Below are 122,219 nucleotides of genomic sequence, written 5' to 3'. Positions count from 1 at the left end.
ATTTATAATTTTTTTCAAAACATTTTAAATCATATTTAATTTTATTTCAGATGAAGGCTCAACTATTTACAAATAAAACATAGGTCTGTTCAAGCTCTTCCAGGAGTGCGTTCAACATGTTTAAGAAGTGCCCAAAGCTAAAAACGAAAAACGCTTACCATAATGTGCGCTATATCAATATAAGTTATTAACTTAAGTTGTTGGAAATTTAAAATTGTTCATAATTTTCTAGAAAAACTTTGTTTCCGGCAACTTTAATTAACTTTAAAATGTCTGCACTTGCCCAACAACAAGTTTAATAATTACGGCTACTTTAAGTTAAACTCAAAAAGAGAAAATATAACAAATCAGGCCCAATGATGGATCATTTTTGTTATTATTATAAAATCTAAATGTCAAAACTACAGAAATACTTCTTTATACATGTACTCAACTATTAAAAGTCTGGCGGAAATTGTGTTTTTCTGCAAAGGCGTACGCTTATTTTCCTGCATGAATATCCTTATTTCTTCATACGACTTTAGATTGACAGTACTTAAAAAATAAGAAGATATTTAATATGAACGCCGCTTCAATATAATTTTTCATAACGATTACAGATTTCGAGGAGTGTTTTCCTTAATAGCAGATTATATTTTGTTGTTAAATGAATGTTTATTAAAGAAAAATATCAGCTAGGTTTCATATTTTTTTCAATGACCGAAATGTTAAATTTCTCAGAAATAGTTTCAATGTTAACTATAACTATCCCCTTAAAAAAGATTATTTATTTTATAAAAATCTTGGCATCACTTACTCAGCAATTCAGCAATAAAAGAAAACACCTGTCAAAATTCAACCAGCGGTTTCAGACGAAAATTTTTGCCTTTGTCGCTTGTGTCACTTTCACTACGTCCTCCAGAAGTAAATATGAAAAGGCATCGATATTTTTTTTGTTAATTATCATTAATTAAGTGAGCCAATTTATTTTCGAACAAAAACCCCATACAAAACAAAACAACAAAACCTTAACGCAACATATCTCCTCCAAATCATCAACAACAAAAGAATACAATTACAACCAAATGGGTAACTACGATAGGAAGAAAAGCACACCCTGCACCGATTGCATGCGTTGCCTCAAGTGGATTCCAGTAATATTTATAGTTGCGGTCATCGTCTGGTCCTACTACGCCTATGTTGTCCAACTATGCCTACGTAAGTGATCTCTGAACCACTGCAAAGATCCTCATTAAAGCTCAAGTGTCCATTCATTAATTTTGTTGTGTTAATTCTTTGCTTGTTGTTTTCTTCTTCTTTCTTTTCAGTTTCAATCGATAGCACTGTACAGAAGATTATTTTCATTGCCTTGTATCATATTGTTTGTGTGCTGTTCTTCTGGTCCTACTGGAATACGATTTTTACTCCAGTTGGCACAGTTCCTCATAAAGTGAGTATTAAAAAACTAAAATAATTAATTATACTGATAATCTAAAAGTGATAGCCTTTGTTATCTTTCATCAGTTTGGCTTTGGGACAGTTCTTGAGCTTCTACAGTCATGAATCACACACATTGGTCAGAATCATGAGAACTCAGTGAATGTTCACACTAATTGCAATGTTTTCATTTTATACCACCGACATATAAAGATAAGATAAAGGGTCTCTTAGAATCGAAACTTTAATTTTGACTTCGAATGATGTCGATTCTTGTTTTGTGTTTTTGATAAGAGTCCCCTGCTTATTATTTTAGTTTATATTGAAGTGATTATGATGAGATATCGATACGATAACCGCACTATAGTTGAATGAGCGTGTAGGACAAGACAACTTTATGATATTGAATTTATTCTACTTCATGAATGCGGTGGAACTGAACAAGTGAATATGTAAAAGTAAATAATAATTAAAAAATATAAAAAGCTACTGGTGGTTATAAAAGTTGCTAGTTGTATGGGTGAAGTTGGTGATTCAAAGCCACAAAATACTTTGTGGTAGTGATAAACCAGCAAAGAAATAAAACACTAAAATTCTTGCAACATCCAGTCAGATAAAATATTAGTTCTTTAGAACTTTTTCACAATTTTACTTTGCCTAAAAAAGTATGTATTTATCTGTGGTATGCTGATTAAAGCGTCGGACTTTAATTTGAGAGGTCTTGCGTCTTTTGCGTTTGAATTCGGCATTAACACAGCAGGTCCCCTCCATCCTGACATGACTGGCACACAGGAATGGTTGAGAGGCCCGAGATCTCTTCCTTTTTTATTTTGTATTTATAAGAATTAGTTTTTGTATCCTTGAATGTTTTGGATTTTATAACACTACCAAATTATTCCTCTTTACAGAAAACTTTATTAAAGAATACAAACATATTTGTAGAGAAATTTTATTCATCATCATCGCAAATCCTGATTGTCGAGCCGATGATTAGCTCGACAATTAGGATTTGCGATTTTGCATTTCCTAAGAATAGGGTAAAAATAAAAACTTTGGAAAAAGTTATCAAAGTGTTGTGATCTATTATGATTATTCAAATGTGTTTGATAGACTTAATCACATAGTCTTACTTGAAAAACTTTGAAAAAGGCGTTCAGTCCAATATATTGAGATAGTTTAAATTTTAATTAAACTAGCGCTTAACTTAATATCTGATCGCATATCTGATACTTTTCGAGTCCCTCAAAGAAGCCATTTAGGTCAACTTTCTTACATTTCTCTTTAACGCTGTTGCTCATTTTTTTAATTCTTCTCGAGGTCGTATGTGCTGTGGTAGTAAATATTTTGAAGACTGCCTTCTCCTTCAGAGTCATCTTAATAACAGACTCTTCCAAATATTATTTTCTATCATTTCGTGAATATTGTTGTTTCCTTTTTTTCGACCATTCTATACTCTCAGCATTATTTTATTCCTATGTAAGGCTGGGCCTTGAACATTGTTGTGTAATATGGAACCCAAAAAAGTTATCCAATCAAATCAAATCGAAAGTATTTAAAACCGATTTTTCAGACTTGTAATTTACATATTTCATTAAAATACATTAGACCTTTTCTGATTGGTCTTCAGTATTTTAAATATAAACTTTTAAAAACCAATTTAATTGAGTGGCTTATTTTTTTACCAAAGCAATTTAATAAATAAGTGAAAATTCTGGTTAACCCAAAATGTCTCACGAACCAATAACGCCATCAACTTCAATTATTAACGGTTTTTTTTTTTATAAATCAAAAAAACTTGAAAAGAAATGAGTGTCGCCTCGAATATTTTACGAACAAAAGATAATTGTATGCAACAAAGAATAACGTTTTTCACATCTGGTAAAATTTTGAGAAAAATCGAATGAGCATTTTTTTTAACAAACAATGAAAAACCTAAAACAAGCATTACTAAAATTTGGTAAACATTTACTTTCGACTTAAATATTTTTTCAAAAACTAAAAAAGATTCGCTTCAAACTAATTTTACCTCAAAGAAAATATTGTTTTCAACATTCAGTAAATATAAAAAATAAAATCCACTAGAAATAGTACGCAAAAGCTACTAAAATTGGTAAAAATTGCGTTTTGATTAAAAGTTCTAAGTAACAAAAATAGATTTTGAGATCAAACAAATTCATCATACGCAAAATTGTTGGTAATTTTAATTTTTTTTTTAAATAATTTAACTGACAAATCGGCAGACGGGATGAGAAGTTATCAGTGTGGGTCGTATCCCACCTCTTTTTTACCTTTTCATAGCCAATAACTAGAATACCTTATATATATCAATTTTAATTATAATACATTTAAAGTCATAATAATTTATTAACGGTTTTAAATGTTTCTTGTTATTTATCATTAGTCTTTAAAATCATATATTTTCAATAAATATATGCTTGTTAAAATTTGGAAATACATAAATGGGAAGCTCCGGCTACTATTTTTTTATTTATTTTATTTATGATGTATATGCTAACACGGTAAGATTAATCTTATAAATTCGTGATAGTTTATATCTATTATGTACATTGTTCAAGTTTAATTATTTAAAAAAAGAGCAAAAATTAACTTTAATGATTTTTAAATATCTAAATATAAATTTTAATGTATTCAAAAAAAAAAAGAAGAATACAAACAAGAAAAATAGAACGGGAATTTATGAGTTAGGATGAAAAAAAGGGGAAAAAGAGGTTAATAGTGACAGAAAAGATAGAGGAGAAGAGAGGAGAAAAATTAGAAGTTAGTTGCTTTGAATAATAAAGAAATCTTTTAAACTATTTTGAAATCGACGCGCGTTGTTTATTTCTCGCAGATGGGAGTGAATTCCAAAGGCGGATTGCAGCTATAAAAAATTGTCTTCAGATGTAAGACATTGGAAACGGGGAAGTATTAAAAAATTTGATCTGTTTGATACCGAAAAACGAAGAAAATTATAAAGATATGTTGGTTGACCGGTTCGTAAGACAGAAAACTATATTTTAAAGGTTCGAAATTTGACAAAGCTTTGAAATGACATATTCAAGAGTTTCAGGCTCAGATGAGACACATGATCGTATTTTCTAAGTCCGTATATGTAACGAATAGTACTATTAAATGCTACCTTTAATTTAGTTTTGCTGGATTTTCTGCCCTCAATTATCGAGTTGTTGGCAGTGTCTATGATCGTTTAGCTTTAATTCTTTCGACAGAATAATCTTGGTCACAAAATTCAACTGCTAAATAATTCGAGTTCAGGAGAACCTACTATCTGTGATCTCTTCGAACAGATTGCCAAATCTTTTAGAGAAGTAAGATTATATTTGCTTAAGCTTAAGAAATAGCTCGAAGAACAAAAGCTTCTTAATGACCGGTAGTATGACTTTCATAGCTAGTGCACCGGTGATTTGATAGTTTAACTAACGGAATAGTCGCACAAACCTTAACATCGTTTTGGACGAAGTAAGATTATTGCACATGATATTTTAAAAGTATTTGAAAGAGTTTGGTACCAAGCTCTACTATCGAAAATATGTGCTTTTGGAATTGATGAATTTCTTCTTTGTTGGATTGGAAACTACCTTCCTAACCGATCAATATAAGTTGTATTGGATGGTTTCAAATCTGAAAAAAAAAATAAAAAAAATGCTGCTTTCCCTCAGGGTTCCGTTTTGTCTCCAACTCTCTTCCTTATATTTATAAACGATCTGTTGTCTGCTACTTCTAATCCATTAAACTCGTTGGCGACATTAACCTCAGATTTTCATACTCGTTTCTAGATTCCCATCCTTGCTCTTCGGATGTTGAAGTTCAACGGCATCGTATTATAAGCTCATGCAATTCTGATCTCGACAGGATATTTAAGACTTAATGTTGTCTCCTGTTATTAAAGCGAAACTCATCAAATTTCAGTACTCGGTATGTGTCAAAGATCACCTCTTATGGAGTGATCATGATCACATATTTGACATTACCAAAAATGCTGATATTTGCTTAGGACTTTTCCGACGATGCAAGAAATTGTTGACGCCTTCTAGTCTGGCTATAATTCACGAAGTCTGTACACTTTTGGTAGGTGTCCCCAAAGCAAGTTTAAGTCTTTTGGATAGAATCCAAAAAAGTGCATGTTAATTACAAAAAAAGTATAGTTTGTGCAAATATAAATGAATAATAAAACCAATGAAGAAAAAATGCTTATAACAAATCAATAGAAAAATAAAAACAATACTTAGAAAAACTAAAATTTGAACAGAAAAACAATAAAATAAAAATAGTTCAATTTGATAATGAAAACGTAGGTAGATTCAGTTAAGCAAAATAAAAGAAATAATAATTTAAAAGTACCTCCCTTGTCACTTTGTCTCCGTATTGTCGCGGTATTATCGATATGTGCACCTTCTACAGAACCTGTGCGATGTTGTCGAAATTACGGCCATAAGTTTGGATTTTCTGAGAAGATGCAAGTAATTGGTCTCTTAATTTGGCTATAATCTACAAATAATTTGTGTGTCCCAAGCTTAGTTATAACTCGTAAATCTATAGCTCTCCGAAAGAGCTTTTAAAATGAGTGTTGAAAATAACATTGTAATAACGTAAATCAAACATTTTGTTTTTATGTTTCTAGCTCCTTTGTATCTAGCCAACTTCCTCCCCTTAAACACCAATGTCAATAGAAAGCTTTATTCGTTAATGTTATAGAATCGGGACAACATTTGGTTGTCTATTAAGTAAAAAAAGTTTATGATTTTATGTTGTTCTCCCCGGTAACAAACTCCAAAATGAATTCATTTTCTTGGCACATTTTGCACAAATGTCCATTTGCTTGTAAAAAAAAAACATAACCGTCTTAGTCGTTGGCTATTTATTTTGTTCGCTATATTAGCGTCCTGGTACAACTCACATGGTTCCTCTTATATCTTCTACTTAACTGCCATTTTAAGAGGGAATTCCACTGTCACAAACAAAGAACAGAGATCAAAAATAACTTATCCTTAGCAATAACCAAACAACTTATTCGGCATGGTCCTATATGAAATTCTTTATTAAATCATTTCAGTGGCGTATTCCTGAAAGTGAAATTGATCGATTGTTTCGAGCAGAAAATCAAGAGCAGCAGAAAAGAGTATTAGAAAATTTCGCTAAGGATCTGCCAGTATCCAATCGGTAAGTGTGCGGCACATTTTCTCAGCTTTATTTTAATAATCAATTATTTCATGATTTTTGTAAAAGGACTCTTCATGGCGCTGTAAGATTCTGTGAAAAATGTCAAATTATAAAACCAGACCGAGCACATCACTGCAGCGTTTGCGGTACATGTGTTCTAAAAATGGACCACCACTGTCCCTGGGTTAACAATTGTGTGAACTTTAAGAACTACAAATTCTTTGTTTTGTTCCTGGGATATGCCTTGCTCTACTGTTTATATGTAGCGCTAACATCTCTAGAGTACTTTATAAAGTTCTGGCGGGTAAGCACTGTATGATTTTCGTATCCCATTTTAAGTCCTTCTTATGTTCACTGCATGTTTATTCTTTTTGTTTTCAGGGTGAGCTTAACGGTGGAATGGGACGATTCCATATACTATTCCTATTTTTTGTATCTCTAATGTTCGCAATAAGCTTAGTCAGTTTGTTTGGCTATCATATATATTTAGTTCTAGTCAATAGAACGACCTTAGGTAAAGAATTGATTTTATATCATAATAATTTACAAATTTTCATTTGATTTTCTTTGTTGAATTATGTAGAAGCATTTAGGGCACCGGTATTTCGTATCGGTGGGCCTGATAAAAATGGATTTAACTTAGGAAAGTATGCAAATTTCCAAGAGGTCTTCGGTGATAACTGGAAGCTCTGGCTGATTCCAGTTTACACTAGGTAAGAGATTTTTGTGGTTGTTTTTTGTTTTCGTATTTTTGCACCTATTTGTTTTCAATAACACATGTGTTTTGACGCCTTTGTTGTAATACCTGGCATACAAAATATCAACTAAAATGCCTTAACCTGATATTTCGACATATTTGGCAAATTAAAAACATTCAGATTTTAGTATGTGTATATAAGTTAAAATTTACTAACAATTTTTGTGTGTTTGAGACTAAATCAAACTTTTTCGGAGAGGTATATGCAGCATACGTTTAATTAATTGGAAGAAAAAATTTGTTGAACTCATTTACTTGATTAAATTTTTGTTTAAGTGTATTAATAGAGGAAAACTAAAATCATCATTGATATGTGTTTTTGGGGCGGGTTTGATTGTTTAATATTGTTTAAGAATGGTGTGAATTTTTCTTTATGATTGCATGTGGTGAATTATGGTAACACAATTAAAACGGCAGCATTAAATCAATAACGAGTATGTTTTGCTGTTATAACATGTATATTAATTAAGTATTTATGTATATTGGTTAAGATAGAAAATACATTACTTACAAATTTTTTGGTTTTCCCGAAGTGTTGATGGGTGAAGTGACATCTATAGGCAGATTGTTTCTTTTAAATACTTAGTCAAAATACAAAAGCAACAAAATAAAAAAAGAATTCATGTTTTATTCAAGTCACAAAAAAATGTATTTAATTGGCAGAACTTGCTTACTTGAGTACCAACTTCTCAAAATAGAAGAACAGAGACGAATAAATATTTAAACAAATAAAAACAAAATAAGAAAGGGTTAGCTGCTACTTTTTGCACTTAAACGCTGCTCCTTGCTGGCAAGTAAAGCTCGAAGGTTTAAAAATACAACAAAACCAGATATACATAGGCTGAAAGCCCCACCGAGACAGTGAACGGTCTTATTCTGCAAATTTTTCAAATTAGATGGAATTGACTTATTTTTACAATCGTTAAAATTGACTTTAGAAAAAAAAAAACTTACCAGGAATCAATATATATCCTGCAAATTTAATTTTTTTTGTGCAAAGTTTTAAAATACGAATAAGTTTTGATTGATCTTTGTGCACTATTTTGTTTATAAAGACAAAGTTTTCTTCTTAAGTAAAATAAATCTCGTTCAAATACCAAAATGAACTTAGCAGCATAGCAAAACAGCACGGAAGAACGCTTGCTGTTATTTTCAATGGTTAATTTTTGAATCATGTTATCAGCCATGTTATGTTATTTGAATTTTTCCTTTATGAACAATCCGTTCGTACAAAATTTAACTTTATTCAAAAAGGAAAATGATTTTTTACTTTTTAGGAAGGTATTCAAAATCATGGTTCTTTTTCGAAGTGCAATTTCGTTTCGTTGGAACTCAGCTCACAATAGCATTTAAAATAACTGGCGCAGATATGTGTTTCGAAACCAAACATAATTAGCTCTTTAATCGTGTCCATTTGGATAAATTAACGATATTACAAAAGTAAAAACTATATTTTATTTAAATAATTAGGAAATTTGAGCTTGGTAGCTCCTAAATTTATTATTGTTTTGTATTTTATGCTTCTTTGCCATGATTTGCATGTTATTTTTATATAAATGTACACAAGTCTATTGCACGGACATTTTTAAAGGATTAAGATGTCCTGAATTCGAATTTTTCTATCACATCAGATTTTTAAAATTTGTTACTTTATAAATGCTAAAGACAACTAAAATCGTTGTTTTAAAGCTAAGTTAAGACACAACATAATTCCCTTACAATAAATTGTATGATGATGTTATAAATCTTTGTGTTCTAAATACTGTTTAAATCGTTATCAAGTATCTTACTTTGTTTCTGGGAAATTGTCGTTAGTTGAGCAAACATTGCATTTAATACTTTCATAATTTCGAAAAATACGATTTGGAGTTAATTTCTAGTGTTGTTTTCAATTGATTTGATTTTGATTATAAGCTCAAGCTTTAAAAACACCTGTTTTCAACAATGTTTTTCAATTTATTTCAAAAACTTGATATAATACAAATGTTAAGACAACGGATTCGTTAGAAGAATACAAATTATTTATAATCCGTTTCTTTTTTTCTGTTGGAGCTGTTTTTAGCAGAAATGGTTCAGCTTTTCTTTAAAAATAGTTTAAGACACGTGAAATCTAACAATTTATGAACATTTTTCGAAAATATTATAAAATGCAATAAATATTTTAACTGAACATCGAAGAAAGGGATTATAGATTTGGAAAACCATTACGAATTTAACTGAAAAAACCTACTTTATGATTTTAAATAGACTCGTAAATTGTTTTTTTTTTCAAATTTTAAAAAGTAAAATCTCAAAAACCTTGCGTGATAGAAGCATTTTGAATTTGGATTTGAGCCAGGAACAAAATCTTGTCGACCAGTGTTATACCATTTAATAGAAATGAGGTATTTTAATTATGTTCAAAAGTTCTGTTTATGGTATATGTCACATTATGAACAGATGGTTATTTCAAGTGTTTACAGGTTTAAAATTGTAATATTGGCTTGAAATTCAAAAAGGTTATGTTAAATATAAAAATATTTTCTCATTTTCCATTCATTAGTTCATTGGGAAATAAAATTAACGTCTGGAATTTCAAAAAAAAAAATTGTTTAAGTTGAACGTTGCAAATCTGTAAATGTAAGAGCATTTTGTAAAACACTTAAGAATTGATAACCATTTCATTTTCCTGTTGGTTCCCTTAACTACGGCAGTTTGTATTGTGTAGAATGTCTATCGTTGCTACATGTTCTTCAATAAGTCAAGTGACTTGTAGAAGTTGCAATGATCCAGGAATGCCTGGGTTTAAATAACAAATCTTTTGAACGAGGCTTGTAAAAGACAGGCCATATTTTCTTAGATATGTATATTAAAGTTGGTACAATTGTCGCACCGGGTGAGAATGATCAAAAATATTTTGCTTCAAGAAGTATGCTGTTTCAGTTATAATTTTGTATTTTTGATTCTGCTATAGTTAAAGAGACTTAATTGAACCTGCATTTCAACACAATATTTAGTGTTTATAATAGAATATCAAGTTTTAGTAACTTAAAGCTCTTAGTCATTGATATTTGCCTTACATTGGGGTGAAGTGACATGAGAAATTTGTCAGTTTTTCTTATCAAAATCTAAAGATTTATCAAAGTGTGTGTTGTCGGCCAAAATAAAATGTACCTATGTAAGCAATTACTTGTTATAACAACTTACGCAATTATAATCCTGTAATAATCTTGTCCTTAAAATAAAAGTAAAAAGTAAGCTATAGATCTTAGACCCGTATCAATTTGTAATAACAAAAAAAAATACTCAGTCCTGAAATTTACATAAAGCAAAACCTATTGTGATCTTTGGCTTTTTCTATTTAAACTTGCCTACAAAAATAATTGACCCTTTATTTCTTTTTTAACACAAATATTCATGTACATAATTTTCTTTTCTTTGATTTAATTTTTGTAATGAGTTCAACTAATTTTTTTGTTTGTTTAACTAGAAGACTTTTATTATGCTAAAACTATTTAAGTTTTCTTTGTTGAAGACCCAATACGTACATAATATACGAAAATGAGCATATAAAAGAAAACACCCGTGTTTATACATATTTATTTATTATACGAAAAATTAAAAAAAAAAACTAACAAACATCAAAGTTTTATTTATATTACACTCATAATTATTATCAAACAACAAAAAAATACCAACATTTTGTTTCTAGTTTGGGTGACGGTTTAATATACCCAACTCAAGGCCACCATCAGAGTTCCTCATACGAGTCGATGGGAGACACCCAGACAAGGTTAGACCAACCAACTGATTCATTTTTAAATCAACCGATAGACAATTTGCCATCATTAAATAATGCGTATGGCAATGCAATGAATTCGAACGCCAATGCAAATGCGAATGCCAATGCTAGCTTATCATCAACAAATGCTGCCAATATCGCTAATGGTAATGTTATCATAGATATGAAGAGTAGTAATTATAGCGATCACACTTCTCCTGAATCCCATGTTTTTGTTGTGAATGGATTTGATGATGCTAGCGTATTGAATAGAAATAATCAATTGACAAGTAATGTAGACGAGATAAGTGAGCCAACGAAATTGGCTGCGCCGGTAACGGTAATGACAATGACACCAGCAGAAGTGGCAGACGAACAAAATTGTGCTAGCATTATTAATATTTGATTGAACCTGATTTATAAACCATCATTGATGTTTAATTGTTTATTAGCTCATGTTTTTTCGGATAAGTTTACTTATTATTATTATTACTATTTTTTTTTTACAATGATATAATTAATTTTTTTACAAATAAATATTGTATTGTATTATATTTATACATATATTTAAAAAAGAAAATATTTTTGATATGTTAAAATATATTTTTTGGGTATTTTTGTATGTTTATTTTTTTTCTTCTTGTTGTTTTTTTTCTATTATTAAATGTTAAATTGCTCTGTAAACAAAAATTGAAAATACAGTTCAAATGCATTTGATTGTTGTGTAGAAATAGAGTTATATATTTCGCATTCTATTTTTTATATGGTCACATTTATTTTGTAGCTTTAAGATCGTTCTTAACCCCATTGATATACATATAAGCCATAAATGCTAACTTACATAAGTGCCTTCATCTTATTATTTATAAAAAATAACAAAAAAATCGAATAAAGTATTACATAAAATATTATTCTTACACACATATTTTTATAATTATTAAAATTAATGCATCGATATTGCTTCCATGATTCTTTGGCATGGTCAATAATTTGTATTTATTTGTTATTTCGTCTTGTACAAAAATGTTTGTTTTTATTTTATCAATTATTATTTTGAAAGATATTTTAGAAGGTTAAAATCTTTTGATTCGCTCTTGGAAAACTTTTCCAAAAATGCTTGATGTTTTTGATTCGTTTTACTTTCTTTAAACACCTTTAAAAACATTTTAAATATCAGGATTTTCTATTATAACTTTTTTTAAAACATTTTTATGAAGCTATTAAATCGCATACGAAACGGAATCTTTCTCATAAATTATCACTGCCATTTCCGATTTGGTATAATACTACCATTTGGTTATAATCTGAATCAACTTGTTTATTTCTGTTGAAAATAATAAAAGCTTTTTTGGTATCTTACATCCGTAAAATGACAATAACATGAAATAGTAGAAGGGATTTTATATTTTACAAAAGTTCAAGGAAAGAAAAATAACGATATCAAAAGAAGTAAAGAATTCTGTTCAAGAACTAAGTTCAATATTTATATTTTCCCCAATTTAATCAATCAACTGGATACAAGAGTTATATTTCCAGCCTACCGACGACGATAACATAACAATAATTTTTTTTTTTGCGAATGGTTGTATTGTTTTTTTTCACACATTCTCAAGAACTATCGATACATTTTTCATGGGTTTCTTTCATTTTTGGAAAAATTTTTACCACTCCGTGTGATAGACTTCTTAAGTTTGATTTTAGTTTCTTTTGGCATCAAAGATATTTTATTTAACCAATGCCGGATATATGTAGGTTTTTTAAACATTAAAGTTACTGCATTTTATATCAAAGAAACATAAGACTTGTTCTGTTGGTGTGTCAATGAGTAAGGCTATTAAATTAGAGAATTCAATTTAGGTTGAAACAGATTTATTTTTTAGTTTTATTATAATAAATAGCAATAAACATTTAAACATACATATGTAAATACCTTTAATTCTGAAAATAAGAAAACAGATTATTTTCAAAGTAATGAATTTAGAGAACAACTACAACTTTGATTCTGTTTAACAATGAATGTCTAGACTCTAGAAAATATGACATATATCTAGTCGTGCCATAAATTCTATTACAAAACTTCAAGGCCTTGTTGCGATCCATTTCAATGCTGATAAGGGAAGATCAACAAATAAAGGCCTATTGGAAAAATACACATTATTTGATGTGTATTTTGACTCTAAAAAAGTTATTCTGGAAAGATTGAAAGGTGACTACTGTGACTCTCGAAAATTCAGCATAAAATGATTCGTTTTTGAATGAAAAGATTTGTACCCTTTAAGAAGTTATAATGAAGAAAAAGATGCAATTTATGTCACATCATTACATAAAACTAAAACTGTTGTTCTAAGGGTTAAACGTAACCATCACCACGCTGCTATAATAGTTTGATTAAAAGTCTCACTCCAAAGTGTTCCGAATTGCCATTTTTGAGAACGAATGTGAAAAGTTGTACCAAAGAGATGTGGTAGAGGGTTAAGAAGGGTTTAAAAAATACCCATTTCAATGGATTTGTAAGGATTCTATTCCAACAAGATTATGTTGAGGCAAACAAAGCCAAAACAACAAAACAGTGTCTTAGGGTCAACATCATAGGTCTGAGAGAAGCTTAAGATTGGCTTTTGAGGACTCCATATTTTAAACCTTGTTTGTGATCAGAATTGGAGCGCGTAGCTTAAGGACTTCTCACAGAAATTTTTAAATTCTTAAGATAAAGTGTCAAAAATATCAGTAGAAAAAGTTTGTGACACTATATGTAGGTCGATGACCACAACGTTTAAGGGCTGGCATTAAAGCTGAGATCTGTCATTTTTAGTGAAAATAGTTTTTTTTTAATAAACTAATATTATCGATGAATACAAAATATTATATAGTTATTGTCTATGTCGATTTATAATATATTTTATATAAGTCGCTAGGTAAAAATTATATAAAATAAATATCGAAATGATTTGTTTTTTTTTTTTCTTGTTGTGGGTCCTTACATAATTTGAAAAATAAATGTTTAAAGTTCAGAAACTGCTGCACTATAGAAGGTACATATGAAAAATATTAGATCTTACATTATTTATAAAGATTGAGTATTTTTTGAAACGTGTATACTCATCAATAATCATCGTTTCTTTGAACATTTATTTTTAAACAAGTTATTTTTTTAACTTGGTAAATCTAAGGAGAAACACAATTTTTCATTTTTAGATTATTTTTAATTCCTTTTTTATTTAAAATAATTTAAATAGTTATGATAAGACATGGGTCATGAAGTTAGCATATCAATATATTTTTTAGGCTTAGAGACCGTAAACTTTGTTCTAATCAAATAAATTTATAAAATTAAACATTTTTGAACAAATTAAACAATTATTTGAATCTCATTTCTATAAACCAACCTCATAGTGCATGGAAATCGAATCTAATATAATCCAAACAAAAAACTGATCAAGCAAGTTTGATACCTACAATTATAGTTCCTTTTTCGTTCCGAGACTTGCAAGCTTGTTAAGCAGACTTCCATATAAAGGGGGTGATAATAGGGATCCCAGGAGGTTTTTTGTTTTAAAAATCTTTATAATGTTTAATTTCAGCTTTAACAAACAAAAAGGTATCACAAACGGATTTCTTGTTGTTTGTTTTCAAAAGTGTTGAGTCGTTTGAAATTGTAATGAAATCATTTTAGAGGTATTGAATTGTTCCGACTTGATTTACTTTGTAGTTGTAAATTCTCAAAATTTGAAATTATAAGATAGTTGAAGAAGTCAATTTGTCTATACATAATGTAATTGGTACACAATAAGTTTTTTTTTTAAATTGAACACGTTTTAACTGAAAATGCTTACTCACTCTATATATCATTCATTATTGCAAGATAACAACATTATTTGTTTGACAGACCGCCCGTTGCTTTACATTTATAAATTTATTCACCCAACGTTTTTTAAGAGGGGTTCACATCATGCTTGCATATTTTATGGGACGCACATATTCTTTAGTTTTTAATTTTTTACGACTTGTAACTGTTTGTTTGATACATTATTTTGTACCTACTAGTTCAAAATCAAAAATGGTTAATTTTTTGTCTCCTTGTAATAACAAATGTACAATTTTTTCGAATGATTAATAATAAATTTTAAAAAATATATGCATATATAGATAAAAAGTAGTTTTTTTTTTCTTGAATGAATTTTGATTAGTTATTTATTATATTGTACTTACATTATATATGTAGCAGCAATTACAAAATAAGTATTAAACTATGTTATGCTCACTGGAATTTCTTATTATAGTTTCATAAGTTTGATGTTAAAAGTTATGATTGAAAATAGAAAATAATGAAGATAAATGTTTTTAATTTGCCAAATATCATTAAAAGCATAGATAAGAAAAACGTATTATGTGTTTGCATATTCATGTTTTTTGTTTGTAAATAAATAAGCTAGTATGGCACCAGTTTTGACGAAATGTATTTGTAACATATGACAGCTTTTTTAACAAATCTTCTTCAAGCTACTTGATTTTCTTCAAGTGTCTGTGATAAGTTCGATCGATCTAAAAACTCCCTCACATAGGACCAAGGTCTGAAAGGCATTATTATATAATGTACTGGTCGTTCTCGTGACTTCAATAGTCACCTTGTAATTTAAAAAAAAATTCTTTCGAGATTCATTCCCTAACACTCATAGTTGTATTATTTTTTGTTGTTGGATAGTGCATAAATATGTCATGCCAGAGGTCTTGGTTTAATCACTGTCAGTGGGACCTGGAAGTCTTTTCATTTATTAATCTTTAAATTGTATAATGCTGGGTGAATTCAGAGTGGATTTTAGCAACATTCGTGGTCTTAGAAATAATTTCTATGCCACATACATACCATAGTCCAAAAAGTCTCCGTACAGCAGCCTAATTTAAGTGTTTTTTTATTAAAGTACAAGGATTAAATGTAAAAGCCAAAGTGGTAACATTAAAAAGAAGGTAGCGTCCACCTTCACCTTATTACCAAATTAAAAAAAAAAAACGTGATTGTGATTTTCAAAATACTTGTTTTTTAATATATAGTTATAATAAATATTTTATCTCAGAATCAACTAAAAGAAAGTACGGAGATTTTTTAGACTAAGTGTATGATGAAGATTCCGATCACTTGGAATTTAATTTAAATGCTTATAGTGCCAACTTTAGCCACAATATGGTTTGAACTCTTCATGTGGTTAAAATTTACGGTAGATAAGCGCATCACCCACTCATGTTTTTTTACCGAAGACCAAATCTCAACAGCAATTCAACTTTTAACGAATTTGGATGCTCTGTCCGACTCCAGCCAAAGCATTGTTGCCAATTACCCAAACACTGAAATTGTCATTGCGGGTTATTTTAATGTACACATTTCTTCTTGAATTCGCTTTTCTAGCCACACAATACCCAAGAAAAGGTATGTTGAATTCTTTGCTTTTAAATCAATTAACTCAGCTTGTTGACGAGTCAACTCGAATCTGCCAACACCCTTGTTACTTACTTCTGACCATATTAAATACACAATCGTCTCTAGGCAAATCAGACCATTGTAGCGTATCTGCAAATTTCTCATGTCAAATAAGAAAACAAAAGTTAAAGACAATATTAGTATGATAACAATTTGGAAATATATGAAAGCCAACTGAGACGGTCTCAACGAATTCTTCAGGAACTTTACCTGGTCACTGTGCTTCCTCGATAGTGAAGTGGCTTTAGCGCAGATATGAGTACAAATTTAATCATTTGTTTAATGAGAAATTTTATCCCGAAAAGGGTAGTACAAATTTCTGATCATTTGTAAAAAACGTATAAAACACCACGTCATCTTCGGTTCCAACGCTTGTCCACAATGACACAATCCATATATAAGCTCGATTGATAAAGCCAATCTGCTTGCAGCTTAGTTTACTGTAAATTCGACGACTAGAGAGTGTCATGAGTCTTTCTGTTCTTTAGAGGGTAAACGATTTAAACTTGCAAGTGTACTGAATGACCTGATGATGACAATATGGATTTTGTAGTAATAGGTCCACCGTTGATTTGATGGCTTATCTAACAGAACAGTAGAACAAATCTTTACAAAGTTTTGAAGAAAATAAAATTGTTGTAGTACCCGTAGCGTGATGGTAAGTGCGTTGGACTGTCATGCAAGGGGTCTTGGGTTAAATCTCTGCCTGTGCATTTAATAGAGTTTGGCACCAAGCTCTTTTATGGATGCGTGCTTTTGGTATTGATGAATCTCTTATTCGTATTCTTCTTGTATTAGAAGCTATCTTTCCAACTGTAATTTTGAACATGAAAAGTGCTTTTTAAATTAGGCACACAGGAATGGTTAATAGTGGATTTGTCAATAAATAAAACTAAAAGACCTTATCAAACTGTTGGACTTAGAAACGAACGAAAGAGCTCTATGCTTATAATAACTGTAAGGATTAATTTCTATCAAAATGTTTTAAATTAAATAATTTAAATAGAATGATTATGCAAACACCAAAAAACCAAATGCAAATACATAATTCACATATGAAATACTGCACTCCCAACAGTAGTTAATAATTTAATATATTTACATATATACATTATATAGTTTATTTTCATTTTAAAAATATTCATCCAACCATACTTATATTTCGCAACTATATACATATATAAATTTAGCTTTGGCGATGGATTTAGTTATCCAATCCGACATTTGGATGAAGATGCCGAGTCACTATTGGGAAGTGAAACACGAATTGATATCGAAGGAGACCTCTACAATGATACCAATTTTCTAGACACGACTATTCAATAGAATTTAATTTATTTTCCAAAAATTGCAACCATTGAAAACGTAACTTAGTTAAGTATTAGTTTTAAAATTCAATAAACAAAGAATGTACGTTTGCAAAACAAACAAACAACAACAACAACAAGGAAGACAGACAAAAATTAAATTTTATAGAATGTAGGCCTAGGGTATTTATTAAAAGCAGAGTACAAACTAGAAATGCAGTTCTAGTTTTAGAAATGAAAAATAAAAAAAATACAAAAATATATATTTACCTATATAATAGAAAACAAAAATACACCAAGTTAATGCTTGAAAACAATTTAGCAGTTGCGTGTGACTGATTTTTTAATTAAAACAAAAGAAATATAATAATAAACTTTGTTTGCATTATGTTAAACATTTATGTAGATATTATAAGGATTATTTTACTTAACAAAGAAAAGAAAAAGATTAATATTTTATAGGTTAAATAATAAAGCGTAGTTGAATTAATTGTACATACGAACAAAACAAAAATTAAATTAAAATTAAATTTATATTTCAACTGAATGCGCAAGCTATTTAAATTTAAAATCAAAAAAAGAAAAACATTTTGCAGCAAAGGTAGACATCGTATTTTGTATAAATGAGACGTATATAAAGTAGAATAGCGTAGGTGTTATGAGTGTAAAAACTATAGTGTAAGTAATTCACAATTTTTGTTAAGATTATGTATAATATATAAAACAATTATACTAAATGTAAATGAAATAAAACGGATTTGCGTTGCGTATCTGAATGTATGAAACTACTAGAGTGCTTGGACTTGATTTTTTCTCTAATTGAAGCTGAAAACGACAAATTTGAAGTTAGCTTAGCTAGTTAGTTGGATGGGTTCAATTCTGAAAACCATAAGATAAATGCTGGTGTGCTCCTGGTCTCTGTATTGTGAAACACTGCATAATTTTAATGACCACCACGCGAATCGTTGCAAGCATCTATTCTTTTGATGCAATTTTCGGCCACTTTTTGACACATGTTGGGCGATATCTCAGTCCAGGAAAATGGTCTTGGAAGCTAGTTGATATCGCCACGATGAGAAACTACGCGGACAGGATATGTCTTCGTTTTAAGATCAAATCCATTTTCGTCAAATGTGGAACGACAATTGTGCATTACATTGTACAATGAAGGAAAGGAAACTTTGTAAACTTTAATGCTTGAAAACACACTTGGAAATACATTCACTTGTCATAATTTATGAATGGCATATGCATGACGATATTCTCGATATGTACATTACACAATTTAAAAAACCTGTTTACTTACAAAACTTGAGTATAACTGCCATCCCTGAGCTGGTGCTACAGAACGCTACTCAAGCATCTTATAAATGGTTACAATAACATCATAAACACTGGAACAAAGTCGTAAAGTCTAACATGAAATAGTCAGTTGCATTCCTTCCCATAAACAGTTCTACCCTAATATTCACGATTCCAGGATTCAGTTGACCTTCTTGCCCAATTTTCAGCTGAATTACCTTGCCTTAACACCCTCTATCCGACACCCCCCTTTCTAACCCCTGAAAATGAAATAAACCTGGTTTACCCAGTCAAACCTAACAAATAAAAATTGGGCTAATGCCTTTTTTAACTGAGTTTTGTATGATCACATTTAATTTTATTTCAGAAATGCAATCAATTGAAAAAAAGTAGTATGGTTATTGCTTATCTTTTGCAATTGTTTAAGGGTTTCGAAAACCTTGATACTTTTGGTATTTTAGTTTAGCTTTTCAAATTATATATTTTTTAATCTACCTTGAAACTACGAGTACTTCAAATACTGTTTTTGCTTCAAACTAGTACTTTAGGAAATCGTTTGTGCGAACCCTGGTAAGTTTCTTGTTATTTGAACACTTTCCAAAACACTTTAATTCGATTTTGTTTTAGCTGAGGATAGTATAGCAATATTGATAAGACTTTTCTTCAATTATATATATTTTCCAACACGGTCTTATAAGAGATTGGAATATCCCAGAAGGAACCACCTTAAGCCCAATTTTATTTGCCCTGTTCATTAATGGTGCTGCTGATATTCATCCTGGAAACTAAATAAGGAGAAGGAGCAGGAGCTCTATGCTGACGGACGACTTGGTTTTTCTAAAAAATATTCCTCGAAAATCATTGCCTTCAACAAGTAAACTGGATACAAATATCCTTCGAGTTATGATATCAATAAATAAACGTCATGAAAACGAAGTTCATGTTTTTCAAAGGTCAACAAAAAGGAAGATTACGTGAAGAATCGTGACGACTCTACAGTGAGTAGAAGTAGTACGTACCTTAAATTATCGAGGAGTATTGCTAGCTTCAAAACTAAACTTTAGAAAAAAGTACCGAAGCTAAGTTATGTAGTTATTTTATACATATCTCCTAATTTTATTTTCATAATCCCAACCAACCTGAAGGCAGTATTTATTTTTTATTTACATTTTGCGAAAAAATTCAACTTTGGATAAAGCGCACTTAAAACATTTCAGCAGTTTTCATAAAAAATTCATCATTATTTTATAAATATTTACATAAAGAGAAAATCAAATTTGTATATAAAGTTCTATGCAGTTATTACTCCCGTTGCAATATAAAATCCATTTGGTCCAGTTGTATGCATTTGTGACAAGTGAACTTCGCTTACAGTAAATGTTCCAAATTCATAATCAGAGAATTTTTCTAAAATTGGCCTTGCATCGAATGCATTGGGGCTATCTGGATCCTTTTTAAGGCGACCACCAACATTCATAACGGTCATATGAAGTTTGGCACTATTTCGATATTCTTCATTATTAAGACGGGCTTCTTTGAACTTTTGTAATATTTTATCAGCAAGTACTTGAAGTTGTGAAGACTCGATGCAACCATATACAACATTAACAGAACTGGGGTCATCGTTCATAATTTCCAAACCACGTACCTTTACTTTAATGTGAGGCATATTGGCAAGGAATTCCCTTTAAATTGAAAGAAAAGACTTAGTAGCTTTTTAATAATTAATATAACATAATAAAAACCTACTTGCATTCATTAAATATTTGTGCAGCTTTAACTCGTTCTTCATCGTCAAGAAGTTTACACGAAGCAAAAGTTATGTGTAATTTATCTCTGCTCAAAAAGAGATCTTCATCAATGCCATAAAAATTTTCGTAAAGAATGGACTCCTGCAATTAGAAATAGAATTTCTTGTTTAATACATATTAAAAACAAAAAATAAATAAAACTTAAACTACTCGATCGATTTTTATGATTTTGTATGGTTATGGGAATAGGTCATAAAGTATTTTTCATATCGCTCTGTCATTAGAGTGTCCCTATCCTTAATTTATGTATGTATGTAAGCGATTATATTTCCAATCCATAAAAAATGCGAAAACTACTGTAGAATATCCTTTTTGTAGAGCTTTTATAAAATATTTTTGACAATCCTAATTGAACGCTTAGCTGTTTGGATGAAATATAAAACAAAATACTAAAAGAATGTCAGGAGGGCATTCGTAGCGGTTTTTCAAGTATTGCGGAGCAGAAAAAGAAACTATGTCCTCTTTGTCGATTTAAAGACTGCATTCGATACAATCGATAGAAAAACCTTGTTTTACAAGCTCTACAGCAAATTGTCAAAAAAGTACGGAAGAGTGATAGTAAACTTATATGTTTGGAATAAAACGAAGGTGTGGAATAGTGATAATCTGACTGTTTAAACACAACAAAGGTTGTAATATAGAGATGCGCCTTGAGTCCTCTTTTGATTTCATTGTTTATTGATGATTTATTGGGATTAAAAGTCTTCCATTTGCAGACGATGTTTTTGACCAACCGTTTCGAAGTATTTTGCAATTGGTGGAATCTAATGGTCAATTTAAACAAATCGGAGGCGATGATATTTAAAAACGGATCTGGCAACTTCCAAAAAACACACCAAGCTACATGATAATTATTGAAACCGTGTTTTCACCACTTTTCATCAGCGCACTTGAGCTTAACATCGATTTTTCTTTTAGAACTTTTAATATGGGTGATGACAGATTACCTAAAGTGATTGCGTTGAATATTATTCGGAGAAAAATTCATTGGTTGGAGAAGTTGGAAGAATAAGGATATTACTGTGGAATTGATTTTATTCTTAACGTTGAAGCCTGCAATAGAAAAGTAGTCAAAGATTCCCTGTATAATCTTATCGCTAAAACCGATGAAAAATGTATCGCATAAGCAAATTCTTCAGTTAAAAGAGCAACGTATAGCACTCTTTAACATAATCTTTGTGAAAGAATTTATTTTCAAAAACAAAAAAAAATATCTGCGGTTTTGAAAATAATAGAAAATATGATAAGATTGAACTGCCGAATCGTGAGGATCTGCTGATAATTTGTTCAATGTGTAATATGGCGGAAAGAGAAGAGAAAAAGCATTTCATAGGAAAATTTCTAATATTTAAAGATTTAAGAAAGACCTTTCTTGGCGGGAGTTAGATCCACGACATAATGCAACATTTTAGAAAGATTAATTAATTTTTTTTTTCCAGAATGGCTGCTTTATTTCCGAAACCTCTGCCAACCCGTTGCCTCACTGACAAGGCGTATATGTAGTCCAACATTTTTGGAATAGACATATTACTGTCTATCTCCTAAGGAAAAATGATTATCAAAAATTGAAGTTAAAGCTATTAAAGTGGCCATAATCAACTTAGAATTTCGGTTCGTGTTCGTGTACTTATCAAACAAAATTTAAAGTTGTCAAGTTATGAATAAGGAAGCGAACGTTTGAGAAATCCAATACATCTTTTTCCATAAAATGTGAATTTTAAAGTGAACACCGAAGTTAAACTTCGTGAAATCAGTTATTCCAAATATGTTCGCTTTTAGTTAAACATTCTGTTCGCTATTTTTTATTACGGCCATAATGAAAATTTACATCCTAAGATAGATAGAGTATTCTCAAATTGTTTTTTGATTGATACAATTTTCAATAATCAAATTTCAGTAAAAGCTTTAACTGAAACTCAAGCTGATTTATAAGTAGCTAAATAAAAAGATGATGTGGCATTAAACACGAAGTACAATAATAAGAAACGAACGAAATTATTCTGTGAAAAAGCCAAAAAGAGCAGAAAATTACTTAATAAATACACTCATCTGTAAAATCATTATTGAGTTTTAGAACTAAGTGTCTTATTTTTTTCGTTTCTGTTAACAACTTAATGAGAAGATTGTACTTCTAGCGATACTTCAAGTCCCATCTCTCATTCAGAAAGATATGTTAGACGACTAGTGTTCGTAGTGGGTTACGTTTATAACAAAACTTTCAGATGTTCTAGTTGAATGGCTTTAATCAATCAATTAGATTAATTCATAATCATCGTCTCAAAATATGGATTTCTTTATAAAATATTTAGTTTACAAGTCCATTTGAGGATATACAAGCTGAGGTAATCATAGACTAATGATAGCACACTGCGAACAAACTGCCCTTAAATAGGCATCGATCTTGTTTTTAAATTACCGAGAAAAGTGAAATTGCAGTTATTCCTAAAGACATACCTTCAAGTTATCAAACGCTTTCTTTATATCACCCGTGCACACAGGCACACAAGTAAAATGCGTTGCCTGGATTTTCTTTCGCAAAGACTCAGCAACTAATTCAAGCCGTCGACGTGCAGCACAAACATCTTTTCTAGATTTACCTAAAGTAATAAACTACAAAATTAGTTGCTTATTTTTCATTGATTAAATATAATCCTAGTTTGACTAACCTTTAATGGAAACCAAAGACTCTTCTGTGTCCCTAAAACCTGGAATGAAAATTTCCGTTCTTGTGTCGGATTCAATTCTCTTTTTAGTAATTCCTTTTTGTCCAATCATTCCTCCATAAAATACTCTAGAAATGAATTCAAGTTTCACAATGGAATCGAGCTCGAATGATGAAGGGAAAAAAGTTTTATATTTTACCTGGGAACATGATATGCTAATCGAAATACCGAGTTTTGTAGCTCTTCAACTTCATAAGTGTCTTCATCATCATCGTCATATAGATCTGCAAGGAAGTTTGGATAGATTAATGTCAAAATGCAAAGCGAATTAAATAAGTTAACCGTCTTCCTGATATCCTAAACTAGATGGGTCTACAGTAGGTTTTCCATAGTCTTCATCAATTATATTAAGACGATAACGACGTGTCCCCATAACCAAGATGGGCGGTGATAAGATTTCGCGGCTCATTCTGTATATAATTGTGATCTTTTAGTTCCCAGAAATAATTATAAAGGCGGATTGTAAAGAACTTAGAGTATTCAATTTGAGTCTAAAATTCGATGTTAAAACAATTTACTTGTATTTTCTGGTCTGTTGACCCACATTGATTCAATGCATTATTTTCCTTTTTATTGTCAAAACAATTCACATGAAGTTTCTGTGACATTTCCTTAAGTCAGCCAAACAACTAACAACTTTTATGGTCGAAACACATACACGCTTCAGCTTCGGCTTCGCCTCCGTTACGTTAGGCTCGCTTCGAGGTTGCTTTGAATGACATTTCTATTATTTCATCCCTCCAAAGAGCAAATATTTTGTTTGTTGACATTTTTTTACTGCTGATGAGCTGTCAGACAAAGCAAATGTTCAGAAAATTGAACTAGAGCTTCCGTTTGGAGTCACATTACGTTACATTACATTCTTTTCCTTACGATTGTCAAACAAAACGTGAGGTCGAAGCTACATTGTGATAGCATGCATTGAATTCCTATGGCTGAAATCGTAAACGTCAGGCGAAGCCGAAGCTGAAGCGTGTATGTGATTCAGCCATTAGTTGCTCCCGATTTAAGCACAGAGTTATGGCTGAAACACAAACACGCTTCAGCTTCGTCTGTGTTACGATGGTCCTGCTTCGAGGTTGCTTTAAATGACATTTCTAGTATTCCATTTCTAAAATGACACTTCTGTTTTTAGCAGCTGTTATTTTTTCTCAAAAGTTTGTTTTGATTTTTCGTGCAGTAAAAGAAATTAATTTTTAAATGGAAAATATTGAATTTATAGCGGAAGTAGCTCACAAAGCCTATAGTGGGTACGTTCAGCTCATGGAGCAAAAAGAAGAACAGACTGGAGACCTTGATGAGTCCGGTTGCTCAACCTACGGAGTTCTACAAAAATAAAACGTTTTCAATATTGCAAAAACTTACCTTTCAAGTTTTTCTAATAAGCAATGGTTATAGCTCCAAATGCTAATGTATTTCGTTTGCTGATTTTTTTCATAGCTGTTGAGCTGTCAGACAAAGCAAATGTTCGGCAAATTTGAACTAGAGCTTCCGTTTGGAGTCACATTACGTAACAATAAGTTCTTTTAATTACGATTGTCACACGTAACGTGAGGTCAAAGCTTCATTGTGATAGCATGAGTTGAATTCCTATGATTGAAATTGTAAACGTCAAGCTAAGCCGAAGCTGAAGCGTGTTTGTGTTTCAACCATTATTCACAAAGTTTCATGTTGGTAGTGTTGGGATTTGGCACCTGTCAAACTCAGTTGCTGTTTAAATTATCGCTATCATTAACATATTATATATGGACTTTTTATCTAAAAAAATCCATCTTAAAAGTGATTATACAACTTTAGCTATGATCGCACACTTTTAGGTTTGGTGGGAAAAATTATAATTAATTTTCAAAACAACCATAGTGCAAAGTAAACAAAATTCAAACATCCGGTTGAAAAGCATTTTTAAGGAATAGATGAATATCTTATATGTCCACTAGGAAAAATAGTTGTTCCTGAAACTTAAAAACTGTACACTCGTCAACAAAAATATAAAAAGCGAAAACAAAAACCAATATTTGACTAGATAAAAATTATGAATTCTGTAAAACGTAATATAGCTCGATGAGAATCATTTAAGAGCCTTGCGCATGAGAGCGAACAACGAATGAACGAATGGACGAACAAACGTGATTTTACACATTTCAAAATTCAATTTCAAACAAAAACACAATTAAATTATAAGAAACCAATTGGCACTAATGTTAGAATAATAAAATTTGCATTTTGTTCGCTAAAACAAGACAGTTTTTTAAAAACAATTTGCTACCAACGAATTGTAGTGTGGTGCTACGAACTTTATTCGCGTTCCACATGCCATCAACACTGCAACGAATAAATTGTTCGCGCTCGACTTGACCTCAAAATTATACCAATCTTGTTTTGTTTGTTGAAAAGTTTAATTATAAATTGTCAATTCGTTGCTATCTTCGAATAGAAATAAAGCTCATGTGAAAGAAAAGTCAAAATATGCGAACATCCACAGTTCGCAGTTCGTAGCTCATGTGCAAGATACTTTAAGCCGTATGTCGGCACAACTACTTGTTTTACCATATAATATATATATTTTTCTGTAGCCTGGAACGTTGCTTCGCACATGGTGGTTCGCTCGTGACAGATTTCATTGTTGAACTGTCATAACAAAAATATACTTTTTCTTACACACTTCTATTCTTGAATTTGAATGGAAGTTTTATTTAAAATTTATTTGAATTTCCACAATGTCCTCAATAAAACCAGAACAAACTAAATCATGGAAAAAAATAAACGAAGAAAGGAAAGCGATAAAGAAACAAAGAAAACAAGAAAACATTCTCAAGCAGTTGGAAAAGGCAAACAAACTAGAAGAGTTGGCAAAGTCAGCCCAATTACAAAAGATTGCCGAAAATAAGAAACCTCTATCAACTGTGAGTATTGCTGTTCCTGGTTCTATACTCGAGAATGCCCAGTCTTCCGAACTGCGTACGTATGTTGCTGGTCAAATTGCCAGGGCTGCTTGTATATTCCGCGTTAATGAAGTGATAGTGTTCGACGATATTGGAATAGCCACTGCAAAAGAAACCAAAAAGACCACAGGCGACGATGGCCAAGATCAGACGGTTAGGGGTAGTTCGCTGCAGCTAGCACGTATCCTACAGTACCTAGAGTGCCCGCAATATCTGCGGAAGTTTCTCTTTCCTTTGCATAAAGATCTTAAGTATTCCGGGCTTCTGAATCCTTTGGACGCGCCTCATCACATGCGAATCCAAAATGTATTTCTCTATCGCGAAGGTGTTGTATGTGACAAAAAGGCCAAAGAAGGACATTGTTACGTTAATGTTGGACTTTTGAATGATGTTTTGGTGAATAAGGCAATCGCTCCTGGCGTTCGAGTCACAGTTCGGATGGATTCTCTAAATGGTAAGCGTTTTCTTTCAATCTTCATTATAAATTTAAATATAAAAAAGAATTTCTTTTTCTTTTGTAGAAATCAAAACGAAAAAAATCAAAGCAACTGTTGTCAGTCCAGACGAGCCTCGCCGAGAAACTGGTATCTATTGGGGCTACTCAGTTCGTGTAGCACATACGTTTTCTGAAATATTCACAAAGTCTCCTTATAAAGAAGGCTATGATCTTACCATCGGAACCTCGGATAGAGGAACCAATGTTGTTGAAGTTCAGCCTAAATCACTACATTACAATCATCTCTTAATTGTATTTGGTGGCCTTAAAGGATTGGAAGCAGCCGCTGCCAACGATGACAAATTAAATGTTGAACCGAAGCTTCTATTCGATCATTATCTGAACGTTTTACCATCGCAAGGGTCGAGAACTATTCGAACAGAAGAAGCGATTCTGATTGCAATGGCAGCCTTACATGAAAAATTCGACCCTGAAGTTCCTGATATCGATAAAGATTTCAAAGAATTTATTCCTCAGAGTGAGGATACGTCTATGCAGCAACAGGTAGTTGGTGTTTCGGCTGGAAATGTAGATTTAAGTAAATTTGACTAAAGCATATGATTTTGAATAAAATGTTGAAAACTTAAAACTTCTTGCAAATCATAAAAGACTACAAGTAGGATAAGCACAAGAAGAGGTATATTCCGCTGTCACCTGTCCAAAAAATTGGTGCTTAAAATTAAATCTGGTTTAAATTTGGGTTAAAAATGGGTTCAACGTTCTTACAGCTGTCTTCGAATATCTTTTAAATTTAATAGACCCTAAATTCAAAAGATTATTATGTTTTAAGCGAATTAAATAAACTTCCACCTCATATTTATACATGAGTACAAAATTGTTTAATTCCAAAACCTGAGGGGAAGAGTTGTTGCCTTGCACGCAAATAACAAAAACACCCTATAATAAATTGTTACTAAAAGTTAAAATTTATTCAATGATAAATCTCCACAATTTTTCGAAAAAACTTAGTTCTTTTTCTTGATAGAACAATGCCGATTGTAGGGACCCAAAGTAGTTCAAGACAATCCGACAAAATTCAGCAGGAATTTCGACTCCCAGGATGACTGATGTAAGCCAGAATATTAAAATTACCATAAGAATAAATGATAGACATTTTCTTTGATTTTCTGAAAGGAAAAAAAAAAAACAATTTACACTTCCTCCACACAGAGATTAGTTGTCGTAATATCATATGTCCCATCGAACGAAATAGAATTTTTGCAATTCGGTCTTTATATTTTAGTTACGGCTGAAGACATGTTAGATGTACGAATCTTCTCCGAAGGGTCCTATAATAAGACCTAGCTTCATAAAGATCACTAGCTCATGTATTTATTGTAGTAGTCAAAAGGAAACGTTTAACCAGAAGCAACTGTTCCCTTCAATAATATACTTTGGTTGCACATGAACAAGATAAGTATGAATTAATTTATTTAAACAAATGCTTACATTTCGAGAAGCAAAATATTTTTACAATGTGCGTAATGACTGTACCTTTAGAAAAATTAGAAATACGAGTTTAATTAGTTCAGAACTTAAACATATTTTAAAAAATTATGAGATGATTGATTTAGGGACTTTCAAATAAACATAAATTAAATTATTTAAACTTAAAGTCGATGAAAAATCAATGTATCCAAACTGATGAGCATTCCTCGAAATGCGACTATAACGGCTGAATTGTTTGAGAGGGGGATGCAACTGACTAATACGACAGAACACTGTTTGTGAAAATACCGGTAGAACAATGGATGGCATAAAATTGGATCTTATCCAAAAGACTTGAAAGTTGTTTTAGGGACATCTGACCAAATATGCGAGTTTTGGACGAATGAAGGCTTTGTAAATTACTGCCATAACAGAAGGGCTGACAAATTTCTTACAACTTCGAAGGAATCCAAATCTTCGAGCAGCATTTTTGGCAATATTGAATATGTGATCATTCTATAAGAGGTGTTCTGTGATCAACATACCAAAGATCGGAATTTAATGAGCTTATCATACGCTGCGGTTGAAGTACCGAATCTAAAGGACAAGGATATGAATCTAGAAACGAATATGAAAAAGTGATAATACTGTCGTTAGCGAAACAGTTGAATGGATTATCCCATTGCTGGGGATAAAACTTTAAATAAAAAGATAAACCATCAAATCACCGGTGGACCTATTGCTATGAAAGCCATACTGCCGATCATTAAGAAGGTTTCTTTTTTCGATATATTTCTTATTCAGAGTTTCCATGACCTTGGAAAGAAGGGACGTAACTGCTATTGGACGAAAGTTGGAGTTGAGGAGGATTCGCCTTTTTTAGGGAAAGGCTGGTCAAATCCTATATTCCATCCGCTCGGAAAGAGACATGTAGAGTAGAAAAGATGGAAAAGCTTACGAAGTGGTTTTGCCAGCGTGAAATAGTATCTTGAGAACAATAGGGGGATACTATCCGGGCTAGCGGATTTGTGTATGTCAAAGTCTTTAAAAACTCTTAACATCTGAAATAAAAGTTCCATCGTTGGTTATTGTTGGTTTTTGTGATTTTGAAGATAATACAACGACGATCATGTTAAAACACAAAATTAGAACCATTTATTTAAACTACACCGACATTTTTAATAAAAAGGCAAGATTCTTGCCAAAAATATGTTCTACAATTCCACTGATTGATTGATTTTGGAATAGGAGAAAACATATATATAAAAAGATGAGATAGGGAGTGCCAGTTGTAAGTTCCTAAACAAAGATGAGGAAACGCCTGATCATAAAAATAAAATGAAGTCATGCCCTAAAGGATAATTTGCCTTGAATAAAGAGGTGAAAATCAGAAAATATTATTTTTTCTGATGGTATTCCAAGTACTCAAGCTCATGAAAGATAAACTTTGAGGAACAAATATAAAGTAAGAACCATATACGTGCTAGTTCTTTAGGTCGTAGAGAATTTATCTTAATTAAATTAATTCATAATTAATTCTTACTGATTCCATAGTATGAAATAGTTAAACCTCTGAGAATGGCATTCACCTGATATATATTGTTTGCTTGATTGATTATATGAATCGAAAGTTTCAATTGCCGATGATGATGTCAAATCCATAAAACTAGGTCTTAATCCTTGACCATCCCCAATACTTTCAGGTAAATTAAATGATGCATCCGTTTGAACTGCGACACACTTCGGTTGCTTCCGAGCCGATGATAATCTCTGATTCAAAATGATCTTACTTGGTTTTCGATGTTTGAATTGAGCTTTGCGACGATTTTGTTGATGAATTTTTTCATATTTTGAGGGGAATTGTTGTATACAATTCTCATATCCAACTGCTTTGAGTTCCTTAGTTGATGAATCCAAAAATGGATTGGAAGTTTGAGTCAAACTATCAAGAGCACAAGTTGTACGCTCACCAGTAGGCGATACTATCAAAGCAGTCGGTGTGCTGTGTAAGTCGCTAGAATTTGATGTGTTCGAAATCATTTTACTCTTTGTAATTGCAGGATCTTTGGAAATAGGTTTCTCTTGAACCCACGATGCATATTGCTCGTAATCAGAACTCGATCTGTAAATAAATTAAAGAAAAACTTTCAATATTGGTGTGTGTTTTTGTAGATAAATATGTTTGAGAAACAATTTATAAAAGGCTTACCTGTAGTTCATTGTTATTTTTAGTATATATGTATATTTTTTAACGAAATTTATAAATCATAGCATTGAGAAAGTGAAAATTATTTGAAATATAAAACCAAGTTACTTCTTGATTATATGTAGTAGGTATGTACTGTACATTTTTATTACAAGAACCTACCTAGTGGAAGGAACAGACAGTTTTCATTGAAAATCCATGTAATTAGGTTTAACTGAAGGAATTGGAGGAAAGGTTTGAAAGGCCAAGTGAACTAATGTTTGTATCCTTTTAAGACAATATCAAATTATACAGCGTTATTCATTTTGCAATTAAAAAGTCAACGTAAATAAAACACATATAAAATATTTTTTTTTTTCCAAGACAGTTATTTCCTTTTTATTATAAAGTTTGTGGCGAGCATCGATTATTGGGAGGTAAAAAAGTCGTCTATCATATGACCATAATGCTCCGAATTAACGGTGACAGTCCTTCCATCGTCGTTTACGAAAAAGTAAGGTCCAATCACATCTCCGGACCAAATAACGCATGGAAAAGTGATTTTTTGTGTATGTATAATGGCCTCTCTTTATTTACTTGAGTAATTTCAGAACCTCAAATACGACAATTGTGTTTACCAGTATCAAAATACCCACTGAGTAAGAAATGTGCTTCGTCGCTGAAGAAATCGCCGTTCACCGCCTGTTGTTTAAGCAACCATTCGATGTATCTACGGCCGGCGTTGTCAATTATCACCTGGGGGATCATTCCGTAAAACGATAATCGCTAGGCGATAGCGTTTCGACGATAGTCTCACTTCACGTAAGACGAAAATCGTCAAAGTGATATCGTCAAAACGATAGCGTTTGCACGATAGCTAAGTCTGCTATTAATTTCCATTGATAACTAAGCAAATTGAAGTAAAAAAGTTTCGGTGAAGTTTAGTTTTGTTACAAAATGAAAATAAAAACTCAAAAAATACAATGAATTCGGTTACGAAGAAAATAAGAGATGAATAGGACCTTCTATCTATTCTAACCCATATGTAAGCATTTTTTTATATACAAAACATTAGTAATCTCTCTTATTTGTTGTTAAATAAATCAAACAATTGTAGTCTTGGAGTTGAAAAAGAGGACTTTACTGATATTATAAACAATAAATTTTTGTCGTTCTACATACAGTAGCGAGCAAAAAAAATGCAAACAGTCACACCAAAATCAATTATTATTGCTTTATCTTTCGTAACGGTAAAATTTTGTTTTTCCGTTTCGGATATGTGTACCCATTGTGTAGGCATTCTGTTTATAATAGCAATATGTAATTGGTCTCTCTCTAGTGTTTGCAAATTTACATTTAGTTAGAAAAACATAATTTTACTGAGAGCGAAAAAAATGCAAATGGCAAATATGACTAGGAAGGTAGGTACATAAAATGTATTCTTTGGTTTCAATTAATTAGAATATGCAATTAATAGAAGCAACTATCGATTGGATGCAAGAAAGCAATAATTAACGCTGCTAACAACGGAAGATTAATGCAGGATATCGCTTTGGAGTTTTGTGTAGCAACATCAACAATATCGCGTATTATATCCCGATATCGGGAACAAGGGGATATCAATCGCAAAGTGGGAAGTGGCCGTCCACGCAAAACAACTTCCAGATTAGATCGTGAGATCATAAGACAGGTTAAAGTTAATCCCTTTAAAACTGCAGTGGAAGTTACTCAGGACTTGAATGAACATTTTGATGTTAACGTAGGGGTACACACAGTTAGGCGACGATTAGTGGAGTCAAAACTGTATGCAAGACGACCAGCTAGAAAACCATACATCAGTTCCATCAATAGGAAGAAACGGCTAGATTTTGCAAAGAGCAATGGACAAAAGTTTTATGGAGTGATGAGAGCAAGTTCAACTTGTTCTCGTCAGATAGCATTAGGTATGTGCGAAGGCCCCCGGGACAAAGGTACAGCCCTAGATATCAAGTTCCAACAATTAAACATGGGGGAGGGTCAGTAATGGTGTGGGGTAAGCAATTTAAAATATTCATGAAATCAAATTTGTAGTTTGGCTTTTTCAAAGGCTCATTTTCTCGTCAAGGCGTGGGCCCGATTTGTCAAGTAAGCGGCCGGATGAATGCCCAAATGTATAAGGGCATTTTAGAAGACCATATGCTTCCACATTTGCGGACGAATATGCCTGAAAGCAGCTTATTTCAGCACGACAACGACCCAAAACACACCAGCTGTTTGGTAAGAAACTTCTTAGAAGAGAAGAGGGTTCATGTTTTGAACTGGCCAGCACAATCTCCCGACCTCAATCCCATAGAGAATTTATGGGATCATGTAGATCGGGAGATAAGAAAGCGAAATCATTCAAATTGTACCGAGTTGATGGAACAAATAAGGACTGAATGGGAACAAATACCTGCGAGCTATTTGGTGTCCTTGATTGACTCAATGCCTAAAAGGTTACGCGCCGTTATTGCCAATAAAGGTTTCGCAACAAAATATTAAAATATTTAAGTACAAAATTTCTTCAAAAAAGATGAATAAATCCGTTATTTTTAAAATTTTCCACGAATTTGCATTTTTTTTGCTTGACGTAAAATCCAAGTTTAGGAACATTTTTTACAATTACTATTTTCATGGAGTAAGATTGGGTAAAATTCAAATCTGTTTAAAGAAAAAAATTAATTTGAACATTTTATGCTAAATTTCAAAGTATTATAATCTAAAATGACTTAGTTCTTGCTAAAGATTGTACCAACTTTTTCGGTTGCATTTTTTTTGCTCGGTACTGTACATACATAATGTATATTATGTACATACATTCAATATTAAAATTTGCTGTAACTATTGAAACTTTGTGGCGAAGGAACATTGGTATATTCGAGAGGAAACGTTTTTAGTATCGTTCTTGCACAAAGCACTAATCCAAATTAGTTTTGGAAACAAAAAATATTTTTGAAGCCAAGTTATGTTCCCTGTGGATAAAATGAAGTCTTCACTTCCTTCCCTTGGACCAAATTGGGTTTATTACTGCAGCTGATTTACAAAAATATCAGACATCGGACAAACGTTTTGATATTATAGTTTCATCTTCGGCGTCAACAAATGAAAACACAAAAAGTAAAAATAATAATAACATCATAAAATAGGTGGCATGTTTATTAACAATACATTTTTTTGCAAATTTAAAAAATTTCTCATAGAGAAAAACCAAGTTTAATAACATTTTTAAGCTATTGAACAAGCATTCTCTTTAGTTGAGTCCATTTTGACATTTGGAATATACTCAACGAACTTATACTGAAAACGATTGAAGGAGACGGTAGTGATAAAGTTACGTGAAGCAAATTATTGACGATATCGTTAATGATAATCGTTTTAACGATTATCGTTTCGAAAATTACGGAATGACTCCCCTGGCTTCAGGTGTTGCGTGAGCTGGACTTTATATGGATGTAGATGTAGATCCAAATGCAAAATACGCCTTAATGTGCCGTAAGACAGTCCTAATTCCTCACAACGACGAGGATTCGACACGTCGATGCACACGCAGAGGCCTAACAATATCTGTATCCAATCCTTACTTACTTACTTACTTAAGGTGACGCTACAGTCCGGGGCGGACCTGGGCATCAACCAACATGCGTCTCCAGCCAGCTTGGTCCCTAGCTAGCTGCCTCCAGTTACGCACGCCAAGTTGGTTGAGGTCCTCTCCCACCTGGGTGCGCCACCTGAGTCGCGGTCTTCCTCTACTGCGCCGTCCCTCGGGATTGGATTCGAAGACCTTCTGGGCTGGAGCGTTGATGTCCGTCCGCTCTACATGACTTAGCCATCTAAGCCGTTAGACTTTAATTCTGCTAACTAGGTCAGTGTCGCTGTACAGCCCGTACAGTTCGTCGTTATATCTTCTCCTCCATTCTCCATCTATGCGTATGGACCAAAAATCACCCGGAGAATCTTGCCAATTGCTGGAAGTTGGACGACTATGTAAACCATAATCTCCTCTTAAAGCACGATATGTGGCTGTGGCAGAATTACCATTTTGGTTGTAGTTTTTAACAATTTGTATGCGTTGTGCGATAGTTAAGCGATCCATTTTTGTAAATGTCAGACTTTCAACTGAAAAATAACAAATTGGTTTAAAAACTTAGTTTGACAAGTGTCGAATTCCAGCCCTATACTTTTGAAACCGCAAAATGGATAACCTGTTAGGTTAACTTAACATGGTTGAAAAAAAATTAAAGTAAGAAAGAAGTGCATACCTTCTTCATATTTCTGGCACCCACTTTCTCTGTGTTCCTTGTCATGAATTTGTCAGGTTTAAATTAAATTTCAATTCAGGTAATTTTTTCAACAATTCCAAAAAAATTTCTTTTGTAAATCGAACTGTAAGACCAATACTTACTATTTTTAGTAAATATTTAAATTTAAAAAAATTATAAATTAAATTAAATTTAAAAAAATTATAAAATAGGAAAGGTAATCAAAATTATTTACATTAAAAGAAACAAAATTCAAGTAATATCATCCAACACACAAATGAAGCATCCACTTCCTTTGCTCGAGCAGCATCCGGGGTGTCAAGTACGTACTCATACCATGGTCGTTGTTTGCGGGCGGCGATGGTGGTGGCGCATCGGCTGAGAAGCAAGTAGGTAGGTATAGACATAGAATATGGGGAACACACGTCTTTGGAACGTGTGCGGTGGACCTTATTAAATATAGCACTACGTCTGGATCTGGAATCGGTGCTACGCGGCAGGAAATTGACTTAAAAACAAAAATGACAAATAAATAACACAAACGCTGTGCTGCATTGCGTCGTCGTCGGCTGGCTAGCTGTCTGCCGGGTGAGGAAACTCATAAAATATCGAATCCAAAAAAGCCACACCATTTAAATAAATGAAACAAAATAAAAATAAATATACCTTACATACATCCATACATACTTACGACGAAACGTATAAAAATGTTTATTTGCATAAACGGTAAGAGATGCTTTGCTTTCCAAAAAGTACCGACACTTAATTAATAACGCAAAATAATTGATTTGGTTTTATTTCATTGTTGATAATTTAAACTGAGGAAGTACTTTATTAGTTGATAATATTTTTTTTTAAATAATCATGGTAGGTATATTAAATATAAACGTTGATTTGGTATTGACTTCTATAAAATAGATTGAATGAGATTCTATATTCTTTAAAATATTAGATATTACTATTATTATTTTCAGTTAGGGATTTAATCAGTTACTTAACAACTCTTAAATTGTCTTATTTTTTGATTGTTTGTCTTATAAATACAGTATCACGAGAAACTCTGGTTTATTACAGGGTTTTACAATAAGAGGTATATTATTTTGATATTTACTAAACAAAAATTAATGATATCAGCCAAAGCTCTGTCACGTTTATAGCTGCAGCACCATACGTAGGTACGTTGGGAATGGAGAGGCTTTCCAACATTTTTGGATTATCCGAGCCGCAAATTCGTAAATTCTGCCAGCCTTTAAAGTGAAAATTAACATCATTTATGTGACTTTTCCGAGAAGACGTGACATTACTGGTGACTGAAAGGTTTGATTTTTTGATCTAACTGAACTTTAACCCTAGAAAAATAACTATTTTTCATAGACCATATGATCAACAAATAATTTATAAATTCCATGAGAATACTATACATTTGATATACATACAAAGGTGTAATGTTATTTGTGAAAAACCTTATTGCAAAGATTGACGAGCTATCTACAAATCTAAGTTTTTATCAAGACTACGGGCAACAGAAGCAACATTCTCAGTTGATCTTTAGCAAAGCACAATATTTCGATTCTTAAAATGACTAACCAGCCCCAGAAAATGAACTTTAAGACAACATAGAAGTGCTCAGTTGGAGCTGAGTTGGAAGTTTTTAACTGACGAAGTAAAAAATGAGTTTAAAAACAAGTAATTCAAGTAATTGTTTTTTGACAACAAACTTAAAAGCCATAATTACTTAAGGTGCCACTACAGTTCTGTTTGAAATAGGGCCTCACCCAGCAAACTGCTCGATCTCCCTAGCTTGATGTCTCCAGTTGCGAACTTAAAGTTGAGTGAGGTCACTGTCTTGTGGGCGTGAATTCAAGACTCTCCAGACCGCAGAATTTGTTTAAATGTGCTATAAATAAACCTAGTCGTTAAACTTCTATTTTTTTGGCTAAGTATACGTCATGTACAGCCCATACAGCTCATCGTTCCATCTTCTTTTCTACTTACCTTGTATGCATACGGGACTGCAGATCACGAAGAACTTTTCTTCTGCTCATGAGCAGCTATCGTTCTTCTATCCATGTTTTACGCTGGAGTTAAAAAATTAAACTTCACAAGGGAGTTAAGAGCAGGTTTTTGATTTAGAGAATTTTGTTTCAATTTTGTTTTTCGTCCCAAGCTAACACTCCCTAAACATTTTTGTTCCTTAATGATTTCAACAAATTCCAACAATTGGTAACAATGACACTTGAACTATTTGTTTTTTTTTTTACATAACAATAATAGTTAAAAGTTGTTTAAAAAGAGGACCTATTTCTAACTGGCCAAATGTCAAAAGATGGCAACTTCAGACGCATAGTGGGTTATTCAAAATGAAACCTCTTATTGGAGAACCTTTACTTTGCATTCCGCATTTCTAGATATCAACTTCTTTTTCTTTGTTTTCATTACACTCTATTTAACACTTTGTACTTTCAATTCCAAATTCAGGAACCAGCTTTCCTAAATTCACATCTCTTTTAACATCACATCTTTTTTGTTGTTAACAAATATTCGGAAAAATGTAAATTTAACTCAAAAAGGAAAACAAAATGTTTGTAGATTCCTGTTAATATTTAACCGCAAAATTATATGTGACTTAATTTCACGAGTACATACATATTTATGTGTGTAGATGTAGGTACAATTTTAATTGACAAAACCATTGTTTCGACATACTTCTGGTGATTATCAACCTCTTACTTCAATTATAATTGTCCATATTATATATCCTCTCTTTGTGATAAACCATATTTTATGGTTCAACAATTTCGATACGAGACGGAACAACCATAAATAACATCGTGTTTTATTAGATTTTTGGAAATAGAATAAACAAGACGTGTCTAACATAGCTATAATTTTTTTAGAAGGAATTTAAGTTGTTAACCATAATTGTTAACAGATTGAAGTTATTCAAATCCCAGCAGAGACGAGTAAGGGTCGTCTTAGTCGTAGTCGCGTTCGTCGTCATCGTTGATTGATAGTCTCTTAACGGACGAACAACGAAAACCAATCTAAAAATGTTTGCCTGGGTCTGATTGTTGAACTCTATTTTTATGGCTTATTTTAGCTATTTCTGTTGTTGAGTTGAGCATCGCAGGGAAGTATTATTTAAAAGACAAAGATCTAGTTCTTTAGGGCTCCGTATGGTTTATCAAGTGAAGTCAAAGGAAGGAGAGGATCTTTAGGGTAAAGTAAGTTTTGGATGAAAATATCACTTCCATCAACAACTGTAAATATACCTTTCTACAAATCATCTAAACTTCATGACCATGTGATTTATTTATTTGAAACTTGTTTTAAAAGTTTTTCTTAGTAAGAATAACAATGGCATCTTTGGGATGAGTACCAAAAGGAAGATGATGTTTAGCTTAAAAAAACATTTGTAGTGTTTACAAAATCAGCTTGGGAGATTTTGAAATATTGAGCTAAAGAAATTTTATATTTTTTGCTATATTTGCTTAAAACATTGACCTTATGGACAGAACAAAAATATTTCAACCAAATTATAGATCACAATGCCTTTGAAATCATATCATGTAACTTTCGATTTATAATCGGTACATGTGCATGCAATTAGCTCAGACTTTGCTTAAAAAACCTTTTCAAAAATGCTTATATGTGCTATGACGATCGCGGATCTATAATCTTGTCAGAAGAGGTCACACACTTACCAAAAAAACTAATGTTTATACTAAAGGGTCCAATCATTTTTCTTATTAAATAATTAATATATATGTACGTTCTTTATACTTATTAATAATTCTAAAAGCTAGACAGTCGTCATAAAATATCTGTTTTATTGCTTTTAAATTGCTGTATGTCATATAGTCAATTTTTATTCTGCATCTAACATTGGCGATTTCTTTTACTACAAGCTAACTTAAGGCAAACTTTCAAGTTTATCCACTTTAGAGTTGATTGCAACTGCACTCAGGTTGACATTTTAAGCCTGCTTTAAAATTTAAAAATATCCCTTGGACATTTTAAGAAACTGTCAATTTCATAATTAAGGTTCTATTGATATAACGTGTTTATTTTTATTAAGATTGCGTATTTATCAAGCGAAAATATCGTGTCCAAAAAAACGGAATTTAATTTTTCGATTTAGGGATATGGTCTTAATGGTATAGACTTTCAAAGAGACCTATTAAAAATTAAAGTGAGTAGAATGACGTAAAAAGAAGTTATATGTATGTGATATCATTCTCAGTGTTTGGCAGTTACATACTGATTTTAAAGGCGGTGCATGCTGCTAAAGAATTTGTAGAAAATACACACTTCATATCATAAATTATTTACAATTCAAATGCATTATATTTACAAAATGTTCTTGATATTTTAATTTGTCTTGAAAATATTGTTTATGAAACTTGTTTGTTAGGTGCAGCCAAGTGAAAATTTTGGAAAGCACTCATTTTCCAACTTTTATTTGACTGTAAAATTTCACTTTTATAAGTATGTATTATAGCCCCTTAGGTTTTCCAAAACTAACGTTCAAATGTTAAGTTTGGTAGGTATTGATAATAAAGTTAAAAAATAAGTGTTTCCACTATGTTTTAATTTTAATTTTAAAAATTAGGTAGAGATTGTTTTTTTTTTCGATCAACTTTACTTTAAATATATTTTAACAAAATTTAGTCATATTTACATCAAAATAAACACAAAAGACTATGCTAAAAAACCAAATTTTTTTTTGTCTAAAATTGGACAGTTGAAAACGTCAAATTTAGGGTAATGAAAGCAATTTCAAAATTTGTTAATAATAAAAATCTTCAAGTCATATTCAACTTTGACCAAACAAAATCGGATTAAATACATTTAAGAGTACTGGTGATCTCATGGTTTATCTCACCGAACAGTGGTACAAATCTTTACATATTTTTGAAGAAAGTAAGATTATTCCACTTGATATTTCAAAAGCATTTGATAGAGTTTGGCATCAGGCTCTCTTATCGAAAATGCGTGTTTTCGGTTTTCATGAATCCCTCCTTCATTGGATTAGTAATTACCTTTCGAATCGCTCAATACAAGTTGTATTGGACGGATTCAAGTATGAAAACCACAAAATAAATGCTGGTGTGCCCCAGGGCTCTGTTCTATCTCCAATACTCTTTCTCATTTTTATAAATGATCTCCTGTGTGCAACTTCTAATCCAATACATTGTTTCGCTGACGATAGTAGTCTTAGCTTTTCATATTAGTTTTAAGATTCACATCCGTCTTCTTCTGTGGAACTGCAAGGACAAAATATGATGAGCTCATTAAATTCCGACCTAAGCAGCATTGTACAATGGGGAATAAGAAACTGCGTGGAATTTAATGCTTTGAAAACTCAAAGCTTGAGTATAACTCCCATATCTTGTCTGGTGCTCCTGCAACTGACTTAAGCCTCTTGGACAGTATTGAACGTAGAAAATTTAGATTGATTGTTGTTTTTCATAAGCTCATAAAAACAAACCTACATTTTAATACAATCATGACCATTTCATTATCTATTCTGATTGTTTACCGCTGCGTTAACATATGTTAATCCGACCCTGATAGCAAAGGAAACACAATTAGCACCGTTGTGAATCTGGTAAGTTCATTTTCGAAGAAGCTAGACAATAATAAAAACCAGGATAACTCCGAATCAGAATCAAAAATGTTGTGAGCTGATGCCCAAAATGACAGATACAAAGTGCTTAATGTTCTCTTCCATCTATTAAACAAAAAAAAGACATAATTCCAGTTCCAAGGTGCATTAGGCTGTCAATATTCTTATGGGTGACTTTCCGACTATAATATATTTTAGATTTAATCCATGGGGTTAGAGAAATACATGCTTTCACAATGGGAGGCGCAAGGCACAAGAAGATGCAATGACAAGACAGACGAGCAGAGAAGATGAGATGAGCCACCCGGATGGGGTTGCATATTCAACGTAGATTTTTATAGTCTTTTTTTTTTGCCTAGTAGGTATATGTACATAATATGAAGTACTCTGCGTTTATTATGAGCTAAATGCGGCTTTCAGCGCCGCGCCGGCCGCAGCCGTTGACGACAAAGACCGACGTCGACTTCACCATTAAACACTGATTTATATGATTCGTGGTCTGTGTACTGTGTTTATGTTTGCCACGCAGCAAATTATATATAAAATTAAATTAAGAAATAAGCGAATTGTCTCTCTGCATCTCACATTGTTATATTTAGTTAGCAGCATTTATTAAGAAGTGCAACAGGACAAACATGCACAGCGCATGCAAATGATGAAAGATTTTATGAAAAAGCATGCAACTTTATTCATAATGGCAAAAAGTTGTGAAAAGCAATTAATAATTTTTAATAGTATTAAAAAAAAACTATACTCCATACTATAAATGGCTTTCCAAAACCGAGCTTCATTTTGAATACCTCGCTGTTGGGCAGCTGTAATATTTTGACATTTTAAAAGTCAAAATATGGCCATGGATAAAAATGGCAAAATGAAATGATGCCCTCTTCTATAACGTATTGAAATTGGACAGATTCAGACAACATAAGGGATTTAATGCAGTCACCTGCATTCCTTGAACAAATTTTGAACATGGTAGCTAGTTACTTTTTCAAGTGTTGTAAATTTCAAACTCAGAACTTTACTTCACTAACTTCTATCTTCAGTTCATCGTACAAAAACTACCAAAAACAATATTATTAATGTCATGTCATGGCAATCAACATTTGTATTTTGTATTGTAAGAATATATTTCTTATTTCTTTTCCAATTTGACAAGTAACCCTTTTCCACAAAATATTAAATAAAATTGGTCAGAAAAAAAAATCATAGACAAATAAAGGTCAACTTTCAGTTGAATAAAAAAACATGGTTTAATGTCATTTTGACATAAGCCTACTTGACTTGATAGTTAGGGATATTTTGCTTGACTAACATTTCAGTCAACTTTTCATTACAGTGTTGTAATTTTTGGCAGCTAGCCAATCAGATACCAGAAACTTGCCTTAATTTAAAGTCCCTTATGTAGCCTGAACCTGCTCATTGTTGAAATTCATCAAAAAGAGTGACAAACACATTTTGCAAAATTTGTGCGTCTTTGTGAAGCCGGCAATAGTGAAATTATTCAAAAATTTTAGCTATTAAGACATGAACTCAAGTCGAGTTATTACCAGCAATGTTATTGGGTCCTTGAAATGCATCATAATTCGCAGATTTAGACGACATTGAGGACTTGAAAGTAAGGCAAGTTTCTAGTATCTGATTGGCAAGCTACCAAAAAATTGAATTCCAATTCAGGTATCTAACTTTATTGAAAAGTTGACTGGAAAGTTAGTCAAGAAAATTCTCCCTAACTATCCAGTCAAATTTACTTAAGTCAAAATGACCGTTGATTATTATTATTATTGTTTTTTTTATTCAACTAAAGGTAGATGTTAATGAAATAAAGGTTTCAGTTTAAAATATATGACACGCCTAGGTCAAAATTTACGTTCAAAGAATTCAGTTAACTGCAAATAAAAAATAAAGTCTCTAATGTTGTCTGCCCATTGGAAGCGAATGATAAACTCATTAATTTGTATTTTTTTTTTATTTTCTGCACAATACCATTTATTGTTTTGTGTAAAGGGGTTCCTTATAATGATGGACTTGTAGCTTTCTTGAGTAGTGTCTTGTGTACGATTATGTTTTTAATAAGCTTTTTACGATGAATTGAAGGTAAAGGCTAGATAAGCAAAGTTCCAAGTTTATAATGTATTTAACTTAAAAAGAAAAGAATAAAACTATCTATTGGAAAACCTGTATAACCTAGACATTTGCATGTTTTATCATTTAACTTTAAATATTTCTTGTGAAAATATCAGAATTTTTGGTTCGATTACATCAACATCTCTGTTTAGCCACATTTACATCAATGCTAAAAGGATTCAAACTATGAAGGATCTTAAACCTTCACTACAAACTTGCTGCCTGAAATTGTGCAGTTATAATCAAGTAATGTAGAGTGTAGACATTCAAATATTTTGACGTTGAATTATGGTAAAACCGATAAATTCTCTGACCATGATCCGGCATAAACATTTCATACAAAATGCATTGTCTTTCAGAGCCAATAACACTGATGCTAAGGTGTTAAAATAACAAACACGAAATATCATGCGTCTATCTTGAAACTACAACGCACAAAACTATAAACATTTTGGGATTATTTAAAGATTTTCAATTTTTGCAATACATTTTAATGTACTTTTAGTGATGCAGGATAAATTAAACAAAACGCAATGGTTATTACCTATGCACGAGAACGATGCAAATTTAAAAGTTTATAATGGTGAACATAACGAAAAGTTATAAACACGAAAAATGTGCTAATTGTTTATTACTTTATTAATGAAACAAATCGAGAAACCAACCGACGCGATGCACGTTGTTAAACAAGTAGGTAGTGTTTATAAAAAGATTAAAAACGAACATATAAAATTAAATATTTATAAATATTTAATCCATGATAATTATGGCTTCTAGAAATTTAATTTTGAATAAAGTCAAATCGGTGACATTTTAGTAAATGATTTTTCAATCACAAAAATAAAAACCGGTTAGATAAACGAAAAATGTTCTGTTTTAATGAATCCATATTATCAAACTGACATAATCAATTCTGTCACTTCGATCCTATTTGGCGACCAGGGACTTTCATGTTCTGATCCGAATGAATTTTTGAAAAGTAACGTGATATAATTTAATAAATAAAAATAAGGTCTCATTTTGCAGGATATTATATGATTTTATTCATGAAAAAATTGAAAATAAAGAAACAACAAACTTTTTGTTATTTATAACTACTGTCGAATGCTTAAGTAACGGATGTTTATAGTTTTGTTAAACGTGTGGTTTTCAATCTAGCAATACTTTTTTTGGTCGGTCTTTTTGACAGCTGTCACTTGATTTCTGCTCAGTTTGGTGTGCCATTTTATAAGAAGTAGACTTACTCCTAAAAGACACATCGCACGATAAGTCCAATACTCGGTGAAATAAAAGCCCAAAAGAGTTGGTAATTAACAACTGGAGCTTTGCCCATCCACTTTTTGGAAGATTTTGCGGAAGGATATTCAACTTATCTAAAAACTGAGAAACTAGATCCCGATTTCAGAAGAAAAATTTAGTTCAACGATGAAACTCATTTTAAGTTGAACGTAAGGGAAATTGTGGTATTTGGAGTGATTATAAATCACAAGCCATTCTTGAGACGCCATCACATTCTCTTACCTCTATATTCTATAAATAGAAGTAATAATTGCTATATTTCTTTCAAAATATTACCGTCAATGGGGAACACTATAGAGTAATGAATGAATAATGGCTATATGTTGCCTCAATTTGAGAATGTTGATAAGGTCGCCCATTGGTTGTAACAAGACGGCCGCGGCGCTACATGCCGTACAACCAACAAAATTACTATCAATTTATTGAATACAAATTTTGGTGAGTGCATTATCTCGCATCGTTGTGGGCCCTTGAAGTAGCCTCCAATATCGTGCGATTTCACTCCCATATAATATTTTTTATTCGATCCAACCTGGGTAGCCAATTGCCCGAAATCATTTTTCTGTACAATAAGCGCTCATAGGCACAGAATGTGAGCACTAGGAAAAAAGAAAGGGTTTGAAAGGAGAAGTGTCGGTGCACTTTGCTTGAATTTCCGAATATTGCAATGACTTTGAAAGACAAAGTATAGTAGGGCATTCCACATTCGCATAGTATGGCTAAGTAACGAATCTCGGTATTTTATAGTAAGACATAGTTGGCCTTGAGGTTCAACTGATGGGTATAATGTATAATGGTTGAACTGTTTAAGGGGAGGAATGCAGCTGGCTATTTCTCGAGACCTAGTTTTATACAAGAAACCTTACGACAATGTTCAAGCGAAGTAAATAAACTTATGATGTTATTATCACCAATAAATTTAAATGCTCTACTTTCAATACTGTTCAAGAGGCTTAAGCCCAGAGATGAGAGTTATACTCAAGCTTTGGACGTATAAAGTTTTTAAAAATATGAGCGGTTATCAGTTTAGTTCACATGATGATTATTTATTTTACGATAAACATCTTAATAAATTTTCTACAGTCTTAATATAAAAATTAAAAAGTAAAAATTTGATTAATAGACGTTAAGTGAACCACAAACTCTTTGTCGAAAGCAGTAAAATATTCTTCCTTTGTCCTATTAATAAATACATGAGTAATTCCCCGTGAAATATCCAACCACAGGTAATCGGCATTCTACTTCGAAAATAAATTATTTCAATACCTAGATAAACAAATAAAATTGCAATTAAAACAATTAGTAAACTATACGCATCCGCCAAGTCGGTAAACAATTACGAAATTACGAATACGATTATCGGTGTGCGCATGTTTTGTCCGTCCGTCCGTTGGCGTATCGGCGTCGTCGTTGCTCGTCATACTCTCAGCTCCGTTGTTGGGCGGCCGGTAGTCTCTCTATATCCGCTTTAAATCGAAGCCGGATATTCTACTTTACATTCCCATTTTTCAACTTAAATTTTTCGTTTTGTTTTCCCGTGAGTATGAATAGTATAGGATGTACAGTACAAAAAGATACCTATACATATGGGCTTAGGTTTGTTAGGTAGAAAATTAGGAAGTTGGTATGTTTTGCATTTTCAAAAAACAATACATTACCAAACCACATCAAACAAAAATTTAAACCTAAAGCGAAAAGCGACTGAAAAACGTTTTCCTCTCTTTTGTTCTCCTTCCTTGGTTTTGTTTTGTGTGATTATTATTATTATCATTTCTTTTGAATTGCAACGTCACAAATAAAAGTACTTTACAATTTATACACTGCGGATTCGAGGGAATAGGTATAACAGTATTTTCGTGAAATAATTCGACAATATGGAAAAGGGATAAAAACGACTACTTACTTTATAAGTTTTTGTAAGACAAATAAGATTAGTCTAGAAAGAAAGAAAATTATTTTGCATTTTATTAAAAGACAAGCGGAGGCTTCTCTCTTTTATCTGAAGCGTTTAAACCACTTAATTGTTGTCGTTCAAGTGTAATCCACCCTTAATGAAATTTTCCTGGGTTGGTACTTTCATCGAGCAGACTAAATAGCTACCAATTTTAGGTATGTTCTTCATAGATCTGTCTTAATGGAGTGATCACATATTTTCCACACAGCCAAAAATGCTTATAAGTGCCATGAAGTTTTGTGCCCCTGATAATCTGGTTATCATCTATAAAGCTTTTATAAGTTCAGAACTCGAGTACAATTCTCATATTTGGGCACTTGAATCGAATTCAAATAAGAGCGTAACCCGCTCCCAATTAAATTTTTCATGATTTGTACTTGCATCGAGGAGACTGAAACAGTTATAAGTTTTAGGTATGTATACCACGGATCTATTTCATGGAGTGATCCTGATCACATTCATACATTTCACATCCCAATAGGGGCACGATGAAGAGGTTTTTTGAACCATGATAATGTGATTAAAATCTGTAAAACCTTTATTCGTCCAAAACTCGAGTATAATTCTCATATTTAGCTAAGTAGTCCAAAACCCTACAAACTCAAAAGAGAGCTTTAAAAGTGATAGGTGACCGTTTTGTCTAAGTGAAACATTTGAAAATCTTGAAAACTGCCACAGTATTTTTCATTCTTGTCGTTTTATTATCGCTCAAGAGAAACAGCCAAATGCATTCATCCCCATCATAAACAATTCAACCTTTACTTCGAGATATGCTTTAAGCCCACTTTCAAACGCACTCTTAAGTATAAACATTCACAGCCGCACTACAAAATCTAAATGTAGAATCCATTGCGTGATGGTTAGTGCGTAAGACTGTCATGCCAAGGGTATTGGGCCCGCCTGTGCTACCTTAAGTTTATTTTTTGAGGGTACTGTCTCTTGCGAGGAATTGACAAATCCTCCAAGAGTAATTCCTGTCATGAAAAGTGTTTTCTCAAATTCGGCTTTTAAATGTAGCTGACAACATTACCTAGTTCTGCATGGACAGTTGCCTCGCCCAATTTATTTATTTTTACACAATCCAAATGTGAAATACCTTATCCGGATAGATTTCCCCACTTATTGCAATATGTTCCGAGTACCGACCGCTTTTCTAATTTAGAATAAGAATAAAATAAACTATTAAAAACCTATTTAGTTGCAATGGAGTGTAATTGAGGCGTTGAGTTGTACTAACTCGACTCGGCACCATCACTCCACCGTCAATCGTCACAGTGAACAACAAATTCCGGTTTAATTGTGTCAACCGTCAATAACGATGAGCTTTATGATGGCTGCTTATTTCTTTCCGCATGTGCGGAGCAGGCGTGAGCGCAGCGCAGCGGTGGTGAGTGCGGTAGAGAGTTTTATTTTTCTATTTGTAAACAAAATGTTCTCATCCGGGCGCCAGCGCCGCCGACGACCGACGACCGACGACGTTGCTATCACTGACCAACCCCCTTTATTGGGGTAATCACCAGACTTATGGACAAATTTGCATATTTATACGTTATGATGTTCAGCTTCAAGGTTACCGTTATGCGGGAGGGCGGTTGATTGTTCGAAAATCTGTATATGTCATATCGAGCATTTCGTAAACAAGCAAAAAATCCGGAAATGCCTTCACCTTTTATTGATGTTAATAATGATGAATCAAAACACTAAACATTTTGCTAATTTGTTGTTTTCTCTTTTAATTTTTGACTTGAAGCTTAGATTTTTTATTTACAGACCATTGGATATCAATCAGTCATCACTCAATTTTGCGATAAAGCTGAATATTCAGTGCACAAAAATAATACATACTGAAATTAATCCGGAAGTTTTGAAAATAAATTATAATAATGCAAAGGAAGTGGTTGGTATTTAAGTGAATTCATCAGGTGGAAGTGATAATGATTCATAAGCGGCTTAATGTTATAATGATGTACATAATTTAACCAAGTGAATTTAAATCATATACAACCTTTGGTACATACATTGGTTTGAAGCTTAAACAAAAACAAATCTAAGTTTTTTTTCCGTCTGGCTTTTCAGACTGTTTTATTTATTTTCCATTGAAAGTTATTGTAATCTGTCCGATTTTTCAAATTATAAAATTTGGCTTTTCTTAAAGATTGAAGGTCTCTAGAATCTAAATCTTTTCTTTTTAAAGAGGTGGTTTTGTTCGCGTGGGAGAGAACGAGAATAGATAGGTAGTGAAGCGACATAGACTTCAAATACGTTTTATGTGAACGTCTGAGGCCGTTCGTCAACAACCTGATAGATTTTTATCAGTGTGGCTTCAGACCAGAAAAAGTCCACCATTGACCAAATATTTTGGAAAAAAAACAGAACTTCAAATCGATACCCAACATCTCTTTATTGATTTTAAAGCCGCGTATATGACAGCATCTATAGGGAAGGGCTCTACAGAGCAATGTTTAGTTTTGGCATCCTTGTCAAACTTATCCGTTTGTGCAGAATGACGATGGAGAATGCACGCTGTTCTATCAAGGTCGCGGAAAAGATTTCACTGATGCATTTGATGTCATGCGACTTCTTCAACATCGTTCTCGAAAGAAATGTGAAAAACTAACCCGTCAACACTGATAGATATTCTAGAGGCACAATCTTGCAAATGTCCATTCCATTAATCGGATAAGAGGATGATATTGACATAATTGAAAGATCAAAGCGTGATGTCAGTGGAGCGTTTTTGAGCATTGCGACGAAGTGAAGAAGATGGGTTTAGTGGTCAATGAGGGCAAGATCAAGTATATGCTTTGAGGTAGTTGAGGACTTTGTCTAGCTAGGCACCGCTATAAACACAGACAGCAACACCAGCGCTGAAATCAAACAAAGAATAATTCTTGCAAATCGCTGCTTCTCTGGACTTAGGAGGCAATTGAGTAGTAAAGCCCTCTCTCGAGCATCTAAAATCACCATCTATAAGATACTCATCATCTCGGTTGTCATTTATGGCGCAGATGCCATAAACGAACGTCTTAGGATGCTTCAAGAGAAAAATTCTTCGGGTTATTTTTGGTCCCGTCTGCATAGATGGAGGAGGAGATATAACGACAAACTGTACGGGCTGTACAGTGACACTGACCTGGTTAACAGAATTAAAGTCCAACGACTTAGATTTAGATCGCTGGGTCATGTAGAGTGAATGGACCTCAACGCTCTAGCTCGGAAGGTCTTCGAATCCTTCTCGAGGGAAGGAGCGGCGCAGTATAAGAAGACCGCGACTCACGCAGGTAGGTGGAGTCCTCAACCAACTTGTCGTGTGAAACTGGACACATCTACATAGGGACCGAGCTGGCTGGAAATGCATGTTGGTTAAGGGTCAGCTCTGCTCCGGACTGTAGCCCCACCTTAAGCAAGCGAGTAAAATAAAAACGAACTTGCTCCTATATCTAAAGATTGTATTCATATTTTTGAATTTTGAGTTTGAAAAATTTAAATGCCATTTAATTAATCAAAAAAACCTTGGTTTATTAATTTTTGTTTCAAAACTCATTAGAGCGTTTCTGTTTTGTAATAATTTTGTATGGTAGTTTTAGTTTAAAAATGTTTTTAGTGTGTTATTAATATTCGTTTAACATTTGACTTTGGTAAAACAAAATGACAAACTATTTTCGAGATATCGAGTTTTGAAAAAATAATTATTATTTTTGTTGAAATCCGGAAATAAACAATGACATTTTTGATCATCAAATATTATTAAGACATTATTAGAGCTTGTGTAAAAAAATTATTAAAATTGGCCAAGTACCAAGTGAAGAAAATTTCAAAATAATGTTTTGGCTCGTTTTTGACAAAATTCGAATTTTTGACTAAAACATTTATATAGAGATTACTGTTATTTTAAGCATTAACAATGAAAAAAAACTCCTAACGCGAATCTGCTTGAAAAGTTTGAATTCAATCGTCTTCACTGTTTCACTGTTCACTGTTTTCGGCGGTATAATTGAGGACAGACAGAATCAGGGGACCTACTTTTTCGACTTCTCTACCATCGTAGTGCCATGTTTAAACAAATTCACGATTCACAATATATTCCAGCTTGGATACTTTATAAATACAATTTATTGTTAACTATGTAAACTAAAATTTCTGACATTTGGTCAAATCCTGGAATTTGGTCAAATCTAAAAAAATCCAACAGAATTTTTTTTAATTGAAATACATTATTTCCAGAAATCCAACGAAATTGTTTATACGTCCCTTATGTCTCGACAAGAAACAGCTCAAACTTTTATTATTGATTGCACAGTTCTAAAATGTATCTAATAACAACTTGTTTTGCTTTCATGTTAAAATTTTAGTAATGCTTTTATATGGTTGTTCCTATACAATGATGATTTTTAATAATATTGTCTCTAGGTGCTCACTTTTTTCCTTTCATTGACATGTTATTATTTTACTGACGCAGGTTGTCAAAAATTAACGCTTAGATATCAATTTTTTTACAGTACAAAACTCAGAAAACACAACACATGAATCACAACTCAGTAAGTCATAAGTTAAACTTTTGAAGTTTTGTAGTTTTTTAAGTGGCAACATCTCTGATTTTTTGTAAGGTTTACAAAATTTCAATATCCAATTAGGGGTCAGAACTTTCAAAAATTGATTTTTATTATATGCATTTCATTAAAGTACATAGTTATAATATTTTAAGCAGTCTCTGAAAATTTTAAGTGAATCCGACAAACACTTTCGGAGTAATTCATCAATTTACAAAGAGCTCTTGGATGCTACACAAATCGATTGTAGAAATTTCGTTTTTCTTAAAACTATGTTTTTTTTTTAACTGGAGACTACAGGTGACTCAAAAACCACTCATTAGATTCCAATGAAACGTATTCAGCTTTTGGAAAACATACAAATCTGGTGCCTTATCGAAGGATTTTTTTAACTTTCGATTAGGCACTAGATTAAACTAATTGTTTCTATTCGGTTGGTAGTACCCGTGGATAAATCTTTTAGGATTTCTGTTTTGACTGGGTCAACAAAAATGGCTATAACTTATTAATTTATTGGAAAACAAAAATTATTTAAAAATATATTTTTTCGTGTTGCTGGCTACACTCTAAACAGATAGTTCATTTCTTTTGATTTTGCGTAGGCGCAAATAACAAATTATAAGAAATTGTCAGATGTCTTAAACAAGGACATGTTGCCCAGTTTGTATTTCTATAAGATATCAGTGATTTCTGCATTCTCAGAAATATTATGAAATCAAAATTTCTAACATACAATTTTCAATTTCTAAGACTAAATATATTTTAACAGGTTCAATGTTTGACTATTCCTTTTATCGTCATTGATAATGTAAAACCTAGCTCCATATACCTTTAAATGAAAAGCATTTTTCGATTGCATAATAAAACTATTAAAATCTGTTTTTCATTTGATCGTGATGGGTGTGCTATCCTGTAACAATATTACTTTCTTGAGTCTGGAGTTGTTAATGTTTGGAATGAATAAGTTTTGAATCACAAATGGAAGATTCTTAATTGAAGGGGGCTCATAGAAGTATATACTATATAGTTTACAATATTATTTTCTCTCTGAAAAAGGGATACGGAGTGTCATCTTCTTTAAAAGATGCCGTTTATCTTGGAGAAGGAGGACAGAGTTTCCCAATTAAGAATCAACAACAAAAAAATAAAAACTGTACATGGGGCTTTATCTGAATTTAATTAACCCTATGTGACTAGTTTGAGGTTGGTGTTGGATGTTCATGCGACTCTTTATCATGCGTGGAAAATGAGGCTGCGAGGGAGGTTATATTCTTCAAAGAAATACCGTGGGAGTATTGAACATACTTAATTGACAAGTTTCGTTTTCCTTGTTTGTTTTTTTTTTTGATATCTTATACCTACAAATGTATATTAAAGATCAGATAACGCTAATCGGGTCGTTTGATGTGAGAGACATCGGGGAAGAATATGGTGTTTTGATTAGGTTTCCTGTATGTTTAATCAATTTTTACACTAGAGGATATCGATGAAAATATAAAATTAACAGTTTTGTATCGCCTACGAGCTGAATTAAGAGCCCAGCAATATAAAAATATCCTAACGTAAAAAAAGAATTACGTTAGCTGGTGACTTTTTTGTTATAACTGTCATTTTTAAAGCTGGCATGTTTTGACATTTGAGTAGTAAAAACTTCGAAATTATTAAAAATGGAAGCATATGTATATTCTCGATCAACGTATTGAAATTTTTAAGACTCACTACAAAGGTGATATGAACATAACGAAACTACCGCAATTTTGCCAATGCTCCACGATCTATTCAATACCTTAAAGATACACAGCAAATGTGCAAATAGATTATGGAAGAGGATACGATGATGCAACCGTAGCCATGGCGACCATTTGACTGCTATCGTTCTTATTATTAATGGCATACCTTCCTTTTTGAAATTAAATAAACATCAATTGATATTATACTGCTTTTTAAAGCAAAATGAACTTCTCATGGGAAAACCCTATATTTTGAAGGGCGGAGCCAGACTTTTAGTCAGGGCGGTCACACCCTTAACATAAAGACGAAAGTTTAGGCACCGCTTAAAAATAGTTTTTAGTGTTCTAAAAGGAGCCTGACAAAATGAAAATAATTTATGAAAAATCCTTTTAATTTAATTTAAATTTGCACATATTTTAAAGGATAAAGCGATAATTTAAGTTATTAGATTTTTTTTAGAACAATATTCTCCAGCAAGTTTGGAAAATTTCAAGTTTCCAACAGTTTTCAAATATTTCCCTAATTTATGAGCTAACATACACTAGTTTAAAAGGGTTTTGGATGCATTTCATGCAGAAATTTTAGAAATTGTGTTGAAACGGGAATTTGTTCCAAAAATAATCTATTCTGTTCTTGTAAGCATTTCTATGAATGTGAAAAAATAAAACTTAAAAATTAGAGCGTTTAGACTCAAAACTTGTCGGGGCAAATACTTCAAGAATACCTTTAGATGACTTAAACTTATTTTCAGACACAGTCCAAATTACAAGCAAGTTAAGCACTAAAATTATTTTCCTGTTGTCTAGGAATTTTGCTGAAAAATGATAATGATGCACGAAAAAGGCAACACATTCAATAATTCTTTGTTCATGTCTGATGAGGCCCATTGCAATGCAAACAGCAAAATTGCCGAATTTGAAGTGAATCAAATCTATAAATGCTTCATGAGACGGAACTGCACAAAGCTTAACTTTGAATTGGGCTGTTTCATCAAGGTACATTGTCGGCAAATACTTCTTTGAAGAAAACGATGGAACAGAAACTAAGAACCGTTATTTAAAGATGTTAAATGAGTTTTTTTTTACTCAGAACTGCGCCGAAGACTTTTCCCATTTGACAGCATTTGTTGTCAGCAAGATGGAGCACCTGCACATATAGCCAGACCAGTTATGGCGGAGCTCCAACGAAAATTCCTAAAAAATGTGGCTGCCCCCAAGGTCAATTGACCTCACCGCACTAGAGTTTTTTTTATGGGGTTATGTCAAGCAGGGTCGTACCCGTGGCGTGATAGTTAGTGCATTGGACTGTCATGCCAGATGTCTTGTGTTCGATCCCTGCGTGTGCCATCTTAAGTTTTTCTTCATGGGTACTGCTTCTTGCGAGGAATTGAAAAACCTTCCAAGAGTAATTCTTGTCATGAAAAGTGCTTTCTCAAATTAGACGTTCGGATTCGGCTTAAAACTGTAGGTGCCTTCCATCAATGTCAACATTTCTCGCACACAGGAATGGTTGAGAGTTGTAAGCTCAACATACACCACCTATTTATTTATTTATTAATGTCAGGGATTTGGCTGAATTTAAGAAGTCCATAATGACAATAATTGAGGCGATCCAAACTTCAACCCTTCAGAATAATTTTTGAATCAGAAGCCATATTTGTGTGGGTGAGCGTGGAGATCATTTGGGGACATAATCTTTTAAAACAATTAACTATTTAAAATACAATTCAATTTTCTATAAAATAAAAACAAAAAGTTATTTAAATTTTGATTTATTGTAGCACAATTGGTGCGCCACTCTGTTTTTAATAGATAATCCATTTTGAAAAAAAAGAAACACTTTAAGAAGGCCTAACACTCCTTATGTGCGTCAAAAGAATAAGATAGAAGTCAAGACAAGCAACTTCAGTTTGAAATAAAATAAAAAATGCTGCTTTCTTAGAATATAATACTAAATTGACGATCTCTTTTTTTTCAAGGTTTCTTATCCATTTTGCGGTTTCAAAAGTAAATGTCATAATAACTTGACGAATGTTGGTTTTTATTTAAACTATGATCTCTTTTTAAAGCACGGTATGTGGTTGTGGAAGAATCACCATTTTTTTTAGTAAGTTTTAACAATTTTTATGCGTTGTGTGATTGTTAAGCGATCCATTTCCGTAAATATCACACTTTCAATTCACTAAAAAAAAAATTGGTTCAAACACTTAGTCGAATTCCAGCCATACACTTTTGAAACCGCAAAATAGATGTCCCGTTAAAACTAAACTGTCTGTATGGGCTTTATGATTCATATGATATCCCTGGATCCTCCATTTCACAAATTGCTGCAGTTTCTCATAAGTACGTTATGAAATTATTATACGAAACTTATCGACCCCAGATTTTACTAATCAAAAGCGAATGTATCAATAACACATAAGATAGGTAATGCAATCTGTACCTTAATAGACAAGTGGAAAAAAACTAATTATAAAACTAAAATATTTATAATAAACAAAAGTAGGTATGTATATAAAAATAATAATTATTATAATAACTTATCGACGATCGACTACACGTTAAAACACATTAAAATTACCTCAAAACAATGATGCAACAATTAGCTATATAATATAAATATACATATGTACCGCAACAAATCGTGTGTACTACCAAGCTACATATTTTATTTGAAACTCAATTATTATTATTTTTATTATTTTTTGTTTAACGTTTAACGTCAAAGTCAAACCGGATATGAATTACAAACTTGGCTTGAATGGCTGAATAAGCTCTATGACAAAGGTCAGGTGTTTTGTAATTAAATTAAATTAAAGACAAAATAATAATAAAAAAGTAAGTAAGGTAAGTATATGTATATTATATGCCAAGGTATAATTGTGACACATTTTGCAAAACCTGAAATGGTGGTCGAGTTCAATTTATTTAAATGTTCACTTGACCTTATTGTCAGACTTCTACATTCATGTATAAGCGTACTCGTATGATGATATGGCTGCGAAGCTTAAGGATGGTACGTATGTTGTTATTTCAATATTTAATTCAAGTCATGTCCGCATCATCATTCGCATTGGCAACAGTTTTATTCCATCACCATTGAAAATATACAGACATGAATTTCACTTTTACTACTTAGTAAATGCGCGTTCCAAAAATTTTGCATCGCGTTTCCACACACCAAGTTCAAAGACACCACTCATTTTTGTTTTCGGAATGAAAATCAAATCAACAAGAAAAAATTAAATAGTAATGAACCAGACACAATTTCCTGTACTTAAAAATAGATAAACATTGATTTATTAAATGGATTTTTGTTTATAAGCTAAGGCTACGTACATACATATATCACATGAGCATTTTATACAAACGTATAGATGCAAAGTGGTTGTGCACTCTGTTGACAGATGAAGATGAATTATAACGAAAACAATTTTTTGTTTGAGAATTAAAATGATTATATTAAAAATGTTATAAACAAATTGATCGGAGAACTTTGCTTCCAAATATAGAAAAGAGATAAGCAAAATGCACATTTGCTTTTGATGTTCGACTTAAAAGTTATTCGAAACAAATATAGATAGTAGGTTCCTTGAAGTGGAATCAATATTTTTTATGATTTTATGTTGAACCTTTTTTATTCGTTGTGCTAATTAAAGAACTGCTAATTGCCTTTTGAAAAACGAGCATTCAAACATGTCTTAAAAGTGACAGTTCGTGAAAACAGACTAAGCAAATACGCTTAAAAGGACCTATTTATAGGCATTCCCAACTGTTGACTCGACCATTCCATCCACTGCCCTTATAAGAATGATTCTACTGATGTCATATGGATTTAGAAAAATTGTTAAAAGTTAAAGTAGTTATTCCGTGGTTTTAACTTTAGCAAATTGTTAAGAGGTAGTAAGATGTTAAAATTGTTTAAAATCATCTTTAAAGCTTAGTAAATTGCTTTACTATTTTACTAAATCGTTTAAAATTTTGCGAAATTATATTTAACAAAACTTCCATACAAAATATTTAATGCTTACAATCGTCTATACAATAAATACTCAAACGCTTATAATTTCTTGAATTTGTTTATATATTTTTCCCAACAGGAAGCTAAAAGCTGAATACTGATATAAAATAAAATGTATTTTTCAAATTTAAACACCTCTTATTTAATCCAAAAAACTAATCGCTAAGTTAAATACTAATTATTTACGTAAGTAGTACTTGGGCTGTAGTCGTTTTGACCTCATTATGGTTTCACTTCCTTCTGTTATCATTTTGAATGTGGGTTTTAAGACAATTCTAAATATTGTGATAGTGATTGTTTTAATGGAAGAACAATACCCAAATGTATTGCATTACATACAAATTAATTTAAATTCATTCATAAAATCAAAGTTCTATGGCAAAAATAGTTTTATGCTCCGAGATATAAATAAAAATATGATTAAATAATAATTATTTAATTTGTAAATATATTGAAACTATAACGATTTGTGAAGAACTAATAGAAATCAATACTCTAAGACCTAGTTTTGCCGTTACTTATTTCAAAGCAAGCAAGTATCAAGTAATTCTTTTACGTTAGGCATAAAGGACTTAAGTTAGAAACTAGTCACACAGACTCAACGAACTTTAGACGTTCATATCAGTACAAATTGAATTGTTCTGTCTTTTTGGCTGAAGACTAAAATAATACGATATTTAGCAGTTGTTCTAGACTTAAGTTGTTAGTATAAAACAAATAAGACTAAAAACGCCATTACACCAAATTTAAAACCAAAAATGCAGTTTTTTTAAAGACCTTTTTAACTAATGCCAAAGATTTATTATTCTAAATTTTGCGGGAGCTTGTTTATACGTATTTGATGTAATTTTATGGCCGAGAATTGAGCTTATTAATAAAGATAAGTGTAATCCATTACCACTTTTTGTACCGTATGTTACCGATTACGCGTTAATAAAATGTAAATGGTATACAACTTATTAAAAATCTCAAAAGCTGTAAGTTAGTTAACTAAATAATATTGATCAAGTTAAAACAGCTTCAATCATTGCAACTGTCTGACTTAACATACCTTTATCTAATTTATGATGTCTTAAAAAGTACAAAATAATACCTGCTGATATGATTCCAATCAATAATAAGTGCACATTTACAGACATTTAAATTTATCTTATAACGATAGTTGAAACATTTTGAAAAAGATGTTTTGTTTTTAATTGAAATACGTAAATAATACATATTTAACTAAATAAAACATCATTTTTCTTTCGGTTTGTGCTGAACTTACCAAAAATATCGTACTTGATGTAAGTGCCGCGTATAGATATAGTGACAAGGCGGCTACATCTCTTTTGAACTGTATAAGAAAGTATTGGGTTTTCGAAGCACTAAATTGCCCACTAAACAATTGTGTAAAGGTTGAAATTTAATTTACTTTTTTTAACAGAATAATGATTCTGCATATAGACACATTTCGGAATTACCTATTATTTTATATTTTAGCTCTAAACTTTGTCTTTCTACATTTAATCTTCAACATTTCATCACATTTATATCCTAACGTGTAAGCCGCTGAGACTTTTTTTTCAATAACTCCTCTTTGTCTTGGGGCTATACATTCTTAAACATTCCTTTCAAAAGATAATTAACTTGCGTGCATTAGATTTCAAGGAGCCCACTTAACACTCAACGACAATATTTTTATATATTTTTTTTAAAGATACGAATCTTGCTGCTCCTGCTCCATCATATTGTGATCACTTAACCAACACCAATAACAAAAATCTATATCATCAAAAATCAGCGGGTGATAAAATGTTGATGATGTCACACATTCTTTCTTTTAACATCCATAGAACCTCGAGCGAGCATACTTGAAATTGAAAACGTGTATTCCATATTATAACCCTTAATGCCCCCAACCAATTAAAACAATATATTATATATTTTACTTTCATTTAAGAGAAAAGGCTTAATAAACGATTGATTTATGGCAATCAATTTTGTTTCATTAAAAGAAATCAAACTCAATTGAGATCCCAAGAAAGTATCACATCCCTGGGTTATGATAAAGAAGATTGTTCTAGGCTATGTCAGCCGCGCTGCTTCACCACCCGACCGACGAGAGACGTACTCACTGCAGCAAAAGTCTTCTTTTGTTTTGTTTAGAGACCTACAAACAAAAACGAGGATAACAATAACAAATTACTGAACTTAAGGCCTCAATCAATATATCACGGAACATCGTTTTGTTTTTCTTTGTGTACTAGTTCGAGTATATTTCTTTGATATAAAATAGAAAGAAGATATTATATACATACGTATGTACGTATATACACACAATATTTTTGTATATGAGTGAATGTCGATCTATGGTTTTGTTAATTTCATTTAATTTCGATGGCGATAAAAATTGACAGCCATATGGCTTACAAGTTGTAATTTAAAAATAATTTATAACCTAAACTGAAGAAAGATGAAAAACTCAAACCAAACAAACATAATACTCGTGGCACTGGGACTTGGACTGGCACATCGCATCGCGATCGCAAGCAGCGGTCGTCGTCGGTCTTCCCTCTCGAAACTTATAGACAATTCATCTAATGGACTATATTTAGTAGTTTCTGCATTAAGTAGTCCCGTAGGCATTTAGAAGGGCAATGGGTGCAGGTATACTCATCAGTTTAAGAAAAGTGGATGGGATGCGACCCACTGATAACTTCCCATTTATGCCATTTAAACCATTTTTATCAGTTTTTTTTGTTGTTTTTGGAGGTTTTCGTTTTATTTTAAGCCATCAATTAAATTTTTCCAAAAAAGTTGACGAAAATGTTTTTGAATGAATGCAATAGTTTTGAATCAATACCTTAACTGATTCTTGAGACATTCGAGTCAAAATCAGCAAACAAACGTTTTAGTGATGATTTGATTTGAAACTTTTAGTATTTTTAAAATTAAAAATATAAAACAACTTTGGTTCAAAATAGTAAACTTAAGTTAACCTTGCCGCAGGACAGTACATGTGCTGGGCTGATAGAATATTTTCCAAACTTACACTTATGAAAAACGAATATACTGATAAATTGAAAAATAAAAGGTGCACTTCAATGGTTTCAGCTTTGAATGTTTTCAAGTAATGTTCTTTGACAAAAGTATGCAGAAAAAATATCAAAGAAATAATATGATATCAAATACGAAAACTTTAACTATTTTCGAACTGAGAAGCACCCTCTCTTCCAGCATTATTGAAATGGGTTGAAAAAATTGAGTTGTTGGGATAGGAAGTGAAACCTCGTGCGTCGCTCAAGATCAACTGATAAAAAAATCTAGTTTTATATAGTGGTTGCCTCTAAAAAAAAACAATAAGACCGTACTTTGCATCAAGAGTTAGATACGAGTATATTTTTGATTTCAGGTCGATCATCAGAAAATCTTATCTGCTTGAGTCCTTGAAATGCTTGCATCTCGATTTTTACGAAAAATCATTGACTAAATCTTGTGATTTAAGAGTCTCGACGTATTTTCTTTTGGACCGATCTATGCCGATGTTCATTAAATTTTATTAAAAAGCATATAATGCTGAATGCTGGCGGCAGCCATTTGGCAGATGTCGTTTTCAATTTCAATAACAAACATTCTTTTTTACAACTAAATAAACATATGATTTGTTTTTAAAAATATGTGTTTTTAATAACAAAATGAAAATCTCAATAAACTTCTCTACTTCAAAAAATATCTACGTTTTGAAACTGGTATTGGGTAGGTCCTAACAAAGAAAACAATTTCCCACTCATAGAGTCTGTCTAACGAGGTTATGAATATCTGCACATTGTAATAAGTGGAAAAAATTGACCCAGGTAAAGCATTCCACATTCGTGCTATGCGGCTAAAGAAAGATTCCCTGTTCTTAATAGTACGTCAGAAGTTGGGTTCAAGGGTAAACTGATGATCATTCCCCAAAGTACAGGTATGCGATAATCGTTGAATTGTTTGACAAGAGAAATGCAACTGGCTATTTCACCAGAGCATTGTTTATAAAAATAACGATAAAACAATAATAGGCACGTTTCCTTGCAGCGGTGTTCGAGGAAAATAAATGTCACGGTAAGAGAATGGTCCTATTATTTTTAGAGTTTTTTTTTGTCAATTCTACCCAAAAGAGTCCAGTACGTTATTCGGACACCAGCCAAAACATGAGAACCACACTCAAGTTTTGGACAATTAAAAGCTTTGTAAATTATGGATGGATCAGGTGGGGCAAAAAAATTCATTCATATGCACTGAACACTGAAATATGTGCTCATACCACAATATATGGTTTGTGATGCACATACCTCGAACTGAAAGCTGTTCAGTCTCCTCAATGCAAGTACCACCCATGGATGGAATATTGGGAGGATTAGGCTTTTGCCTAATCCTCCTCAGTAGCCAGGACTGATTTTTCGAAGCAATACATTTTACACGATTTTTGATTCCCTATTGCTGTCAGGTTCAAAATTTAATAAGCTTATCATATGCTTCCATTGATAGTCCACATCCGGAGGACAAGGATGGGAATCTAAAAACAAATATGAAAAGCTGAAGGTACTGTCATCAGCGAAACGATTAAGTAGATAAGAAGGTTCAGACAAAAAGATCATTTATAAAAATAGGAAAGAGTGTCGGAGACAAAATGAAGTCCTGGGATCTGATTTTGGGATTCGCGGAGAACCATTTTGCTACCAAGTTTGCCATTTTTCAATTATTGCCTTCTTCGTTTTGAATTCGACCAATTAACGATTTCGAAGCCGAATTTGAAATGTCATGTTTGTTGGCGAGTTGAAATCCGATAGCTTTTTTTTTGGCGGATTAACAGGCGAGTGTTAATTACTATTCACTGTTCGATTTCGTGAATTCTTTCTTGATTGTAATTATATAAAAATTTGAGATAGCTTTATTTTAATTTTCCTGTAATTTATCCACAATCTACATTAAAATATACAATTTTTAAATTCATTCGAGTTTATGAACAGGACACCCGTAATCTGTAGGATTCCTGGGATACCTCAAATTACCATAATTGATTCCATTTTTTTAATTTTAATTGTTTATTGAATAAATCACCGCAAATTTCACAAATTCAATCAAAACAAAACAAAATTTGTGGAAGAAAAAGTCAAACCAAAAGTGTCAAATCACTGGAATATAGAAATGCACTAATGCACTGTTCGGTGCATTAGTTCTTTCAAAATTCATCAATTCTTTATCAAACAAATAAAAACACACATAACTTTTCATTAAAAAATTATTATTTACACATATTTATTTGATTTTGTTTTTATTTTTGTATCTTTTTTCGTATTTTCTTTTCTATTTTGATTTTTTTTTCATCTAATTCATATAAATAACAAAAAAATATTTAAATTATTACTTAAAAACTAATAGGAAAAAATATTTAAGCAAAACAAATAATAATACTATGCTAAAATCATAAAAAAAAATATTTTATTATTATATTATTGATACAAAAAATTAATTCACATTAATTAATACACATTCTACACAATATTTAATTTTTTTGTTTTAACTAAAAAAAGTTATATAAATACATTAATTACAAATAATTGTTTTCATTTATAAATCTATACAAATGAATATAATATATTATCTAACTACATACAAGTATAACCATTATTAACCCTAATATATTATAGTTTTATTAAGTTATGATAGCACTGCCATCGCTCGTGCTAATCGCACTCTAAAATCACGATACAGCATTTTACCACCTACAGGAACTCGACTTAGATACATATCCAGACTCATTAGGCACAACGCCTTGCCATTCATGGGGAATTTTTGTGCCAGTTCAGGGGTTACTTCGAGACCTTCGGAAACAGCCATATTGATAAGCCATTTCCAGACATCCGCTCGTGACCAATCTCTGGGATCAATAGGTAGGCCATCGGTGCCAAATTGAACTTCTTGCCGGCTAATGTGATGATGATGCTGGTGATGGCTGATGGGGTACGATTGGTGTTTTTTGCCATTAACTGAATTGCCACCACCAGGTGCTGACTTATTCCATATGTGGAGGTCATTTTCATTGCGGCAGCTATTAACGTTGGATAGATCAAGTGGTGGCACTCGACCAGCATATTTTGTGAAACTTGACTCTACCTGCATTTTGTTGGTTTTCTGTAAAGAAAAAAAAATCGTAAAATTAGTCAAATTAAAGTTTTATTCGGTGAGTTAAATAAAAATGTAATTTTGCTGGATTTTAAGTATTTTTAATCTAACTCTTTTAAGTAGCTTTTTAACACCCGCCCGTAGAAACTTTACAAATTCGTTCTTTTATACGTGCCAAAAAAAGTTACCGTGTAGAATAGTAGATACAAGTACTGCCCCTTCTTAATCAATATTGAGCTCCGTACCTGAATTCATTAAAGAATTTTAATCTCTCTATAGGAAGATTCTGTGATGAATATGCGCTTTAGAAGGTATGAAGTCCAAAAAAAAAAAGATCCAAAAAAAGAGCGTGGGGCACAACCAACCACAATCTATCTCATCGCTCACAAAAACTATCAAGACGACCACCCGAGCTAAATCTTGTTCCTATTGTATACCATAGATACCTATAGAAGAATCTACATCTCCTTCGTCTTGTTTCCTATTGCTAGAAGATCGTCTGGTTTTATATATTTTACCGCCTTAACCGAGACAAAAACAGATTACAGAGATACACTAAGATATAGTCGAACATATAGAAACAAACGAAACAACAACAAAAGATGAATATGCCTCGTGTTTAATATTGATGGCTTATGGTATCCGGTCACTTATGGGTTGACGCAACTACAATGCTCTATCGATATGTAGGAATTCGTAGATACAAAATGGTAAGTCGTTTGAATTTTTATGACCACCTAAAATTCTATATACAAAAGAGGCACTGTGAAATTTACGACTTCAGTTTTCCATTAAATGTTAATGACATATCAAAAAAAAAACTCCATCCTGACTATAGCACCTTAAAGTCCCTTAAGAACATATTTTCTTAAGTTCTTGATCTAATTTATATGCAAATTTCTTGACAAAATTTACAAGATTCTTTTTGGTTTTCAATTTCGTCAAAACACGACCCTTATCTACTTTAAATGAAGGTATAATCTGTCATTTAAGTTCTTTTGGTATCTTAAGTTTATTTTTAAAGTCTTCACTTTTTCCTTTTGTTGAAGGAAGGAATTGGACAGCTTTTGAAGAGGACTGACAAATTTAGACTATATCTACAAGTAGAAGGCTTGACAAGAATCAGACAAGTGATCACGTAGTATGAGAATAAAAATAAATTACAAAACAAAAAATATAACACAACATCAAGAAGATACTTTCTTGAAAGACTTAGATAGATACTTATTTGATTATAAGAGCCAACCAGAGCGGGGGAGTTGATCGTTTTTTCCCATAGAATGTACAAAATTGAAATCTTAAAACATATGTGGTATTTCGAGTGCGTGGGAAAGACATTATATATGTAGTTTAGACGAACAACATTCACATACAATAATTTTTGGATATTTAAAAGTCCTAAAATGTACACAAGACCATCTTAAAGTTTTTGTAACACTTTTGGGTGGGTGAAATATTAATTTTCTGATCAATATGGTGTCAGATGATGAGAAAAAGAAGAAGAAAATAATCCAGATGAATCAGATAATAATAATAGTTGATTACATCAAACATTTTATTGAGGAAGTTGTCTTATGGAATATTCATAAATATAATACTTATTACATCCTACGTGACTGTCTTTTCCGTTGTATTTATAAAAATTCAAGTTATAAATGTGTGTGCCACTTAAATTTATATAAAAGTTGTCGTGAACATTTTTCAGATGATGGGTAGAAGTCAAACTTTTTTTGACAGTTGACACATGTTTGACCGATTTTTTATGACGACGACGACGCACGCTGTGTAAGCAAAACAAAGTGAATCAGTTCAGCCAATCACTAGATTTATTTGCTGAAAATCATATTTAATTAAGATCTAAGAATTTCTCTATTTAACCTCTCTTCAGGTTCTTATTTTCTAGACAACTTTAAATATAAATGTAGTTTAGGTACCTTAATTAAATAAACGAGACTTGACATCCGTGCACATCAGAAAAGATGACAAGCAATTCGAGAACAATTTACCTACCTACTCGTTTGTTTCTCTACCTATGAGATAACATTGGACTTCAAGACATCCATTTCATAACGAAATAAATTATTATCTTGCTTTGAAAAATAAGAAAACATGCTGTGACACAGGAACTTTCGTTTTGAATTACAAAAAAGTAGAATAGACATCAAAGAAAATTAAGACTAACACTTTATGAAATTCAAATTAAAAAAGAAATACATTTTTATCTTTGGTTTAACTTGTGCTTTTCAAAATATCTAACCTAAAACTAAATTAAATTTGACTTTACGACACCAATGATTATTTTTAAATTTTGTTTATGACGATGTAGAAAATATTGTGCAAGGAATTTAATTTATTTTTAATTCTTCCTCCACTTGGGATTATATATTGTTATTGTCTGCCACATCACCAATAACCACACACCGTTCTTTAAGGCAGCGCCTAGGCCCAAGCTGATTTCAGAACTCAGAAATAAAAGATCAAATTTCAATCTTTTCTGATGCAATACGATGCTGCTGGTTGCTGTATTGTAGCAGTGATCAGGAATTATTCTTGGTTGGTGCTATTGTTTGGCGGATAGGATAGGTGACTCAGCAAAGAAAATTTTCAATTTGCTCTAATCTGACGTGTTTACTGGCCTGCGCCACTAGCCAGGCAACTGACAGTTGCCGCCATCAACGGCTCGGCTCGTTGATTCGGCGGCGACTATGAACGCCAAAGGAACACACTGTACGAGTACATAACAACATTTTCCGTGAATCTAACTGTGGAGCAACATACATTTAAAGTTGACATAATAACATAGTTAAGGTGTGAAAAGTTCGATCTTAACAATGTCTCGTCCCGTTTCCTTAAAAAAAATTCGTAATTGCAGTTAATTTTATAAAATCTATTGTTTTTTTGTCAAGTATTCCTGAAATTCAGTTTTGGAGATACGTAGTTCAAGAAGAAAACAAAAATTCTAATTATAAGATCAGAGGAGAATTTTTATGAAGCAGTCAATAGTGAACTGACCTTAATCTAGATTAAAGTTTTGGCTTCAAAAACTTTAAAATAAGCAAATAATAATAGTTTTTAGTAAAAACTAAATGTTTTTGTTATTAAATTTTATTTTATTTCCCTTTTGAACCGAATTAGCTCCACTGTTGTTCGTCGTCGATCGACTGCCTTTGCTTTGCATCTCTCTTGGTGTCGTATGCCATTACAATGATTAACACCACAGTGCACATTTAAACATGACATAGATACATTTTATAGTGTGTCTTTCTACACTCTGGCTCTGGTTTGGTTAAGTATATAATTTTTATATATTTAGTTTTGTCTAGATTTCCATTCTTCTGCATATCACAGTGATTTTTTCCTCATGTCTGTAGTCTGCTTGCCTATGCCTAGCTTCTAGCTATTTATCTGTCTATCTGTCTGTCTGCTTGCCTGCCTGTCTTTAACCCGGGTGGTTGGCCTAAAGGAAAAAGATATAAATCAGATAATGTATCTATATGGGAGATTTACTACGGACGTCAAATCTCAAAAAATGTGTGCAGCAAGTCCATATGAAGTCGCAAAATTTTGTATTCTTCCTTTTTTGATCGAAAGGAGTTTTATAAAGTTCCAATAGGGTATAATACGACTGTTTTTTTAGTAAGTATGAGAATGTCTTTACTAAGAGAAAGGCAAAATTCTCTTCTCCATGCAATTCTAAATACAAAAGTTTGAACTCTATAGGTTCTAAGCAACCTTTTTATGTTAGAGACGACAACGACAGTATCTTATATCATATGGTAAATGAGATTAAACATTCGCGTTGTACGGTTAAAGAGGGAATTTCTAGAAGATGGTAAGCGTTTCTGGAGGCTCAAGTATTACGGTTGAATTACTTTAGGAAAGGAATTTAAGTGAATATTTAAAAAGAGACTAATGCGTTAAAGCAATTGTTAAAAGGGTTATACAATAGACAATGTTTATTGATTTATATCAATACATTTTCAAATTTTTGACATTAAATGAATACTTTATGTGAAATTATTATTTCTTTAATGAAAATCATTTAGAAATTGTTTTTTTTTTTAAATAAAAAAGCCACCACTGTTTTACATTGAGAAGTTCTTGAAGTTTTTCTTCTAACTGAAATTTATCAAATTGACTTTTTGAATACCTTAATATGCTATCGAAATATTAAACCAAACTTATTATACAATACACATAGGGTAAATCATAAAATCTCGAAAAGATAGCTGGGTTTTCCCTTTTACCAACAAAAAAATCCATTTTACATCCATTTACTTCAAAATGATTTGTTTTTACATTATTTTTTTATTTTATTGTTGGCGCCAAGAAGTTGGGCTTGTTGGGAGTTTTTATCAACAACTCAGAGGAGCAGCGGTCTCATAAAGTAAATTCGCTTTGATTGATGTTTATCCTTCATGTCGCCAGTCCGGGAATAATGTTGAAAAACTGTCTTTAATTAACTTGAACACAGTTCAACATATAAACATTCTCCTGTATAGGAATCATCCTTTACTCTCCAAACTAGGAAGTCGGGAACAAGATTGAAAATAGAAATAAAAGTCCGACGCATCTTTGTACATACGAGTGTACATATGTTTGCAGGTATGGGAGTCATCTTCATCTTTTCTTTGAATCTTTGTGTGTGAAGATGTAAGAGATGAAGGTGACTTTTGACTTGACACGTGATTAATTTTCAGACTTGCACGGTGAAATTTTTCACATAAAACAACGACACAAAAAAAATAATGTGTGATGTATATTTTCTTTTAAAATTCGCTTTCATGCGAAGCAAATAAAAATTCACACAGGATGTAGCCATATACACGTTCCCGCCGCTCCGCCCAGCTTCAACCATCACCGTCATCATCGCCATATCGCCACAACGAACGCAACGCCAACGAGCGACGCGACGGCAACGCACCAGAGTCGCTAAAAAAACGACGACACCGACCGTCAGCGACACCGACCATCATCATGTCTCACATGAGCTAGCTGTTCGAAAAGCAATTGGAAATTCCAAAATTAACATAGCACGGATCTCCTTTGTGCGGGAGTGCAAAAATTGTATTTAAATACTAGCCAAGAAAAAAAACATCATGCAAAACATTTTTTGAGCTGCACAGCATCCGGCGGATTACATTTTTTGAAAAATTACAAAAAGAAAACGCTTTAAACTGCTCGTATGTCGTGTAGTCCACTTGTTTTCTATTTTAGAAACTTTAAGAGATGTAAGATAGTCAGAAGGTACCTATAGGTATGTAGATAGTTATTCTAGCATAGCACAGAAGGTATGAAAGTGTTTATCTTTTCGAGCTAAATTATTTCTATTTTTGGATTACGGAAAAGAAGAAAAGTTTGTATTCTGTTCCGCTTGTGTGATGTTTAAAATGTTCTATTTTCTAAAGGACTTATTTCCTAGAAGGTTTAAAGTACTCATCACGGAAGTCGAAATTCAATTGTTATCACAATTATTTACTCTTTTATTGTACCCACCTAATGTGTTTATTTTTTTCTTTTAAATTATAAACAAAATTTAACGAACACACCTCCAGCGCCATCTGTAATTTTGTTTTGTTTATTTGTTTAGCCTTTGAACAACAAAATTATATCCGAAGGTGTGGAATGTTGTTTATGTTTAGATTTGAAGAGGTGTATATATATTTTTTTAATTTCCTCGAGACAGAAAATATGCCATTATAAATAGAAAGAAAAAAGCAATCATAACTAATAGAGCTTCGAGGCGTAAGTTTTGTATTTTCCCTGTCCGTCGGGGAGGAAGGAAATGGACAAAATGTGGACAAAACTTTTCTTTGCAAATCAAAAGATTTATTAAGGAATTTGTTTCTGTTAATTAGTTCAAAGAAATAAGTTATTTTATTGGTGCTTCATCTTTAGTTTAAAAAAAAAACACATTTTCAAATATTTTCACTTAAATAGTGAATGGTTATTAATATTTTATACAAACTTTATAAAAATGATTAAGAGCCAGTGGAATGACAGCCTTGTCGTGCTTTTTCATAATTAAATTTTGTTGTCAAATTATGTTCAGGTTTCAGAAAAAGCTGAGACATCTGAAATCTTCTGTCATAAACTTTTGTAAGTCCGATAGTTATTTCGATTTCAATTTGAAATGTTTTCATTAAGTGTAAAAATCGCTCATTTTGAAATTCATCTGTCATTTTGAACGTAGTAATGAAATAATATTTATTTAATAGTCACTATCATTCGAAACTAAATGATTTGTCATTTTGTAATGTTTCAATAGACTTATACAATTTATAATGTTTTAACTGTGTGCGAAGAAAGATTGAATACTTAAAGTGTTTAAACGCTGGCAATACTCGCATATCACACAATCATTTCGATATCAAGTACTTGAATTTCATAAGTGATTCCCACTTTTTAAAAGTTCGAGTCCAAATGTCAAAAGTTTATGAAAAAAGAAAAAGTCAGGAAAAAAACGTGACCTGATGATAAAAGAACGATTAGTTGCAGAAGCCGATTAAACTGACAACCTCTTTCATTTCCGCTGGCCCCACTGGTGCTCCCCATTGCGGTCTTTTCAATAAAGTCCGACTTTCGTCAACAAAACTACAATAATAACGATGACGACTACAGCGACGAAGACGTTGGAGACGACGACGGAGACGACGACAACGAGAACGACGACGAACGTTGCAACTCGTGTTGATTGCTCTTTTGTTATTCAGTTTCCTGACTTCAATATGGTTTATGAAGAATGTGAAATTACTTTGATTTGCAATTGTTGTTTTTGTAGTTGTTGTTGCGGCTGCCATGTTGAAGCAAAGCTGCTCATACTTGCAACATGATACGTGAACGCGATTTCTTTATAGTTTATTTCAGTAATTTTTTTATTTTTGCGAAATCAGCACAAACAAGCGCAGCAGCAAGCCAATCTCTGAAAAAGCAGGAACTGTAAGTACCATATACATAGCAGCATACTGGTTTTTGGTTTGTGTTCAACCGCGGCAAGTTAACCTAAAATGGTTGTTTTAACGGCCGGCGCGGCGGCGGCGGCGATGGCTATGGATGGCGACGGCAACGACAGAACGATGACGATGCACAAAGCAATGCAAAGGGGCAAGGAGCACGCTCGAAAAACAAAAAGAACTCGTTTCGGCGACATAAATATTGTTTCATCTCTCGCCACAGAGGAAAGCGCAGCGCCATAAATTACACGTCTCCAAGACCAAGAGTCACTTCACTCCGTGTGCAATGTTGTTGCTGTTACTGCTGCTGCTGCTACTTCTGCTGGTTGCTGCCTTGCTTGCTCGCTTGCTTGTTGGTGCTGAATGCTGCTCCTGCTTCTACTGGATTTTATATCTGCACCCTATAGATACTTGAGAGTTCTGTTTTTTGTTGTTTTGTTTTTCTTTATTATTCTCCAGAACCGGCCAACTACAGAGCACACAATTACTCTGCTTAAGCGAACCGATCCAAGTTTGGAAAAGGTACTTCAGCCGCAACTCGAAGCAGTAACTGCACCAGCAGTCAGTAACGGGTAATGACCTCCGAGCGGATCGAGCAACTTAAAAGTTGTTCCAAGTTGTTGGCCCCTGTGTGTGCATTGCAGAGTCAAGCACTCCACCAATGAAGTTTACTTTAAACGGAAAAATAATAACAATTTTTGTTTTTTTTTCGTTATTGTGTTAAGTTTTTTGGGAGCAGGCAAATATTTGCCTTTGTCTCAAACTTCAACTCCCAGCTTAGCTCAGAGTAAGTTCCACAGAAGTGGAAGTATGTAGGTACCTAACAGATACACAAAGTATCTGAGCAAACAGCATACTCATTGTGGCTTATATCACCAGATATAGATACCTACATACGTAGCATGGAACGAGTATCCGTATTTATATGGTGCAACTGAGTCAACAAGTTTTGCATTTTTACCTCGAAACGGACTGGCCAAGAATTTGTATTTCCAATTAACATTCCTGAGAAAAATCGACAACTACGACGACCACGAGCGAAACGGCTACAACGCGACGATGACAACGAATCTTTGGCATTTAAAAAATAAAAACAAAAATATAGGCATAGATATCTTATAAACACTCGGTGTATAAGTACATAATATATCTACTACCAATTCTGACTTCTTGTTGAGCCTATATAAAGATAGACTGGTATCGTGATGTTTATGGTTTTAATTTCTCGAAGTTTAGGAGATGTGTTTTATGAGATTAGAAAAGAGGTGTGGGTAATAAAGTAGGTTATATGTGAAATATCACATAGTTTTGGTAGAAATCAACTTCATTGAACCATAAACAAAATTAAGTATTTCTATTTATTTTAATATTAGGATAAGGATGTCATATAAGGCTTTATTTACAATAAGAAAAACTTGTATTTCATAAAAAAACGAAGAAAATAAGTAATTCAAAACCAAAACCTCACTCATCCATACATGAAATACCTAAATTTCGAAATGCATCTTGTGATTCGACACAGGGAAGTCTTTTAGTTTTGTAACTGTTTTGAGATCCAAATGAAATTTTAAATAGACAGCTTTAGATATCAAATATTTAACGAGCCGTTTATTCCTTAAACACGTGTACCTAAACAATTTGTTTTTGAATTGCTGAAAACTAAAAAGAACTCATTACAAATAAATGTAATTTTGAAGCTCTTTGACGTATTGGCATAGTTTTAAAATAAGATATTCTCGATAACCAATTGTGGTAGAATTTCCATTGACCCCGAAGGAAGTATATCAGGGGCCAATTATTATTAGACGGTCAAAAAACTGACTGCGATTTTCACCATTTTTGTAGAGAATTTTAACCAATTCCTATGCGCTTTTGAAGAGTTAGTTTCGTTTTGGGTAGGTTTTACTTCTATTTTCCACAATTTTCGACTCGAATACTTTTTTAACGTGAAACTACTACTTTATACAGATTTAAAAATAGTTAAAGATCGGATTGGATCATTTCAGATCAGATCAGATTTTATTCGAAATGAAACGTAAACAAAATTAATTATTTCTATATTTATTTTTATAATACGATAAGAATGCAATATAAGGCTCTTCTTACAATAAGAAAAAATGTTTCTTTTAACGAAGAAAATACTCCAAAAACCACTTGACCATACCAAAAAAGAGCTTAATGTCGTGATGCGTTTTGTAAGTCAACTCAGGCAAGTCTTTTGTAACTGCATATTCTGAAATCATTTACAAATAATTGCAATTGTAAAGCTCTTTTATGTCTTAGTATATTGTTTTCAAATACGATATTTTCGATAACCGATTGTGGTACCATTTGCATAAAACTAATCTCTAACGTGGTCCCGAAAAGAGAATATCAGTTGCCAAATATTATTACATGATCAAAAAACTAGATAAACTACGAAATGTAACTGCAATTTTCACCATTTTTGAAGTAAATTTTAACAAATTTTAGTGCATTTTTGAAGAGTGTATTATTTTGTTTTTGTAATAATCAGCCCTATCATGAACTCCATCGTAATCGGAAATTTTTACGAATCCCTAAAAATTGTATCATGAAATCCGTTCGTAGTGGAAATTCTCATACAATTTTGTATTACGAACGGATTTCATGATACAGTTTTTCGGGATTCGTAAAAATTTCCGATTACGATGGAATTCATGATAGGGCTGAATAACTCGTATTTATTCAAAAATTTCGACTCGAATCTCTTTATAACTTAAGTTCTTTTCGAATTAATCTAATTGCAACTTTATACATTATGTTTATGTATCTACAAAGACGAAGTTAAAGCAAAAAGGATCGGATTGGATCATTTCTATTTTGTATTTGTGTTTATATTTATTTACTAAAAAGCTTGGCCTATAGCCCGAAAACAAACTGTCAAAAAATAAACTATTCCTACACAAAAAATTGAAATTGAATTAGGAAACGTTCATAATTGACTATTTAAGCCATGATCTTTATTGCCATTAGTTTTTATGACTGATGCCATTGAAATTGCAAACGCGTCAGATACTCATAAACACAATCTACCTATTTTACAATATCATGACGTTTATACTTTAATTAAAAAAAAAATTGTCATCAAACGATCAGGTAATCATTTACATATTTTGTTGTTTCATAAATCAAAAAAAAAAAAAGAGACAAACACGAATAAGGTCACACAAGGGAGACACCGAGTCTACGACAAATTGGTAATGCCATTTAGGTATTTATAAATATATTTATGTATGCATATGGATATGGACAAATATCAGTAAGTTTATATCTATCTTATAGTTAAAGATACAAATTAAAAAAGAAAAAAAAACTTATGAAAACTTGTTGAAAATAACTTGCTGATCTTCAAGACTCTATATTCATTACCAGTTTACCAGTTTACCAGTTATCGAAGTCGGATTCGATGTACATTTTAGTTGAGTGCGTATAGCATATGATGGCCTTATAGTCCAAGGGGTTACAGCTGCAATAGATACTTTGAACAGACTAAAAAAGATTTTCCAACAAATTGTTCGTAAAAGTGAATGATATGGTTTACCTTTATACTAACATGTTTATAAGACTTTGATCGAGCTATGTGTTGGGGCCTAGAAAGCAAGGCGTATTTCCGCTAACTTATTCAATAAAATACATATTTATTACTTTAGTTATTTACTTTTTAATAATACAAAGTTTATAAAATTGTTTGTACATACCTATAGAAATTTAAACACATTCAAACTTGAAACACAGCTGTTTAACTAGGAAAAATTATGCTAACATTTGTCTTTGCTGTTTAAGAATATATACCTATACCGGAAACAGTTGTCTAAATTTTGACTAATTCAACATTTCATCAAAAAAGAAAAAAAGGTATGTACATATAATAATCAACAAATTCGCTTATGGTTTAAGTGAATTCAAATTTCTATAAAGATGAAGAAGGCGAACTGTATGCTTAATTATGTTTTTATTTGCAACCTTAGCTCCCTAACTATCATATTTTACCTATTCCTTTACAATTGAAAATAGTTTTGGCTTTTAGCTTTAATTAAAATTCCAAAGTCACCATCACTAGCATTGGTAAGTGTGTTCCGTTCGAGTTTATATAAATACCTTAACATATTTCTTGTATGGTTTTTATATCTTTTTGATTTTAACCACAAAATGATAAAGATTTTATAATTGAAAGAAGAACCATTTAACCACGTCAAGTGAAAACAGACACATCACATGTTGCGTCTTAAAAAAGAAAAAAAGAGAAAAAAACTCGTAAAGGTATGACCAATATCTTTTAATAAAATTGGTGTCTTTTAATGGTAAGATGATGGTACTAAAACCTACCTATCTGGGTTCAAGTTTGAATTTTCTCTATTCGGTGTACCGTCCTTTCTCTAAGTACCTATATAAGAATTAAGAAATGCCGCTCGAACTCTCGAGCATGACTCCAAACTGCGATCTTCGTGCAATGCAGACATGATCCCATGAAAGCCCCACTACATATAAAAACACACGGAAGGGGGGAATGTAAGACGTGCCGTTGAATAAGACGTGCTACTTTGGTCTGCCTACCTCCATGCCTGGCCTGTGATTGCGGTGGTGTTTTTTATAGTGTTCTGTAGAGTGTATAGAGTATAGATGGTATAGGTAAAGAGTTGCTTGGGTTGGCTGCCTTGGGGCAACGTCAAGGTGAAATTCTTTAGAAATGTGAAACGTTGCATAAAATGAGCTCCACAATGGCTTTAATGGAAAAGATATATAGACGTAGGTAGGTAGGTATGTATGTATATATGAGTAAACATACAATCAAAGTGGTGCCTCTTCCAGCTAAAACCATTGCCATGGATTTCTTTTCTTTACTTTTCTTGTTTTTTTTTCCTTGTTATTGGTTCGAGACTTTGCTTATGAATTTATTCATTACCCAGCCAAACACCATATAGCAATAGGTGCATATATATGATACCTATAGCTAAACTATCTTATGAAAAGGAAAAAGAGACATCGCGGTAAGAGCTCTACGATAAACCCCATGAACCGAAAGAATGCAGACATTGGCATTCCGGGCAATTAATTACCCAAGTGTGCAAACTAACAGTCCACACACTCAACAATTTTCAACTTTTCGAATCGAGTTGAAGATAAAAATATGTAGCTTTTTGTATAGCTGCATAAAAATATACATAAACATATCTATAAAACTATATATATATTAAAGAAATCGAAGCAAAAGAAGTGCAACATCAAGTAAAAGATAAAAAGATACATATGAATATACAAAAATGTATCTTTCACAGCATGTTATTGTATGACTACAACTCCGCGGAATGTGTGTGATCATGATTGCAATCGCAAATCCAGGCCCAACAGAGCATTCTACTGTGCATAAAAGATGACTCCGTTGAGGCTGCGGAAATTAAAATGATGATCATGTTGCAGTTTTATCAAGAGCGGATAGTTATGGGGGATTAGTTCAGAAATTTGATTTTGCTATTTTCTGAACTTATTTTACATTTTTGATCTCTCTTTATGCATATGTTGTCAATTACCCCCGTCCCCATTTTTAACTTTTTCAATGATTTAAAACTCAAATATTTCCGGGAGTTTCGCTTCCCTTTAAATTTTAGAGTGTATAATAAGAATACACAGGTTTTATCTTTAGATAAACAAATTTTAGTATGAAATTTTAAGAAAAATGTCAAATTTTCCACTCACCTTATCACACTTCAAATCTACCCCCTTCTTCAAAATTCTAAATTCTGTATCCGTCCCTGATTCTATACAAACTTATACAAGAAAAATGCACATTTTCTTAGTTGTTTTTTCCTTTCTCAGTATAATTATAACGGCCGCAGGAGTTTCTTTCTCTATAGATACAGATAGATATTATCATTATACTATATACTCTTAAAAAATAAAGTATCTTCTTTCAATTGAAGAAGCCTAAAAAGTGATTAGTCATTGCTATTTTATGAGACTCATTTAAGATACAAATTGAGAAAAAAAAATACCGCAAAAAGATACTGACTGACTGGCCATGGATATTATATCTATACTCTGTTATGTATATGTACGACTATTATATGTAACCCCTTTTTTAATTGAGAAAAATATTTAATGGCAAAGTTCAATTTAGATAATTGAGAAGAAAACTAATTGAACACCACCAAGAGGAGCTACAAATAACAATAAAAGATTTAGATAGAGAGGGTGCGAGGAAGCAACAACAAACAACTGAAAACTGACGTGTATATAATCAGTTAACGCGTTCTGGCGATGCTGGCCGTTGCCTTGACTTGCATCTTCACATTGATGTCTTTTTAATTAACTCTAAAATACAGGCAGAACATTTTATCATGGGAGGAATTTTAATTGTAGTTTTTTTTTGTCAATTAAGGTTGAATTTTTAAAACGAAAGTCTTTCTTTTCGTAAAATTGATTGTCACATTGTTATTAGTAAAAAATTGTTAAAATTCATTTTATTTCAGTTCTTAATTTCTTGAAAAGATGTTCTTTAGAAAAGATGATCCGTCAACCAAAATCTTTGTAATATTTAAGCAGTTTTTAGGCCCAAAAGTAACGAAGCTAAATCAATTTTACCTTGTAAACGAATAATCCCAGATTCTCATTACAGTAGGAATTGAGTCTGACACTCTCTCCTACTACAGCCACATTCCACAGTTAGTGCGCAAAGTTTGATTACATGGACATCGTGTGATGTCTACAAGCGTACCATTCTCAACTTTTCTTTTACAAAACTTATGTACGGAAGACGCGGTTGGTGTTTTATTTAGCCAAAACTTCTTTTCAAAAAACGCATTATTTGAGTCCAATAGTGTTCGATCTTGAAACGACTCATTTCGTTCCGTGGAGGCATGATACTTATTTTCTGTCAAGAATTCGAGCGGAAAACAGCTGTCATTAATGTCATTAAAATATAAGCACTATAGTTGTCCACCCTGTATACTCTCAGTTTCCGATTGCTAACAAAAGACTTTTGTGTTATTTGTTGTAAACATGATTAAGATAAAACTATTGTTGACCACATAACATCGCAGCGCATGGGATACACTATGGTATATGGTGTTACCAAAGTTAGCCTATACTATTTAGCACGCATCAACCCACGACTTCCTCTCATCGACCAACCATATTAAGTTTGAATACAGGAACAAAAGTATTGCTCCATCACACTGAGCCGAGCCGACACAACGTGATCGTGCGTCCGTAGCGCGTCGACGGAAAAGGATGTATTTAGTGTTTATTTGTGGTTACCCACATATTCATCTTTCCGCTCCATCTAAATCCGAATCGAAGAATACTGTGGGAGTTGATGTTGAATATGGGAATTTTTTTGTTTTGAAGTTGTGCTCTGATGCCATATATTTAACACTGGTTTATAGTAATCTAGCAACATAGTGTAATTTTATGATTTATGAGCGATTCAACAACACTAGCTCCTCTTTTTTACATCAACCACCAAAGCATCCTTTGTACTTTCTGATATGAATTGCAGCTCTTTGCATGAAAAAATGTCTACAATGTGTTGTGTATAAATGTTTTTGTTCGTTAAAAAAAATGATTGCAATGCCAAACCTTTACAATAGCACCCACATTCAAATCTTATTAACTACATCATTTCCGTCCATTTTGATTATATGCATGTTCTTATGGCGAATTCAACAGAATGTGTAAACAGATTTGTATAAATTTACAATACGAGTAAAAGCTTTTAATGTAAAAATATAAAACTCATTAAAACCAACCGCTTCACTCTTGGCTGTATAAATCATATCATTTTGACAGTTCCAAACTTAAAAATGAGTCAAACCAAACAGATTACACTTGTGCCGATCAATGTACTCGTAAACACACCGATCATGATCATGCGATCGTTTGTGATCATAATCATGCCCCACACATTCTTTCCACTAAATGTCATCGAATTAAAAATGTTTGACATCGTGTATTCCTGTCACGTTTGACAAGACGTGGAATTTAAATTGTCATATCGAACTGAATGGTGTCATTTATAATAGTATGATGATCGTTGTGGTTGTACTTGTCGGCAGTAGCCGTGGCGCGGCCGGCGTCTCGTCATCGAAGTCGTTGTTGTTATCTGTCGTTGCGTTGGTCACACAAGGATGTGCTCCTTCTACAGTGTAATGTAGTTTTTCCTTTTTTTATTTAAATTTTGTTTTCCAGGATGTAACGCCATCCATTTATTGTCAATTAAATGACACCCACCATCACACACATCACATTGTTCTTCCATTGCACACAGGAAGCAATTTTTCCTGTTTACAAAACAAAAAGTGATGACAGCGCGGCCCGGTAGTGGTGGTGGTTTTGGTCGTTCGCGGTACTTATTTGTCAATTTGAATGACAGTCTTGATAGTGGCAACGATTTCCTTTGTTGTCATTTCCTTTTTCTATTACAATTTTTTTTGTTATTGTTGTTTAATTGACGAGACAATTAAAATAGTTGCATAGAAGACACACAAACTTTTAGATAACAAAGCCATAGGTGACTTTTTGTAGTGGCAGGCGGCGGCTAGCGGTGAGTGAAGTAAAGAGTTTGTCATTTAAATTTGCAAAAAGAACCTATACGTCATATCTATGAATGTATATACTTAAGTTTATTGATTTTAATTTTGTTCGATTTCAGGTTATTGACGACAAAAATAAGAACTAAAAAGTGTAATGTTATTATTGTGTAATATTAAACATTCCGTGTTGATGATAAATTTGATCTAAAGTTGTACGAGGTGACATATGAAAGGTAAACAAACGTCGTCGACTCATTCAGCCGTCTTGTCTTTATTAGGATCTTATTCATCTGTGTTTTTATCGTTTTTGAAAGCTTCAAGATCAAGACTAATATTAAATTCCATGTGTAAGATTTTTGCTTGCAGGGTTTCTCAATAAGAAGTTTCATTTTGGTTTAAGAGAAAATAATGTTATTCATTACATTGCCTACATTTGTTAAATCATAAAATCTTCAAAACTTTTCTTGCAAAATGTCCACTATTTTAGTGATGAATTTTAATAATAGTTTAATTTGTCAAATGTCAGTCGACCAAATACCAGGCTATTCAAAATGGAACTTGTTATTGGAAAACCTTGTCTAATTAAGATAAGTGCTTATCACTAGACGATTCTTTATTTGAGATTGTCTTTATGTTATCTTTGGGAGAAAAAGTGCTTAGAAATAAAAACAAATAAATTAAAAAAGCATTATAATAATAAACAAGTTCATTATTTATTAAAGCTGATTGTTACTTTTGTGCCTTGACAATTTTCTATAACTAAATCACAAGGTGTGCTATATTTGTAACTGTAAGACATTTTATTGTAAAGTTTTTCAACTTAATTCGCTTTAATTTTCTTGGGAAAATATAAAAATTAAATATTACTTTATACCTCAATTTTTCTCCTTCCTGTATTTTTTCGCACTATTTTATATAAAGCTATAAAAGTTAAAAAAAATAATTATTTTGCAGCAACCACAGTAAAATAAACACCCAAAAATAATAAAACCAATAAGTAAGAACTATTTTTTTCTCAGAAGAAAAACACATTAAAACTATATTAAATTTAATATTAAAGTAGCTAACTATAGAAGGTAGGTATAATTTAATGTATAGCGGATGGCGCATAACAATATAAACCTAACAACACAAATAAACCAATCCCTACCTTACCTTTCTTTAATCCTTTTGTTATTCAGCGAAAACAAGATTATGAAATAAAATGAAACAAAGAAGAAACAAAATTAAAAACCAACTAAGATTTTTAATGTCTTCACATTCTACGAAATGTTTTCAATAGAAGCTATTACACGTCGCGTTCAGTTCAACGCCAGTACTGAAGGTGCGTCATCGTGATGCATCCAAGGATGTGCCAAGAGCAACAATTTGTTTTCATAGATTCTCAGTATAGTCCACAGCTCTTTTGAAACTTACATTCAGTTGCGGAATAAACTTTAGGTATATTATAGGGCTCTTGTAACATCTCTTTGATTGAAAAAAGCCTTGTATTTTAAATGAATAACGATGTTAGGAGTGTTTCAGTGTCACTTATGGCATTGGTATGTCATAATTCGTCCAAAAAGGTTGCAACGAAATAATGGGTTATACATAAATGTCTAAATCATAACTTTGTTAAAAAAGACATTACTTTCTAAATTATTGTGGCTTTTGTATTCGTCCAGAGGCTTTTTTTTGTAAATTAGATTAGAATAGTTAAAAGCGCTTTTTTGGTATTATTTGTTGGTGACTTCTATTTTTACACATACTACCAAGTTCGTCCCTGTTCAAAATATCCAGTTTTCAGATCCGCATATTTCTTTATTTTTTAAACGTTGGCCTGTTTTTCATCCTTCTTGGGTGACTAAAGAAACAAAAAGAATAGATACTAATCCGAAAGAGGTAATATGCACGAATACAAAAATTAGATATAAAATTATCTTTGAAAAAACTCAAGGCGATGGTAAAATTAAGAAGAGATAAAGAAAGATTCTGCTCAGATGAAAAATATATGAATTAAAAAGCATAAGTTACACAACAAAGAGATATAAATCCAATCATGCGATAAACCATGAAATCGAACATGCAATAGATAAAATCCTAGGAGGATTCTGATGTAGATACAGTGTGAACATCTTTAAAATGCATTCTTAAAGAAACCGTAAAGACTCTATATACAGCACGCCGCTTAAAATTAATATAGTATTTTTCCTTCTGGTTACATTTATTTATCTGATAATGTGTGGGTATTCTTATTCTTGAAGAGGGCATTGTTGAAGAGGATTTCTCAATTTTAACCCAGGAAGTTATATCTATAAACTCATGAAGAGATAAATTAAATTGTGTCGCATTCAGTTCACAACAAAGACACAGCATTCCTGGAAGCCAGGTGAAATAAAAAAATGTTCTTCGAGCATAATACCTATAAAAATCCATGCTCTTGCATTTATTAAATGCTTCGCCCCTATATGGTATATATATATGTACATAGATGTTGTATCTTTCTATATGTTATTTTATGTAGATGGTGGTCCTTCAAATGATCGATGTGCATCCAAATTATACACAAAAACTTTCAAGCAGACAGACAGAAATGTTTTTTTTTTTAAATTTTAGTTTTGAAGTGAAAAGGTTGAGCGTAAACATCTGCTCCTGTGTTATCCGGGCAAGATATTTTATAAAGGTAAATATACTTTTATTTGTGTACCTTAATGCCGACGAAATACGAAAACGTAAGCGATTATCAGTGGAACGCACTCGCACTCCAACAAAAAGGATGTTCGTAACGTTTGTTTCGTTTCGTTAATGTTTTTGGTTTTTGTAGATATTTTTCCGTTGAAACCGATACAAAAAGTCCTTTTGTTGGATGAAATGAGTTTTTTTCTTTTATATAGGTATAGGGACTATAGAATATAGATTGGTTTGGTTTGGCAGAAGTATCTGTGGTCCTTTTCCTTATTTTTTTTTGTTTTGGACGGACACAAAAGATACATCGATAATAACACGCATTCTGTAAATTGTTGTCTTCCTGTATTGTTATTGCTGTTGCAGATGACGCAACGCAAAATAATAATAATAATAACAAGACGCACGCAATCTGACAGCAGAAGTTACAACAGATGACGTGGTAGGTGTAGGTACTTATCTTCCTTTAGTTTAAATTTTTGCATTTGGTAGGTATTTGCCATCGGCACATGCGATACGGGTGGTAGGATATGTAATTCAAAAAATTGTAAAAAAAAATATCAAAACATAAACAAACCTATTTATTATGTAAGATCCTTACGCCTTGAGGTTAAGGGTTCCTGCTTTAAATTTTTTTTTTTAATTTTCTGAAGTGTGTGTTGATTTGATTTTGGCATCAGATTACATGCCAGAAAGAGTCCTCATCACGAGATTGATGGACTGGATAGTTTTCAAAGTTTAATTAACTTGAACTAAAAGGCTTCCCCGATGCCCATCAACACAACGAAAAAAAAGAAACCACAAAACAGAGATTAAAACATTGAAAAAAAAAAACTGTAAACAAACAAAAGTGCGCCAAAGCGATATGGAAGGTTTATTGTTTACGTTTATAATTTTTTATCTTAATGTGATTTATGTTTGTAGATGCAACAACAAAAATTATACCTTTACGAATAAAAATTAGCTTTCATACAAGCATCTAGTCAAAGATTAAAGTCTTGGTGATTCTAGAGCAAAGTTGATACTTGGATATGTATTTATATGGAAGATTTTGAGGTGACCATGAAATTAAAAATCTTTTTCGTTTCGGAAGACCTTAAAATTCTGTATTTATTAAGAAAAACATCTTTGAAGAATACTGAATGATGTATAGGAAAGGTTATTTTGTGCTATTTTTCATTCATACCTCAGATTTATTCTTGAACAACGTGGGTAAATATTGAAATTACGGATTATTCACTTACAAGTTCTAATTGATTTAAGCTCAGAAATTGAAGGCGCATGACCATCCGCTTCGTTAACGCTTTTAAGTTTGGGCCTTAGTGCAACAGTTAGAATATATGAACAACGATTTTAGGCGAAAATCTGGTGTGACACATTTTCGTTGGACCACTTTTTTTCGAATAAAGTTTCGGTCAACGGTGGGCTTTACAGAGCAATGAAAACCGATTGTAGTTGGAAAGATTGCTCTGAATTACCATTTTTTGAATATCAAGTTTCCAAATCGTGTTAACAGCCTTCTTGGCGATATAAATAAAGATTGCATACCAAACAACAAACATCTACTACAGTAAAAAGACCTTGCAGTCCTCCAGTTGAGCTTCTGAACTTTCTCAATTCTGTCTATTGAATTATAATAATAAGGGTTCCAAACAATGCTACAACATTTAAGAACTGACCTAACCAGAGATTTGTAACGTATATGAATCTAAGAAATCTTTCGTGGTTCTTTTTAGAAAACCAAGCATTTAATTTGCTTTGTTTATAAAAAAATCATTGTGAAAAAGAAAGTTTTGTGTCTAAGATTACTCCGAGAAATATTTTTTCCTGGTAGCACGTTCTTAATCTTTTGTGATTGATGTTATTATCAAACACTATTTGATCAGAGTTTCGGAAACACAACAAAACTTGACATTTCGAAACATTTAACAAAAGGTGATTTTGTGTGCACCAATTATTTTCAAAACGTTCTATGTACATCGTTTACAATTAACAAGAACAATATTGGACCCAAATGGCTTTCTTACGGAACACCAAATGGGACACCAAAAAACGCTTGGTGTTTCATTTGAGGTCTTTCGATAAAAGACAAGTAACTTCGGTATAAGAATTTATTGAGAAAATCGAATTCTCGTTGATGGTTAAGACAATTTATACGGAGTTAAAAATTATACGTCCCCAAATAAGCTCTTAGCTCGAAGATAATAATTTCAATGAAATAAAACCAAATCTCTTCGGGAAAATCCAACCTTCTTAATTTTTTAGTTTTACTTAATCTTTGTAGTTTATCTTTCTGATACCTAACCTAGATTCCCAACCACCCACAATAATAATATTTTTTTTTTTTTTTCAAATTAAAAAGGTACTAGGTATATAATATTCTTCTGTTTTCTCATAACACAAATAATAATTCTGTTGAATCCGCGGCCAACTTTTTACAACCCATTCATACAAAATTGAAGCCGACAAAATAATATAAAGACTTTGCTTTGTGAATACAATACACCAAATTACGCATTTCCGCAATAAGATTTTGTGTTGTTTGTAGGTATATTCGTAGGTATGTAATTCAACTGATTCTTTTAAAAAATTCTTTAAGTTGTTTTTTTTAATTCGCGTCATCATCGTCAGCCTCGGAGGCCGTGTATAGTCGTCGTCGTTGTCGTCACACCAGAAAAAGATATTCCTCATTCTCCGATGGAAAGGAAATACGAATCTTTTTATTTTTGTTTTTGTTTTGAAATTTTTTGTATTTAATTTTTGTTCGTTTTACATTTTTATTTTATTTTTCCCAGTGTAAGAAAAAAAGAACTCATTGAATGCGGGACATACTACATATAAATGGATCTATGTATGCCGCGAAAGATCCCCTCTTGAGAAAAAATAAAAATATTATGCCGTTGTTCGTCATGGTGTAACAGGAAGACAACCAAAAGAGTCTCACTTTTATGCCGATCTTATAATCGGCGGCATTTACAGCCGTTATATTATTATTATTTTGCCATCTTATTTTTTTCCCAATTCATTTTATTGTTAAATATACAAAACGCCTTGAAAAGCAAAATAGATAATATACCTACTTCTAGATAGGTTGAGGTCTTTGAAGGCGCTAATTCATCCTAAAATATTAGAGAAGTAAGTAATATGAGTGTTTATCATATCCTGTCTGTCTGATGCTTTTTTCTCGCTGATCTTTTCTAATTAAATTATCATTTCCTGCCATGGTATAGGTATAAAGAGAGAGATAAATATAGGAATGTATATACTCGTAGAAGGTTAGGAAGGTAGACCGCACCGAACGTCTTATTGTTATCTGAAAAGGGGGTCTCTCTTAAGATTTTGTATTGTATTTTTAGGGCATATTTACATATGTAGTTTTAAACGAGTGTTAATCAATTTAACACCAACTTACGAGTCATTTTTAATGTTTGTTGAAGACATTAACAATTTTATGTTAAGAAATATATATATAGGTACCTATGAGCTTATAAGTAGATAACTATAAGAAAGAAATTAGTACTGAAAGATCTACTTATACTATATGTGTGGCAACAGGAAATGTGAAATCCTGTCAGTAGCACTTATAGATGCATGCATCTCTATATGAAGTCACATTAGTTAGTAATTATTTAAGTCGGGAAACAATTTGCACTTCATTATTTAGCTAGTTACTTCATGGGTGATATAGTTTAAACGGTTTATATGTACATACAAATAGCTACTATTAACTGAATAATAAAATGTGAACTTCAATGTGTACTACCTATTAAAGCCACTTTAATTAATATAAACAACAACAAAAGTGGCTTTGTGTGATTCATTTGAACAAAAAAAAGACAATTATTATTGTAACCTGGTATCCGCTATTTAAACGTCATTATTTTGAATGCTAATCTAAAGATAGGTAAATGATAGTCTGTTTTTTTCAAGTTTGAGGTTTGACGTAGGTATAATAAAAAGATTTTATATGACCCCTTGGAATTACAGTTTCGAAGAATTCAGCGGTTTTTTAAATCTACTTGAATTCTGGTAAAGTTTTCTTTGTCCGAAGAAACTTTTAAGAGAATTTTCTGAGACATTCCTTAAAATCATATTTCACTCTTCTACTGGGTCATAAAAGGATGTTATCATTTTTTATTATATTTACCTACAAATAGTACAAAAAATGCGAGTTTATTTGAAATTGAATTCAAATGTTGGTCGTACGTATCCCCAAAATTAATAAGTAAGGTATATCCTCTTATTCATCATGAATTCAATATTTTTAACGTGACTAACCTTAAACAAAAACCCAATTAAATTTAAAAACAAAAATCATTCCTACATATATAAAAATACTATGCTCAGTTTACTCATGTTACCGGATATTATTTTTGATTTAAATGATATCGAACCGCTTTTATGAATCATTTTCCATTCGTGGATATACCTAAACAGGGAATGTTTCACAATAATTAAGACTTTTCATGGTATCATGTTTTAATCGGCATTATCGCACCACTTCAATGAATTATTAAATTCGATCGATATAGTAGATACGTTTTCCAAATATATGTAGGTATAGCTTTGGAAAATACTACAAGTGCTTGATGTTTATAAAGCTTGATAATAATTTGTTATCCGACAGTAGATAGGTAGGTAGGTTCTTATTTACGTTCAAAATGTAAGCGTTTTATACATAGCTAGCTTTTGTGATAACACTGTAATATAGTGAGAAACTAGGCCATATAGGTGTTTACTTTGAGGTTTTCAACAAATGTTCACACATTAAATGAAGAAACAAGACCCTTTTTAAGATATGATAAAAACATAACCAAGTCATTTACCTTCTATATTTAGGTTTATAGGTATGGTTTAGTTAAGTTTTAGTGACGACTTACGATGTAAAATAAAGCACTTGTTGGGGTTGGGGGAAATATAATTCGAATTATGCTTACAATACTCTTATGTCCCCACTGATAAGATATGCAAATGTATAGGATAGGTATGTTTTAATATACAAGAAATGAAGTATATATCGATTTTATATTGATATTTCCGTAGAATTGGAAGCTTAAGTATCGAATTGTATAAGGGGATTATTTTCGAATCACGAACTAACGACATAGAAGAAATTTAAACATTCATGTCAGAGAAATTAATTCCATATTTTAATGAAACCATACAAATTAAGGAGGGTTTTCAAATCAGCTCAGGGGTTCCATTTCGATATACTTACAAAAAAAAGAGTACAAGACAAATCATTGGATGTTTATTTCATTGTAAAGACATCAATAGAAAACGGTTTCATGCTCAGGTTTTATACGAATTTCTCGATAACTTCATGAATTCCATCTTTGAGGCTTTAAATCGCTTGTAAAAAATCATCACAGGCACAAAATTTTAAACGATTTAGTAAAATGTAAAAGTAATTTTTTGACAATTTACTAAGCTTAAGAGATTTTTTACCTAATTTTTAACAATTTTAACATCTTACTATCTCTTAAAAATTTGCTTAAATTATAACCACGGAATAGCTACTTTAAGTTTTTGCAATTTTGCTAAATTCGTATGACATCTGTGCCGTACAATAATTCTTATAAGAGCAATGGATGGAATGGTCCAGTCAACAGTCGGGAAATTCAATAAATAGGTCCGTTTAAACGTATTTGCTTTGTTTATTTTCACGAACACTTTTTAGACATGTTTGGATGCCCGCTTTTTAATAAATGGCATTTAGCAATTTACTAGTTAGTAAACGAAAAGAAAAGTTTAAAATTTTAACTAACTAACTATAAACAATTGTTAACTCCTTAACAAAAGGTTGTTTAAAATTTTGCGCCCTAGATTTTTTCTATTTACGTGGTTCGAAAGGCAAAACTCTTAAGTGTTTAAACCGCAGTATTGCGGTTCGCTATTATGATTCTCTTTAACACAGTCACTAAACTTTTCAGATGCAAAATTTGCAACGTTAGTTAGTAGTGCAATTTAAAAAAAATTCCAATAATTTCAATGCGATTTTAGAGAACGCATTTGTTCGGAATCAGAAGATAATTTAAGGTAATTCTTACTATTGCTAGAGCACAGGAATTGTTGGTCTTGTTGTTCAGTAGTACCTAATAGTTATTTTTTAGAAACTGTTGTTCAACTTACAAATAAAATGAAGCTAACGTTATTATAAACTTCTAATTAAAAAAAAAATAATTTTATTATAAACCACAAGCATTTGAATGTAGATACAATTTTATATTCGACCTTTACATAGAAGTTTTCAATTCAATAAAATTCCTCAATAATTAAAAGACATCTCTAATGAACAAACTACTAGCTATAGGTATCTTGTCTTCAAGGCATAACAAACCGAGTTAAATGTATTTTAAATTAGTATCTCTTGCTGTTGTACCTATATTTCATCTTGTGGCAAGAATTATAAAATAATGTTGCACCAAGGTTAATGTTTAAGACTTTGCCCTTTGTCAACAAAACTAGTTTTATAAAGCCATTAACATTTTTTAACATATTACAAGTATGAGAATAAATAAAAGAAACCTGTTTTAATCAACAAAATGCAAATAATTTTTCTTCTCGCAAGAATAGATTTATAAAACCATGAACACTCTGTCTATACCTTACCCATAGAAGGTATGCTAAGCACTTGCATTACACGATGAGCTAAAAGTTTATACTCTAAGTTGAAAATAACGTAAAAGTTTTGAATTACAGCAATCATAGACAGATAGGCAGGTAGGTACTATTATTTCTACCTGTCAAATGGCAGTGTTCCATAAAATCCTCCTACCATGACAGAAAAATATAACTTTGCCCGTTTGCGGTAAGAAAATGAACATTGAACAAACTACCTGTATTGCTGCTTCTTAAAGAAAGTTTTCGTGTACGCCAAGTACCTACGTTTCGTTAAGTAAAAATAATTTTCACCGACCCCAATTCCACCTCCCACTGCACATCGCCATCGCAATCGTTATAGCCCGTCATCATAGCCTTAAGCCAAGCCGTATGCTTTCAAAATCCTATTGTTAAAGTATGTACTCGTAGGTATCGCACTATCTGTAAATTGTTTGCCCGCAATAACTGCGTGTGCATGACTTTTCTGAGACATGCGTACTACAGTGGAAGTCTTAGAAATTAAACTTTGTTAAATAACCTGTGTGTACATTTTTGTAAAAGGTAGGTATTCATTATTATAACAAAAAGAAACAAAAAATAATTTTTAAATGTAACTTCCTACTTGTTTATTTGAATAATTGAGGTAATTAAAAATGGGCACACGAAAGTTGTACCTATGTACGAAAAATAAACAACCTCAGTTAAAAAAAAAATCCATCCAGCAAAAATTAAGTTTGGTAGGTTTAAAAGGTTATAAAATTTGGTAACAAAATGAACAATTAACTTACCGGTTGAGCAATTGTGTTTTTTGAAAAATTTCAAAAAATTTAAAACCGCTGCTGCACTCTTCTCTGTTGTTTCTTTATTTTATATTTTTGTGTCGAAAACGAGAACGAAAAGCGAAAGAAATCAGACAAAAATAACAACAAAAAAGAAATTATTTTTGTATTTTTGAAGGACTTCCGGCGAACGTTTTGTGGCTGGCGGCTGGCGCGCTATATGTGGTGTTGTTGTCGTCGCTGAAGCTGTCGTTGTCGTTGGCGTTCGTTGTCGTTGATGTTGTTGATACCGTTGTTGGTGATGATGGCGGGCGGCGGCGTTGCTATTTTGAATTTGCAGCCAGCAGCAGACTTCCGGCGTTAACGCTGTGTATATAAATTATAGGTAGGTGTAGAGATAGGGAGGTTATCTGTGCTCTGATTTCACGATGACGATGTATCTCGCTGTAAAATTGAATGTATCTCGGTTTCTGTTACTGTGTGAAATATTATTGTTGATGCAGATTTATTTTTTTTACGTTTTTCTTGTATTTATCCTTTTGATAATAAAAATTTTAATAATCCGCTTGTTTTATGTTCGGCTTTATTTGCACTTTTCTTAACAATTTATTCACAATTATTGGCTAAGAAGAAAGGTATATAACTTTTTTTCCTTATAGAATTATATCTCCAAAAATTTGGTAAAAGAGATATTCTTTTATTCACTCACAATGTATTTTTACACATTTAAAATTGAACAGATAGATAGGGTATCTACCGGATGCGTTAACACTCTTTAGGTAAAAGCAAAGGTATAACTTCTTGTAGTTTTATGTCATTGCAGTGGGAATTTCCGACCGAGATATAAAATATGTACGTATGGTATAAAGGTATAACGTCACCGGACAAAATATTGAAAATTAAAATAGAAATTTCCAAACAGGCACAAATTCACTCGAATTCCGTGGTACGTGCTGACGACTTGCCGTTTCTGTCCAGAATGCGAGAAACCTCGCACGTGAATTTGTAACGAGCGAGAGGAACCAACTAATGGTTGGCAGCTGGTTGAATTCGTGTTTTTGTTTTGAATTCAAACTATTTTTAACTGAGTCGAACATGTTTGAAGTTTGTTCGGCTTGTGTAAGGTTTGATGGATAGGTTTGAGAATACAGTGGACCAGACCAACACCAAATTGTGGTGTTATAAAATAAGTTCAACTTGAAATGATTGTGTGTGAATGTCTAGGATACAATATTGGTGCCCAACAACAATAACATACAAAATGGAAATATTTTAGGAATTTTACAGTTATGTCTTGTTTCCACCAAAACATCTTTAATGCAATAAGGAAGTACCTTAATTTTCTGAATTCTCGTAGTTTGGTGAAATTTTCAAATTCGGTAGTATTTTAGTCCAGTGACTATTTACATTAGACCGTGCGTTAAAACTGGTAGTTCTGAATCTGATATTTTGGTTTCTTACCCTATTTGCTTTTTGGATTTTTTTTTTGGCTGAAGGAAAATTTTTAGAATACAAATACAATTTGAGTCTTAAGTCGTGTTGGTAAATGAAACAGTTATTCAAATGAGCCAAAATCTGACGTATTAATACTAAAAAAAAAAAAACAAAAAAGAGGCTGGGATGCGACCCACACTGATAACTTCCCATCCCGTCTGACAATTTGTCTTGCTTAAAAGTTTGTAGGTTTTCATGTTGGGTAAAAAAGTTGTCAATTCAATAATTCTTACAAATTTTAAAATTACCAACAATATTTTTCAAATAAAGAAATAGTATAGTTTGAAATAGACATTTTTGTTAAATATATTTTTAATCGAAAACAAATTTTTACAAATTTACTTGCTTAAATTTTTACAAAATTGGATGAATGAAATTAATTTAAGCGCTATCAAGAACCGAACATCAATTTTTACCAAATTTGCGTACTATTTTTTGTAGATTTTATTTTTTACAAAAAACGGACTATTGGATTTTCATGAAAAAACTACTGAATATCGAAAACAATATTTTCTGAGAAACAAAAAGAGTTTGAAGGCAATATTTTTAGTTTCTTAAATCTTTTTGAAAAACTTTTTTTTTGTTTGGTTTTTATATTATGTAAAAAAATCGTCAATTCGATTTTCTCAAAATTTTACTGAGTGTTGACAACAATATTTTTTAAAAGATAAATGTAGTTTAAGACCAATATCTCAAAGTTTTAAAAAGATATTTGAGTCGAAAATCAATTTTTACAAACTTTTATTAATTTTTTTGTTTAGGTTTTTATTTTTTGTCAAAAAACTGTCAATTTGATTTTTCTCAAAATTTTATAAGATGGTAAAAACTTTATTTTTCGTTGTACAAAATTAGTTTGGAGATAAAATAATTTTGTATTCGTAAAATTTTGGAGGTGACACATTTTTTTCAGTTTTTTTGATTGCTAAAAAAAACGTTAATTTGATTTTTTTTTTAAATAAACTTGTTTGGTATCACATTACAATATGTTATATAAAATTGAATTTAAGTCTCTAGCGTTTTTGGTTTGTGAGATATTTGGTATTAACCAAAATGTTCACCTTTTTTTTAAACTGCTATGGTATAAAAACCGCCCACGAAATTTTCTTGGGAGCAATTTCTGCATCTTTCTGCATTTTTATCTGTATAACAAAATTTATTTGAAGTCGATATCTTTTCTGGTTCTTGAGCTTTGGACAACGAAAAATACGTCGCGAACGTACGGATATACGGACGTACGGACATCTTTCTAAAAATCTTTTATTTCGACTCTAGGGGCCTTGAAACGTCGAGAAATGTCAAAATTTTCAATTTGATAAATCGGACCATTACAATAACTTCCTATGGGAAGTTAAAAAAAAGACAACATGAATTGACACTCTGAAGTGATAAAATTGGGCCAACAGAAAAAAAAAACGGTTTCGAATGTGAGTTTAGATCTCCCATGTTAGGCGGGAGGGTTAACTTTTTAGAAAAGTGAGTTGACATACAAAATCAAAGATTGAAAATTATCAGTAACACATAAATTATAATAAATAAAATAGGTGGCGTAACAGTCCGTTGAGAATAATTTAATAATTTCAAGTTTCAAAGCTAAAAAAAAACAGGAAATATTATCTTAACAAACATTTATTTTTAAAAAGCAATGTCCTTGTCAACTTAGAATAAACACCACAAAGCCAAATCTAAAAATATTTTTCACTTTTTGAGAAAAATGGAAACAATTACATCTGCTTAACTATTTTTTAGCCAGTTACTATTTTTTTTTTTGAACCAGAGTTATGGCAAATTTACTTTTTTTGTTATTTTAGTAATAATACATCGATTTTGTGTTAAAAATGTAATTTGACTAATTTTTAAACAACTGAGTGTCGACAATACTCAAGAATCAAACTGTTTTTTATTTATTTGACTTTAAGTTGTAGAATATATTTAAAAAAGTTTTCCCTCAGGGCTAAAACATAAATGAGCGAAAAAAGCAAGGAATATTTGGAGTTTTTCTGGTTTTTTGGCCACCTTGCGTTAAACACTCGAGGTTGAAAACTTGGATCATTACATAGGCCACCATCACCAGCCCATAAAATCAGAACTGTCCAAACCAATTCTTGAAAACTGCTGAAAAATGAAAAACACTACCATGCTCAATTAGCTCAGACCTACAAAGTGCGTGGTTGATTTTTAGCAGGACATTGTACCATAACTACTCAAACGAACTTTCTTCAGCTGACCTTTGATGGTCTCGAGTCAAAAACCCCTTGTAATGTTTATATTAATGAAGGTAGAAGTTTTCTACAATTGATCTAATTTTCAAGGTGCCGCATCCACAAAACGTATTGATATTCAGCTCCACGATTTTTGCTAGTTGTTACGAAAGAGCAAGCATGCAATTCAGTCAAGATGTATGATCTAAGTTTTCAGAGTCCTTCTTGTTGATCCGTTTCCTGTCAAGGCTGCGCGAAGCACATCACTGATTGTCAATAGAAACTGAATTGGCGGCAATATGCAGCGGTGTATTACTTCGATTTGGCCTTTGAAATCTTCTTACAAAGTGTAAGATGGGAAATTTCAACCTGTCCATATGTCACCTTTATTATAGAAGAATGAGAAGCTGTCAATAGCCTTCTTGAAAACAACGAATATGATGTGGAGTGTTGATTGGTATTTGCGACACTACTTGATTATAATCCTTAAAGAAAGAAATTCTACTTGTTCAGCGTAAAATGTTGCTTCGAGAAATTCTCTTAAGCGTTTTAAATAATTCTTTGCTACTGTTATGGCGAAAGCACAAGCCCTAATTTAGTTACCGCACTTCATCAGGTTTTCCTTATGTGGGAGCTTGTCAATCATTCCCTTTTTTCACTCTTTGAGAAGCGTAGCACACATGTTATATTATTATTTTTCAAGATAAGTGTATAAAATCACCTTTGACAAACGCCTAATATTTTGAAACAATTAAAACCTTAAACATTTGAGGGGTATGAAGCAGAAATTAAATCCTTAGAAGGGACATAAGGAGTCTGAAGTCTATAATAGGAAAAGAAGAGGTATTTGCATTGAATTTTAAGGAAATAAAAACTGTGTTTTGCTGCTTATAAACCCTTTTCAGAAATCAAACTAAACAGATGCTGGGATGCGACCCACACTAAATACTTCCCATTCGTGTCCGTCTTTCGATATTTCTAAAGAGTTGAAAAAAATATTGAAAACAACATTTTGAGGAAGATAATAAAAGGTTTGAAGTCAATATCTTTTTTTTTATCATGATATTTTAGTCGAAAACAATTTTTTTGTTGTTCTTGTAGGTTTTTGTGTTTTGTAAAAAGTTGACAGTTGGATTTTTTTTAAATGACTTAAATTTAACAACAATATTTTTCCTTTAATACAATTAATTGCATTTTAATAACTTTTTTTTATGTCCAAGATATTTTTGTCGAAAAACAATTCTTACCAATTTTACTTGCATTTTAATATTCTCATTTAATATTTTTGAGAGTAATTTCTACATACCTTTTGATGTTATTATCTATAAAACGGAATCTATTGATATGTATAGAAAAGGTATCCCCAACATATGGGTATACGCATAACTCTTCCAAAAAGCTATTGTTTAGATTCTAGGGACCTTAAAACGTCGATAAATATTAACATTTTCATTTTTACTAATCGGACAGATTAAAATAAATTCCTTTGGGAAGTTAAAAATGCTGTAAATGCTATGTAATAGAAATATTACGTTTCCTATATGATAATGTAAGAAAGTGTCAACTTTGAAATGCAGTACTTTGACAAACAAAAATTACTGTATTATGTCCCATACAATATCTCGACTCAAAGTCGTATAATCGACTTCTGAGAGACCTTTACCTAATGGTTCATCGAATAAGGAAGATCTTTAGATCCTTCTGGTAGCACAACTAAATTACTCTATTGGTTTAAGTACGTTGGCAGAAGGCATCAAAACCTAACCTAACCTAATGTGGAATTTTATTTTTGTATTTATGTACAATCAAAATTAGTCCTGCGTTTTTAAGTTAAAAATGTTCAATGACAATTGTAAGTGTCAAAACTCTAGCAGATATAACTTTCTTTAATCATATATAAATAAGCTCTATTAAAACCTTGGAAATAATAATGATAGTTACAAAAAACACATTTCTTAAGACAATTAAATCTTTAAGTTTAAAATATTGTACAAAACCTAATAACTCAAAAACTCTAATGAGCTCACATCAAATAATTAAATGCACTAAAAAAACAGCTTACTATATTTTACAGTATTTCCAAGGCCAAATAACACATTTTTTTTAAATTTTATAAATCTACTGCTTCACACTTATAATTATTATTACAAATAAAAGTGAACAGAACATGCGAGGCGAGCACATGTTTGTTGCATGTCAAGCGGAAATTGCGTACAAGACACTGTTGTTACTGTTTTCTATTATTTTAAATTTCCCGGAAACCGAATTTTTTGATCGGATGTTAGTAAACCTTTTATGTATTTTATTTTCCAACCTACAAAAATACAAAAACACAACTGACAACACATTCAGCAATGACAATCACAATAATGGTATAATCGCATTGAGAGTAAAGTTTTTGTAATACAGTTAAAGAGTAGAGGCATTGAAACCGAACGCAATGAGTAGATTACAGGCTAGCACTACAACGGATTAGTAGGTAGGTAGACCTAGACATGCCCAAATAATAATGCATTTTGTAGATTTTCAAAAAACCTAAGCAGGAAACCGACATTCTGAAATATATGTAAGTACATACAAAAAAGTATTTCTTCATGAGAATTTTACTTAAAGTATTAAAAACTTTAAACAATCACTTAAAGAAGCATTCAACTAAACGTATTTATCCTTAATCCACTAATTGTTAAAATGTTGTACTTAAATTAGATTAAATTCAAGAATTAGGGGATTTCAAAGAAGGCGCTTCAGCTGATGTCATATGATGAATCTTAAAACGCAAATCTCCTTTCTGTCTCTTGAATATATGCTTAGTGCCGATAAAGTCTCTGAGTTATGAGAGAGCGTATTAGTCATCGATTTATTACTAGTTTACAATAAGATAGATAGATTGCTTGTATCTCTGCACTTTGTTATAACCGACACAGTATGACTGCATCACCCTTTGTTGAGATGCTAGACACGATTTTGTTTTAACGAATCATTCTATATCATTTATGATAATTTGATTATTTGAAACTATAGATATTATTACCCACCTATACCACTTAGTAATCTTGTAGATACATATGCATGTACATATATAAAGTCTTGTTTCATTACTGTTCAATCAACATCGGGTGCGGCTTAAATAGGTATCGTAATATCTTCCTATACTATTGATTTTGATACTAAGTTCCATAATAATGGTTTATTTAGAAACACAAACAATGGGCAATAATAATCAAACAATAATTTCTAGTTAAATGCGAGTATATCTTAAGTTAAAAATGTATATTAATGTTCTTTGAATAGATTAGAGATAGCAAAAATAAAAACAGGTTCACAACGCCCACAAAATCGAATAACTAAAAACTTGTTCTTGACATTGCATTCCATTTTTTGTTGATATACAAATGATTAATGTTTTATTCATTGAATCCATAAACAAATTCAAAATGTTATAAACAAAAATAAAAAATCTGCAAGCAAAAAAATAATTTTATTATGTGTTTATTAGTTAAGTTATAGGTATATAAGTACGGCTCGGCATACTTTTTGTATTAAGACACATGAAGTTACACGATTTGATTATTATTATAGATTACCTAAAGTATTTGAAATGTTGTATAAAATAAAACGTCTTACAACGGAAAATGTTGCAAGCAACTGTACAACATAATTATAAATTTCAAAATTATGTTTTTTCCAAGGTCATGGAAACGCTGATAAATTATCAGCTCAAAAAATATTTATCTTCGAGACATCGTTTTGGAGAAAGTAAAATTATAGCACTTGATATTTCAAAAGCATTTGATGGGGTTTGGTATCAGACTTTCTTATAGAAAATGCGTACTTTTGGTTTTTATGAATCCCTCCTTGAGATGATTAGTAATAAGCTTTCGATTCTTTCAATACAAGTTGTATTGTATGGGTTAAAGTCTGAAAACCACAAAATAAATGCTATTAAAAACAATTTCTAATTTGTATTAATGACCTCCTGTCGGCAACTTCTAATCCAATACATTGTTTTGCTGACGAAGTACTCTTAGCTTTTCATATTCGTTTTCAGGCTTATATCCCTCTTCTTCGCGTGTGGAACTGCAACGACAAAATATTTTAATCTCATTAAATTCCGACCTAAACAACATTGTACAATGGGGAATAAGAAAACGCGTTGCATTTAATGCTTCTAAAACAAAACGCTGTCTTGTATCGTTAAGCGAGATATACACCCTTGCCATTATACATGTATGGCACTTGCATAAATGAGACTGAATATCTCAATATTCTCGGTATGTGTGTCACCAACCACCTCTTGTGAAAAGATTACATATGTGATGTCGCCAAAAATGCCGCAAGGTAATTGGGTTTCCTAAAGCGATGCAAGAAATTTGTTTCCCCTTCTGATCTGGCTGTTATTTATAAGATTTATATACGTCCAAAGCTTGAGTATAATTCTATAATTCCCTTCTCTGGGCTGGTGCTCCTGCAACTTACTTGAGCCTATTGGACAGTATTCAATGTAGATCATTTAAATTTATTGGTGATAATATCATCGTTAGTTCCTTCTAAGTAGCTTGTACATCATCGCGTCGTTGAGTTTTTTCACACTTTTTTATTGTTATTTTAACAGCAATAGAAATATCCAGTTTCATTCCTTCCCTTAAACAGTTCGCGCTTCTAGTACTGCTCATCAGTTTACCCTCAAGCCCAACTTCGATCGTACTGTAAAGTGCAGAGATTTGTTCCTTAGCCGTACTACGCGAATGTGTTACCTTGCATTGTATTAAACAATTTTGAAGATCAAAATATGTTAAATAATATTCACAAAATTTCAAAAGCTAAAGTTCGTTCAAACTTTCTTTATACAAATCTATACAAAATTTTATGTAATTTTATGCATACATTTTGTGATCTAAGCTTTCTTAAGGGTGTTTTCTTAGACGTATGGTTTGCAAGAAGAAATAAAACATTTAAAATTTAGTTTTGTTATGAAGATAAGTGTTTGACATTATGTTATAAAAATAATTTCTGGCAAGTGGCCGCTACGGCCACTGGTGGAATAAATTCCAGTCCAATTTTCGACAACTCTTTGCAGGAACTAAGGCCGTCTGTCAGCAATAACGAGCCAAATATTTCTTTGCAAAGAATCAATCGTCTCTGGGTTATCTGCTTAGAAAAGTGACTCTGCATACTCCCACAATGATGGCTTATTTTGATAAGATGTGACCAATTTTCAAACTAAGCACATTCAAGTGACAGCTGTCTAAAAAATCGACTGCCAAAAAATTGTTGCCAAATTTAAAATCACTCGTCAAATCGTATGTTTTTAAATTGAGAGTAAATTGTTTTCTTCTGTGTAAATTGCATTTTTTTCTTTAAATTTATTTTTTTGAGTCAGCAACGAGGAATTCAATTTTTTTGAAAAATTTTCCAAAAAACAATTAATACCGCACATCTTCTAATTACTAATGAGAAATTGTCTTTTATTTTTAACATTTAAATTTAAAAAAAAAATAGTTATGCCTTTACTTCTGGTATTTTTGCAAATGTTATATTAAATAACATAGAGATGGCAGCCCTACATATAAAATAAATAATGAATTTCGAGGGTTGGTTTTTAGTCATGTTTAAATCATTAATGCGTTTAAACCTTTTATTTACTAGCTAGCTCAATAAATGTCATGTAATGGTTCAATAACATAAATATGAACATAAAATCACAAAAAGTACGTATACGCCCAAGTGTAAACGTATCTATTTTGATCGTCATCCATTATAGATACCAAATAAGTCACTTCTTTTAATTTAAACGATTAAGCTTGGGAGTAACTACAAAACATGGATTTTGTAGTAAACAAAAATTGAAAAATTTTAAAAATGAAAAAGTATTTTTTTTCTGAGGGATTTCTAAAAGTACTTTCTTTTTTTTTATTATTCAAACATAAAAATGTTTACATTTTTGAACATTTCAAGGGTCTTAGACCTAAATTCATGGTCTTAGAGAGACGATAATGAGTCCTTAAAAAAAATCAATGTTGGCATTGGATTCGAAGACCTTCCAGACTGGAGCATCATTCGCTCTTCATGAACTAGCTATCCTAGTCATTGGACTTTTATTCTTATATTTAAATACTTCACTTTTTGATTATGTTACCCCTTAAAGTATACAACCAAATTAATATGTCAGGAAGAGCACAATACATGACCAAATACTATCGATTTTCTAAGTATCCACTGAAATATTTTGATAACTTGATTCAAATTTAAATAAAACAGAAGTAAAGCAATATTTAATATCCGAAATTCAAATTTTAAATACCTGAGATTTTGTTGTGTCAAAATTCAATTCAATTATTTTCTTTCAATATTTGATAGCAAAAAATTTAAATAGATGTGTATGTATTTAAAAAGTCATTTTTCGTGAATAAACAAAACCTCAGAGATTCTGTTCTTCTGAACGTACAGAGGCCTAAAAACCCTTTCCAAAGAAGATGCCCCATATTTCCTCAGAACTTAGTCTTAGCGCCCACTGAGTTAATTAAACCATATGAGCTTCGAAATATTTAGAATAAACGGAAGAAGAAGAAAAAAAAATCATAAAAATTTGAAAATTTGTTCGAATAAAAATTAAAAATTTTTAGAAAAATATTTTGTGTATGTAAATTTAAAAGTCATACAAACATTTTTCAGACGGGATCACTTAAGTTTGAATACAACAATTATTATTCGCGGACATACAGTTTAGACCTCGCAAAAAAGTGTTTTATTTTAGATGATCTCTAATTGTAGCAAGTTTGAAAGAAAACAGTGATGACATATAATTTGTATAGTACAAATGTTTACCTGAATTTATTGGCGCAAATATTTAAACATTTATAACCTACCCTAAATATTAGTCTTAGAAGGAGGGTTGACTCTTTTATAATTTTAAACGATATAAAGAAGTATACTAAGTTAACGATTTTTGCTTTGAGACGGTAACTGAAGACGAACTTTTAAATCCTTGTGGTCCGAAGCTATAGGCGAGGACGGTATTCCGCTAAGATTTTTGAAACTTGTCCTACCCTGCTTGATTAACGCTCTCACTCATGTTTTTAATCACTGTATTGTCACTTCTACGTTTCCTATTGCGTGGAAAGCAGCCAGGATAACTCCTGTTCCGAAAAAGCCACACCTTCCGAACTCGCCGACTACCTACCAAAGTTCTCGAAAAAATTCTTACTAAACAAATTATTGACCATTTTACGTCCAAAAGATTGCTGTCTCCATACCAATCTGAATTTAGAGCTAACCATTCCTGCTCTACAGCAATGGTAAAGATCTTATAGGATATAAGACTCGAATACGATAAAGACAATATCTCAGTACTGTGCCTATTGGACTTCTCGAAGGCTTTTGACAAAGTTGATCATCGAGTTCTTTGTCAAAAACTTGAGCACTACTTTGGTTTTTCGAATTCAGCTGTTCGTCTCATTGGTAGTTATTTGTGAAACAGAACTCAGCGTGTATGTGTTGGAAACAATTTTTCAGCACATACGTACTTGAAGATGGGCGTGCCACAAGGCTCTATTCTGGGGCCAATTTTGTTTTGTGCCTTTATCAACGATTTGCCTTCCGTTTGTGAGCACGTCTCTTTTCATCTATATGCAGATGATATACAAATTTATCTCTCACGTAGAATCGGTTTAATAGAGGATCTTGTCTTTCGCGTTAATGAAGATCTTGAGAGAATTTCTAACTGGGCTAAGGATAATGGTCTAGTTCTCAATCCCAATAAAAGTCCAGCCCTACTAATTTCTAAGAAGACATACAACCATAGAGATCTACCTTCGATTACTTTGAATAGTGCCCATGTTAGTTTTGTAGATTCTGTGACCAGTCTTGGATTCAAAATTCGCCTTTTTAACTCTTTGCCGGTTAGCATTAAGAGGATAACGGATGCAGTAAGTAAGGGAAATAGGAAAGAAGAAGAGAGGAAAAGTCTTATATGTATTATTAAAAAAAAAAAATATTTTTAGCAGCCTAAGTATTATCTTATTGTATATAGAATCAAACAGCACTTTAATTGTTCAACCAAAGTACAAATACTATAAAAGACATTGTCTTAGTGTATTGTTTACAATAAAGAAATTGAATTGAATTGAGAATTGCTACACCAAACAATTAACAATACTCGTATTTAAAATCTTGCATTCGGTCGACTGCCCAAAAAAAAAAAAACTAAAACGAATGTGGTACATTAGACTACCATTTCTCATTTTCTACTCACAAAACTATCTTAGTTGGAAAAGTGAATTATTTAAAGGCGACTAAGAAGAGAAAAAAGTCTAAACAGTGAAAAGTGAGTTATTTAAAGTGTTTAAAATCTAAAAAAAAATGTAAACAAAAGACTTTTTAAATAAAGAAATTCTTTAACTAGAGTGTTTAAAATTTTGGAACTGTTTAAAATTTTGGCCCATAATCTTTCATTTTATATACATACGTATGATAAGATGTAGTTCTTTAACTTATTAAACCGTTTTACAAAAAAAACTTTTTTAAAAGATACTGCATTAAATTCGGTGAGTGAAATAATTTGTCTTGTTGTTGAAACATAAACAAGTGAATGAAAAGAAAACGATGTTAAAAATATTTGGTAGTTATATCCAGCTAGTATAAGTTTTTATTTGATATCCATTTTATACGCTCTGCCCCAAAAAATTTGGCAAATTAGTTTTCGAAATTGAGAAAAAGGTGAAGTTTCGGCGATGATGCCTTCCATTTCAATGCAGCCATCATCAATGAATATAATCATATTTTGCATTGACGATGTTGGAAATTGCGAATATTGGCATGGAAATTGACGTTAATATTAAATGAGAAAACCAATTAAAAATTCAAATGTTTTTTGTTTCTTGAGAGAAAATATTTATAGTCTAAGAATTATCATCAACTGCAACATTGTTTCAGTAAAAAAAAACATAAGTTAGTTCGTTTAGTAGCTGTTACACTTACACATTTTTGGAATTCTAATCGTATTTACTGCAAATAATTTTTAACTGCTTAACGTCTAACGAAACTAAGTCAAATACGAGTACGAAACAAACCCATTACCATATCCACAATGGGACTATACAAAATATTCCCTAATTACAAAAACGTGTGGAACGTGCATTTTCGTCGATTGTACTTTTTTCAAAAACCGAGGAAGTTTATTTAACGATAGATAAATTATCGTGGGTTTTTCTTAAAGAAAACACAATCAGTCTAATACTAGCCAGGTAGAGGTACGGCTATATCTATAATTTTCAAATCAAAGAAAAACACATTTTTCAATGTAAAATAAACACACCCATAAAAGATTCTGATAGCAATCAGCAGCACCAACAAGAAGTAGACGAAATTTCTTTTGTTAAAATCACGATCGAATGCAAAAATTTGTCAATCAATTCGAAATACCTACAATCTACATATGTAGATGTAAGGTACCTTAACAAAAGGATCAGAAATAGAAAATCGAAATCTGAATCTCAATATGGTCTATAATCCTAAATAAACATCCTTTGAAACAGGACTTCATCAACATCATCGGATAACAACGCCAGAGACAGACCATAGGTAGCTGCGGCGCATAATGCTTATCGGACACATTTTTATATTTGTAAATACAAAGAAAAAATTGTTAAATCCTCACCTCTATTCAACAATCATCAAACAATAACGACACAAAAATACTATTTTCCATATCCATATGGATTGTACTCGTATATGCGGGCATCATGGACGAATGAAAGTGAATCCTTTTAAGGAGCTTAGGTGAAGCATTCGATTACCACACACAGTTGTTTTGAGGAAAACAGGAAATCGACTATTCGTGGCTTAAAGAATACTTCTAACTTCTATACAACAGCTGCTATATGCAATTTAGGAACGGATTATAGTGAAATGAAAATTTGAATTTCAAATTCAATGATAAGAGTGTTAATAGAATATGCGGGAAACTATACAGCTGCATCTATATTTATGCACATAGATTAATAATCTTGCAAGGTGTATCCTTGTTGTTCAATTGGAAAGTATTCTTAGTTGAAATATTTTGTCTTCGACAATTTGTACATAAAAAAGGTCGATAATCGATAATTAAGGTAGCGCAAGCGCAGGACAAATAGATAAAAGAAGAAATTATAAATTTAAAAGAAAACGCCCAGCAGCTGCACGCCTGCGAGGACGACAACTTGCAGGCTGTCCAACGCATTGCATCAGCAGCGCGGCGGCGACCGACGACGCGACAGCATTCAGAGTAACGCCGCTTCCTGATCAGCGTTGCCAATTCAGTGAAATACTTTAAGCTTCAAAAAATCTGTATACAAATTTCCTCTGACTTCTTGACATCTCAGAATTGAAAAAATTCGTCCTTTAGTGAAAAGAAAGGGACAAATTGAAAAAGCGAAGGATCTCATAGAAGGTATCAATTTAAATATGCCACGTTAATGATAGGAATTGAAAAGAATGTTTGAATTGGAACTAAAATATAGAAAACTTAAATATACCATATTGTTGGCTTGATACTTAATCTTTCACAGGAAATTTGTGTACAAAAACTTGACCAATAAGCCCATTCATACACTCCGCTTTAATTGAATATGCACACACATTTTTGAAAATACTTTTTAATTTTTTTCCAATTATTGATGGGTATTGTGCCATCTGTTGATGCTTACTTCTCCCTTAAGATGTTAAAAAAAGAAGATTCAAGACAATTCTCCATTATCAACTACTAGTTCTTCTTGGGAACAGGTCGAAATTCTGTATTTTAAGACACTGTATGGTCAAAATTGTGTATGATGCTGTATGGACCTACTGCATCTCAAAACTCTGTATTTAAAATACTGTACGTACAAAATACTGTATGATCAGAATACTGCAACACAAAATGTAGAAGGTATAACATATCAATTTGTTTGGTGCAATAGTTGATATGGATATGACAAATTTCTTTTCAAGATTCCCTTATACCAAGGTGATGTAATTTTATATGTAAACACCTCAACCTTAACTATTCCATAATAACTGACAGCTTTCAATATAACAACAGCTCCTTCACAGATGTAATAAAGCTTTTAACACCTTTGTATTTTCTCAAATCGTGAAAATAAAAAGCTGACCCATCAGGACCACCACAATTAAAAAGTAATATCGTCTAAAAAAAACCATGTGATACCATTTTTGTTCAAGATTATTTGAGTTTTGAAAAATTACCGACTTTTTGTTAAGTATATAATTATCGTTGAAGATGGCTCCAATTTTAATAACTCTTAAAATAGAACTGTTACGAGACATGCGCTTACTTTAATTTTTTGTTTTATTTTTGCCGAGAAGCACAAGAATCAAATGACCTAAAACGGCTCGTCTTTAGGCTGCTGTTTTTAGAGTTCTTATTACCTCCCTTTATGTTTCATCTGTACGAAGCCAGTAAAACTTCAGCCAATTTTATCAGCTACTGCACGTGGGATTAAGTCTTGGTATCCAATTTAGTCAATTTAAGTTTTTAAAACACTGCTGAGTCATGTAGATCTGAAGATTAGTCTTAAAATTTTAGATCAGAAATTGAATTTCAATTAAAACACTACAAAAAATGTTGATTTGAACTATCCAGTGCTTGAAAATACTCATAACGACTATTTAATTCAGTTGAATGAAAAAACTTCTTCTTTACTTATGAAATTCTTTACTAGTGGGCAAAAGCAAGACTCGCAGTTTTATTTGATTATTTTACATCTTAAGGGAGTAGTAAGCATCTACAATTTTGACATTATTGAAAAATAACATTCTTAATACTCAAAAATAGTATTGGAATTTGCGAAGTAAAAACAAAACTTTTAAAACAACCTTTCGACTAAAATTAAAGAGGTGGCAACGCGTGTTATTTCAAGTGATTGATATTGATTTTCCTCTCTAAGTCATTATTGAATTTGTTACAGTTCTGGAAACAAAGTAACAGCCTCCTCTTGAAATCTCATTTTCTTGTGCTTGTTCTGCTATGTATGTATATATTTCTGATGTATGCATGCGGTATCCTTTTTTTTGTCTTGATTTGTCTTGAAATTCTCCAGAATCCTCAAAAAAATGTGACACTGTCAGGAAGATAGTTTAGCAATTTTTCATTGCCTTTAGTTCTTAATTGATTTAAGCAACGAAGATTTCCAATTTGAGATAAAATCTAAATGTGCCTATTGAGATAGTTTTTAAGTGAAGGTAGGTGAGTAGGTACCTAGTATATGGTAGAGTAGGTAGTTTTGGGTCACATGCCAATCAGTCTTACAATCGTAGATTTGGAATTAGATTTTTTTAATGTTTGGAAATTGGTTGGTCCTTTATTTTAAGAAGGATGTGTCTGTAGTCTGGTCTTAAAAATGTTCTTCACTAATTACGATGATTAGCCTCAATTTTTGAATGAGCAAATAAAACCAGCTTAAACAAACATTAACATCAATATACGGTATAGTTAATTGTGTATACTTCAATTTAAGTTGAAATAAATTATTTCTATTTCCGGATTGGTTTAACTGCATTTAAAAAAAAAAACTGATTTCTTATTTGCAATGTCTTAATTAGATCTTAATAGCTAGGTTCATTCAAATTCACAATTGGGGGCTGAACAAAAGTGGGTTAAACTTCTTCATATTTTTTCTACGATTAATGAATTATTTGTGTCTTTAGTGAATCGGCAAGTTGAAATTGGGTTTCCTTTTTTGAAAAATATTCGTGGCGAAAGTCTTATCAGATGTCAGTGTGAAAAATCTGTGGCTGGTCAAGAAAATAGTTTTTTTTTCAAATTTGTTTTGCATGAAAATTTGTATTTTCGGATTTGGATATATGATTTGACCAAATTGTGAGAATTCGACATCAGTTGGCAATTAAGCTCAAATTATAAAGTGTCATTACTTCCGAACTTCCACTAATGTTATGAACACAGTTTTCTTCGTTCCGTGCTTACACAGTTTTTCAATCTTCAGAATTATTCGCATAAACTTTGATTGGATTTTGAATTGTTCCTCAAAACTATGGCAAATTGCTCGTCCACTGTTTCGTATTGATGTTTTTGTGTTAATATTCGTAATGTATTTAGTAACAATAAAACGTACTGATCTTGAAAATTCAGAACTGATTTTAATGTCGATGAAATTATTCCTTTGACCCATAGAAGAAAACTGTTTTCTTCGGGTATTCTGCTGTATAATATTGTAACTATTTATTTTTAATAAATAGAATTCCTATAAAACAAAATTTGATAATACATTTAGACTACTGTAAAACCCTTTACGGAAATAAACACGTTTTTTTACCTTATTAACGCTGTAAAACTATTCTACAATGCCCAATTTCACAGTGGAAGTTTAAACTTAAGATCAGGTGAACCTATACTTAAGTTTAAATTCGAAGTTCAACTCTTTTAGTTTCACAGTGTGCTCTGAACTTCAGTTCAATTGAACGTAGTTTAATTAAATTGTATGAAAAGAGTTTGGTAGCATTGTATGTAAGTCATGTGACGTAATGTAAGCAATAATGTAATGTAGCTGTTCATCGTTTTTTCTTTCTCTCTCTGAAGCGAGTTGTGATTTCTGTGAGCTAAAACGAAAAAATAAAAATAATAATGTAGGCTGAATTCTTCGACATTCGAAATATGTTGAAGAATTTTATATCGTCCCAGTAATTAAAATGATTTGTTCTGAATTGAATGCGTTTTTCTCTTCTCACATTCGCAACTAAAATTAAGTTTTCCTCATCACTAATATCTTTAATATAACTTTCCTAATATCTTTAATAATATAACTCGCCATTTCAAAATAACAATATACTTTTTATTAATATTTATTGAAAATAGGATAAATCACCATAATAAATGAATTCAATATTTAATATAAAAATGGCAGCTATTCTGACAACTGTTGCAGTGCCTAAACGTTGAATTGAGGTTAAACGGCAGAATGCTGGCGTTTAACTTAAACTACAGAATAAAATCAGTTCAAGGTTTAAACGAAAATGTGAAACCGAATAAATTGTTGAACTGAAGTTTAAACCAAAACCGAAGTTTGAACTTCTACTGTGAAACTGGGGGTAAGAAGATCAAAACACAAAAGGTATTCATGAAATTAGATTATATAAACTATACCTTAAAGCAGTTATAAAAATGAAAATATTCATATTCGTTAAAGCAATCCTCAACACACTTGGTTTTGATTACTTGTCTGCTATTTTGCTGAGCAAATTGTGTTAAAACACTACATACTTTCAACAAAATTTTCCCAAAACAAAAACGAAACGGTGATTTTTTAAGAGCTTGAGAACTTTTTTTAAAAAAAAACGCATAAAATTTGCAAAATCTCATCGATTCTTTATTTAAAACGTTAGATTGGTCCATGACATTTACTTTTTGAAGATAATTTCATTTAAATGTTGACCGCGGCTGCGTCTTAGGTGGTCCATTCGGAAAGTCCAATTTTGGGTATTTTTTTCGAGCATTTCGGCCGGAATAGCCCGAATTTCTTCGGAAATGTTGTCTTCCAAAGCTGGAATAGTTGCTGGCTTATTTGTGTAGACTTTAGACTTGACGTAGCCCCACAAAAAATAGTCTAAAGGCGTTAAATCGCATGATCTTGGTGGCCAACTTACCGGTCCATTCCTTGAGATGAATTGTTCTCCGAAGTTTTCCCTCAAAATGGCCATAGAATCGCGAGCTGTGTGGCACGTAGCGCCATCTTGTTGAAACCACATGTCAACCAAGTTCAGTTCTTCCATTTTTGGCAACAAAAAGTTTGTTAGCATTGAGCGATAGCGATCGCCATTCACCGTAACGTTGCGTCCAACAGCATCTTTGAAAAAATACGGTCCAATGATTCCACCAGCGTACAAACCACACCAAACAGTGCATTTTTCGGGATGCATGGGCAGTTATTAAACGGCTTCTGGTTGCTCTTCACTCCAAATGCGGCAATTTTGCTTATTTACGTAGCCTTTCAACCAGAAATGAGCCTCATCGCTGAACAAAATTTGTCGATAAAAAAGCGGATTTTCTGCCAACTTTTCTAGGGCCCATTCACTGAAAATTCGACGTTGTGGCAGATCGTTCGGCTTCAGTTCTTGCACGAGCTGTATTTTATACGGTTTTACACCAAGATCTTTGCGTAAAATCTTCCATGTGTTCGAATAACACAAACCCAATTGCTGCGAACGGCGACGAATCGACATTTCACGTTCTTCAGCAACACTCTCAGAAACAGACGCGATATTCTTTTCTGTACGCACTGTACGCATTCGTGTGGTTGGTTTAATGTCCAATAAAGTAAACTGATTGCGAAACTTGGTCACAATCGCATTAATTGTTTGCTCACTTGGTCGATTATGTAGACCATAAATCGGAGGTAAAGCGCGAAACACATTTCGAACAGAACACTGATTTTGGTAATAAAATTCAATGATTTGCAAGCGTTGCTCGTTAGTAAGTCTGTTCATGATGAAATGTCAAAGTATACTGAGCATCTTTCTCTTTGACACCATGTCTGAAATACCTCGTGATCTGTCAAATACTAATGCATGAAAATCCTAACCTCAAAAAAATCACCCTTTACAATGAAGATTACCGATGCTCAAACTAATTAATTTGTTCTAAAAAAAAACAGCTGAATATAAACAAACTATTAAAAATTCGACCCGAAAAATGTAACAAATTCTAAATTCTTCATTTTGAATCAATAAATTCAATCCAATCATTACAAACAAATCAAGTCTTCTAACACCTTTTCACAGCTGCCAACAAGTTTAATACGAAAGACGGACTATTTTTAGGCGTGTGGTTTTCAATCTGTCATTACTTTTTTCGAAGTTGGTCTCTTTAACAGCTGTCACTTGATTTGGATTACCATTTTGTACTTTATGTAATTAATACCAATTCACAATTAAAACCACGTTCGCAAATCGTAAAAATTTATAACCCAATTGTTCGGTATGCGTGACGCATCGCAATCAGTCTCCAAGAGACCCGAGACCATTGACGCCTCTGAAGAGAATATTCTGCCTGTTATTGGTGACATACGGCCCTTATCGCGCCAAAAAGTGGCCAAATATTGAGTCTTTCGGCATGAAATTATTATTAGATATAGCCCATTTGCCCAACATTATTTTTAGAACATACCTAATAAAAAACCCTTATCTTTAAAATAAAGCTAAACTCTTGGCCATAACTTAAAATTTGTTTGATTTTTTTTCTGGAGAATCACTTGGCCCTTGTATTTGAAGATGTACAACAAATTAAAGAAGTATCTATTTTTTTATTTTTACTAAAATTCCAATGTATTATTACAAGAACAACTCTTGCCCGGATAAGACTAGGTAAGTTATATAAATATGAAAGTAAAGATTGAATGGCATTGGGTTACACGCAAAGGATTTGCCGTGAAAAAGATGGATACATTCTAAAAAATAAATATTTGTTGCAAAATACTTAGTTTTTCAATTAAATGCGTCAAAACTTACGTAAATTATTTGGTTTCCAAGGATGCCTTTGATTTTTTGAGGGCACAATTTTTGTACTTTCCAGAAAATTATTTTCTATACAATTTTCTCTTCATTTCAAGAAATATCAAAATTAAACTTAATTGTCAAAATTGTATTTAATCCGCAGCAATACATACATACATATGTATGTACATATATTTTAAGCTACTTAACTTTAAGAAAATAATTATGTATACACACAAATCTATAATTCTCTCTCCATTTTTAGAAACGTAAACATTTAACCACTATTGACAAAATTTAGTATACTCCACACCAATTTAACTAACATTTTAAATCAATTTACAAACGATCTAGTTTTTGTCCATTTAACTAATACGCTTTAATTGTACACTTTTAAACTAGTTTTTGACTTTTTCTTTAAGTTTTTGTTTGAATAGGAAACAATTATTTCATTGTTTTCATAACAAATATATCTACCTAAATTTATTTTATTTGATTACTTCTAAGCTAAATTTTTGTAAAAAAATAATTCATTTACAGTAAAATTTCAATAAGTGTTAAAGAAATCCTGCTGCAAACAAAACAATGAAATCAATACTTAAGTAGGTACATATTTTTTCTAATTTTGCTAGTCACTCTCACCCGAAAATATCAATTTCATTTTCCACAACAAATTACCCACATACGAGTATTCTGAGCCACTGATGATGACGTCGCTAGTCTTTAAAATACATGATTTCGATCCTCCTCAAAATAATTATTGCACGGAAATTCCTTGCTTTGTTTGATTCTTTATATTAAGACGAAATTTGCTGCGCCTACATGTACCGAAAAATGTATAGCACGTCTTTTCAATAATAATTGTTAAGCCCACATAACAAGAAAAATAAAACGGAAACGCAGCCAATAGATACACCAATACCTTATCTCTATACAAAACCGATTAAACGGAATAATTTCCTATACTTTACGCCTCAATCACAGTTCAGGATATCTGTCACGATTTCGGCAAAAAGAAAAGGACACCAACACAATTAGGCACAAAGAATCACACAATTCTTAGTGGAAAGGACGACAATCGAAAAACATAAAAAAGAAGGCATGTCCGTTTCCTTTATACAGCAACAGGTACCAGGTAGAAAAATGATACCAAGTTGATAGAATTTTCACAGAAATATCCTGTCGCACCTCTACGTTGTAGTAAAAAAAACACATGTTGTAGCAAACGGATGCGAATTCATATAAGCCAAGGCTATGGTTTTACCCGTGCATTTGTATTGACAGATGTCACTTATTTTTCCAAAGCAGCTACTGCCCGGAAAAATTTACAAGGGGGAATCCCGTTGATGCTTCTATTGATCGTCCAAAAATTTCCCAATATGCTCCATAAATTAATGGTGATTAAATGGTATGACCATATGTCATAATAAATAATCATTATTAACTGATTGTTGTCCCTTTTTCATATATCCGTCAAGTTACATCGCGGGATTACTAAGAGTGTTTTTTATTATCTGAACTTGTAAGTTCTAATTGTTGGAATGTTCTTATAATATTATGTGCTTCCGCATCCGCTTTAATAAATAATAATCGTACTAAATGCGCACAGTATAGAATTGGGGAAAACAACTTCCGACCGATACTTAAGCGGATCAATGTAGATGCTTCCAAGTATAACAACAACAATAATACAAGTCATTCCATGTTATGCATCAAAATACCTACAAAGCTGGGTACCGTCTTAGTACTTACAAATGAACCGGAAATTAAATTACAGAAGACACCGGGATAAATCAAAATATCTTTATTTTCATAAGAAAGTGCCTAGGTTATAAAGAAGCATTGAACAGCTTCTGATGTTGCATGAGTGATTGAAGTTGTAGGTAATTTTTGGGTAATAAATTAGGAGTAATGATGTTCATATTTGCGTTTAAAAATTAAGTGATTAAAAAATACATGAAAATATACAGAGGTGGAATTTATAATGGGATTTATTGTGAATAAAATTTCCACTGTTTCCAAGAAAATTTGAATTTGTGTGAGTTGGATCACATTGAGTCGTAAGGATGATTTTCTGTGTGTGAAAACTTTAAAACTTCCCTGATTAAATTGAATTTTAATTTTATTAGGAACTAGAACCATTGGGTTCTGACCTTTATGGGTAGATAGCTTCCAAAATGTATTTACGCAAAAATCTTTTAGCCGCCCTTTCATTTTCACATGGAAAAACTATTTTTAGCATGTTGTTTAAAAACCTGAACTAAAGTAAATGACAAATCTCTGAGGTAGGTATACTTTATGTATTGTTTGCCTGATTTAGAAAAAAGGAGACCCTCTAAACTGCACCAACTATAGAAGAATAAGTAATAAAAAAAGGCCAAGAACATCAAATCGACACCAATCATATTTTCATCGATTTCAAGTCCGCATATAACAGCATCTACAGGGACGAATTGTATTGAGCCATGTCTAGTTTTTGCATTCCAGCCAAAATCATCCGTTTGTGCACGACGACCATGAATAATTCGCGCTGCTCCATAAAGTTGGGAAACAACTTATCAACGAAAAAGGCTTTTGACTAGGTGATGCGCTGTCATGCGATTTCTTTAACATCGTACTCGAAAGAATAGTGCAGAGCTTCCACATCAACACTAGAGGCATTATCTTTCAAATGTCTATCCAATTACCAGCATATGATGCTGATGACATTGACATAATCAGAAGAGCTCAGCGTGCTGCCAGTAGGGCTTTTGCGAGCTTTTAGGCAGAGGCGTCAAAATGGGTTTAGCGGTTAATGAGAGTAAAACAGAATAGATACGTCAATAAGAAAGGGCCTACAACACCAACGTCTCGGTCAAATAATTATCATCAATAGACGTAACTTTGAGGTAGTTAAGGGCTTTGTCTACCTAGGATTTGCTATGAATGCACAAAACAAAACCGGTGCTGAGATCAAACCAAGAATTATTCTTGCTAACCGCTGTTTCTTTGGGCTAAGAAAGCAATTCAGCAGTAAATCCCTGTCTTAAACAGCTAAATAGGTCATTATCCTCGTCTTTTTATACGGTGAAGAAGAATTGTCTATGACAAAAGCGGGTGAAAGCACCTTGGTTCGTTTCGACAGAAAAGTTCTTCGCGTGATTTACGGTCCCGGATGCATATAAGATGATTGGAGGAGAAAATGGAACAGCGACGTATACTTAGCCAGAAGGATAAAGGTCTAACGTCTGAGATGGTTTGGTAACGTAGAGCGCATGGAAATCTTCGAATTACAAAAAAAATGTAAAAAACATTGTTAATTAAATTTTGTAAAATTTTTAGAAAAATGGAATTAACATTTTTTTTTTTAATAAAAGTTATACAAATCTTAACAAATTGGTAATAATTGGTTTTCGATAGTAACAATAATTGTATCATAGCGAAATCTTATTGTTAAACTTAAAGTTTAGTAGACAAATCCAATTGAAAACTTTTGTTTAAAAACGGAAACTTATAAAAAATGGTTTTCGACGCAAGTATTTTATCTTGAAGACAAATAAGAAAGATATTGACTTCATACTTTCGTTTTCCATACACAAAATATTGTTTTCAATAGGTTGTTAAATTTAGGAATATATGAAGACAGACGAATACTAATAAGAAGTTATATATGTGGGACGCATCTCAGCCTCTTTTATTATTGAAACTTAAAGAAAACATCAATCAAATCATCAGCAGTTAGATAGTTATTCACGTGTAAATGAGAAGCTTATATAAGTTCTATGAGGGCACAAATCTATACGTAATACAACGCAATGAAGAATTTTGTTAGATCTAGATAAAAATAAATTGCCTTTTTTCCAATGAAATACATTTCCTGACAAATGGGTGCTGAAAATTATTAAGAGTCCAAAAGTTGAAAATCTGATTCTATTAAAATCTGAATAAGTATAGTATCTACAAGGTTCTGAAATATAAAAGATAAACGATAATTACCTTTGGCTTCCAATGATGTTTTAACGCTTTTGGTGGTTCTAGTACAAAGTTACTTAGAATCAATAAATTTGGAAGAAAATGAAACGTAGAATATTGAATGAAAGTTACGATTTCAATTGTGGTTAAAAAAAAAGTTCACAGAAATCCTTCTTCCTCACCAAGGGATACTTTGCGGAGCGTAGAGATTATATTTACTCCTTCATTAATGAACTTCTTATTCCTCAAGCTGGTAACACTCAACCTAACTATTTAAACCCCAAACCACCTCTTTTTTTTGTAACAGTGGTTTGATGTTGCTACCATCTACCAATATCGACAACTTTCTTAAGTTTTGTTCGGCTTGTTTTGTTTTTAATTTGTCGTAACTGGTTTGTTTTTCAATTTCTTTAAAGGAAATAATAATGAATCAAATTCATCCATCTTTACCATGTTTTCTTTAAAGTAATTTAACGTCGAAATAAATTTTGCAAGAGTTTTTAATTATTAGTTTGCTTGATCATGTTTTATATGTACAATTATAGTCCTTACCCTATACATTCTTCTAAGAAACATATCGTCGTTTGTTCCTTAGCTAACAATCCTTACTATAATCGGACATGCTGCTAAATCGACACATGCGATAGCTGATCAAACAAAAGTCACATCCGTTCGCCAACATTAATAAAACGGGTTGTGTCTGGGTGCATAAATACAACAATGTTAAACACCCTTATGTTTGCTCACACATCCCTTTTATTTTTCTACAACGATAATTTACACTTAACCTATAGCCATATACCCATAGAGGAAGGAAGTCAGTCAATTTACACAAAGGAGTCAATGGTAGGCAATTTCTATTCTCATATCCTGCCATACCGTGTATAGGTACAAGTACAATACACATCCGCAATCCGCAGTCTTATGGCTCTCTGTTAGTCTCAGCCTCAGCTTCAGCCTCAGCCTCAACTCAGCCTCCATTTCAGTTGCAAAAACAAATATTTAAACCTACCCTCTGTAACAATAATTGTTTTCTCGTCCTTGCATTTTTACAATTTCTCCATTTCCTCCGTTTGCTATAGGTATGAAGGTTCGCCATTGCTAAACCTCGGGAAACAGTTTTCGATCAATCGAAACATGTTAGTTTTAGAGGTATGTGGGTATTGAATGTACAATCACCATCATGTGCACCACATGACATTACCAATAATAATTCTTTTTTTGAAGAAACAAAAAGAGTCCTGAATAGAATTTTTGAATTGGAAAAAATCAGGAAAAAGGAAGTCTACACAGCAAGTGAGAAAAATCCATGTCAAAAAAATGTTTAAATAATTATTGTATGTACGTGTTTTCTACGATATTTTGGTTTTAGGATCTATAGACACATCAGAAAGGATTTCATTTCCTTTTTGTTTATATTTCTTTTTTGTTTGCGCAGCAGAACAATGTTCCGGACATTTTATAAAGAAATACAAGCAACAATAACAGCAATCGATCGGCTGGGAGCAGCTTAAACATTCACAGCGTGATGGCAATTAAAAGAGAATTTGAAAAGGATCGAAAGTGAATTTACGATGTGTGATTTCGAGCCTTTAGAATATAAAGCTTTGTACAATGCCGACGACAATTTTATTTCTTGTTTGACACATTGACGGATGTCCGGTTTTGAAAATTGCTATGGCAATTTATTTACACAACTAGGTATTTATAGTTTTTGTTTATCGATGTACCAATAGAATTTTAGATTAACTTCTTTTATAATACTGAGCTGCTGTTTGGATTATCTTGGAGTTCAATTGTTTTCAGTCTTAGTATTTAAGCGATTTTCCTTATGTTTTCTTTTTTAAGGCTACTATACAACTATATTATATGTACATAATTTAATATGTTACAAATTTAACTAACATTTCCTTATACAGGGTTATCCTATATATACAATACATATATGTATGTACTTATAAAATATTTTTTTTCATGACATTTCTTTTTTATTATAAATTTTGATTTTCAGATTTTGTTCAGCCCTCGAGATCGAAAATTTATATTTTTAATTAAACAAACATCATTAACAACTCAATAAAAATCAGAACTGTTGGATTAAACGGAAGGGTCTGGAGTGAACAAGATGGTATTTTTTGATGGTTTATAGATCGTTATTAGTATAAATATGTTTTGAAACAAAATGTAAAAGCAGGAGTGGAAGCTTTAAATCTTAGTCCGAATTGTATTTTCCAGCAAAGATAAGGATCTAAAACAAAGGGATCATGTTTTTAAAGATTGGTTTCGATATCAAGTTCACGCTAAATCTACACAACACCTCCACAATGATCAGGCTTAAATTTCATTGAGTACGGATGGGAGAATTTGCAATTGAGGAAACGAAAAAATGACATATTTGTAGTGTTCCTATACTCGTACTAGGAAAAATTCTTTAAGAGAAATGATAGAACATTGCTTCTACTGAAGTCAAAAATATTTTCGAAGCCGAGAGGTTTACAGGATTTTTAGATGCCCGTGGTGGCACAACCAAATATTAATATTCACTTAGTGTAGCGGTACAGTACCAGTGGCAAGAGGTCTTGGTTTCGATCCCTCCCATCTTAAGTTTTTTTTCACTGTTACTGCCTCTTGCGAAGAATAGACAAATCCTCCAAGAGTAATTCTTGTCATGAAAAGTACTTTCAAACTTCACACAGGTATAGTTGAGAGTTGTAAGTCACTATAGACCCTAGTTCTCAACGGACTATTGGGCCACCTATTTTTTTTGTATTGTAGCAAGAAATTGAGTTTTAAAGTTTTGGTCAAAATGATGTTTTTTTTGTTATGTCTTTTTGTTATAAAATAGACATTGCAAACGTAATTACATCCATCAATCTTATTTGTATTGATGTATTTTTGTCTGCCATTATATAAAGTATTTCAAACAAAAATTTGGTAAATATTTTCTTTAATCAAAACAAATATTTTTGACGTATTTTTATATCAAACGTCGAATGTCAATTTAAATCTATATTTTGTAGGCGAAATCAAATTCACGTATTATTTTATTCATTTGGTTAAATGCGGTGTAATCGAATTAGCTATTAATTAAATGCCAAATTAGATCTGTCCACTTTTTATAGCCAATTCTAATGTCTCATAACGTTTTGAACATAAGTGGACATTGCTAAAATAGACGCTATCTTACGGCAGTAGATCGTGGAGGTACTAGCTATAGCAAGTATATTTGATAATCCTGTAGATCTCTTTTTTACCTCTGTTTTTACCATGGTAATAATGCCTAAGATTTCCATGTTTGTCCTAGAAGGCAGTTATATTCGCCCATATCAATCTTTGGACTAACGATTGGGAACATCTAAAAATTCCATCAATGCAACGTATTTTAGATTGCTGCTTGACAATACCGTCCAACACTCAACAAAGTTTAAAATATACAATTCCGCCTCAAAAGCTATTATATTGTACTGTGCTCAAGTTTGGCGATACCGCGAATACAACCAAGTCGGAAAATTGCAGTGTTTTTTCATGAAAAGATACTTTTTACTACCCGATAATACGCCTAACTACGCTCTGCCCATTGAAACGGGTTTACAGAAGGGTTTTCTAACGTCCCTTTCATAAGAAGAAATCTAAACCTTCCTAATAATTGATAACCCAACATTTTACCGAAAGCCAATAAACAAGAAAACCTTCTGGACTAAGAAACGGTTGGATCTTTTCATGGATGTTCGTTGGATTTTTCCTTTGAAATTAACCTACTTGAATGGCCGAGCTTAGGTATAAAACATTTTCGTACTAAAACTGAAAGAAAAACACTAGACTGAATTTACAGTTATTGTGACATAGTCTCAATTTCATGATGAATATTGTAACTTGATGTATTCTGGAATACCGAACTACTTTAATGATTCTAATTCATTTCCATAATTTTATAGCTCATGGTGGGCTCCCTTATATCAATAGAAGAGCGTTTTCAAGAGATAAGAATGGAATATGTACATTGTTTAATATGGATGAATCGGAAAATACCATGCACTTCATTGGAACCTGCTCAGTTTTCAAAACGTAAAGAAGACAATTTCTTGGCAGTGGCTTGCTTTCTCATTATCAACTTCTCCACGTTCTTAATGGCTACTGCCACTCAAACTTATATAACTTCTTAAAAGCGTAAATTAAATGTCACAATCTTATTAAATATGAATTTTCATAACTTATGTTACTTAATCTACTTACTAAGCTTTTTTTTTTAAATTTTAATTTTAACCTGACAGTCAACTTAAAGTAAAATTATTTGTAAAATCTTTTTGAAAATAAAATTATATATCTATCTTTCTATCTATCCATCTAATCATAATGAGTATACATCAAAAATATTGAAACCATCTGGAAGATATATGTACTTATTTTGATTTTTCATTTGGCAGCAATATCGTTTAAATATAGTCTATTAGTCGAAGTTAAAAAACAATAATTTCATTCGTTTTAACAACCTCAAATTTAAGCTTAAATATCTCCAAATTGCCCAAACCGATTTTGAAAATATTAATAACATGTATTTAGCATTATATTAGCTTTTATTTGGTATAAGCACTGCGTCCAAACTTGTACGGAAAGTGGTCTTTATAGTTGACTTATGGAATCAAATCATACAATTTTTATTTTTATTATCTAAGCCATCATACATAATATATAGAAAATGTTGCCTAAACGATGTTATTTCCAGATAAATTTGAAATGATTTTTGGCAAGTAAATCAAGTTTAAACTGAATAATTATATCAAGAGTTCTCTTAGCCTTCAATTCAATTTTGGTTTATGAACGAGTGTGTTGTACTTTTGCTCGTTCACATATGAATGCTTAAGTTTTTCTCGTCTCGATGGAAAATTCGGGTTAACAATTAAAATTTGTATAAATTAAAGGGGCAAAAGGTGTCAAATCGATTTAAGACTAACATTTTTTCCTATATAAATCCCTAGTTTTATAGAACCATGACATTTTATATCATCTATTCATGTAACATGGATGTGACACTTAACCCAGCCCCCATAATAATTGTATTTTTATATAAGTTTTGAAAATTGAAAATACTCCTTAGAAACACCCCTTTTCATATGCTTACCATATGATCATTCGTTTCATTCATTAATTAATTTTCCAATTTCGTGATGAAAATAAATTCGTATGTAGCGATACATGTATGTGCAACTTAAATGTTCCCCGATCGCTGCTTAGCACATTATGGACTTTAACACATCATCAACATCATCATTCATTTAAACAGTCATCGCCTAGAAAATTTGGAGTATTCGAGTATATGTACTCTGGTGTTAGGTGCATTTGAGTATATTTTTATTCGAAATACTTTTAGAGAATAAACAATGACTGAAGTATCCGCAGGGAGAAAGGCTATAATGCACATATACATATAAGTATGTACAATGTATGATAAATGATAATTTGTTGAAATTGTCATTAACGTTGAAATTAAACATCAGCTACTATGGAAATGGAAAAATTAAATAAAAATAATGATTTATGGTCTTTGGTTGATCGACACAATCGAATTCAAGTCCAGATGCATTTTTCCTTCTGTCTAGAAGAGAAACTGACTTTTTTGAGGTTCAGAAGTAAGTTCAGTGTGTACATGTGAGGCTTTCTCGAGCAAATACAAATGTTTCTTTGTTCAAAACACCAACGTTTTTATCTTCTTCCCTTGTATTGTAACATTGTGAATTAATCATGATGGAAAATCCAAAGTTTGCGATCTATCTGGACACAAAGTCCTCTCAAATTTTTTAGTTCTTTTTCATTATGTTGAAACTATTTGCCTAACTTAAAATTTTGAATCGTAAACGTTTATTATTGTAAAATAACTTTAACCATTTATAACCTTTGAAATTGGCTCATTTTAAGATAAGTAAGGTGTAATCAACTTCCCGCCATCCAGCCCAAAAACAGTACCAAAAAAGAGGCTGGGATCCGACCCTCACTGACAACTTTCCATCCCGTCTGTCGATTTATTAAAAGTTTGTAGGTTTTGGTGTTTTTTCAAAAAAGTTTTCAGTAATTATTCTTAAACATTTAAAAACTGCCTACAATATTTTGGATATTATAATGAAATAGTTTGATTTCAAAATCTATTTTTGTTAACGAGATTATTAGTAGAAAACAATGCCAATTTTTATATAAACAAATACAAATTAAATGATTGAAATTAATTTGAAGTCAATATCTTTTATTGTTAACGAGATATCAAGAACCAAACAGCAATTTGTACTAAATTTACCTACAATTTTTTGGAGATTTAGTTTTTTTTTTAAGAAAAAAACGGACAGTTGGATTTTTATAAAAAAAAATATTTAATGTCGAAAACAATATTTTCTGTGATATAAAATTAGATTGAAGCTAATATTTTTAATTTTCAACGAGTTTTAATATTGTTTTTGTTTAGGTTTTTATTTTTTTTTGTAAGAAAACTGTCAATTCGATTTTTCTCAAAATTTTACTGAATGTCGAAAACAGTATTTCTTATAAGATAAAATAAGTTTTATATTTGGATCGAAAATTTTTTTAGGTTTCTATGTTTTTATAAAAAAAAACTGTAAAATGTTGAGAAAAATCATTGACAGTTTTTTTTATAAATAATAAAAAACTTAAAAAAAACATTACTCAAAGTAAAACTTTAATTTCGATTCAAATATCTTTTTAAAAACTTGAGATTATGGCTTGAAACGTATTTTGTCTTATAAAAATATTGTTTTCAACATTCTGTAAAGTTTTGAGAAAAATTGAATTGACAGTTTTTTTTTACATAAAATAAAAACCTTAACAAATATATTAATAAAAGTTTGTTAAAATTAATTTCTCAAAATTTTACTAAATGTCGAAAACAGTATTTCTTATAAGATAAAATAAGTTTTACATTTGGATCGAAAATCGAAATTTTTTTTAGGTTTCTATGTCTTTATAAAAAAAAAACTGTAAAATGTTGAGAAAAATCATTGACAGTTTTTTTATAAATAATAAAAAACTTAAAAAAAAAACATTACTCAAAGTAAAACTTTAATTTCGATTCAAATATCTTTTTAAAAACTTGAGATTATGGCTTGAAACGTATTTTGTCTTATAAAAATATTGTTTTCAACATTCTGTAAAGTTTTGAGAAAAATTGAATTGACAGTTTTTTTTTACATAAAATAAAAACCTTAACAAATATATTAATAAAAGTTTGTTAAAATTAATTTCTCAAAATTTTACTAAATGTCGAAAACAGTATTTCTTATAAGATAAAATAAGTTTTACATTTGGATCGAAAATCGAAATTGTTTTTAGGTTTCTATGTCTTTATAAAAAAAAAACTGTAAAATGTTGAGAAAAATCATTGACAGTTTTTTATAAATAATAAAAAACTTAAAAAAAAAACATTACTCAAAGTAAAACTTTAATTTCGATTCAAATATCTTTTTAAAAACTTGAGATTATGGCTTGAAACGTATTTTGTCTTATAAAAATTTTGTTTTCAACATTCTGTAAAGTTTTGAGAAAAATTGAATTGACAGTTTTTTTTACATAAAATAAAAACCTTAACAAATATATTAATAAAAGTTTGTTAAAATTAATTTTCGACTCTAATACCCTTTCAAAAATTTGACATTATGGCTTCCAACTAATTTTATCTTATAAAAAATATTGTTTTCAACATTCGGACAAATTTTGAGAAAAATGGAATTCACAGTTTTTTTTACAAAATATAAAAACCTAGAAAAAACAATGCTAAAACGTGGTAAAAATTTACTTTTGACTCAAATAGCTTTTAAAAAAAATAAAAATATTGTCTTCAAACTTTTTTTATTTCACAGCAAATATTGTTTTCGATATTCAGAAGTTTGTTTTTAATCCAATAGTCAATTTTTTCATAAAAAAAAAATAAAATCTACAAAAAAAGTATATCCAAATTTGGTAAAAATCGATGTTTGGTTCATGATATCTCTCAAATTAATTTCCTTCATCCAATTTGTGAAAATTTAAGAAATGCTACTAAAATTGGTAAAAATTTGTTTCGACTAAAAATCTATTTAACAAAACTAGATTTTCAAACTTAACTGTTTCTTGATATGAAAAATATTGTTTGTTATTTTAAATTTTTTTAAGAATAATTCAACTGAGAACTTTTTTAACCCAACCCTACAAACTTTTAAGCAAGACAAATTGACACACGGGATCGGAAGTTATCAGTGAGGTTAGCATCCTAGCCTCTTTTTTTTTATAAAAAAAAATGTTAATTTGATTTTTCTCAAAATGTTAACAGATGTTAAAAACGTTATACTTTATTGCACACAATTTTTTTGGAGATAAAATCATTTTTTCTTCATAATATTTTCGAGGTGAAAAATATTTTTTTTTTTTTAGTTTTTAGATTTATAAAAAAACCTTTAGTTGGAATTTTTTTCCAAAAATATATTTGTTTTGTATTGCGTTACAATGTACAATATAAAATTTTATTCAAGTCTCTAGCGTTATCGGTACAAATTAGTGATATATTTAGTGTTAACCAAAATGTTCACATTTTTTTTAGATTGCTATGGTAAAAAAACCACCATTCATTTTTTTGAAAGTTTTTCTGCATCTTTCTACATAATTATCCGTATAACAAAATTTATTTGAAGTCGATATCTTTTCTGGTTCTTGAGCTATGGATGATGAAAAAAATGTCGAGAACGTACGAACGTACGTACACACGCACATACAGACATCTTTCTAAAATTATTTTATTTCGACTCTAGGGACCTTAAAATGTCCGCATCGGCAGATATATATAGTGGCTTTTCAGCAACCACTATTAGATGAAGCCTTTTAGATAGAAATTACTCTAACCACTGAAGATATTTATGCATTTCAAATCAAATGGGGTGGCGCAACAGTCCGTTGTGAACCAGGGCCTAGTGACTTACAACTCTCAACCATTCCTGTGTGCGAGTACTGTTGTCAGGAATGGAAGGGACCTACAATTTAAGGCCGAATCCGAACGGCTAATTTGAGAAAGCACTTTTTCATGACAAGAATTACTCTTGAAGGAATTGTCAATTCCTCGCAAGAGGCAGTACCCGCGAAAATTAATTTTTTAAATTAAGGTGGCACAGGCAGGGATTGAACCCAAGACCCCTTGCATGACAGTCCAACGCACTGACCATCATGCCACGGGTACTACGTATATATTTATGCATTTAAGGACTCAATTAACGAAAGTAAGACATTGCCGTTGATCGACTCAAGAGTTCTTGTGCTAACAGAAATTTAAGAGCTTTATACGTTTTAATGTCGTATGTGAAATGTATTCTTTTAAAAATTGACAAACCTGAGTTTTTGTCAGCACTACGTGAGCGCTAATTGGATCTCAGGCTACATAGGTTGCATTGAGATCGCAATTTCTACTGGTCTCAGATGAGTTTTGGTGTTTCATATCACTAATTTGTACCATATCAAAAAATATCAAAAAATATAAAATATAATTTAAAATGGAACCTGTTTTTGGAAAATCCCTTATTACTCATTAAATTTGAAGAAATTGTTATTTAAGCAGTTTCTGAATCCCACATTGTCGCACAATAATCAATATTCAATACACAACAGCTGGCTATTAGATTGATTGTAAACCAACCTTCAAGAAACTATTTCAGCTAACACCTTTTCAAACCGGATGAATTTTATCTAAAGCAAATATTTGTTAGAATTAATATGAACTGACCCTTTATACGAATTTTGAGTAAGGAATTGTCAAAGTAAGGTCACCACCTACGATTGTCCTTCTTTTGGTATCAAATTTCACGAAACCATTCGATGCCGTTGCAGCGAAATAAATTGACATTATGACATGTGCTGTCCTGTCCCTGCAGAAGGTTAGGACCTATGAATGTATTGCATCCTTTTTCCAACTGATAAAATAAATGCTCGATTTTTATAACTTAAATAGAATTTTAGTAAAGAAAAAAATTCAGAGGGTAGTCAGCTAAAACCCATGACTGTGTTCTGTGTGTATA

The 122,219-nt window shown here is 31.8% G+C and overlaps 5 protein-coding genes across 9 annotated transcripts; 2 read left to right on the top strand and 3 right to left on the bottom strand.

The window, feature by feature from the left end:
• Window positions 1-843: 843 nt before the first annotated feature.
• On the top strand, window positions 844-18,679 carry LOC129950227 (palmitoyltransferase ZDHHC15). Of its 5 annotated transcripts, XM_056062092.1 has the most exons (8): window positions 844-1,197; window positions 1,308-1,429; window positions 6,488-6,594; window positions 6,661-6,898; window positions 6,976-7,108; window positions 7,178-7,307; window positions 11,043-11,123; window positions 17,775-18,679. In XM_056062092.1, exons 1-8 carry the CDS (start codon window positions 1,065-1,067, stop codon window positions 17,908-17,910), a joined length of 1,080 nt encoding a protein of 359 aa, XP_055918067.1. In that variant the 5' UTR covers window positions 844-1,064; the 3' UTR covers window positions 17,911-18,679. The 5 variants fall into 5 exon arrangements, with proteins under 5 accessions (XP_055918067.1, XP_055918065.1, XP_055918064.1 ...); XM_056062090.1 differs by lacking the exon at window positions 11,043-11,123 and having other exon boundaries at window positions 845-1,197; XM_056062089.1 differs by lacking the exon at window positions 11,043-11,123 and having other exon boundaries at window positions 845-1,197; window positions 6,661-6,907.
• Window positions 18,680-20,273: 1,594 nt separating this feature from the next.
• LOC129949918 (activating signal cointegrator 1 complex subunit 1) lies at window positions 20,274-24,353 on the bottom strand. Its single transcript, XM_056061640.1, has 7 exons — window positions 24,246-24,353; window positions 24,010-24,137; window positions 23,867-23,951; window positions 23,671-23,795; window positions 23,459-23,601; window positions 20,943-21,085; window positions 20,274-20,878 (listed from the first exon to the last, which is right to left on the bottom strand). The coding sequence occupies exons 2-7, from the start codon at window positions 24,134-24,136 to the stop codon at window positions 20,485-20,487; spliced, it is 1,017 nt and encodes a 338-aa protein (XP_055917615.1). The 5' UTR covers window position 24,137; window positions 24,246-24,353; the 3' UTR covers window positions 20,274-20,484.
• A 2,015-nt stretch (window positions 24,354-26,368) lies between these two features.
• LOC129949847 (putative methyltransferase C9orf114) lies at window positions 26,369-27,992 on the top strand. Its single transcript, XM_056061526.1, has 2 exons — window positions 26,369-27,123; window positions 27,191-27,992. Exons 1-2 carry the CDS (start codon window positions 26,445-26,447, stop codon window positions 27,715-27,717), a joined length of 1,206 nt encoding a protein of 401 aa, XP_055917501.1. The 5' UTR covers window positions 26,369-26,444; the 3' UTR covers window positions 27,718-27,992.
• A 71-nt stretch (window positions 27,993-28,063) lies between these two features.
• On the bottom strand, window positions 28,064-30,959 carry LOC129952826 (uncharacterized). The gene is made up of 3 exons (XM_056065678.1): window positions 30,803-30,959; window positions 30,183-30,715; window positions 28,064-28,292 (listed from the first exon to the last, which is right to left on the bottom strand). Exons 1-3 carry the CDS (start codon window positions 30,811-30,813, stop codon window positions 28,093-28,095), a joined length of 744 nt encoding a protein of 247 aa, XP_055921653.1. The 5' UTR covers window positions 30,814-30,959; the 3' UTR covers window positions 28,064-28,092.
• A 30,900-nt stretch (window positions 30,960-61,859) lies between these two features.
• Window positions 61,860-89,089, bottom strand: LOC129950867 (uncharacterized). Its single transcript, XM_056062791.1, has 2 exons — window positions 88,070-89,089; window positions 61,860-62,521 (listed from the first exon to the last, which is right to left on the bottom strand). Exon 2 carries the CDS (start codon window positions 62,507-62,509, stop codon window positions 62,048-62,050), a length of 462 nt encoding a protein of 153 aa, XP_055918766.1. The 5' UTR covers window positions 62,510-62,521; window positions 88,070-89,089; the 3' UTR covers window positions 61,860-62,047.
• Between the last annotated feature and the right edge of the window lie 33,130 nt (window positions 89,090-122,219).

Source organism: Eupeodes corollae, chromosome 3 (assembly GCF_945859685.1).
Source record: "Eupeodes corollae chromosome 3, idEupCoro1.1, whole genome shotgun sequence".
NCBI lineage: Eukaryota > Metazoa > Arthropoda > Insecta > Diptera > Syrphidae > Eupeodes > Eupeodes corollae.
This window is presented reverse-complemented; position numbering and strand designations above follow the sequence as displayed.

Bases quoted from the DNA above. Each gene is read 5' to 3' on its own strand.
- LOC129950867 (XM_056062791.1), bottom strand. From the start codon at position 62,509: ATGCAGGTAGAGTCAAGTTTCACAAAATATGCTGGTCGAGTGCCACCA.
- LOC129950227 (XM_056062087.1), top strand. From the start codon at position 1,065: ATGGGTAACTACGATAGGAAGAAAAGCACACCCTGCACCGATTGCATG. The intron at 6,908-6,975 runs GTATGATTTTCG...TTTTGTTTTCAG, and splicing joins AGTTCTGGCGGGTAAGCACT to GGTGAGCTTAACGGTGGAAT. The intron at 7,109-7,177 runs GTAAAGAATTGA...TGAATTATGTAG, and splicing joins AGTCAATAGAACGACCTTAG to AAGCATTTAGGGCACCGGTA.
- LOC129949918 (XM_056061640.1), bottom strand. From the start codon at position 24,136: ATGAGCCGCGAAATCTTATCACCGCCCATCTTGGTTATGGGGACACGT. The intron at 23,796-23,866 runs GTAAAATATAAA...ATTCATTTCTAG, and splicing joins TTAGCATATCATGTTCCCAG to AGTATTTTATGGAGGAATGA. The intron at 23,602-23,670 runs GTTAGTCAAACT...TTATTACTTTAG, and splicing joins GTCTTTGGTTTCCATTAAAG to GTAAATCTAGAAAAGATGTT.
- LOC129949847 (XM_056061526.1), top strand. From the start codon at position 26,445: ATGTCCTCAATAAAACCAGAACAAACTAAATCATGGAAAAAAATAAAC. The intron at 27,124-27,190 runs GTAAGCGTTTTC...TTTCTTTTGTAG, and splicing joins TCGGATGGATTCTCTAAATG to AAATCAAAACGAAAAAAATC.
- LOC129952826 (XM_056065678.1), bottom strand. The intron at 28,293-30,182 runs GTGAATGCCATT...TTTTCCTTTCAG, and splicing joins AAGCAAACAATATATATCAG to AAAATCAAAGAAAATGTCTA.